The sequence below is a fragment of the Caenorhabditis remanei genome, chromosome I, assembly GCF_010183535.1.
Source record: "Caenorhabditis remanei strain PX506 chromosome I, whole genome shotgun sequence".
NCBI classification, from domain to species: domain Eukaryota; kingdom Metazoa; phylum Nematoda; class Chromadorea; order Rhabditida; family Rhabditidae; genus Caenorhabditis; species Caenorhabditis remanei.
In genome coordinates, this window is record NC_071328.1 from 15,885,609 (window position 1) to 15,990,026 (window position 104,418).

The 104,418-nt window shown below is 39.2% G+C and overlaps 22 protein-coding genes across 22 annotated transcripts in view; 12 read left to right on the forward strand and 10 right to left on the reverse strand.

Moving 5' to 3' along the window:
- The window catches only part of GCK72_003373 (uncharacterized protein), a gene marked incomplete at both ends in the record, with an annotated part of 2,598 nt that extends 2,397 nt beyond the window's left edge, over positions 1-201 (reverse strand). The window contains one exon of the mRNA XM_053724013.1: positions 1-201. This exon is cut by the window's left edge and continues 47 nt beyond it. Within this exon, the coding sequence (XP_053592658.1) occupies positions 1-201 (201 nt within the window).
- Positions 202-1,465: 1,264 nt separating this feature from the next.
- On the forward strand, positions 1,466-3,945 carry GCK72_003374 (uncharacterized protein; the record flags this gene model as incomplete). Its single annotated transcript, XM_003094609.2, has 4 exons — positions 1,466-1,549; positions 1,940-2,191; positions 3,022-3,309; positions 3,745-3,945. The coding sequence occupies 4 exons, from the start codon at positions 1,466-1,468 to the stop codon at positions 3,943-3,945; spliced, it is 825 nt and encodes a 274-aa protein (XP_003094657.2).
- Positions 3,946-5,904: 1,959 nt separating this feature from the next.
- Positions 5,905-25,681, forward strand: GCK72_003375 (uncharacterized protein; the record flags this gene model as incomplete). Its single annotated transcript, XM_053724014.1, has 17 exons — positions 5,905-5,970; positions 6,707-7,131; positions 7,936-8,124; positions 8,177-8,331; positions 9,064-9,171; positions 9,326-9,503; positions 10,594-11,069; positions 11,897-12,020; positions 12,851-13,094; positions 14,225-14,515; positions 15,228-15,323; positions 18,267-18,307; positions 19,123-19,511; positions 22,409-22,499; positions 22,890-23,108; positions 23,909-24,012; positions 25,455-25,681. The coding sequence occupies 17 exons, from the start codon at positions 5,905-5,907 to the stop codon at positions 25,679-25,681; spliced, it is 3,423 nt and encodes a 1,140-aa protein (XP_053592659.1).
- A 1,067-nt stretch (positions 25,682-26,748) lies between these two features.
- On the reverse strand, positions 26,749-27,855 carry GCK72_003376 (uncharacterized protein; the record flags this gene model as incomplete). The annotated part of the gene is made up of 2 exons (XM_003094629.2): positions 26,749-27,021; positions 27,730-27,855. The coding sequence occupies 2 exons, from the start codon at positions 27,853-27,855 to the stop codon at positions 26,749-26,751; spliced, it is 399 nt and encodes a 132-aa protein (XP_003094677.1).
- Positions 27,856-30,907: 3,052 nt separating this feature from the next.
- On the reverse strand, positions 30,908-31,617 carry GCK72_003377 (uncharacterized protein; the record flags this gene model as incomplete). The annotated part of the gene is made up of 2 exons (XM_003094628.2): positions 30,908-31,036; positions 31,420-31,617. The coding sequence occupies 2 exons, from the start codon at positions 31,615-31,617 to the stop codon at positions 30,908-30,910; spliced, it is 327 nt and encodes a 108-aa protein (XP_003094676.1).
- A 1,113-nt stretch (positions 31,618-32,730) lies between these two features.
- Positions 32,731-33,565, forward strand: GCK72_003378 (uncharacterized protein; the record flags this gene model as incomplete). Its single annotated transcript, XM_053724015.1, has 4 exons — positions 32,731-32,777; positions 32,823-32,849; positions 32,907-33,115; positions 33,270-33,565. The coding sequence occupies 4 exons, from the start codon at positions 32,731-32,733 to the stop codon at positions 33,563-33,565; spliced, it is 579 nt and encodes a 192-aa protein (XP_053592660.1).
- A 968-nt stretch (positions 33,566-34,533) lies between these two features.
- Positions 34,534-35,157, forward strand: GCK72_003379 (uncharacterized protein; the record flags this gene model as incomplete). The annotated part of the gene is made up of 3 exons (XM_053724016.1): positions 34,534-34,559; positions 34,616-34,833; positions 34,883-35,157. The coding sequence occupies 3 exons, from the start codon at positions 34,534-34,536 to the stop codon at positions 35,155-35,157; spliced, it is 519 nt and encodes a 172-aa protein (XP_053592661.1).
- Positions 35,158-35,399: 242 nt separating this feature from the next.
- On the forward strand, positions 35,400-36,476 carry GCK72_003380 (uncharacterized protein; the record flags this gene model as incomplete). Its single annotated transcript, XM_053724017.1, has 2 exons — positions 35,400-35,531; positions 36,222-36,476. The coding sequence occupies 2 exons, from the start codon at positions 35,400-35,402 to the stop codon at positions 36,474-36,476; spliced, it is 387 nt and encodes a 128-aa protein (XP_053592662.1).
- A 565-nt stretch (positions 36,477-37,041) lies between these two features.
- On the reverse strand, positions 37,042-38,355 carry GCK72_003381 (uncharacterized protein; the record flags this gene model as incomplete). The annotated part of the gene is made up of 2 exons (XM_003094636.2): positions 37,042-37,260; positions 38,272-38,355. 2 exons carry the CDS (start codon positions 38,353-38,355, stop codon positions 37,042-37,044), a joined length of 303 nt encoding a protein of 100 aa, XP_003094684.1.
- A 915-nt stretch (positions 38,356-39,270) lies between these two features.
- Positions 39,271-40,680, forward strand: GCK72_003382 (uncharacterized protein; the record flags this gene model as incomplete). Its single annotated transcript, XM_053724018.1, has 5 exons — positions 39,271-39,548; positions 39,612-39,743; positions 39,971-40,246; positions 40,335-40,485; positions 40,537-40,680. The coding sequence occupies 5 exons, from the start codon at positions 39,271-39,273 to the stop codon at positions 40,678-40,680; spliced, it is 981 nt and encodes a 326-aa protein (XP_053592663.1).
- A 931-nt stretch (positions 40,681-41,611) lies between these two features.
- GCK72_003383 (uncharacterized protein) lies at positions 41,612-43,575 on the forward strand (the record flags this gene model as incomplete). The annotated part of the gene is made up of 3 exons (XM_053724019.1): positions 41,612-41,689; positions 42,339-42,608; positions 43,318-43,575. 3 exons carry the CDS (start codon positions 41,612-41,614, stop codon positions 43,573-43,575), a joined length of 606 nt encoding a protein of 201 aa, XP_053592664.1.
- A 1,137-nt stretch (positions 43,576-44,712) lies between these two features.
- GCK72_003384 (uncharacterized protein) lies at positions 44,713-46,145 on the reverse strand (the record flags this gene model as incomplete). The annotated part of the gene is made up of 3 exons (XM_003094635.2): positions 44,713-44,892; positions 44,962-45,142; positions 45,622-46,145. 3 exons carry the CDS (start codon positions 46,143-46,145, stop codon positions 44,713-44,715), a joined length of 885 nt encoding a protein of 294 aa, XP_003094683.2.
- Positions 46,146-55,272: 9,127 nt separating this feature from the next.
- GCK72_003385 (uncharacterized protein) lies at positions 55,273-57,612 on the forward strand (the record flags this gene model as incomplete). Its single annotated transcript, XM_053724020.1, has 3 exons — positions 55,273-55,708; positions 56,244-56,631; positions 57,522-57,612. The coding sequence occupies 3 exons, from the start codon at positions 55,273-55,275 to the stop codon at positions 57,610-57,612; spliced, it is 915 nt and encodes a 304-aa protein (XP_053592665.1).
- A 2,690-nt stretch (positions 57,613-60,302) lies between these two features.
- On the reverse strand, positions 60,303-63,436 carry GCK72_003386 (uncharacterized protein; the record flags this gene model as incomplete). Its single annotated transcript, XM_053724021.1, has 4 exons — positions 60,303-60,443; positions 61,159-61,354; positions 62,232-62,382; positions 63,142-63,436. The coding sequence occupies 4 exons, from the start codon at positions 63,434-63,436 to the stop codon at positions 60,303-60,305; spliced, it is 783 nt and encodes a 260-aa protein (XP_053592666.1).
- GCK72_003387 (uncharacterized protein) lies at positions 63,170-63,481 on the forward strand (the record flags this gene model as incomplete). Its single annotated transcript, XM_053724022.1, has 1 exon — positions 63,170-63,481. One exon carries the CDS (start codon positions 63,170-63,172, stop codon positions 63,479-63,481), a length of 312 nt encoding a protein of 103 aa, XP_053592667.1.
- A 4,436-nt stretch (positions 63,482-67,917) lies between these two features.
- On the forward strand, positions 67,918-68,307 carry GCK72_003388 (uncharacterized protein; the record flags this gene model as incomplete). Its single annotated transcript, XM_053724023.1, has 1 exon — positions 67,918-68,307. One exon carries the CDS (start codon positions 67,918-67,920, stop codon positions 68,305-68,307), a length of 390 nt encoding a protein of 129 aa, XP_053592668.1.
- GCK72_003389 (uncharacterized protein) lies at positions 67,953-72,648 on the reverse strand (the record flags this gene model as incomplete). Its single annotated transcript, XM_053724024.1, has 5 exons — positions 67,953-68,429; positions 69,025-69,291; positions 70,235-70,710; positions 71,898-71,984; positions 72,534-72,648. The coding sequence occupies 5 exons, from the start codon at positions 72,646-72,648 to the stop codon at positions 67,953-67,955; spliced, it is 1,422 nt and encodes a 473-aa protein (XP_053592669.1).
- Positions 72,649-72,850: 202 nt separating this feature from the next.
- Positions 72,851-84,982, reverse strand: GCK72_003390 (uncharacterized protein; the record flags this gene model as incomplete). The annotated part of the gene is made up of 6 exons (XM_053724025.1): positions 72,851-73,030; positions 74,278-74,463; positions 80,899-81,288; positions 82,741-83,013; positions 83,824-84,022; positions 84,861-84,982. The coding sequence occupies 6 exons, from the start codon at positions 84,980-84,982 to the stop codon at positions 72,851-72,853; spliced, it is 1,350 nt and encodes a 449-aa protein (XP_053592670.1).
- Positions 84,983-88,492: 3,510 nt separating this feature from the next.
- Positions 88,493-91,137, forward strand: GCK72_003391 (uncharacterized protein; the record flags this gene model as incomplete). The annotated part of the gene is made up of 3 exons (XM_003094639.2): positions 88,493-88,552; positions 89,168-89,673; positions 90,408-91,137. 3 exons carry the CDS (start codon positions 88,493-88,495, stop codon positions 91,135-91,137), a joined length of 1,296 nt encoding a protein of 431 aa, XP_003094687.2.
- Positions 90,656-91,742, reverse strand: GCK72_003392 (uncharacterized protein; the record flags this gene model as incomplete). Its single annotated transcript, XM_053724026.1, has 2 exons — positions 90,656-91,009; positions 91,674-91,742. The coding sequence occupies 2 exons, from the start codon at positions 91,740-91,742 to the stop codon at positions 90,656-90,658; spliced, it is 423 nt and encodes a 140-aa protein (XP_053592671.1).
- Positions 91,743-97,966: 6,224 nt separating this feature from the next.
- On the forward strand, positions 97,967-99,730 carry GCK72_003393 (uncharacterized protein; the record flags this gene model as incomplete). Its single annotated transcript, XM_053724027.1, has 2 exons — positions 97,967-98,255; positions 99,603-99,730. The coding sequence occupies 2 exons, from the start codon at positions 97,967-97,969 to the stop codon at positions 99,728-99,730; spliced, it is 417 nt and encodes a 138-aa protein (XP_053592672.1).
- A 1,369-nt stretch (positions 99,731-101,099) lies between these two features.
- GCK72_003394 (uncharacterized protein) lies at positions 101,100-101,485 on the reverse strand (the record flags this gene model as incomplete). Its single annotated transcript, XM_053724028.1, has 2 exons — positions 101,100-101,360; positions 101,405-101,485. 2 exons carry the CDS (start codon positions 101,483-101,485, stop codon positions 101,100-101,102), a joined length of 342 nt encoding a protein of 113 aa, XP_053592673.1.
- Between the last annotated feature and the right edge of the window lie 2,933 nt (positions 101,486-104,418).

Genomic DNA, 104,418 nt, shown 5'->3' on the forward strand with positions numbered 1-104,418 from the left:
ATCCAAAATGCAATGATCCTTATACGGAGCCGGCAGCTCGACGTGTTTCGCCGCAACGCCAGCGGCCAGAAGTACTAACAGAATTGACACGTTTCGGAGCATCTTTCTTCGGGGAGCTCTGAAAAGTGGCGAGAACTCGGCGAGAGCACCGTCCTTATCAACTCTTTCGGCAAACACGTGGCACGTGTTATCTAATGTCATCAATCACATTGGTTTTTGGTTTATGGAGCATAAATTTTGCGGAATTTATTTTTCTGAGAGAAAATTGTTGGAAATTATAGTCTAGTCTAGGGGGGCAGGCACGGTGCCTGTTTTGATGATATCAAAGTGTGTCTTGTCCCCCCTTCTAAGAGGCTACATTTTGGTCTCACTGAGGAGATCAGAGAACACGGAAGTCATGGATTACGGTAGTAGAATACGAAAACGGAATGGGGGTCAGAAATCGAAAATTGGAGGAGGTTGGTCATGAGTATAGTCGTTTGAACAGTAGTTTTATGCTGATTACGATATTTTTTATATTTTCGAGTTCAGAGAATTACAGCCGGATATGTTGGTGCCTTAAAATCTTTTTTTTTAAATTACAACTTTTTCTCAGAATGTGACCCATGATTTGAATCGTCGTAACAGGTAGAAGTTGAATATTTTATTATTTTTGTTTAGCTAGTTTAGTTTTAGTTAGGATTCCAATTTCAAATTTTTTCTGAAAATTCGAGCAAAAAAACTGAAAAAAAAAACCATTTTTGGCATCTTTCAGAGGTTTCAGAGACGTTTTCAACATTTTCACAGTTTGCAAAAAATATTTCGCCCGGGTGGGGGTCGAACCCTGGTAGGTCGGCGTGGAACATGATTTGGAAAATCCCACTGAGCCACTCGGACACATTTTTTGAAATTTTTCAAAAAACTCGATTTTAGTGTCTGGATATAGGTTTTCAAAAGTTTTAAACGTATTTTTCGTATTTTCAGACCCAAAAGCCCCTACACTTGTGAGATTTTCTCATTTTAATCATTATTAGCGGTGTAAAACCTGAAAACCAGGGCTCCAAGCATTCTTATAGGGTTAGGAAAATGTTTTCAGCGATTTCACAACTTGCAAAAAATATTTAGTTCGGATGGGGTTCGAACCCTGGTAGGTCAGCGTGGGTGGAAAATCCCACTGCGCCACTCGGACATCATTTTTGGAAATGTGCGGAAATCATGATTTTAGAGTGTAAACATAGGTTTCCAAGGGTGCTGAGCTTATTTTTCGTGTTTTAAACCTTCCCAGGCTGCGAGATTAGTCGATACATCTCCACACATGCGCGGCGCCCCCTCTTCTTTCTCCCACGTTACCATGGAAACATGCGGCGGTCATGCGACGGGATTTGTTCACACGAAGTGTTGAGAGGCGCTTTTTCGTACTAGTTTTCATCCCAAAATGCCGCCGACAATGCAAGTTTTTTCGGAAAAACTGAATTTTCTGTTCAACATGGTTATGGTCAACTTCACCCTGTTCGCATTCATTAAATTCTGCATTTTCGGTGAAAATTCTTGGATTTTGATATCGGTTGTGGTAAGTTTCAGACTTGCAACGGGCCGGGTCGGGCCGGGCCGGAATGAAAATTTCCAGGGCCCGGCCCGGAAGTTCAGTACTGAAAAGAATTCAAATTTTTTTTTCGAAAATTTCCCGATTTTTTTTGAAAAATATTTTTTAAAAACAATTTTTTGTAGGCTTCGAAGGTTTTTGAAAAATATACTTGAGGAAAATTATGAAAAATTTTCAGAAAATAAATTTTTGGACAAAAAATTGTAGTGAAAAAAGTTCAAAAATTCAAATCCGGGCCGACCGGGCCGGGCCGGGCCGGAGCTTTCTCGGCCCGGCCCGGAATCTTGCAAGTCTGGTAAGTTTATCAGCTTTTTATTGATTTTTCAATTTTCAACAAAAAAGACCAAAAAATCTCAGTTGGCAATCTACATCTACCAAATCGATGTGTTCTCTTCCCTCAAACAAACGCATGCGGACATCCGGACATCCATGGTCACCCTGGACACCCGTGTGGCTTCCTTGTACCCTAAGGGTAATCCCCACTTGAAATCCGTCGAAAAAATCCGATGGCTCGGTTTCTTCGGCGTGTATTTCATGATGATCTACGCATGGTTCAATGTGAGATACGAGATTGAGGTCTCGGTTGAGGTTATGATGGTTTCTATTGCGGTGAGTATACTTGGAAAAAGATGCAAAAAATATTTGGGGTAGGTGGGGGTCGAACCCTGATAGGTCAGCGCGGGAGATGTTTGTGGAAAATCCCACTGCGCCACACGGACACATTTTTTGAAATTTTTCAAAAATGCGTTTTTCAGGTCTAGATATAGGTTTTCAAGAATTCTAAGCTCATTTTTCGTGCTTTCCGACCTCAAAACCCCATATTTTCCTCAAGATTTTCTCATTTTTGACCATTGTTAGCATTGTAAAACCTGAAAATCAGGATTTCAAGTGTTTTTAAAGGGTAAGGACAATGTTTCCTGCATTCTCAAAAATTGTAAAAAATATTTGGGGTAGGTGGGGGTCGAACCCTGATAGGTCGGCGTGGGACATGTTGGTGGAAAATCCCACTGCGCCACTCGGACACATTTTTTAAAATTTTTCAAAAATGCGTTTTCCAGGTCTAGATATAGGTTTTCACGGGTTCTAACCTTATTTTTTCGTGTTTTCAGACCCCAAAAACCCATATTTTCCTCATTTTTACTCATTTTTGTCTGTTTTCAACCATTTTTCGCATTGTAAAACCTGAAAATCAGGGTTTCGAGCACTTTTCAAGAGTCAGGGCAATGTTTCCAGTATCGAAACAGTGCGCAAAAAATACTTAGCCCAGGTGGGGTCGAACCCTGGTAGGTCCGCGGGGGACATGTTTGTGGAAAATTCCACTGAGCCACTCGGACGACATTTTTCAAAAATGCGATTTTAGTGTCTAAACATAGGTTTTCAAGGGTTCTAAACTCATTTTTCATATTTTCAACCCTCCCAGACCTCATTTTCCTACTCAGATGTACTTCTCCATCTACTACTACACCGAGATGCATGTTCTCGAGGAGGAAAAGAAGGAGTTGGATGTTGGAATTCAGCAACTCTCAAAAAGTATCGATTTTCTGAAGAATAATAAGGATCTCGAAGATTTTGATCTCGGAGACGATGAACAAGAGGGGGCGGAGCCAACGGAGGGGAAAAAAGGGGCGGAGCTTGAAGAGCCTGACTTCCACCACTTCATCTGTCTTGTTTTGCTGTGTGTTGAGATGGTTTTCGAGATTTTCGTGATCAATTGGAGTCAATATGCGGTTAGTTTCTCTGAAAAATGCAACAAAAAAAAAATTTTTAAGAAAATTTTTTTCAGCCAAAATTTCAGATACTCAATTTCAGCCGGAAACTTTCAAATCTAGGCTAGCCTTATAGATCAAATCTAGCTCTACATTTTTGTAGTTGACAACTTTTCGATAGCTCCGCCCACTTTTGAGATGTGCGCCTTTAAACATAGCTGACTTCAGGTGACCCTCGGACCTCAAGGCAGCTATCTTTAAAGGCGCATAACTCAAAAGTGGGCGGAGCTAACAAAAAGTTGTCAACTACAAAAATGATGCTCTAGGTTTGATCTACAAAACTAGCCTATATTTGAAAGTTTCCGGCTGAAACTGAGGTAATCTCACTATCTGAAATTTTGACTGAAAAAATTTTCAGACAATTTTTTTTCTAACTTTTTCGATACATATTTCCAGCTCCTTTTCTTCGTCTACATCATGAATCAACGTGTCATTCTTCTACAATCTGAGAGAATAACCCGTGAGCTAAAGGATATCGAAGGAAAGGTCCAGGGAATTCGTGATGGAATTTTGGAGCTGGAAATGGATACGGAGGGATTCAAAACTGATAGATTGGAAGAAAACAACGCCGGAATTCGTATCGTTTTCATTGAGTGATTTTTTATCTCTCTTTGGTTTTGATCTACAATTTTTATTCAGTTTTTACCAAAAATTTCCCATTATTCCTTGTGATTTTAATGATTTTGAACCCAATTTTTCTGATTTTTTGTGCTTTTCCGGCTATTTTCGGTCTATTACATTGTTTAACTTCAATTTTCCAATATTTTCAGCTTTTTTCAGCCCTTAACCCCTAAATTCCCTCACTAAACCCTCGAAATTTAGAGATTTTTAGACAAAAAAAAATTGCTGAAAACTTCAAAAATTGACTTTTTGGATAATTTTTAAAGTTTTTTGACGATTTTTGTTGAAAACTTGGCGTTACTACGCGATAAACTGCATCTTTTCCGTTTTTTTTTTGAAGAAAACAACAAAAATAGCTAAAAATCTAAATTTTCTGATTTTTACGATATTTCACGAGTTTTCTCACGAAAATCAATAAAAACTTGAAGAAATACGCGAATTAATGAGTTTTCTTGAAGATTTTCAGCTATTTTCAGCCGAAACTCAAAAAAAAACCCAAAATCTCTGAATAGGCAGAAATCCCGTTTTTCCACATTTTCTCACCGATTTTTGATGAAATAACACTCGAATAAATTAATTTATTAGTTTTTCGATTTTTTAATCACCAATCTTCACCCATTTTCACGGTGAGAGGTTCATCGAAAGTGCAAAGCTGCTTGCGCACTACTCGATCATTGGCGCATTTCTCGATTCATAAATTTGCAAGCCTACAATAATTGAATTTCGATTAAAAATGGAATACTCTGAGGAAATGCAAGAAAATTGACCAATTTAAGGTTCTGAGTAGCTACTAATGACTAACAAATCATAAAAAGTCAAAATTTAAAAAATTTTGAAAAAAAAAATTTTCCAGTTTTTTTTTCAAATTTCTAGATTTTCAAGCAAAAATTGCTGAAAAGCAACTTCAAAACTACTTTTATGATTATTCAGTCCAAAAGAACTATGAAAAACACCGATTTCGATGAGAAATCGGTGTTTTTCGGAATTGTGATTACAGTCAGCTGTTCACAAAAAATGTATCAACTCCATTATCTTTGAGTATTATCGAACAATTTTGTGATTAAAATGTCGACAGTGATTGGGTCTATCCATCTTGCAAACGTGAGTTTGCATCGAGACTTCATTTTCGAGAAAAATGTGAAAAACTGGCTATTTTTTCAATTTTCAGTAGTAAATGGGAAAACGGTGATAACTTTGTGCAAACTCCACCAACGCAAGTCATTTTATAATCAAAATATTCACAATTACGCCAACAACACGGATTGCAACACTAGAAAACGGAATTATTTTTTTCTGAGCTGTAATTGACGAAAAACTGAATTTTCAGTTGAAAATTTTTTTCTCTCGTTTCTCTGCGTCTCTCTCGCGCCGCCCTCTCGCCCACGTGTTGCGCAAGTGCGCTCTGCCTCGATTCGATGAACCTCTCACCGTGATTTTCAGCCAAAAACCACCTTAAAAATCCGAAAATCCGTCTCAAAAAAAAAATTTCGCCCTCCGTAAATCCACACGGTCCGCAATCTGACGTGACGGTGTTTGCGTCCAATGCACCATTTGCGCGTATGCTGACATTCACCATTTTTCAGAGAATTTCAGATGTTTTCAGGCATTTCCATAGGTTTTTCAACAATAAAATGATGAAAAACAGATGATTCACCGGTCAAAAATGTATATATCAGGTGGAAATCGATAGAATTTCGAATAAACAATGGGCGAGAGACCGAAACGTAAACAATTCTCGGCGACCAGCGGGTGAAAACCTGTTTCCGAGTGACTAATGTGATATTTTGACACGATTTTTATCGATTTTCGACTCTGAATAAAGATAATTACTCTTAATTACCTTGTTAATTAAATCGCCTTATATGTGTATTCCCGCTATTTTCTATTTTTTTGAAAGAAAAATGCGATTTTTTGAAAATTTTCAGGAAATTCCAGATGGGTAGCAAGGAGAAGGAACCGAATTATTTGGATATTCTGAAAGAACAGTTTAGTGCTCTTCAGGTAGGTGAAAATATTGAAAAATTGAGAAAAAAAACAAAAAAAAATCGACAAATATTAAATTTTTCGATTATTTTCTTGGCTGAAAAATCGATTTTCAGCTGGAATTCCTAAATTTTCGATAGTTTTCAGCAAGAGAACCTCGTTTTTTTGAGTAGAAATCTTTAATTTTCTGCAAAAAACGGGGTTTCCACATAAAAAGCAGTTTTTGACAATTTTGAATTCAAAAACCTCGTTTTCCACTGAAAAAAACTCGATAAAAACCGTTAAAAACCACATTTTTAGCTCGAAAATCGGGTTTTTGAAAACTATTTTCAGCCTAAAATCATCGATTCCAGTCAAATAACCCATTTTCAAGCCGAAAACCTCATTTTTCAGCCCAAAATCGATCAATTTATTCCAAAAAATTCAATTTTAAGCCAAAAAATACGATTTTCGCGAACTAAAGTAGTTTTCTCGGCGAAAACCCAATTTTTAATGTAGAAACCGTAATTTTCAGCCAAAAAATCACGATTTTCCTGCAAAATTCGTATTTTTCTTCATAAAATATTCATTTTTCGGCGAGAAAAATGCGTTTTTCACAGAAAAATGTCACAAAAATTGCATTTTTCAGCCGGAAAATGTAAATTTTTCCGGTCAAAAAGCAATTTTTTGCCTTAAAATCCCCATTTTTTTCACCGAAAACTCATTTTTCAGCACAAAAAATGCGATTTTCACCAAAAAATTCCATTTTTTGCAGTCTGAATACCTGGAATTGCGTCGAAAATACGATTTGGAGCGTGCTGCGACGTCATCAGAATCAGAAGACACTTTCCCGGGACGTCTTCTGAATCTGACGTCTTCTCTCCTCCAGAAACCAAAATTCAGTGACGTCACATTCAGAATCTCATCGTCATCGTCGTCAACGCCTTCTGAATCCACCGTAACCGTAATCCCCGCCCACAAATTCGTGTTGACCGCCCGTACCGACTACTGGAAATTGGATGATGACGTCACTGGACAGATTCAGGAGATTTCAGAAGACGTCGTCGATTTGGATGCATTCCAGACGGCGATTCGATGGATTTATACGGATCAAATTGAAATGAAAACGATGAGCGATGAGAAGTTGCTCAGAGTGTGCGAAACGGCCGCTCATTTTCGGTTGGAACAGTTGAAGAATGTGTGAGTGTTCGGTAGAGCGGGCATAAAGTTAACAAGGCAGTGTACTACATTTTAGTCGAAAAAATTTGAAAAAAATCGAAAAATGAGCGAGTTATGACGAAAATGCGGTAGAGCGCATTTGCAACAGAGTTTGAAAATTTGAGATTTTTGACCTAAACCTAGAGAATGAGTGATTTCTAGTCGATTGCTAGCAAAATTAACGCAAAATATTGAATTCTGAGCGAGTTATAGCGAAAACGCAGTGGAGCGTAATTGCATCAAAATTTTAGTTGTGCGTTTTTTTTATTTACGCATATGGAATGAATTATTTCTAGTCGATTCCAATTGAAATCAGGGCGTAATGTCAAATTCTCAGCGAGTTATGACGAAAGTTCGGTGGAGCGCATTTGCATCATAATTTTAGTTTTACGATTTTTTGGTCTACACGGAAAGGCTGAGTGATTTCTAGTCGATTTCATCAGAAATAACTCCGGAAATTTCAGAAATGGGCGAGTTATGACAAAAGTTCGGTGGAGCGCCTTTGCGTCAAATTTTTAGTTTTGCGTTTTTTTTAATCTACACGTATAGAATGAGCGATTTTAAGCCGATTACGGTTAAAACCCAGGCGATATCTCCAAAACTAAGCGAGTTATAAAAAAGTTCAGTAGAGCGCACTTGCATCAAATTTTTTATTTTGCGATTTTTTGACCTTCAGTTATAATTTGAGTGATTTTAAGTTGATTCCAGGTAAAACCAAGGCGATATCTTCAAAACTGAGCGAGTTATGACAAAATTTAATTACTAATTACCCTAATTATCTTCCAGATGTGTCCAACAACTGGGCGCCCGTCTCCACGTGGATAATTGCATTCAAATCTACGAATTCGCCGAAAAACAACAGCTCCGCCCACTTTCTACAGTATGCGGCACAATGATCGCCTCTTCGTGGCCCCAACTAGGCCCCGCCCACTTTGCAAAAATGACCGCGCCGCTGTTGTATCGATTGATTGATGGGTAGAACACAAAAATTTTTGGCGGGAAAATTTTTTCAAAAAAATAATTTCAGAAACACCAAAAACGTGCTTCACAGTATCGTATCGATCGGTCGGGAAGACGTCCTTTTTCTGTATTTTATGCAGAATTCTGAACGAATTCCCGATTGTCTGAATGAGATGGACGCGGAGGGGGCGACCGCTCTGGAACACGCACTTTGCTCGAGTCGTAAGTGCGCTCTATTGGACTTTTAAAGGAAAAATTGGTGTAACCCACTGAAAAGTCGGTTTTTTGAGCTGATTCTTGCTGGAAATGGTTTTAAATTGATAGTTTTAAAGTATAGTAGTCGAAAAACCGGTTTTTGAATTTTTGATGCAAGTGCGCTCCACTGGACTTTTGCTGTAACTCGCTGAATACTGAAGATTTTGAGCTAATTCTTCCTGGAAATGGTTTAAAATTGATAGTTTTAAGGTATAGGGGTCGAAAATCCGGTTTTTGAATTTTTTTATGCAAGTGCGCTCCACTGGACTTTTTGCTGTAACTCGCTGAATATTGAAGATTTTGAGCTAATTTTTGTTGGAAATAGTTCAAAATTGCTATTTTCAGCGTTTAGACGTAAAAAAATTAATTGCATTAAAATTTGTTGCAAGTGCGCTCCACCGAACTTTTCGCAATTCTCGCTCAAGATTTGATTTTTTGAGCTCAATTATGTTGCAAAAAGTTCACAATCGCTGTTTTCAAAGTATGGTGATCAAAAAACCGAAATTTAAGTTTTTCGATGCAAGTGCGCTCTACTGGACTTTTGCTGTAACTCACTGAAAATTGAAGATAAATTGATTATTTTAAACGGAAAAGACTCAGAATCGTCATTTCCATCTATTCCAGGAAAAAATTAAGTTTCAAAAATTTCTGATGCAAGTGCGCTCCACCGAACTTTTCTCAAAAATTGCATAGTTTCAGACGAAAAAGCGCGTCTAATCGCTGAACAACTCATAGAGAAGAAGGCCAATGTGAATGTGAAGGATAAGGAGAGAGGAGAGACGATTCTGATGAGAATGTGTAGGAAAGGTGAGGATGGCCTAGAAATCTCAAGTGGGGAAAGTTAGGCCACGGGCGGAAAATGGTCAAAAATGGCTCAAAATCGACCGTTTTTCGTCATTTTTTCTCGTTTTTTCAACTGTGGCCTAGTTTTGGATTCCTAGGCCACCATTCGAAATTTCAGAAAACTACTCGGCCATGGATTTTCTTCTGAAAAACGGAGCGGACGCGAGAATTTGTCAATCACCTGGGGACTATAACGTCGTCCACGTCGCCACGCGGATTCATTCCGATCAAGTGGGAAAATGGATTGAGGAGAATAAGGAGAAACTGGATTTGAATAAGGTCGATGCGGAGGAGAGGTAATTGGAGTGGAAGAGGAAAAGCTAGGCCATCAATTTTACCGGAAAAACGAGCGTAACTCACTGAAAAGTCGATTTTTCGAGCTAATTTTTGCTGGAAATGGTTTAAAATTGATAGTTTTAGGGTATAGTAGTCGAAAAATCGGTTTTCGAATTATTTGATGCAAGTGCGCTCTACTGGACTTTTGCTTTAACTCCCTGGAAATAAAAGGTATTGAGCTAATTTTGGTTGGAAACAATTTAAATTTGCTATTTTTAGAGTTTAGGAGTAAAAAAATCCCAAAATTTCCATATTTCGATGCAAGTGCGCTCCAGTGAACTTTTGCTATAACTCACTGGAAAGTCGGTTTTTCGAGCTAAGTTATATTGGAAATGGTTTGAAATCGCTAGTTTCAAAGTATAGTGGTCAAAAAACCAAAATTTGATTTTTTTTTCGATGCAAATGCGCTCCAGTGAACTTTTGCTATAACTTGCTGAAAATTCAAATTTTTGAGCTAATTTTGAATGGAAAAGATTCAGGATAGTATTTTGCATCTCTTCCAACTGAAAAAAAAAGAATTTCATATAATTGGTGGCCAAGAATCCCAAATGTGTGGTTTTCTAGGCCACCAACAGGTTGATGGCCTAGAATTCCACATTTTGAGTTTTCTAGGCCATCCGGGTAAAGCATTGCTATTTTTAAGCCTTTTTTTTTAACGAAACAACTGAAAAAAACGGGAATTTTCAACTGGCGGCCGAACTTTTGCATTATTTGGTTTTCTAGGCCACCGGTTGGGAAATTGTCGGGAACGCTGCAAAAATTAGAATTTTTAGTGATTTTGAGTTATTTTTCACTCAACAGTGATGATAAATCGTAACTTTTGAGCGGTGGCCGAACTTTCGATATTTTGGTTTTCTAGGCCACCATCAAAATCGGTCAAAAACATCAACTTGCTGGTGGCCTAGAACTCCAAATTTTGAGTTTTCTAGGCCACAAGCAAGTTCATGGCCTAGAATTCCAAATGTGCGGTTTTCTAGACCACCAATCAGATGGTGGCCTAGAATTCCAAATTTTGAGTTTTCTAGGCCACAATTTATTTTCCTCTTCCAGAACACCCCTAATGTGTGCCGTCATCTCAAACAACCACCTCATCTGCGAATCACTCATCCGAAGCGGTGTCCACCTCGACGTGGCGACTTCAGAAGGCCACACAGCTCTCTCCACATGTCTTCTGATATCCGACGCTCCGAATCGTCGAATTTCAGAACTTTTAATCCAAAATGGGTCTCAAGTGGACTTCCGAATCTACAGTAACCGTGTACCGTTTCTCAATGAAATTGTCTCTCGTCGGGATACTGTAGGCGTTGAGGCTCTCCTCGCCGCTGGTGTCGATTGCCACGTGGCGGATTCTGAGGGGAAGACGGCGTGCCACGTGGCGGCCGAGACGGGCGCCACGGAGATTATGAGTCGGATTGTGGAGGCGAGGAGGGGTGGGTTACGGTGGACAAGGGATTCGGAGGATAGGACGGCGTTGGATATTGCCGTCGAGAGGAGGGATTTGAAGACGGCCAGGATTTGTATTAAAGGTATGGCCGAGGTTTTTCTAGGCCATGCGGAAGAAGAATGGGGTTTCTAGGTCAACAAGGAGCCGAGATACTGTGGTGGAAGAGAAATCCAAATTTTCGGGTTCTAGGCTACCAATAGAGTGGCCTACCTTTTTAAGCGGCGAAAACTAGGCCACCAGAAAGAAAAATCAGGGTTTCTAGGCCATTTTTGAGCAATTTTGAGTGATGGCCTAGAAATCCAATTTTTTGGGATTCTAGGCCACTACCTTCAAAATGGCCTAAAATCCCAATTGTTGAGATCCGAATCTTCTTAGCTGAAAAAACTAGGCCATTTGGAAGAAAAATGGGGTTTCTAGGCCATCAGGAAAGCGAATTAGGATTGGTGGCCTAGAAACCCAAATGTTGAGTTTTTTAGGCCATTTTTTGGGAATCCTAGGCCACCTACCAAGAACTTTAGTGTCCTAGATTTTTATGTGAGGAGAAATGATAAAAAATAGTGAATTTTGACCGATTTTTAGTTGATGGCCTAGAAAACCAAAAATGCAAAAGTTCGGCCACCACCAGAAAAACGCGTTTTTGAACTCTTTTTAAGCTGGAAATGAACTGTTCTGAGGAAAATTAGCTAGAAATCCAGAAATTTAGTGAATTCCGGCCGGTGGCCTAGAAATTCCTTAAAAAAGTTAGGCCACCGCTAAAAAATCACCGTTTTTCATAATTTTTGAGTGAAAAATCGCTGGTGGCCTAGGAATCCCTTCCAAAAACGGTTTTTTAGGCCTTTTTTAGAGTGATGGCCTAGAATCCCAATTTTCGGATTCCTAGGCCACCAAAACTCTTCCACCTCTTTCCAGGCGGTGCCGACGTGAATTCGCATGACAAAAATGGGCGGAGCCTCCTATCGAAAGCGATCGTATCGGATGACGATGAAATTGGTGTGTTCCTTATCGAAAATGATGCGAGAGCGAAGAATGAGGAGTGAGTTTCGGGGGACTAGGTGGATTTCTAGGCCATCGGGGGAAAATTTCTGTTTTTAATCATTTTTTAGCGAAAAAACTGGAAGAAACTGGCAAAAAACGGTGTTTTTCAACATTTTTGAGTGGTGGCCGAACTTTTGCATTTTTGGATTTTTAGGCCACCAACCAAAAGTTGTCAGAAATCGTGAAAAATGAGAATTTTAAGCGATTTTCAGCCGTTTTCCACTGAAAAATGTTGAAAAATCGTTACTTTTGAGTGATGGCCGAACTTTTGCATTTTTGGTTTTCTAGGCTCACTTTTCGTTGATTTTCTTGATTTTTAGCTAATTTTCCCACTAAAAAGTGGCAGAATGACAGTTCTCACCGATTTTCCACCAAAAATCATTGAAAAAAACAAGATTTTGAGCGGTGGCCGAACTATTGCATTTTTGGTTTTCTAGGCCACCTGCCGGAAAAGTGCCTAAAACGCTGAAAAATGAGAATTTTCGAAGATTTTGAGCAATTTTTCACTCAAAAATGATGAAAAATCGTTATTTTTGAGTGGTGGCCGAACTTTTGCATTTTTGGTTTTCTAGGCCACCGGTCGGAATTCTCCAAATTTTTGGATTTTTAGCAATTTTTTTTCAAAAAACGTTCATGTTCAGCCTAATAACAGTTCGAAAACCCGTTTTCTGGTGGTGGCCGAACTTTAGCATTTTTGGTTTTCTAGGCCACCAACCAAAAAATGGTCTGAAATCACCATTTTTGCTCATTTTTCGTCGATTTTCAATTATTTTCATGATTTTCAGCTCATTTTCCTACTAAAAACTGCAAATTTTCAATAATTTTCAGTCGAATCCATGGAAAATCGTATCTAGAATCGGCGTGTGAACGTGGTCTCCTCAACACAGTTCGCTCGTTCATTTCGAATGGATGTAAACTGAATTCCCGTTGTTCCACAGGGTACACTCTGATCCATGCGGCACTCAGTCAACACAAATTGGATGTGGCCGCGGTTTTGGTGAATTTCGGATGCGATTTGGAGTCGAAAGTGACACTGAACACGAGTGGAGACGTCATGGAAGAGGGGGATGAGGTAGGGAGAATTCTAGGCCATTTCTATGGAAAAATAGTGAAAAAATCACGAAAAAAGTGAAAAAAATCACGAAAAACGGATGAAATTGAGCCTGGTGGCCTAGAATCCCAATTCTTGGAAAGCTAGGCCATCATTTTCAGCGTTTGATGGCCGAACTTTCTCTGAAGTTAGGCCACGTATTATTTGATGGCCTAGAAATCCAAAAAACTGGTTAGGCCACGAAGAAACATAGACTGGCCTAACTTTTCTCCGATGGCCTAATTTATGCAAAAGTTAGGCCACCGCTGAAAAATAACGATTTTTCGCGTTTTTGAGTGAAAAATTACTTTAAATCGCTGGAAATTCTCATCTTCAGCGTTTCCCGACTACTTCCACTCGGTGGCCTAGAAAACCAAAAAATGCGAAAGTTCGGCCACCGCTGAAAAATGATTATTTTTCATAATTTTTGAGAGAAAAATTACTTTAAATCGCTGAAAACTCTCATTTTTCATTATTTGTGACAAATTTCACCGGCTGGCCTAGAAAACCTAAAAATGCGAAAGTTAGGTCACCGCTCAAAAATGTTGATTTTTCACGTTTTTCAGGTTAAAAATGAAGAAAACTGCCATTATTCATCATTTCCGAAGAAAATCGATGAAAAATAAGCAAAAATCAAGATTTTTGACCGATTTTTCGTTGGTGGCCTAGAAATCCAAAAATGCGAAAGTTAGGTCACCGCTCAAAATGTTGTTTTTTCCATGTTTTTAAGGTGAAAAATGGCTCATAACAGCTAAAAATTCTCATTTTTCACCATTTCTGACGATTTTCATCTGGTGGCCTAGAAAACCAAAATATGCGAAAGTTAGGCCACCACTTGAAAATTATTATTTTTCATCATTTTTGTGTGAAAAATTGCTCGAAATCGCTGAAAACTATCATATTTCTGCGTTTCAGCCAAATTTTTCAGTGGTGGCCTAGAAATCCAAAAATGCAAAAGTTCGGCCACCGTTCAAAATTTTCAAATTTTGAGGTTTTTCAGCGAAAAAGACTGAAATTCGTCATTTTTACACCCAAGTATCCAATATTTTTGGATTTCTCTCCCATGGCCTAACTTTTTCCTAGGCCACCTACCTAATTTCTGTAATTTTCAGTCTACCAACTGGTCTACTCGACAAACCCTTCTCCACCGTCTAATCGATGACGGCGATCAGCAAGGAGCGGTGTTTTTGATAGAGAACGGGGCGGATGTGAACGCCCGTAGGGAATACAGTAACCCATCGGACGACGATCTATTCACACCGTGTCATATGGCCATTTCGTGGGCTCAAAATGAGATTTTAATGGCTTTGAGAGATAAGGGGGCGGATTTGTCGGCTGTCGATACGGATGGAAGAACACCCGCTCATATTGGGGTTAGGGAACAGAATGTCGATGGGGTCAAGGTGAGAAATCTTGAAAATAGGCGATTTCTGATAGGAAATGAGCTGAAAATCCGGAAAAATCGATGAAAAACACGAAAAAACTGTGATTTTTGACAGATTTTGAGTGGTGGCCTAGAAACCCGAAATTGCAAAAGTTCGGCCACCACTTGAAAATCTTGTCTTTTTACCGATTTATAAGCTAGAAATGAACTTTTTCGGCGGAAAATGAGCTAGAAATCCAAAAAAATCCAAGAAAAATGCGCAAAACCATTGTTTTTTGACCGATTTTGACCGGTGGCCTAGAAAACCAAAACTGCGAAAGTTCGGCCACCGCTCAAAAGTAACGGTTTCTTATCATTTTTGAAGGAAAAATGGTTCAAAATCGCTGAAAAATCTTGTTTTTCAGAGTTTCTGACAATTTACTCTCGGTGGCCTAGAAATCCAAAAATGCAAAAGTTCGGCCACCACTCGAAAATCAGGTTTTTTACTCATTTTAGGCTAAAAATGAGAATGATGAACTTTTTTTGAGAAAATTTGGCTGAAAATCCAAAAAAAATCCCAGAAAAATTATCAAAACGGTGTTTTTTGACCGTTTTTGAGTGGTGGCCTAGAAATCCAAAAATGCAAAAGTGTTTTTTCCCAGTTTTTTGGTCAAAAATTACTGAAAGTTCTCATTTTTCAGCGTTTCAGCCATATTTTTCACTGATTTTTGGTCAAAAATTGCTGTTTTCAGATTCTCCTTGAAGCGGAAAATGTGGAATTCATTCCGATTCGTGATAAATTCGGACAAACTATTCTATCACAATCGATGGCTGTGAAAGATCATCAGGTAATTAAAGGAAAGAGATGGGCAGACATCTGGACAAACAGACACACAGATGAGGCCACGCCTACCTTCGTTGATAATAAGGGGCGGTGCTTGTACATTTTGACATGAAAATAGGTTTTTGAGCTAAAAATCCCGATTTTCTATATATTTTCGTCTGAAAATCACAAATTTTAGATATTTTTCTTTCTAAAGTCACCAAACGTTGCATTTCCCGGTCATCTGGATAGACAGACACACAGATAGACTATAAAATACCATTTTTCGAGCAAAAACTTTCATTTAACGCCAAAATTACGATTTTTGTGCAAATATCACCCAAAAATGACTGAAATCGATGGAAAATACCCAAATATCTTGATTTTCAGTCATTTTCTACTCACAAAGTCAATTTTTTGGGAGAAAACGCTCGAAAATTTGGTGAAAATCGCTTAAAATTGTCTATTTTCAGAAAAACTCTGAAAAATATCAACTTTCAGTCATTTTCAGCCGGGAAAACCTGTTAAATCTCTCGATTTTTTTTTTTAGATTTTACGCTCAAAAATTCAATTTTTGAATGGGAAATGACTGAAAATCGGTCAAAAATACCCACAAAATCTCAATTTTCAGTCATTTAAAGCTCTGAATCTATCAATTTTTCAGCAAATATCACCTAAAATCACAAATTACAGTCATTTTTAGCTGAAAAAACTGTTAAATCTATCGATTTACGATCATTTTTCACTCGAAAAATTCGATATTTCAACAAAAAAGTCGCGAAAAAACACAATTTTATGTCATTTTCCACTCAAAAAGTCAATTTTTTGGGCAAAAATACCCTAAAAATCGCAATTTTCAGTCATTTTCCATTCAAAAACTCAATGTTTTCAGCAGGGTTGGGAAATTCCGGGCTGGCCCGGCCGGGCTGACAGAAATTTTTTGCCGGCCCGGCCCGGTCGGCCCGGTCGGCCCGGATTCAAAAAATGTGCTCATTTTTTTCACATATTTTTTTTTCGAAATTTTCATTAAAAAATGATCAAAATGCTCCAAAATTCTCGTACACTTCAGTTTTTTATCGATATTCCGAAACATAGTCGAAAATTCGACTTTTTGCAAAAAAAAACTGAAACTTTTTTCAAAAAATTTCAAATTTCTACAGGAGCCGGGCCGACCGGGCCGAACGGGCCGAAGAAAATTTCTCAGTCGGCCCGGCCCGGCCCGGAATTTCCCAACCCTGGTTTTCAGTCAAAAACTCGAAAAATGGTCAAAAATACCCGAAAAATTTCAATTTTCAGTGATTTTCAGCTCCAAAACCCACTTAAGAGACAATCTCTGACTGGCTCGAGCATAGGCCTACAGGCCATGTTACACATAAACCAAAGTGATCCGTTCCGGCTGATTTTTTGATATGTTAGTACTCTAGGAATTCCAAGAATTTTATACCATACCAGATTAGGCTCCGCCCCCTTTGACCTACCGAAACGATCGATTGAAGTTGAAAAATGAAAATTTTTCTTTCGAAAGATAGGATCAAAATTCTTTCAGAAATGAATTGCCAGCCTTATTTTGTGCATTTTATAAGATAAACTATTTTTTCTAGCTCTCCTGCATCATATAGAAAAAATCACTTTTTTGTAAAAATTGTCAATTTTTTCATGTTTTTTGGATTTTTCGGCAGGTCGAAGTACTGTGGTCCGAAGCAAATTTGTGATGATTGAATACGTATTTGTGTTAGCTTTCTGAAAATATAAAGACTTTCCCCAGATTCCACTGTCAAGGTGAGTTATGATCAAAAAAGTGACTAAATTTGATGCATTTCGACGTACCCCCCTCCATGGTAAAAAATGGCTGGGTGACGAAAATTAAAAATATCTCTGATTTGAGTTATTCAGAGCTAAAATGATGCTCACACAACTTTTCAGACAATTCTGGCCATGTTTCAGCGAGTTACAGACACCTCCTCCATTTTTTCGAATCAAAAAGTTTGAGCTCTCGTAACTTTCCTAATTCTGACTTAAAATCTTAGAAACTTCTGGAAAACGGTGAAATATACTTCAAAAACGCAAATGAATGAATAAATGTCAAGTTTTGTCGTTTTGTTCAACTTTCGTTTCATATCATATATGATAGCTTCATGTGTCTACGATAGGGAGGTATTCTAGGGTATGAAATGGCAGCATTCTTTTTTGTAATCAACTTTTAACTATTCACTTGCGTTTTTGAAGTATATTTCACTGTTTTCCAGAAGTTTCTAAGATTTTAAGTCAGAATTAGGAAAGTTACGAGAGCTCAAACTTTTTGATTCGAAAAAATGGAGGAGGTGTCTGTAACTCACTGAAACATGGTTAGAATTGTTTGAAAAGTTGTGTAAGCACTATTCTAACTCTGAATAACTCAAATCAGAGATATTTTTAATTTTCGTCACCCAGCCATTTTTTACCATGGAGGGGGGTACGTCGAAATGCATCAAATTTAGTCACTTTTTTGATCATAACTCACCTTGACAGTGGAATCTGGGGAAAGTCTTTATATTTTCAGATAGCCAACACAAATACGTATCTTACCATCATAAGTTTGCTTCGGACCACAGTACTTCGACCAGCCGAAAAATCCAAAAAACATGAAAAAATTGACAATTTTTTCAAAAAAGTGATTTTTTCTATATGATGCAGGCGAGCTAGAAAAAAGTAGTTATCTTGTAAAATGCACAAAATAAGGCTGGAAATTCATTTCTGAAGAGATTTTGATCCTATCTTTCGAAAGAAAAATTTTCATTTTTCAACTTCAATCGATCGTTTAGGTAGTTCAAAGGGGGCGGAGCCTAATCTGGTATGGTATAAAAATCTTAGAATTCCTGGGGTAGTAACATATCAAAAAATCAGCCGGAACGGATCACTTTGGTTTATGTGTAACATGGCCTGTAGGCCTATGCTCGAGCCAGTCAGAGATTGTCTCTTAAATTTTCAGATAGCCTCTCTAATCGTCGCCCGCTTTTTTTCACTCCGAAAGTGCGATTTTTCGAGCAAAAATTCTCAGAAATCGTCCAAAAAATCTCAATTATTGTGATTTTCCACCCAAAAATTGACTTTTCGAGTAAAAAAAATGACAGAAAATCGGTCAAAAATACCCGAAAAAGTCAATTTTCAGCTCATTTTTAGCTTCAAAAGCCACTAAATTTTTGAAAATCGGTCAAAAATGTCTAAAAATCACAAAGTGCAGTCATTTTTTGCAGAGAAAAACTTGTAAATCTCTTGATTTTCAGGAATTTTACAGCAAAAATCACCCAGAAATTTTCAATTTTCAGTCATTTTTCATTTAAAAAATCTATTTTTTGAGCAAAAATACCCGAAAAATCGCAATTTTCAGTCATTTTCCACTTAAAATGTCTGTTTTTTGGGGAAAATTTCATAAACATTAATAAAATCTCAATTTTCAGCCTCAAAAACAAATTTTTCTTGCAGATAGCCTCTCTGATCGTCTCTCGCTTTCTTTCACTCCAAAAACTAAAATTTTTGAAAATCGGTCAAAAATGTCTAAAAATCACAAATTATCACGGTTCGCAGTCATTTTCCTCCAAAAAAATCAAATTTCCGGTCAAAAATACCCGGAAAATCTCAATTTTAAGTCATTTTCCATTAAAAAAATCAATTTTTTGAGCAAAAACGCTCGAAAATTTGGTGGAAATCCCTTAAAATTGTCCATTTTCAGTCATTTTGAAAACAAATTCCTGCCATTTTCCTCTAAAACTTCAATTTTTTCAGTCAAAAACTCGAAAATCGGTCAAAAATACCTTTAAAAAATCGAAATTTTCAGTCATTTTCAGCTCTAATTTCTTGCAGATAGCCTCTCTAATCGTGGCCCGTCAACCTCACGCGGCCGTCCAAACGAATGGAAACGGAGAGAATTTGTTGCATCAAGCAATCCGTCAGAATGATATTGAGAGTGTTCTATTCCTTCTAGCAGTCGCCAAAGCGGATCCATGTCGTCCGATAACCGATGGAAGTGGGAAGACACCCCTCCATTTGGCAGCCGTCGCCCGTGACGAAATGATTCTGAGAAATCTGATTCTTGTGAATGACGACGTCAATGTCACGTCTTCTGATGGAACCACTCCACTACTGGAGGCATTAAAACATCGAAATGATAAACATGCGGGCATTCTCATGGAGAATGGGGCGGAGCCGAATTTAAAGGATGAATATGGGGAGAATGGTGAGGGTTGATGGGTCCTAAATTTGAAAAAATGAAGAAAAATCAAGAAAAATAAGATTTTTTGACCATTAATTCCACTCAAATGGGGGAAGTTACGATTTTCAGCTTCTTTTTTCGCTTAAAAATGTGAAAAATCGGTGAAAAATCAAGATTTTCGAGCGGTGGCCGAACTTTTGCATTTTTGGGTTTCTAGGCCACCGAGAGCAAATTGTCGGAAACACTGAAAAATAAACATTTTAGCGATTTTAAGTCATTTTTAGCTCAAAAATGATGAAAAATTGTTACTTTTGGGCTGTGGCCGAACTTTCGCATTTTTAGGTTTCTAGGCCATCAACGAAAAATCGGTCAGAAGATTTGATTTTTGCTTATTTTTTATCGATTTCTTTTCTGAAATTGTGAATAATGGTAGTTTTCATCATTTTTAACCTGAAAAATGCAAGAAAACGGTGATTTTCAGTGGTGGCCGAACTTTTGCATTTTTGGGTTTCTAGGCCACCGAGAGCAAATTGTCGGAAACACTGAAAAATAAACATTTTAGCGATTTTAAGTCATTTTTAGCTCAAAAATGATGAAAAATTGTTACTTTTGGGCTGTGGCCGAACTTTCGCATTTTTAGGTTTCTAGGCCATCAACGAAAAATCGGTCAGAAGATTTGATTTTTGCTTATTTTTTATCGATTTCTTTTCTGAAATTGTGAATAATGGTAGTTTTCATCATTTTTAACCTGAAAAATGCAAGAAAACGGTGATTTTCAGTGGTGGCCGAACTTTTGCATTTTTGGATTTCTAGGCCACTACACAAAATTGGTCAAAAACACCGATTTTTCTTAGTTTTTTTCGTTTTTTTTTTTGTTGGATTTCTTGCCTATCATTGAAAAAATGAACATTTCAGCGATTTTGAGTCGTTTTTCACTTAAGAGGCGTTGTCTGTAAGATGAGGATTCCTCTTGGCACAGTTGCAAAAAGTTGTTTCAATCCGAACTCTTTTTACAGCATATATACCCCTATGGTAGTGATTTACAAAAAATATGTCACCAGTCCCCTATGACGTCATCATAGGAAAATATGGCCAATAATTGACTTTTCACCCTAAAATTCATAAAAATTTCAGTTTTCCAGATAACTCTGCGAAACTTTTGGTACATGTTAGGAGTGTTTTTGACTACCCCTACACAAATTTCCAGCCCTCCAGACACCCCAGAAACCGTTCAAGTAATTTCCACTTTCATGTTTTTTCAACTTTTCTCAAAAAATCCCTCTAGAAGCCATAAAATTTTAAATCGTATTCATATTTCCCGCAAAGTGTTCTATTAAATCCAATTAAAATCATCAAAAAGTAGGTGGACCATTTTGAGATATTTCGATTTTTTCAAAAATCACATAAGGGTCCCCCCTTATGGAAAAAAATTTTTCACGAAAAATTCGAAAAAAAAAATTGTTCCGAAAACAATCAGAATATTGATAACACACATGAAATAAACCAATTCCAAGATTTTACACCTCAGAAATTGGTTTGAGCCGATTTCGTTTTTTTCTTCATCAAAATTTTTTCCCATTTTTTGACGTTTTCGTCAATAATTTGTACAGAAGCCATAAAATGTTAACTGTTGCACTGAATTCTCGCTATATTTAACATACGATCCGATTAAAATCATCAGAAAACAAGTGGACCATTTTGAGATATTTTTATTTATTTCGGAAATCACATAAGGGTCCCCCCCATGGAAAAAAATTTTATCGAAAAAATAATTCGACATCATTTTTATGCAAAAACGTTCAGAGCTTTGATGAAATATTTCAAAACTATTCGTAAAAAAGTTTTGAACGTTTTTGCATAAAAATGATGCCGAATTATTTTTTCGATAAAAATTTTTTCCATGGGGGGGACCCTTATGTGATTTTCAAAATAAATGGAAAAATCTTAAAATGGTCCACTTGTTTTCTGATGATTTTAATCGGATCGTATGTTAAATATTGCGGGAATTTAGTGCATCAGTTAAAATTTTATGGCTTCTGTACAAATTATTGATGAAAACCTCAAAAAATGGAAAAACATTTTGATGAAGAAAAATTCGAAATCTGCTCAAACCGATTTCTGAGGTCTAAAATCTTGGAATTGGTTCATTTCACGTGTGTTATCAATATTCTGATTGTTTTCGGAACAAATTTTTTTTCGAATTTTTCGAGAAAATTTTTTTTACATAAGGGGGGACCCTTATGTGATTTTTGAAAAAATCGAAATATCTCAAAATGGTCCACCTACTTTTTGATGATTTTAATTGGATTTAATAGAACACTTTGCGGGAAATATGAATACGATTTAAAATTTTATGGCTTCTAGAGGGATTTTTTGAGAAAAGTTGAAAAAACATGAAAATGAAATTTAATTAAACGGTTTCTGGGGTGTCTGGAGGGCTGGAAATTTGTGTAGGGGTAGTCAAAAACACTCCTAACATGTACCGAAAGTTTCGCAGAGTTATCTGGAAAACTGAAATTTTTGTGAATTTTTGGTTGAAAAGTCAATTATTGGTCCTATTTTCCTATGATGACGTCATAGGGGACTGGTGACATATTTTTTGTAAATCACTACCATAGGGGTATATATGCTGTAAAAAGAGTTCGGATTGAAACAACTTTTTGCAACTGTGCCAAGACCCAACACAAACATTCTCACTCTTACAGATAGTGCCTCTTAAAAACGTTTTAAAAAATCAACATTTTTGAGCGGCGGCCGAACTTTTGAAGTTTTGGGTTTTCTAGGCCACCAGCTGCAATTCGTCAGGAATGACGAAAAATGACATTTTTCAACGATTTTGAGCCATTTTTGACTCAAAAATGAAAAATCTTGGAAATCTGTGTGTCCGTACATCCGGATGTCCACTATTTTTTATTTTCCAGCAATGCTATGCGCCGTCCGTAGTGGATCACTCGACTGTATTCGTGCCGTGGCGGACAGTCCGAAAACCAATCGATACGCGAGGAATAAGATGTAAGTCACGCCCACTTCTTGCAAAAATGGGCGTGGCCTGATGCAATCGCGCCCTACCGAACCACTCTTAGACTCCGCCCATTTTAAGCGATTTTTCATGAAAACTATGCGGCAAAAATGCAAAAAATGGGCGTGGCCTGATGCAATCGCGCCCTACCGATCAACTCGATTCGAGTGAAAGTGTTGTTCGGTGGGGCGCGATTGCATTAGGTCACGCCCATTTTTGCAGTTTTGCCGCATAGTTTTCATGAAAAATCGCTTAAAATGGGATTGGTCTAATGCAATCGCGCCCCACCGAACAACTCGCAAGCTCCGCCCATTTAAGTGAATTTTCATCAAAAATGGGCGTGGCCTAATGTAATTGCGCCCCACCGAACTCCTCTATTCCAGTGGTTACACATCACTGCACATTTGCGCTCTACTGACAATCGACAAATTGCCGAAACGAACGACGAGTAGTGACGTCATCGAGTTGATACTGAATTACGAGGAGACGGAGGAATCGAAATGGAATGAAAAACAGTTTGCAAGTTTCATTGATGCACGAGATTCCGATGGAAATACGGCACTCATGATTGCATACTCACAGGGAAATGCCGGGGTGTGCAGGTGAGAAAATAAGGGGAAAAATGGCTGAAAATCGCCGAAAAATGGCTTAAAATCGGTGAATTATAGTGATTAATAGCCTAAAATAGCGGAAAACCAGTGAAAACCTGCTAGAAATCGTCTTGAATGGACTAATAGCGCCAAAAAGAAAAATATAGCGCCAAAACGAAAAATGGGTTAAAAATCCGTGAAAAGTGACCGAAAATATCTGAAAATTCTCAAAAAACCGCTCAAAAACTGCTAAAAATGGTCCAATTAAGCCTAAAAGCGCCGAGAAGAGCAATAGCTGAAAATCGATGAAAAGTAGCTTAGAATGGGTTAAAATAGCTGAAAATAGGTGAAAAATGATAGAAATTGTCTGGAATGGCCTGAACAGGCCTAAAAGAAAAATGACCTGAAATGAGCTGAAATATAGCTTACAATAGCTTAAAATCGGTGAAAAATGACCGAAACTGAGCTAGAAAACTAATTGAAATTGTCTGGAATGGCCTAAATCAGCCTGAAAAGACCTAAAGGAGCTCTTTTGCTGAAAATTGGCTCACAAACTGGGAAAACGTATGTGAAATTAGGCAAAAAAACCAGTCTGAACCGCTCTGAAATTGTCTGAAACGGCCTAGCAGGGCCTCAATGAACCTTACAGGATTTCTGGTGTTTCCAGGTCAAGAATACTGGAAAAAAAATAGTGAAAACTGATGTCAAATTACAGAAAAATGGCCGTTTTCCCACGCGAATTTTTTTCCACCGTGTAGTCCTCTCGGACAAGATTTTTCAGTACCGCACTTCCCAACATCATCCAATTGCAGATCCCTCCTGAAACGACGTGCTTGCATGGGTCAACGAAATAATGGAGACGTGAATGTGTTCACGTACGAGACGGCCACAAAACAACTCCTTCTCGGTTTATTGGGTAAATTATAGGCAAATCATTGGAAATCAGCCAGAAAACTGGAATTCTGTAGTCCATCCGTGTGTCTGTACCGTCCGGATGGTCGAAAATCATAGAAAATTGCCAGAAATGAGCTGAAATGATATATTTCACACCTCCAGATGTCTCACTAGTTGACATCCGGACATCGGGTCATCTGGATACACAGACACACAGACAGATAAGGAATTTGGTGAAATGTGTCTATCTGTGTGTCTGTAGCGTGTCTCCTGGAAGACATCTGGATAGACAGACACACAGACAAACAAATGAAGGATATCGGGACACCTCGACACACAGACAGACCGAAAAACCTTTTTAAGTCAGAAAATTGTAGAATTTTGAAGTGTCTCTGTCAGTCCACATGTCCCGACCTGTCTGAGTGTCTGTAGCTTCCGGATTTCACAAATTGCGACATCCGGACGTCAGGACGCACCGACAGACCGAAAGATGACACTTTTTCGACATAGAACCCTCATTTTACGCGAAAAGTACGATTTTCTGAGCGAAAATACTTTTAAAAATCACGAAATACAGTTATTTTCAGCCAAAAAAGCTCGATTTTCAGTCATTTTCCATTAAAAATTCCATTTTTTGACAAAAACACTCAGAAATCGGTCAAAAACGCCTTTAAAATTGTTTAAGGTGCCCTTATATGGAGGTCTGTATCGTTCAGATGTCCCAAATTAAGACATCCGGACGTAAGGACGCACAGACTGACTTCCCATAAATTTTCTGTGCGTGTCTGTCTGTGTGCCCAGATGTCCGGATGTCTGAAAAAGACCTGAAAATGTCATTTTTACACCTATCTGTTCATCTGTGTATCCAGATGTCCGCGATCTGTCCTCCCTAGTTGATATCTGTTTGTGTGTCTGTAGCGTGTCCAGATGTCCATCATAGTTATCCGGAATTCCGGGTTTTTTTGACATTCCGGTTCCGGTTCCGGATTCCGGAAAATGAAAAGTTTCATTCCGGATTCCGGATTCCGGTTTTTTGAATTTTTTTTTCGGAATCCTGAAGTTTAAATTTAAAATTTTAATTTTGAGTTTAAAAGGCAACTATAGTACTTCTTTTTTTTTTTGAACCTCAAAAGTAGTTTTAAACTTTATTTATCATTAAAAAAAACTCGAAAAAATGACTTGCCCTTGCAAATTTATCGAATCATTCCGGATTCCGAAATTCCGGAATTCCGGGTTTTTTCGTCATTCCGGTTCCGGATTCCGGAAAATGAAAATTTTCATTCCCGTTCCGGATTCCGGTTCCGAATTCCGGATTCCGGAAAATGAAAATTTTCATTCCGGTTCCGGATTCCGGAAAATTAAACATTTTATTCCGGTTCCGGATTCCGGATTCCGGTTTTTCGGAAAATGGCATTCCGTACAACTATGATGTCCACCACCCCCTAATTCAATATTTTCCTTCAGAATCCCTAGAATCAGAACCCCGTTGGTCTGACGGTGACACGTGTGACTGTGGCTCCAAATTCTCCCTGACATCCCGAAAACATCACTGCCGTCATTGTGGTCGTCACGTGTGCTCCAAATGCTCCGAGACGACAATGCCCATCGCAAAATACGGAGAAGAGAAGCGAGTTAGAGTGTGTGATGTGTGTGCACACGTCATCTCCACTGGCACTGCGCCACGACGATAGGAATCGAGAAGAAGACGACGATTTTTAGTATTTATTGCATTATTTTTTCGAATTTTTTTTGTATAATTCATATTTATTATTGAAATCGGTACGGTCCGCTGGCCTAGGATCCGTCAACTCGGCCATCATTGGGGGAAATTTTCAAAATTTTATTGATTTTTATCGATTTTCTAGCGATTTTCTTCTCATTTTTCTCAGAAAAACATGAAAAATCACGAAAATTTGTCAAAATTAGCTCAATAAGTCAGATTTTTAGAATTTAATTGCGATTTTTTGAATTAAATTCTGAAAATCTAAATTATTGAGCTAACTTTGGTGATTTTTTCTGGTTTTATGGGACAAATGTGATAAAAAATCACTTGAAAATCGAGAAAATTCAAATTTCCCTCTCAAAATATAACGGTGGCCGAGTTGTCGGATCCTAGGCCACCGACCGTCTTTATACCCGATTTCAGATATTTCAATGTTTCCTACGGTTCCCTTCCCCCTTTATATCTATTTTTGTTTCAGTTTTCCCCCCTTCTTTTACACATCGCATATTTTTTTAATTCGGTGAAAGTTTAGCGAAATGCGATTAAAAAAATGATAAATTCAGTTTCTTAAAAATCGAATTTTCAGTCAAGAGATCCAGAAAAGTTCAGAAAGTGCTCTGACCGAATTTTGGGTTTCTAGGTCACCCGATAGTTCTTCCAAGTCGGTTTCGGTCATTGGGCGGACAATGTTACAGTAGCTCCGCCCACTTTTGAGATGAAGTTAGTCAAATGCGCTCCATCGAGATGAAGTCGTATCCTAGAAGTCGGCAAAGTTTCTGAAATTTCTTAAAACTTTACTTAAAAATGGGGAGACGGGGATACAATACATAAAGCTGAAAGTGAAAAGTGCAAGGGGGACAACGAGGGGACAGATTACGCGGAAGAAAACCGAAATTTCATCGTTGTACTCGTAGGGGGAGCGACGAACAAAAAATGGAGTGGGCGGGACGATGGGGGGGAATGAATTCAAAAAAGAAGAGGAATGGGATAATAAATACGGGGAATTATGTGTGGAGAGAGAGATGAGGCGACATCTTAATATCCAGCATTGGCGAGATACGCCTGCATCGACTCGACAGCCTTGCGGACTTGAGCGGCCACCTCGTTTGGTCCCTCGTAGACGGCGATCAACACGGCCGACTTGGTTTTGACGGCGAAGAATCCGGTGTTCTCCTTCTTTCCGAAGATCAACGACTCCTCGGTGCGCGGCACGACGTAGTGCACACCCTCGATGTCGGCTCCCTTCGATGGAACGTTGTTGATGTCGTCGAACAGGGCGACGAACGTTTTGAGCTCCGCGTCGGTGGCCTGGAAATGATGAGATTTAGGTAAGGAAATTATAGATTTTTCGATAGAATTTGAACTATTTTCCTGAAAATCTGTTCCAGAACGCTCAGAATCCTCAAGATAATCCTAGAACTAGAATTGGACTAGGTAAGTGGGGTTCTAGGCCATCCGAGTAGAGAGAATCCGGTTATTTTCAGATTTTCGAGGTATCTATGACCTTCTGGAGCACGATGGAGACATCAGGAGCCGGCAAAATCGTCAGAACTGGTTTCGCAACGTCCAAAATGCTCCATAACCGTCGGAACGGTTTCTCACGTCTTCTGAAACAGCCGAGAATCTCTCTGGCTCCTGAATCACTTTCAATGGCTTCAGGAGATTTTAAGCGATCTGTGACGTCTTCAGCTCGCTTCGGAAGATCAAAAAAGGTTCCAGACGCCAGAATGTCTAAATGAAAGTCATCTCCGAGCTTTCATCAGCTCCAGAAATCTTCTGGGAACTTCTGAAGCTTCAATCTCACTACTGGATGCTCCATCGTGCTTCAGAATCTTTGACGACTTCAGAATCGGCTCTAGAATTCTTCTGAGAGCACACAAAGCTTTTATCTCAATACAAAGTACTTCTGAAGCATTATAAGGACTTCAGAAGCCTTCTCCCTCTGAGCAACGTCAGCTCCAGAATCATTCGATTCAGTCCTGACGTCTTCAGTAAGCTCCAGAATCCCCCTCTTACCTTGAAGATGTTGGAATCCTCAGTGCGAGCCCAGACGGATCCGTCGGCGGCGCCAACAATAGCAGCACGCTTGATCGATGGAGCGGCGGCGGTCATAGTGTCAATGTAGGCGTTCCATCCGGACATTTTCGATTCGTTGCGAGTTGAGAAAGAAGAAGAAGACGCTGAAATGAGAAACATATGGTGTGAGGGGGTAATTGGATAAGAATGGGGACGGACGGGGACGATAATGAGCAAAACGGAGAAAATGAGCAAAACGGGGGGAGGGAAATTGTGTAAAATTGAAGAAAGAGGTGACAGAAACGAGATTGCAGAGAGAAAATGAAGATTCTGAAACACAAAATGGTTGAAAATTGGCTAAAATCAGGTCAAAGTGAGCTAGAAATCCCGAAAATCGAAGTAAAACTAATAATTTCGAGTGGTTATTCATAAAACTGCTTTTTCAGCTGAAAAATGGTTTGAGAACTGAAAATGCCGGCTAGAAGTGTCGCTTTCAAGCAGATTTAGTTTGAATTTCAAGAAAAATTCCAACTTTTTACTAAAAACAGCGGAAAACTGCAAATTTCTCGAAAAATCGGTATAAATCACTAAAAAATAGCGCTGAATAGTTCGAAAATCGAAAAAGCTCGATGAATTTAGTGTCGCTATTGGACTAAAATGGATGAGTTATCAGGAAAACTCTAGAAATGGCTTGAAAATTGATAAATTGCAGTATTACCTCAGAAAATCCAGTTGTAAATGGCCGGAATCCAGTTTCAAACAGCAAACCCCCGTCTCAAACTATGAAAAATTGCTCGAAAATCGTTATTTTTTCACCAAAAATTGCCCCTAAGCACTGAAAAGTCTAACATGGAAACATTTTAGAAGCGAAATCGAAGAGAAATGGAGAAAATCTCACTGTTTAGCTGAAAACTATTGAAAAATTGTCAAAATCGAGCTCCAAACTGTAAAAACCTGTCTTAAAATACGAAAAACTGCTTGAATACCACATTTACCAACTGATAACCGCTCTAAATCCAAATAAGAGAACATTCTCTATGAGCTATCGAAACCAAATGGCGAAAATCTGACTTTTTGAACCAGGAAACGCGAAAAGTATCAAAAAATGTGAAAAAACACAACAAAGAAAGCGAAAATGGCTCAAAAATTGATGAATTGCAGCATTACCTAAAAAAAACCTGTTGAAAATGGTCGAAATCGAGCTATAAACAGCGAAAACCCGTCTTCAACTATGAAAAACTGCTAGAAAACCCGCAGTATTTCTCCAAAACAAGGGGAAATTCGAACAAGAGAACATTCTAGAACCCGTCCCCCCCATCTAATTGTAAGCACAAAACGAGAAGAGAGGCGAATGAAATGTTTGCATGCGGCCATCTGGTTAGTCTGCGTCTCTCTCTCTCTCTCTATATATATCGAACAGTGGTCAGTTAGTCACAGAACCACACAACGAGCCGCCCGTTGCTTCTCAATTGAATGTGTACTACTAAAGGGGTCCATACTTAATGTCAAATGCATTGAGAACGTTCTGGCGGCAAGCTGAAGGAAAGAAGAATGGATGGACAACCACACAAGACGATGAATCATTTTGAAACAGACGACGCGACGGACGAAATTGGAAAATCGAGAGACAAGAGTTGCGAAACAATTCAATTTGAAGCTAGAATTAGGGTTACGAAATTCAGAAGAGAGACTTCTGAATAGCTCCCCGAAAAGTTATGAAATCCGCTGGTGACTCAACTTTTGGATTTTTGATCTGGAAAAAATTCAACGAGATGAGCAAGAAAACAGATTTTTCGCTATTTTTAAGGGGTTCGAGGCGATTTTCATGATGAAAAACCTGGAAAAATTCCGATTTTTGTGAAAATGTGCTGAAAATTAGTGAGAAAAACGGCTTTTTCGCTACAGTTTCAGTCGGAACAGCTATTTTTGAGGATTAGAACCTTCGGAATCACGAAACTACTCGAAACTCCCTCCGATTTAGTAAAAACCCGGATATTTCAGTATATTTTCAATCGGAATCGCTATTTTGGAGACTAATAGCCACTTTTAGTACGAAAAATCCCATTTCTAGTAAAATTCCAGCATAAAATGACCAAGAGAAAGATGAAATGCGATATAGAACCGCCCATTTTATACGGAGGGAGCTATTCTGAATCTGAATTCAGATGGTTATAAAATCGGGGCGATGACTCAGATCTAAGACATCAGAGATAGGAAAAACAATATTTCCGGTGAAAAATATACAATTTTTTGAGAATAATTTTAAAAACCGTTTTTTTTGCCCAAAAATACGAAAAAAACCTACATCTTCGGCTGAAAACGTAATAAAAACCTAAATTCTGAATAAAAACTGGCGAAAAATGCCCAAAAACGCCTGAGAAACCAAGAAAACAGTTCCAATCTCGCCAGTTTTCGAGAAAAACACTAAAAACCATGACAAATCGCAAGAAGTGGACGGAAAACGAAAGACGGACGGGATGACAATTACGTATGCGAAAAACCGCGCGATTTTTGGCGGGTAGATCGAAAATTTGAATTTTGACCTAAACATTGGAAAATTGTGGGTCTAGAAAAAATGTTTGATTGAAAAACCGTCTTCTGGGGGTCAAAATGAGCGGAAAAATACAATTTTTCCATTAAATTGGATATTTTCCCCCAGTTTTTATACATTTTCGAACGTAGGCGGTTCCTAATCAATCTGAAATAATCAATTGTGACTAAAAAGTTGATAAAAAGAGAGCGATGAGTCACCGACACCACCGATACATCCGTCTCTCTTCTATTCTTCTTCCTAATCGTCAAAAGACCAGATTGTTTCGAAAATGAATAAGAATATAAGAGAACAGATGGCTTGGACGGACGAGAGGGGACCGACCGCCTCACATACGCACAATTACGAATGAATGGCGGTTTTCAAGACAAGGCGAAGAAAGAATAAAAGAGGGAAAAATTGGGCAAGGTAATCGGAGATTTCGACTTCAAGGACACACATACAAACACCATACACACATTTTGGAGAAAAAAACCATTGTTGTTTTACTTTTTCTTTTTCGGGAGTAAAGTATTTATACGATTTAAATAATTTTAGTTTTAAAAAATGTAGGGAATCATTAAACACAATCGATATCAGATGTAGATCGACGCTGCTAGAACGGAGCGTGGATGGGGAGACGACGGTTTAGTTGACTCCGAGAAGCTCGACCTCGAAGATGAGGGTGGCGTTGGCGGGGATTTGTGGTGGAACTCCACGTGCTCCGTAGCCGAGATCGGCGGAGATGGTGAGCTTCGACTTCTCACCGACGGACATCTGGAAAAAAGTTGTTTTGGAGAGAAGATTGGGGGTTTTTCAGGCTAGAAAAAGAACCGAGACAGCAGTTAGGTTCGCATGGAGTCAACAACGCTTAATCAGCTGAAAGCATGCTGAAAATCGATGAAAAGAAGCTTGGCTATACTCCTAGCGCTATCACAGCCTCAAAAATCGATAAAAACCTAATCAGGGAAGCCTAGAGTAGTTGCTCACGGCTTCCGACTAGCTCCAAGCGGCGGCACTTTCTCTCTCAAAAATCGATAAAACTCGTATCCTTTTAGCGAAAAATGCCTCGCGCCGCGCTAAACGAGAAGCGAAGGAAGCTCTCTGTTTCCGGCTAGCTTCAGCTTGCTCCCCCTTAAAATCGATATCAACACACAAACCTGAGCGACTCCTTGGTCCCATCCCTTGATGACCTCTCCCTTTCCAATCTTGAACTTGAATGGAGATCCACGATCGCGAGACGAGTCGACCTTCGTTCCGTTCTCAAGAGTGAGCACGTAGTGGCAGGTGACAGTTTGTCCTTGCTTTGGCTTGGTGACGTTGTCGCCCTCGACGAGAATTTGTCTATCGACGCCCATTCTTGCTGCAAAAATAGTAATTTTAGGGAGAATTGGAAGGATTTTGAAGATTTTGAGGGTTTTAAGCAAGAAAAAAGAAAAGAAATAAGCAAAAATAGCGGTTTATTTTCATCACGCCATTTTTCGGCGACCAACCATCATATTTTTGAAAATAAAACTGGTCATAGGTAATTTAATACCGCCTCTTCCGATTTTTCGACAAGAAAACCCGAAAAAACGGCGAAAAACGGTCAAAAACACGCAAAATAGGTGGTTGTTTACCCCAAGGCGCCAAAATAAAATCGGGAAGATTCAAATCGAAACGACGGCGCGGCGATCGTGGCGAGATATCACCGCTCGCGAAACTCCCCGCGCCTTTAATCTCTCGCGTCGGCGTCTCTCGTTTTCGCGTTGTCTCTCGTGGCGAGTCGACGGAAATTGATGAAAATTGAAGGAATTTCAGCGAAAAAATGCTGAAAATCGGCGGAAAAATAAAATTTTTAAATGAAATTAACAATTTAAACGAGAAAATTGTCTTGTAATCGGGAGAAATTATGTTTCCACCTGAAAAAAGCCAAAATTTGAGGAGCAAGAAAAAGAAAACAATTTCTGGTGCACCTCCGACGCGTTTCAGAGTTTTTTCAGGGCTGGCGTGACGTTGGCGCGTTTCTGATTAAGAAAAACTGAATATGGGGTGAATTCTGACGCGTTTTTCAGTGAAAATTCGGTAAAAATTGTGTACCAAACTTCGTTTTTCGCAATTTCAGGAAAACAATTTTCAGTTTCAGAATTTACGAGAACTGGCGCACCTTTTTCATCTGATGAACAAAGTCGGGGATTTTCTCAAGTGGAAAAACCTTCAGCCAACTTGTAATATCGCTATTTTCATAGATTTCTCACTGAATTTGTTTGGATCTGGCGCTCATTGGGCGTGTTTTTTTCAATGAGCAACAATTCTCCCGTGTTCTTGACATGAACTTGACAGTTCTTTGAACTGAACTCGGGGTAACCGGGTAGATGCCTGACCGGGGCACCCACTGACCGTCTTTGACCAGCATATATACCCTTCGTTCCCTCAACAGAACTCATAACCGTCTGCGACTCGACTGTGATACCATGATTCCAGCATACTCAATGGCCCCTTGGGTAGCTCAGGGAAACCCTGAAGGATATAGAATCATGTAAGTGTTATGATTAGCAAAACTTTTCCAAAAACAAATTTCCAGGAATGGACCTTTCAATGTCGAGAAAGCGTGAGTTGCAATAGACTAGACTAAAAATTGTAATGTCTAGATGGGGTTTGTTTACAGACACTATCTTCTTGTCCGCACGTGTCCTGTAGGAAAAAGCTGGACGGGTGAGGAAAAACAAACACCTGAACCCTTTCACATAATGAACGAACAATGTGCCAAGGGACCATCGACAATGCTGGGAGAATGTGAAACCAGAAAACTAGTTGCCAATTGTGAGCAGGTCGTCCGTGAGGGCGTTGAGGAATTTTGCAAAAAGTATAATACTTGTAAGTAAATCCTTTTTCTTAAAGGCGTACTAAGGTCAACTCTAATTTTTTTCATACAATAATGTATGTGTGTCTGTGAGTTCATTTTCTTATGGAAATATTTTTTTATTTGGTGAAAAAGAATTAAAGATGCATACTGAACCCCTTTTTACAGCGCCGGCATGTGCTTGGTTGCCAACAACTACTCTGCCTCCAATCACTGACAACCCATCGGAATCCACAACCTCCACTTCCAACAATCTTCCACTAATCATTGGAGCTGTTGTCGGAGTTGTTCTCATCATTGCCATTGCAATTGGTCTCTTCTGCTACTGTCGTAAGAAGAAGATGTCGAAGAAGGGCGGGCAAGGATCTGGAACAACTACTGGTGGTACAACTGGCGGTACCACTCAACAATCTGGAATGACTTCTACTACTCGTACAAAAAGCAAGAACTCGACGATGGTTTGAATTGTGAAGAGACAGAGAGATATTACTTGTTTTAAATTTGAATTGAGTGATTACTCAAAATAAATTTGTTTCTTTTCCTCAGAATTTTCATGAAACTTTTGGGGAAAAAGTCAAATTGGGGCTGAACTTTCCTAGTGTTCTCGAATTTTCGGTGTACTGTAATCCTTGAACTGCCCTAGGCACGTCTTGGATTCAAATGACCGGGGCACCCACTGACATTCTTGACCAGTTGGTTTGCCCCTCGCTTTGGGCGCGTATTAGGGTATCAAACGCTGCCGCATGAAGTGAGCAAGGCCAATTAAAAACGGTCACCAATTCTGCAATCATATCAGGTGAAAAAACTAGAAACTGGGGTGTCGTCGGAGACGCCTTTTTTCAGACTATAATAAACTGGAAACCCTTGAAAAATGTGCTGTTTTCATAGATTATACGGCACTTTTCTAACCTGGGACATATTTGGCTCATTTTTCATAAACCATGAAACAACTAGAGGCAGGAGTGCCGGAGAAGCGTTTTTTTAACTTTACAAGGAGACTGGAGCGTTTTCATTGCATTTTTCTATCTAACAATCGAAATTATTATTGGTATCCATGGATGATCTAGTTTTGACACACCTTTGACACATTTTGAACTTTTTTGTTGTTGTTTTTTTTATATTTTAAAGAGAGAAACTATGTAGTTAATATTCCCCTCGTGTTCTTGACATGAACTTGACAGTTCTTTGAACTGAACTCGGGGTAACCGGGTACATGTCTAACCGGGGCACCGACTGACCGTCTTTGAACAGCATATATACCCTTCGCTCCCTGAACAGAACTCATAACCATCTGCAATTCGACACTGGTACCATGGCAAGGAATTCCCGTATGTTTGGTTTCCCTGGGTCTATCCCCCCTCAGGTTCATGAGCGCTTTAAAATCTTGTAAGTATTATGACTAGCAAACCTGTTCCAAAAACTAATTTCCAGGATGGGACCTTTCAATGCGAAGAAAGTGTGAGTTGCAATAGGGTTGACTAAAAATTATATCATTTAGAGCTGTTTATTTACAGAGACCTTCTTCTTGGGAACGCGTGTCCAATAACTGTAGACGTTCCGGGTACGAGTTTCTTCAAAATCCAAACACCTGAACCCTTGCACATAATGAACGAAAAATGTGCCAAGAAACCATCGGAACTGCTGGGAGAGTGCGAAACCAAAAAAGAAGTTCCCAATTGTGACGAAGTGGTCCGTGAGGGTGTTGAGCAATTTTGCAAAGAACATAATACTTGTAAGTAAATACATTTTTCTTAATAACATCCCTAATGTAAAACTTTCAGCACCAGCTTGTGATTGGCTGGCAACAACCACTACTGAAAGCTCCAAAACTCTCTTCATCATAATTGGAGCTGTTGTCGGAGGTGTTCTCATCCTCGCCATTGCAATTGGTCTCTTCTTCTACTGTCGTAGTAAGAAAAATAAGCTAGCTGGAAAGAAAGGTCAAGGTACTACTGGTGCAACAGATGGTGGCACAACTGAAAGTGGCACAGCTCAACCGTCTGGAATGACTTCTACTCCTTCTGGCGTCCAACCTGGGAAGCCAAATACGATTTGAACTTGTTACTTGATTCTAAGTTTTGAAAATAAATGTTTTTATTCTCTACCTTTTCCTACTACAAAATGCGTTTTGCCTTTTTATCACCAACCAACTCCACATTACATACTAAACACTTTCTCTTATCAGCCAGTTCTCAATTGTCATTATCATCATTCCCACTTTCACTATAAAAAGAAGTACACAAGAGTTTAATTGATTTTGAAAATTTGTTTGATTCTCAAACTATTCTTTTCTAAATTATGGCTGAACAACTACAAGACCTCGAAGACTATATTCAATACCAATTCGATGACATCCCGTCGTTCAAGCTAGCCGTATTCCTGAATTCAGAGGAGATCAAAGTGAAGACAGTGGTTGGGGAGGTTGAGGAGGTAGGTCACAAAAAATCGATGTTTCTAGAAATTTGCTGTATTTTGTTAGTTGACAAATTACAAGTACCTCGTTAGAGTAAGATTATATAAAAGTTAGAAAAAGTGGAAGGGGGTATTTGAGACTTGGTCCCGGGCTTCCACATGGTACCAGAATTCTAAATTTTATATATTTGGGTAGATCAAATCAAGCTTCTCATTTTTGTTGTTGACAATTCTTTGATAGCTCCGCCCACTTTTGAGTTATGCGCCTTTAAAGTCTTCCTTCTCTGTGTCTCCTGCTTTTCTAGTTACCATCTTTAAAGACGCATATCTCAAAAGTGGGCGGAGCAATAAAAAAGTTGTAAACTACAAAAATGTAGATTTTTATTTGATCTACACAGTTGTTTTAAAATTTTTGTTATGCGCCTTCAAAGAGTGCGCAGAAAAATCGGAGAGAAGTCCTTAAAATTCAGTTTTTCAACAATTTAAAAAATTTGTATGCCTGTATTTATGTTGTATTTGACCGAATATTAACAAAACTTATATTTTCAAGTAGAGATAAACTAGATCTTCATTTTTGTAGTTGACAACTTTTTTCTAGCTCCGCCCACTTTTGAGATATGCGTCTTTAAAGATTGGTGCCAAAAAAAAATGAACGAAAAAGGGAGACTAGGCCGGATCTTACAACTTATCATATAAAAAAATTTCCAGAACCTCATCTCCACCCTCATCTCCAGTGTCCACGACCATCAAACCCCCGAGAATTTCCACCTTGGCTCTCATATTTTCTCGAAGGACACCCTGAAATCCAACGAGAAACTTCTGGAATACTCATCTGAATCCGATTCTCCACGTGTGTTCGTTGTGAAGAGAAATGATAATTTATTGATTGTTTATTGTTGTGGAACCAGTTGTGAGAAGGATCAAGGACGGGTGAGGGAATTGATGTTGGAGTTGTTGTATTGATAAAGAACAAAAAGAATTATTGATCTTGGACACACAGACAGACAAAAAACCCAGAAAAAGTGACCAACTTTGAAACCTCATCTCGAATTTCCCTTATAATACATTCTGCTCGAATGCATACTCGTTGTGTAGATTACATCCAGCACTACATTTTTGTAGTTGACAACTTTTTGCTAGCTCCGCCCACTTTTGAGATACAAGTGTTCTTAGCGGCGCCGCCGTGCAGTGAGACGCAGAGTTTCTGAGCGTCCAACTTCAACCGCTTGTATCTCAAAAGTGGGCGGAGCTAGCAAAAAGTTGTCAACTACAAAAATGTAGAACTGGACTTGATCTACACAACTATATAAGTTTTAACAAAATTGAGAAGAAGAGGTTTTTGAAATTGATGCCAAAATGTAGGTCAAATTCCCAAATCTCCAAAGTGTCATAACTTTTCCAATTTTCACCTGTTTTTTATGGTTTTTGGTTTGTTTTGAAGATAGATTATTGAATTCCACTTGTAGTACAAATAGTTGGAAAAAATCAAGTTGTTATATTTTATTCACACCAAACACCCATTCCTTCACTACTTCTTCTTCTCCTCCTCCTTCTTCTTCTCGCCGGCACCAATGAAATGATTTTCCGCCGAGTTGAATGCCATCACCATCGGCACTGCTTTCAGTTGATTTTTCAGTGGATCCATTGAGAGTTCACTCGGACGACGGGCCACGGGCACTGGCTCATCTATTGACTCTGTTGAGAACACCTTCTTGTTGGCCAGCGCGGCGAGCTCTTCTGGGGTTTTCTGGAAGAAATTGAAGGGTGATGGGGTTAGTGTTGAGGTAGAGGAGGCCAAGGGCTACAAAATAAGCTAAACTTTGACGAAAACAGTCGAAAATTCAGATAGTTACGAGGTCTAGAAGTTGACGTATGTAAAATGAAGGTTTCCTAAGATTTCAATGGATCGCGAATGGATTAGACCCCTAAAAAGGTTAAAATTACCCTGTTGAAGTCTAGAATCAATGTATCTCCCCAGAAATAAGAAGAAAAAAGAAGCAAAAACAAAAAACCACTAGCGGGGGTCGAACCCAGGGCAGCTCCCCTCAGATCCAAAACAGCGCGCCCTACCGCATAGGCTACGCGGTCGACAAAAGGAAGTGTGGCGACGGGTGTATATGAAAGCGAGAGAGTGTGGCGCCTGAGTTACTGTAGGCTGATGGTTGGATCCTGGGTTCTGAACAGGCTTGTTCGGAAAAAAATTTTCGGAAAATCGGAAACGGAATTTTTTTTCCGATTTTCCTTTTCGGAAAATCGTATATCCGAAATTTTTTCCGAATTTTTTTTTCGGAAAAACCGGAAAATTCGGAAAATTTCGGAAAATGACAAAAACGACTTATTCGGGCCTGAAATCAAGGAATTTAATTGAAATATCAATGATATTATCGAGAGTAAACAATAAAAACAACATATTAATTGTCAGGCCCGCTATTCTGATGGTCAAACCCATCAATCGAAAGTTTTGTTTTTTTTTTCAGTACCTCAAAAAATCAAATTTTCCGACTTTTTTCGGAAAATTTTCCGACTATTTCCGAAAATTTTCCGAAAAACCAATTCGGAAAATTTCCAATCGGAAAAATTTTCCGAAAAAAAAATCGGAAAATTTACCGTCGGAAAAATTCTCCGAAAAAAGTCGGAAAATCGGAAAAATCGGAAATTCCGATTTCCGGTTTTGAACAAGCCTGGTTCTGAATCCACCAGGATCACAGAATTAGAAGTTTTTCACTATTTTCACCTATTTTCACTCCCCGAAACTCACCTTCTTCAACATTTTCTCCTTCTCCGCCACCGTCTTGCCACTTTTTCCGCTTTGATCCGCGACAACACCCGACTTGTTCTCCATTTTCTCTTCTTCCGACGATGCGAGGATTTTACAAGTAAAAATCACAAGAGGAATGATCGGAAATCAATCGATAATCGACTTATAGGGAGAAATGAGGGCAAAATACGTGGATTTTCGAGAGTCCGTGACCTTTAGCCTATTGACCTCGGGGGTTACTGTAGACAAACAACTCCACGTTGTCAGAAAATAAAGAAACCGAATAAAAACAATCAGTTCCTAATAATTAGTTTTCGTTGTTATCGTGTTGGACACACTCTGCACACGTGGCTTTTCAACAACGTGGTAAGCTTTCAGGAGTGTCCTTGGAAGGGGAGAAGCTCCCGCTCCTATACACCATCCACCTGCTGCGTTCCTGTCGTCTGCGTAGCCTATGCGGCAGCGCGCGCTGTTTTGGATCCGAGGCACCCGGGTTCGACCCCCCAGACCCTAATTTTTTTTTGCTTGTTTTTAAAGGTAACAAAAATAGATTTGAAGAGAAGTAGGGTGATTTAGAATGGGGTTTGTAATTTTTGAAGGAAAAAATTGGGGAATGGAGATTCCAGATATGTTTTTCATGGCATAACTTCTGAAAGTCTGTGTCACCGTAACCTGTTATCCGATTTTCTCGATTTTAGGCTAATTTTGTAGAGCGGAAATAGCGCTACATTTTTGTAGTTAACAGCTTTTTGATAGCTCGGCCCGCTTTTGAGATATGCGTCTTTGAAGATAGCTTCCTGGTAAAAAAGTCGCCCGGGAAGCTATCATTAAAGGCGCATATCTTAAAAATGGGCGGAGATAACAAAAAGTTGTCAACTACAAAAATGTAGAGCTTGATTTGCTCTACAGAAATGTGTTAAAATTTTTTGAAATCGACTTGAAATCACGATGTTACAGAGTCTCAAACAATACTTTTTTCCAGAACACCCTATTCAAAAGATGGGTAAAATGGAAACATGGGAAGTGACCGGTCGTACCGAAGATACCATAACCGTCATGTACAAAAGACGTGTCTACAAAGAGGAGACGTTTCCGACGAGTCCAGGCGAGAAGGATGAGATTCTGAAAAAGGAGGAGATGGATGACGAGACACGGGCGGTGCTGAAAAGATTGAGTGGGTTGAATGAGAGAATTCGGAAGGAGTACCTGATGGAGAAGAAGCCATCAAAAAATAACAAAAAAGAAGATAAGAAGAAGAATAAAAATAAGGAGAAGCGGTTAGTTAGGCCACCTTGGAAATTCTAGGCCGCCATTTCAACCAGGATTTTTTCTTTTTTCAGAGCCTCCCCAAAACCCAAAGATGCCTCCCCAAAACCTAAAGAGACTCCCGAAGATAAAGATGACCATGTCACTGTCAATGGGGTATTGGTACGCAAGGCGCAAGGATCTGAGCCGTGTGATCATCGTGGAGTGTGAGTGAGAAGTGGATGATACTGAAAACTCACTAAAATTGGGTCTAAACACGCAAATTGACACTTCTCACGACTAAAAACACTTATGGATACCCAAAAATCATGAAGATCGAGAAACGCGCCAATGCGCCAAAAACGCGCCAACTCACCGAAAACGCGCAAACCGCCAAAAAACCGTCAGAAGCATCCCGGAACCCAGATTAACCCGAATAATAACTTATTTTCAGTCCCCTTACCCATCCAATGGCTGTAACCCCATTTCCGGGGGCAAGATCTGCGGCTAAACGTGAAAGGGCTCGTCAAATGTTGAAGGAGGTTGCGAAGAAGATGCATGATGATTCGTTGAAGAAAAAGAAGAAGAATAAGGAGAAAGAGGAGAAAAATGAGAAAAAGGAGAAGAAAAAGGTGTCAAGCTCGTCGAAAAGCTCGAAAGCCTCGAAAACCTCAACAACTACGTCCACCAAAGCTACGAAGGCTTCGACGAAGAGCAAATCTTCGAATAAGTGGGTTACGGTAGCTAAAACACAGTTTTTGATTAGTGAAAACCAAAAAAATTTCAAAAAATCCAGAATTTTCAAAAAAAAATTTCAGAAAAATGGGATGCGACAAGTGTGGCAGCTGTCAGAAATGCATTCACCGCTGCTCCCAGAAGCACGCCGCCGAGCAGAAGGTCACCACTCAGGAGCGAGAGAAATTCCTGCGTGGAATCTCACGTCTTCGTCAGAAAATTGTCAAGCCTGAGGTAGGGCGAAGCTACAGTAACCCCCACACAACTACAGTAACCCGTTTTTAGCGTAGCCGTGAAAAAGCGTCGCAATCTCCGTATGACGTCACTCAGAGCGAGTCGGAGATCGAATTGAGCTCGGAGAGCAGCAGTAAGAGAGAGTCGGCTAAGAAGAAGAAGAGTAAAGATGAGAACTCGGTTAATTTTTATTAATTGGTTTGAGTATTAATTATTGAATTGAATAAAGAAGTTTAGAGGCGGAGTCAAAACTTTTTTTTGTTGAAATTTTTTGTTGAAAGTTCAAATTACCGCAGCTGCGCCGCCCCGAAAAACCACTCGCACCTCTACGTCCTCCACCACTTGCCTCTTTGCCGCACCGCGTAGCCTATGCGGTAGCGCGCGCTGTTTTGGTTCCGAGGCACCCGGGTTCGACCCCCACCCCTAAAATTTACTTTTTTGCATTCTTTTTTCTTGTGAAATATATCATTTTTAGCACATGAGCATTCATTTTATATGGTTTTCAATGGGTTTTTGAAAGAAATTAGAGGTTTTTTTCACCGAAAATCGAGAATTTATCAAATTTTTAGTTTTACGGTGCGTTTTTTTGGAAAAAAATATTTATGTGAGCGAGGTTTCATAGTTTGAAACTATGATTTTTCGATTCAGCACGACGAGAGCTTTCAGAAAAGTATAATCATGACATATTTTGGTTAACTTTGATTTTTAGCCTATTTTCTGGGTTACTGTAGTTTTCGTGGTGGGACCCAACATTTTTCGAATCTGGGCATGATTATACTTTTCTGAAAGCTCTCGTCACGCTGAATTTGAATATATTATTTTCAAAAGCTGAAAATCACGCCTGATCAAATTCAGACTCGAGGTCATAGATTCCAAAACCGCAAGAGTACCGATAGTAGTATCCTAAAAACTTCGAATTTTGAGTTGTCTCGCAGAATTAAACTATTCGGCTGTGCTAGACAAACCCGCCAGTAAATTTGAACAATTTTTGAAAAATTAAAAAGTTTGACCTTGACCCCCCCCCCCCAAAATAATTTCCAACGTGTATCGTCAAAAATCAATCAATAAATAATCAATACTAAAAATCTCTCTTCTTGACTAACCAAAAACTAAAAATCAATCGATAATGACTGCTAGCAATCGAGAAGCACACGTTTCCTCTCCACGCACCACCAATGTTGATTTGGCCACTCGACTGAACAAGGTAAAAAAGATCAAAAAAAATTTAAGAGGTCAAAAGTTTGTCAGAACATTTAAAATGACGTGCCGGACAGCTAAACCAAATTTTGGGGCCGTAGATCAAAAAAGCGAGGAGAAATGACGCGTCAAAGTTCTGACCGCGCGGCGCGGTCGCGTAGCGGTCGGGCTGAAATTTCGTCAGTTGATCTACCAAAACGTTTTAAATCTCCTCACAAAATTTCAGAGCTTTAGGACCGAATCCGGCTGAGATACGAGGCTTCAAAGTTTCGACCACGCGTCACGGATGCGTCGCGGTCGGCTCTAAAAATTCAAAACTCCGTATCTATGCGACTTTTTATCGTAGAAACTTGAAACTTGAACGGTGTTTAGATGCAAATTAGTAGATGGTCTAGAAACCAATAATTTGGGTTTCTAGGCCACCAACTTCCCTTGTTGATTGGTGGCCGAGGATTTGCAGTGGTGGCCTAGAATTTTGTGTCAGTCAAAATTATGGCTATGACTACTTATCCGCAAAATTTCAAGCTTTTTCGGTAATTCTTTGCCGAGATATGACGCTTTGAAGTTGGTGGCCTAGAAATCCAAAACTCTTCCACCCCCGTATCTCCCCTCTCCGTAGATCAAATCGCTTCAAATTTTCAATCAATACATTTCAGTACATTCCCCTGCCAGCCCGCCCGGAATTCCGTCTGAAATACGTATTGCAACGTGGAACAGTGCTCAGTTTCATTCGCTCGAAACCCGCCCATTTCTGGCGTTCGAATCACATTTCCGAGCTGAAAATGAGATATTTGAGTGTGACTGAAAACGGGTATTTGGTCATTTATGAGGATAATGTGCAAGGATTGGTTATCGATTTACGTGAAGTGCGCAACGTGATTTGTAATGCCGATCGACAGGTGGAGATTCCGAAAAAAGAGAGTCAGGTGAGTTTGCGGTGGAGCGCAGATGCATTGCGTCAAAAAATGGGGTTTCTAGGTCATCAGGGAGCTGAGATATAGCGGTGGAAGAGAAATCCAGAAATTTGGGTTTCTAGGCCACGCGTTGTAACTCAATGAGGACAAGTTGTAGAGAGCTGAAAATTGGTGAAAATGTTGCGGTGGCCTAGTTTTCCTAACTGACCGAGTTCTAGGCCACCAGCTAATTTTCTAGGCCAACTATGAAACGATGAAGTATCGGGTCTAGAAACGGTGTTAATTGTTTTCTAAGGTCAATATCTACTAACAGACAAAGTTTGAGCATTCTACGACCCCAGGGAGCTGAGTTATAACGGTGGAAGAGAAATCCAAAACTTGGTTTTCTAGGCCACTGGCTATAACTCGGTGAGGAGAAGTCGTAGAGAGCTGAAATTTCGCACAGATAATCAACTAATCTAGTTCTGCCACCAGACAAAATTCTGAAGCAACACCATGGCCTAGAAACCGAACATTTGGGTTTCTCGGCCACGCGCTATAACTCGGTGCAGAGAAGCCCTAAACCCCTGAAATTTCGCACAGATAATCAGCTACTCTAGTTCTCCCATCATATGGCCCATTAAATTCACATCGCGGCCTAGAAATCCAAAATTTGGGTTTCTCGGCCATCTCGGCTCCCAGAGATCCTAGGGCTCTAAATTTTTTTCTCCCACAATTTCAGTTCCGTTGCCACATCAAAATTCGTCTTCCACGTGGAAACATTCATCTGTTCCTCCGTGAAGAAGACGTTCATAAATGGACGTGTGCAATTATGAGGGGATCTTCGATGAAAATTGAGGAGGAAGATGATCTGACCACTGCAATTGAAGCGACGGAGAATTCTGAAGATTCGTGGGATTCTGAAGATTCAGAGGAGTCTTCTGATAGTGATGAATTCGAAAAAATGGTCGAAGAATCTGAAGAGGAAGATAGAGTGTGAGTGAATTTTTTTTTTCCCCCAACTTTGACAGCTCACCACGACGTGATTATTAATCCAATTACTTGAAAATTTATATACTCTTGTAGATCAAAACCAGGGCTACATTTTTGTAGTTGAAAGTTTTTTGATAGCTATTCAGGATCGAAAGATACACGTGTTTTTCAGCAGGAGAGACGCAGAGAAACGAGAGAGCGCGCGCTTCTCTGCGTTTCTTCCCCTTTCTCTCATGTCGACGCGCGCTATGATTACTGTCTTCTACGACGTGAATCTCGAAACTATGTGGAGATAGAGAAAAACTTCCAACTGATAATATGCCTGGTTTTGATCTACAAGAATATATAAATTTCAATTGAGTGAGAGCAAAAGTAAAAAAGTTACAAGGTTTCAAAAATGATCAATTTTTGTTGAAAAATTAGTTTCTGAAACCAAAATCACTCATTTTTGTGATTTTTTTTGGATAAATGTTTCCATTTACAGGAACAGCTCAATTTTCGCGAAGACTGAAAATTCTATCCGTTCGTTGTACAAGGAAATACAGAAAGAAGAGGAAATCGAAGTGAAGAAAGAGAAGAAATGGTGGACACGGTCATTGAGATGCTAAGAAAAAGAAGACTTAATGGGATTTACTGACTGAAATAAATGTTTTTACTAGATTTGATCTACCTATCGAGCCAAAAACTTTTAGCAAAATTTTCTGGGTCCCACCACGAAAACTACAGTAACCCAGGTATACAGTAGCTTTTTTAAACCGCAACTACTTTTGCGGTTAGTTCAAGTTATTCTTCACGTTTTACACGAAAAATCACAAAAAACCGACAAAAATTCAGAAAGTTACAGATTTTCGAAACTTTTCGAAAGTCTGAAAATCACTATAACTTCAGTATCTCACTGAAATTCAGTCCGATTTCGAAATTTTTTGTATATTCAGAATCAGCTCATCAAGACCTTTCATTTGAGTATGATCACGACCTATTTCTGGAAAATTCGGTTTTACACCCCCCGTGGTACCAATTTTCGACTTTTTCCAAACCTAGTCATGATTATACTCATTTGAAAGCTTACAGTGAGCTGAATCTGAAAATATAAGTTTCAAAAAATTTGGATGACTTTTGACAGAGTTACAGCTTCGTTTATATATCAAGAAATCACAAATTCATTAATTGCCACATCATCGGATCCCATCAAAAAGTGGGCGTGGCCAATCCTGATTTCTGTGGTGTTTTCAGTAGCCATGATGTCATCAATGACGTCATCTGAAGATCCCTCATCAAATTCTTCCGACGGATCCAGGAGCACAGGGTACATTTCAGTGGCGGGCTACAAAATTTTTTTCAGAATTTTTTTCTTCCGAAATTTTCAGACTTTTTATAAGCTCCGCCCCATTACCTTATCCTTCCCCAACTGTCTGTATCGATTCCATCCCCATACATAAACATCACCACCGTCGGTCAATGCTACAGTATGCCATCCACCACAAACAACTTTTTGAATTCGAATACCCGCCAGATGCTCGATATGAACTGGTGCATCGATACGACGGATGAGACCGACTCCGAGCTCACCGCGACTGAAATATTTAAAAAATTTGAGATGTTTTGGAGGAAAATCAAAAAATGCGCCAATGCACGGAAATTGCGCCAAGTCACCGAAATCGCGTCAAGACACCAAAAAAGTCCCGAAATCATTAAAAAAGCATAAGAAGAGTATTCTAGATTTCATTAAGTTCAAAAAGGGTCAATTTTCAGTGTATATCCGAAAATGCGCCAATACACCGGAATTGCGCCAAGGCACCAGAAAAGCTCAAAAATCCTCAAAAAAGCGTGAGGAGAGTAGTCAACCTCGTTTCCCTTTCGAATAGACTATTTCTAGTCGATATCGAGAAAAGCGCCAAGACACCAAAAGTGCGCCAACTCACTGAAAACGCGCAAAGTGTCAAAAAAGCGCAAAACTCATAATTTAATCAGAATTTCATATAAAACAATGTTTTTCAGTCATTTTTTTTTCGATTTTCAGCCTGTATCGCAAAATGCGTCAGCAACCACTTACGTCCCGGTTCCCATCGAAAACAAATTGCCTCCGAAATCTCTGAAAATCACAAAATCGTGCCCCGCAACTGCCTCCTCGATTTTCACGGGCCACGGGAACTGAATCCTCTGAATTTCCGACGTGACGCCTTCAGAATCTTTCAGAATCTTCAGAATCTCTGACGACGTCTTCAGAATTTTTCTCCTTAAAACCAAATAGACCTCTCGTGATGTGGAGACAAGAAGCGGGGATTCTGAATCCCCGACGACGTCATTTGAAAAATCCAAAATTTTGAATTTCCCGCCAACGTCGTCGATTCTTCTCACCGCCACGTGTCGCCCGTTGCTCATCAGAATCGCCACGTGGAGATGTGTGTTCGTGACGTCATCAATTTCAGAATCCATTTCGATGGATTCAGAAGACGTCGGGGGAGACGACGTGGAGATGGTGACGTAGCGGGAGGCGAAGGAAATCGAGCCGAACCATGTGGATTTCTGGAAAAAAGAAGTTGTAGGAGAGTTGTAGTTTGTAGTTTTTATTCTCATTTAATGAAAAAAGGTTAGTTTTGTAGATCAAAAGTAGCTCTTCATTTTTGTAGTTTACAAATTTCTGATAGCTCCACCCACTTTTAAGAAATGCGCCTTTAAAGACATACGAGAGAGGAGGAGACGCAGAGAAGCTCTCTTCAATTTTTAAAGCCGCATATCTCAAAAGTGGGCGGAGCTATCAAAAAATTGCCCACTACAAAAATAAAGCACTAAACTTGATCTACATAACTAGCCTAAATTCAAAAAAATTGGATAACACAGGACGGTGTTACGAGCTGTTAAAGTTACAGTCAAGTTACAGTCACCAAAATACCTAGACCTCATCTTTAAAGGCGCATATCTCAAAAGTGGGCGGAGCTATTAAAAAAGTGTCAACAACAAAAATGAAGAGCTAGTTTTGATCTACAAAACTAAAGTAAATTTTCTGAAATTGATGAAAATCTGACTCCGTGACACCCCTTCAAAGTTTGCAATGGCCATTCCGGATCTCAAAAATCTCAATTATGGTTTTTGTGTCAAAACATATTATTTTTTTCGTTTTAAGCTCATTTTTCATGTTTCCAGTTCAAAATGATCATGTTTTCATGTAGTTTCTGCGCCCTAAGAGGCCAAAAACTGCCCATCTCTCTCGTTTTCTCTTCTTTATCATGTTTCAGAAGAAGATGTCATGTTCCACCTATAAACATCCGGTCATATGACAGATGGAGGGGTACTGTAGGGTCGGTTCCCTTAAGAAAACAATTAATGGAACAAATATTTTTTCAAACATGAATTCCTCTGTTTCATAACAATCACTTCGGCGATGAAGCCGCCCGTGACGTCATCGGTCGATGCGCTATCATTTGTCTTCTCACTAATTCTGTGTGTCTAGACAACTCAAAATGCCAGAAAATAGACAAAAAATGAGTCAGGAAACATTGAAAACCTATATTTGAGACTTTTCAAAAAAGTCACCACTTGGCCAAGTGGGATTTTTCGTCTCACCTCTTTTCAGAAAAACGACCAAAGTTCGATCCCCGGCCTAGCCAAATCATTTTTTGCTTTTTTGATTTTTTGGTTTTTGGAGTCTATAAGGGATTCTAGTCCACCGCCCAAGCAGAAAATCATGTTAGGGATGACGCCCTGCGACTAATCACAGCACAGCACACGTCATTTGAATATTCGCGCGGGGAAGGCCATACAATCTACTAATGACGAATCTGGGGTACGGTTTAGATTGAAAAGGGTCGAAATTGAACGATCAAACGACTCCGAATGAAAAATCAAAGTTAGGTGACGTTCCGATTTGATATTTTCACGATTTGGATCAAAAAGTATCAGAAATGACGATAGCAAGTTGAAAGACTAAGAATCAGAAGATTCAGATGACGTTTCAGAGTCCAAAGTGACAGTCTAAATCCTATATACCAGAGACCAAAGTTGGATATGACAATTTCTCTTTTTCGTAAAAAAGTTCAAACATTTTCAAAAACAGGGCCTTCGGGCCGGCCCGGGCCGTGTCCATTATGCGTTCAACAGGTTCACAGTGAACTTGCGGACAGTATCCGCCAAAAAAACGAGAAAAACACAATAAATCATGCCAAAACGTCTTTTAACACAACTCACAGCTAGGCCACACGGCTGAAATGCTCTACAAACACAAGAAAACTATAAAAATGGTATTGCCGAAATTCTCATCCATTTTGAAAGCGAGATTGTCAAAACAGGGGGAGAAATGCCCGCGCGCGCTCGTCGGTCAACGTGACACACGGAGAGGTGAGTGAAGAAGACTTGTTTAGAGGAGCACACGGTTCCAAACATACAAATTGGCAAATTGAAGTTGACAGACTAAGAATCAGAGGATTCAGATGACGTTCTGAATCGGTTAGGATTTGAAAACGACATTCCAAAGCCTAACTACCAGAGACCAAAGTTGAATATGACGCTCATTGGTCAGACAGCTAGGTGAAACCAAAACGTTCAGATGATCGGATTTTGATTTCATACTGGAAGTTTAGCACCCACCTGTTTAGTCTCCCAGAAACTAGTCCGCTATTCAAAGCTACTAGGAAGCTATCAGACATTGAGTCGCTACGCAGTTAGCACAAACATTTGTGCTGCTTTCAGACTTGCTGACACCCTTAGTATTGGAAATCACGATCTTATAGAACTTGGAGTGGTTTCTCGACGGAAAGTCAGTGAGATCATTAACTTAGAGCTATCAGGCGCTACCTTAGCTGAGATTTCCAGCAGCTAACAACACCAATGATATCCGAAGTCCAACCTAGCTATAGCTTACAGGATATTGCCGTGTGAACACTATTATTCAGGACACATTTCTAATACGATATGCTTATCGGCTTACGATCTCGATGCTAGTCGAAACCTGACCAAACGATTGCTGACGCTATCATCTAGACATTACGTACGTATACTGTAACCTATCAGCTACAGTATCCCTACCTCTACTCCCCAATCTCACCTCTGACCGATTACATTTCACATATCACCATCGTCGGCCCGATTCCAAAACATAACCGAAAACAAAACAAAGTCTATTCTTTTCCTGTCTGCAACTGTTTAGTGATGCCTCTTCAGATCAACGTCATCCGGTAACTCCATGTTCTTTCGTCTATTTTAAGACCTTCCGTTTCAGTCTTTTGAAAAACACATGGAGTAGAGAACATTCTCAAAACACAATTTCAGACACTGACTTTCATCTGGAACGCAGAATTCCGCAATTCCTACTGTAACATTCTTCGAATTCCTTCTCCCATTTCCTGTCCTACTTTCTTCCGCTTCCTCTTATCATCAGAAGCTTCTCATCAGCTGGTTCCCAAATTCTCTGCGTCTCTTCATTCCTCAAAGAAGAAGAAAAAAAAGAAAAAGACGTTGATGGGGGAACAGTGTAAAGGTGTCAGAGGACACCACATATTTTCGAAAATTATTATGAAAGATGATACGCAAGAGAACAAACATCACTACTGGTGAAGTGTGGTGTGTCTATAAAAGTCATTTTCAGCAGAAGGGAATTGAGGAAAATTGTTTTTGCAAGCCTCGATTGGATGGCCTAGCTTTCCGCTAGGCCATGTGCTCTCAGGGCTCCTAGACCGATGTGGCCTAGCTTTCGACGTCTACTCCGAATTCTCTATTTTCTCAGATTATAGACAATCTGAGATTGTTAAGACTTGACTTCTAGATCAGCTACAGTAACCCATCTTACTTCTGCACTTCTGAATTATCCATACTTCCAAACCGGGCCAGCGCGTAACTCTCTTCAAACTCAATATTATGGGCTGAAAAATATACCAAAACGTAGATCTCGACGAGTTCTATGTCCGTGACCTACTACGGGCCGGATGGCTATTTGTTAATGTGCCGCGGGCCGGGCTAGAATGGCTTTTTGGCCATTTTCGCGTTTTTTGACACTTTTCCCGGCCCGCGGCACATTAACGAATAGCCATCCGGCCCATAGTAGGTCACGGGCATAGAACTCGCGGAGATCCACATTTTGGTATATGTTTGAGCTCATAATATTGAGTTTGAAGGGAGTTACGCGCCGGCCAGTGTCGGCCCGGTTTGCAAGTATGAAATGATCAGAATCATTCCGATCATAACACGAATCCAATGACGTTATGTTTTGTTATTTATAATTTGTTACTGTTGTTTCCCGGATTATGCAAATTCTCTGTTGAAACTGTCTATAAAAGGAAATGGACAACAAAATAGTGACTAAGTACACCGACCGAAATTTCCGTATTTATTCATTTTTTCAGAAAATTAAAAACTACCAATCCAATCACTCCAAACAACCCCCCAATTAAAGCGTCCCCCGCTAATCTCTCATCTCTCATCTCCCCCTTATTCCAAGTTAAATTTCTCAAAATTCTCCCAAAAGTCACGTGCCGTATTCCAAAGAACCGCCTGATCTTCCGATCTCTCTTCTCATTTCTTTGAAAGTCTCTATTCTCTCTCTTCTCCAAAATAGTTTCCGCCGTCCCGGACAGCTGGTCTCTTGTCAAAGAGAGACTAATCTGTGCGTGTGCGGCGACAGATTCCGTTCACAGATCATCAACAATGTCCCGAGTGATACGGAGAAAATAGAAAGAAGATGATAATAAAAGTTATGAAGGGGGGTGGTCTTCCATCTTCCAACAAAAAAGTAATTAAAAATTTGTGACGTCCTTAGAACATAAAATATAATTGTAGTCTGTTCATAATCATATCATCATCGTTTTGTCAGACGTCATCTAGCATCATGTCTCTCGAATAGTGGGGGGAAAGGGAACATGGCCTAGAAGCGTCATACAGAAAGGGGACAGGGCAGTATAAGAAGTGATGGGAAAATTGGGAATGAAAGAGATTCTTAGCTTTTGCACTGCTTAAAGCCATTTTTTTCGGTTTTCTGATTAAAAACTCCAAAAACAGCTCTGAAATTGGAAAAGTGCGTTATTTCGAGCAAAAACTGTGTTTTCGTCTAAAATAGCGTCTGACTCGCTTAAAACGCAACATTATGAGCTGAAAAATATACCAAAATGTAGATCTCGGCGAGCTCTATGTCTTTGACCTATTAGTGGTCAGATGGACTTTCGTTAATGTCCCGCGAGCAGGGAAAAACTGGCGAAAATGTTCCAAAACCATTCTAGCCCGACTCGCGGAACATTTATGAACGCAGAAATCGTCGAGATCTATATTTTGGTATATTTTTCAGTTCATGGTATTGAAAGGAGTTATGTGCCAGGAATTGTCGGTCCGGCTTGCAAGTATGCAAACTACAAACTACAAGCTAATGTGGCCTCGGATGCTTAGTCCATTCCCAGCTCAATCTGGACTACCGTAGCCATGGTTACAGTAATCCAGTTCACGATTTGACAAGTCAACAACAAGCTAATATGGCCTAGCTCTCCGCTCAAAAGTTCGACCTTTAGCTTAAGTACGGACAAAAATCTTCATCTAGACCGAATTCATGTGACTAGTCGCTATAAATAAGACCGTCTAATCCATTCTGTCTTTAACTTTAGCCTGGTCCAATCAAACCTAGGCTCGGGACCAGTCTATCGGTCTAAAATGGGTCTTGTCCCGAGTCGAATCATGACATACGGTGATTTTAGTCTAGAGGCCCGTCTTACTGTAGTCTAGGCCCTTCTAGTCTCGCTTCTATCCACAATTTCCTTCTTCTTCCTCTTCTTTAAAATACACTTCCTCCTCCTTCCCCTCATCTTTCATCATTCCGTTCCCCCAATTCCTTCTCTTATCTCCGCAAAAATAAGTGGGCGTGGCCATATTTCTAGTCCTCTGCAAAAACTACTTGTTTATAGAATTGCTGATGGAAAATGTTTTCGTCCGGTTCTTGATGTTGTTTTGGCCGACATTTGGAACATTTTCTAGATTGTTATGGTTTTTTTTTAGAAATTTAGATTCCAAACAATCTTGTTGTTGGTTATAGGCTATAAAGTCTATGATTGTTATGGTGATTCGCTGAATTACCATATTCAGATTCATATTGTCGCTGATTCAGATGACGTCACTATACCAGACTTCTGAATCACTTCTCTCCTCCAAAAAGTGATATCATTCGATTCGGCTAATCGAATTAAGCCCCCTCTAGACAGTCCGCATTGCTATTCGATGACTATTCCAACCATCTTTCGAAAGTCTGAAACTTTCCAAATATGATGGATGACCGGATGTGTGACCCATTTCGGGCGTTTTCTTGTTTATGGCGGAGCTTCTTGAATAACAAACTCCTTTTAGAGAAGTCCAAGCGGTTCATGAGGGACGGGACGGGCGGTTCAAAAACATGTGATTCGAATTATGAGAAATGGTCTATATAAGAGGGGTTCTGTTTTTCCATGTCATCTTTCATGTTTTCTTGGAAATCTCACATTCCACCGATTTTCCGCATTGGCATATTGTAGGTCGGTAAGTTTGCACTTTTTTAGAACTACAGTAGCCCAGATTACGGTAGAACATAGTCTAGCAATCCATAGCTTCTGTTAGATTTCGGCGGTAGGCTAGGTACTGTAGGTCTAGCTGATCGCCTGTTTGGATAGAAACCGCATAGCTTAGGATTACAACCACCAAGATACAATGACCAGTTTGATTTAGCTAGCTAAGGTTACGGTAGGCTTAGCAAAAAACAACCGCTGAATACTAACGGTCCGTCACAAGGCACAGCGGCGGGCTAAAAGTTTGACCGTGACTCGCCCGTAGCGGTCGAGCGGTAATTGCTCCGATCAGCCTAGCTTGTTCAGCTAGTCCTGGTCTGCGGGCGGTCGGACAGCGGCCCACAGTCTAGCCAGCTCCAGCTAAGCTTAGTCGTGGGTTACTGTAACTCTGCCACCAGATGACAACACCATCGTGGCAGTCTATCCGGAAGAATGACTACATGTTCCGGTTTTCTTCCTCATATTGAAATTTCCTCATGTTCTTCCTTTTCCTCATTGTAACTACTAAATACAGTACCACCCCCCTTCCAGTCCAGGTCAACACCACCATCACGACAATAACAACTTCTTAAACAAACTATTTTGACTAAATGATGATATCTTACGTCTTCTTCTTTTCAATCTAGCCCAAATGTGACTTCTGTGTTTCCTTTTCGCCTATCAGTCCGTCTTTGAAGATTGTGTCCATATTTCTATATCATGTTTGTGTCGGTAACAATGATGATGATCTCGACCATCTCACGTTTTTTGTGTTCTATGTGGTGGAGGTGGTCACAGGATTTGTGGGGGGTCTGAGACTATAAAAGGACACCAGGTGACCCACTAGCTAAGACTCCGGTGCAATTAGTAGCAGGTTATTACGGTGGTCCGATTTTGATCACGTTTGTGTCTAGTACTTCCGCTAATTACCATGTGACAATTTTCATATGTGTGTCCCCGATCAGCTGATTAGGACTAATCGGTACGAAAATTCCCATGCATTCTATTCTTGTCTTTTCCATCGTACCGTACTCTATAGCTCCGGGGTTACTGTGCCATAGAACTACCATAGGGCAAAGTCCCACACGACTTCAATCTTTCGATGAGAATCTATGATAGTCCATCATTGATAGATCACACCGAGAAAGGAGAGAAACGGTATGAGAGATAAGGAGGAAGCTGGCGCCACTTTTTTGAGAAAAAGAAGATAGTTCCTCAAGATTTAGTGGGCAATCGGGGGATGATTGTAGTTTGTGTGGTCTAGGTTGGCGTAGGGGTAAGATAGGATAGGTTTAGATGGCTTAGACAACTGACTGAGCTAAACAGGATTACTGTAACGAGAATAGTTTGACCATGACCTAGTTTCAACATGTTAGGCCACCTGATCCGATCGTAGGTAACAAAAAGGAGCGGTTTCGGGTTTTTTTCATTTGTTTCTATCTGACCGTGGCCTAGAACCTGCCAGAATTGCTCCGGTGACCGAGATTATCTTCAGCTTGGAGATATCTAGGCCATCGTTTTTGAGCCGAAAAACTAGGAGTCGAAATTTTCGATTTTCAGCTCATTTTTTGGAAAAAAATGGGCAAAAATGAAAATTTCCATAAAAATCGGCTCTGGCATCGGTTTTCTTTTGTTTGCGGACAGTTCCGAGCTGTACAAGTTCCAGTAGGATTGCAGTGGCCAAGACACACTGACCTGGCACAGTGGCCTAGAATTCTGGGTTGAAGTTTCTAGGCCATCAACGTTTAGCCTGATCGCTAGAGATCATGGCCTAACTCACAAAGTCAGCGATTCTAGGCCACCACTCCTAGCTGCTTAGCTCAATTCCCCTGAGCGGTCGTGGCACAACTTTCCCAGTCTGGGTTTCTAGGCCACCGATTCCAATTTCTACCAGATCTCTCCAGTGACTCACGTGGCCTTCGTTCCATATTTCTAGGCCACTTCCATACACAAAAAACCGACTTTTGACCAACATGCGTTGTATCTTTTCATTCTCATGGCCGTCCCCCTCCCTTCCGCTTCTTGTTTCCTACGCTCCGCCCCCTCTCATCGTTTTCTTTTCCAAATGTAAACTTTGACGCCTTCTCATCACGATATTCGTTTCCTTCCGCTGGTCGACCGATCATCTTCTTGATCGGGGCCCTTCTTCTCCCCCCTATCGGCGGAACACAAGTGATCCATCATTTGGCGGAGAGACATTCTTTCTGTCTTCTCATTTATTTTTCAATATCATCAACCACCACCCCCACCGATTCTCCAAATGTTTTTGTACTTCTGATGAAACATAGGCTCCGCCCCTTTATAAAAGGGGACGGCGGACAGTAGAGATCATTTAGTTGGAGACTGATTGGTAGAGGTGTTCTAGAATCTTCTCTTTCTCTAGATTCTAATCGTAAATCACCTCCTCTCTTCTCACTTTGTCATCATCATCTCCTCCATCCTCTATACATAGTGACCAACAAATTGCGTTGATTAAGAGATTTATTATCTCTTCCCGTTGCTGAACTTCAGTCTTTTTCTTCTTCGAATGCTGTTTTTGTAGATTTTGAGGTTAGGGAGTGCAGAAAAGTGGCCAAACTGATCTTTTAGATTGGCTATCAGAAACTTGAGGAGCTTTTTCAAGTTTCCAACGGGTTACTGTATTTTTAGTCAGATTTCGACCGTAACTCAGTTTCCCTTGTCGTTTTCCTTATTTTGACCGATTTTCTTGATTTTTTGACCGTTCCAATGGTTTGGGTTCGATCAGATTCGTCCTTGACCGTTTTTGACCATTCTTGTCGGATTCTGAAGCTGTTTTTTGTAACACAAACGTCTAGATCCCATCTTTTCCAATTTTTTCTAGCCTTAATCGATTTTTAAATGTGTTTTTCATATTTATGCTGTTTAGACCACTTTTTGTAGTATTCCTTGCCAGTATCCATCTAGATCCCACTTTCGGATCAATTCTGACAATTTTTGACTGTTTCCTATGGTATTTTGTCTTTTTTCCATTGTTTTTGATAGTTTTTAACCTTTTTTATCAATCTAGTCTTGAAAAATGCTTGTTCTTATCCATTTTTAGCCATTTTCAATCTTTGATTCGTCCATTTCCAAAAATTCGTAATTTGTATCCATTTTCTTCGTCGTTATTTGCATTTTTGACTGTTTTCGTCCATCTCTGGAATTTTTCGCCTATTCTCAACCTAACTTTCTCATTTTCAGCAATCTTTCGTTCAAAAATGCACAATTTCTTCCGCAAACTCTCAATCCGTGCTCGCTCTCCACCAGCACCAAAAAAGAAGTCATCCGCCAACAACATGCTGAAAAAGAACTCATCCGGCCTGCTCCGTTTCATTCGAAACAATGATAAACCCGACGAGGAACCGACGTTCGACATGCCAATGCATCTAATGATCCAAGTCATCGACCGTATGCCATTCTTCGAGCAAATCCGTCAATCCCGCGTGTGCAAAGAGATCAAGGAGCACATTGAGGAGAAGTACAGTAAGATTAAAAAGTTGGAGCTCCGAAAGAGAGATATCAACGAGGCGTGTGCTTCGGATGACGCTTTCGAGAGGCACTCAAAGGCGTATGTCGCCGTCAAGATCGAGAAGGATACTGCGTGTGTGGTGATTGATGACGCGTGGGTTGTCGCCGATTTCTACGTTTTCCTAGGTGAGTAAGGGCGCTCTATTGAGAGGAGAGAGTCGAATTTCAGCTAGATTTTGAAATTTCAGGATTCTGAGTCTTGCCAAACTGAACAGAATTAGGTCAAATTTGATATCGAGTTTGTCCAAAAGGACTCCACAGAGTTTAAGATTTCTAAGCCTGTTTTTCGGTCAAATTTCAAGATTTGGGACTTTTTCCAAGTAGCAAACAAAAAATCGGTCGTAACTCGGTCAGATTTCAACATATAGGAAAACTGAGACCTGATTTGAATAGGTGACAAGAAACCGGTCATAACTCAAAACTTGCATCAAGTAGTCAATGAAAAATCAGTTGTAACTCGGTCAATTTATGAGATATACAAATTCTGACACTTGTCTTGGATAGCTGACAAAAAACCGGCCAGATCTCATCACACCGAAACTTGATTCAAGTAACGTATGAAAAATCGTCTGTAACTCGGTCAAAGTTACAGCTTTTTCAATTTTGAGACCTATTTCAGACAGCTTATGAAAAACTGGTCATAACTCTATCAAATTTATAGGAATCCTCGAAGTGCTCCGCGAGGGTGTCGAAACCGTCGAGATGGACGCCCCAATCGCCGAGCTCATCGTCATTTACATGTCCGACATTTCCCTCGAGCGTTGGTACGCCTTCCAATGTATCCTCAAGGCGTTCAACGACGTCTACGAGGATCTCCACTTGGATTCTGGATTCATCGCCGATCGTGACACGTTCTGGCCGAAATGCAGTGACATCGTTATCCACGCGACGAAAGCGCAAGCCGCCGCGTTGGGACGTATTCTGGATTACGGTGTCAAGTCGGGATACGTGTTCGATCGACGAACAATGGATCATTTGAGATTGGAATTCGAGGATTTGGAGGGATTCGATGAGGATAAGGCTATCAATAAGCAAATCTATTATTTCCGGTGAGTACTGATCGCGTAAATCGACACAGAGTCGCGTAAATCGGTTTTTGGCCGCGTAAATTGAAAGTTCACGCGGTAAAACGGTGTTTGACCGCCGAAATCTAAATTGAGCTGCGTAAATCGGAGGTTAGCGACGTAAATCGGCACAGAGGATCGTAAATCTACAAAAAAGATGCGCAAATCGGTTTTTGACAACGTTAACCCAGAGTTTAAGGCATTATATGGTTTTCGACTGCGTTAATCCAACGTGAGCTGCGTAAATCCAATTTTAACAGCGTAAAAACAAAATTTCACAACGTAAATCGAGACAGAGGCTCGTAAATCCACATAGAGCTTCGCATATCGGTTTATGACAGCGTAAATCGCGATTTACCCCCGTAAATCCACCCCACCCGATTTCTGACAATTCCCGTTCACTGGGTGTGGTCACAATGTGTTACAGTACCCCGCTTCTTTCTGATTTTTGATGAATTAACCTTTCCCCCAATTCACTAATTCTTGAAACGTCTCTGACAATGATCGTTCTTATCAAATTAGTCACTAATTAGTCAATATTCGGGTAGAACAATGATAATTAGAACTTTGTTCGGGAAATACTGTTTTTTGTCAAGAAGGGGGTTAGAACACAGGTTTAGATGGTGAGAAATGAAAATTTTACAAAAATTAAAAAAAATTTTAATTTTCGAAAATTTTGAATTTCGCGCCGTAACCTTCCGAACACTCTAAAATTCAAAAATTTCTATCAGAATCGCTCGAAAACCCCAAAAATCTAGTGAAACATTTGTTTTTAAAAATTCAAAAAAAGTTTTTTTTTCAAATTTTCAAATTTCGCGCCAATCCGCTCCAAATTTTCCCGCGAATTTCAAATTTTCAATTAATTTTTGTTTCAGTTGCTGGACAGGATCCCTCGGATGGGACCATCGCTATGAGATCGTCTTCAACAACAACCAGTCATCCAATAAACAGGAATGCCACGTTTAAATCGATTATCGATTTTCTCACTAAGCTCCGCCCCTTTTTTCCCCCAAAAATCAATATTTCCCGAGCTTTATCGTTTTTCCCATTCAAACAAAACAAGAATTCAATTACCTTTTTGTATATAGACTCCGCCTCTTCTCCACTGACTACGGTATCTGATCCTGGATCCATTTTGTACATATATTATTGATTGATTGATGTGAATTGATTACTGTAATAAACTTTTATATGAATATGTGAGTTGCTATTTTTAATTTGGTGGAAAAAACTCAAAAAGTTTAAAAATTTCGAAAAAAAATTTTTTGCTGAAAATTTTCAGAATTTCAGAACCCGTCACACACTTATCCGATTTTTTTTGAAATTAGGTTTATTTTGTAGATCAAATCTAGCTCTTCATTTTTGTAGTTTACAACTTTTCGATAGCTCCGCCCACTTTTGAGATAAGCAGCTTTGAAGATAGCCACCTTGAGGTGGGAGCGCCTCCTACAGGCATCAATCTTTAAAGGCGCAAATTTCAAAAATGGGCGGAGCTATCAAAAAGCGGTCAACTACAAAAATGATGAGCTAGATTTGATCTACAAAATAAACCTAATTTCAGAAAAATCGGATTAGAGGGGAGTGTGGTGACGGCTTCTGAAATTCTGAAAATTTGCAGAAAAATGAAATTTTTTGAATTTTTTCTCGAATATCTGTTAAAAATACTCAAAAACCCTCAATTTTTCTGCTTTTCAGAAAATTTTCAGCTAGAAAAGCCCAATTTTCCTTTAAAAATGAGGGTTGCAATGAACTTTTCAGAAAACGCGTCAATGGCGCGCCAGACTCCGGAAAAATATGCAAAAACTATAAAATCATATCTTTGCAGAAAAAAAGAAGATAAAAATACTCAAAATTTTGAAAACTACAAAAAACTACACAAATTACAGAAAAAATCGAAATTAAATTTATAAAAAAGCGAAGATTTATTATAAAAAAGTCAATGCAATGTAAAATGAAAGAATACAGTAAGAAAACAGGAAAATGGTGGCAATATACGGTTCAATTTTTTGGAAAAAAAGAGAGAAAGCTTGGGAAATGGGTGGGGCGGGGCAAGAAAGAAAAAAAATTACAAAAGATCGATTCAGTTGATTAAGGCTACAGGAAGAAATTATGTCACACATGAAGAGAGAAAATATTTGAGTGTTTAGTAAATTGCATTGACTTGCAAACCGGGCCGTATTTCGCTTTTTCACAGGGGTGCGAGGCGTAAGGTCCGCAACGAAAAGTTTTGAATTTACCGGCCGAGTCGCGATGCGTGTGCGTCGCGTTTTTCATCAAAATGTACAACAAACACACGCTAAACTTGAACTTGGCACTCAGCCAAGTCAGTTTTTAGCACCGTACCAACCGCTGAGCGACGGAGCGCGTTTAAGCGACCTTGCGTTTTGCACCCCTGTGAGATATTTCTATGATGATGCTCTAAAAACATGAAAAACCCGAACTTTTTGCTTTTGTGTTTCGGTTTTGAACAATAATGGTGAAACTGACGTGGAATTACTTCCCGTGACCTACAAACACAAACACGAAAAAAATTCGGCCAGGGAATTGACCACTATGGCATTTCAACCATCTTCGGGATGAAAATTCGCGGCTCGGCGAGTTTTTTGCAAGGTTCTTGGCAGAGTTGCGCGGAATTCCGACTTCCGGGCTATTTTTCACTTCCGACTTCCGACTTCCGTTTTCAAAATTCTACTTCCGACTTCCGTTTTCGGATGTTTACTTCCGACTTCCGTCATTCCATAATTGTGGGATTTCGGAAAAGTACATCTCGCAGAAATATAAGGAAAAATGGTCTAAAAAGACAGAAAATGAGCTTTTCTTCAGCCAAAAACTAATTTTCCACTGATTTTCGCGAATTTTATGAACTTTTTCTAGGAGTTTTTGAATCTTTGCGAAAAATCTACTTCTGACTTCCGGGCGTTTTTTCACTTCCGGCTTCCGACTTCCGTTTTCAAAATTTTGCTTCCGGCTTCCGACTTCCGGATTAGAAATTTCACTTCCGACTTCCGGATTACAAATTTTACTTCCGACTTCCGTTTTAGAAAAAATCACTTCCGCGCAACTCTGGTTCTTGGGTATTATTCATAGAGATGCCCATTTTTTTCTACACATTTTGAAGCATATTCTCAATAATCCTTTATGACTGATTTTTTGCAGGTTTCAATTGAATTTTGAGGAATATACTTGAGAAAAATATGGAAAATTTTGTGAAAAATTCAAAAATTCAAATCAGGCGGGCGCCGACCCGGGAATTTTGCAAGTATGCTGGTAAGTAGTTATGGTTGAACGAATGAGATTATTAAAAAAAGAGGAGAATGGTGAAAAGGATACTAATAGCTCGACACATTTTTTACAACTGCGCTCCACCGTAATCCCCTTGAAAAATGTCTATTTTTCTCTGAGTCTCTCAATTTCGCACACAATTTTCTTTGGTTTCGATAGAGCGCGGTTGTAAGAAGCATGCCGTGCTAATAAATTGATATTGGAATAAAAATTACTGGGAAAATGACAAGAAAATGAGTAAAATTGGGGTTAACAAGCAGGAATTTCAGAAAATCGGTGGTTTTTTGCGATTTAAAAAGGGAAAATATTGGATTTTTAGTGATTTTCAGCAAATTTTCATGAAAAAGCGCAAGTTTTCTCGTGTTTTCTGAAATCTACGCAATATCATCGTTAGCCGCCAGAATAACACGTGGCGGTGGTGACGTCACTACAGTACCACCATCTGTGTCTCTCAGTGGGGCGATGTTGTCAGAGTCCTTGACGTAGACGATTTGCATTGCCATGTTTTGACGCTTCTGGAAAAAGAGATATTTCAAGAAAAAGATGAAGGCTGGCGTGTCTTTCGCGCGTTTTTTAATTGAAATTTTGAAAATACGCAATCTGGGGCGCTTTTGGCGCGTTTAAACAGTAAGTTAGCATCGCTGGGGCGCCTTAGACGCATTTTGACGGTCAGATAGTATGTTTGGGGCACCTTAGGCGCGTTTGACGGTAAGCTAGAATCGCTGGGGCGTCTGTAGCGCGTTTGGTCGGGCAGCTACAACCGCAGGGGCGCTGTTGGCGAACAATCGGAAGGTATCGCTGGTGCACCTTTGGCGCCTTTTAAGCGGTTAGTTGGAATCGCTGGGGCGTCTTTGACGCGTTTTGGCGGTAAGTAAGTGCCGCTGGGGCGTCTTTGTCCGGTAAAATCGCTGGGGCACTTCAGGCGCGTTAAGTTAGAATCGCTGGGGCGCCTTTGACGCTTTTCGCTTTTCAAGAACAGTCGGACAGAACCGCTCGTGCAACTTAGGCGCGCGTTCTAGAATTCCGAATTTCAGCATCTGGCGTGCGTTGGGCGCGTTTACAGCAATTCTAATTAATTTTGAGCCATTTTTCACCAATTTTCAGCGATTTTGGCCAATTTTCACCGATTTTCAGCGATTTTGACCAATTTTCACTCGTTTTTAGTCAATTTTGGCCAATTTTAGAGCATTTTTAATCAATTTGCACCCATTTTCCCGTCCAAAAACTCACTCCATGCTCGGCGACCGCTACCTCTCGTCTATGAATATCTTTCGCCTCGAAATAGTTGCGTGCCTTCGAAATCGACAATAACATCGTCGTCTGAATGCCGACAATGGTCAGATAGAAGACCGAAAGAGTCAGAAACGTCGGCGTCTGTTTGTCGTTGGGATATGAGAATAGGGCCGTCGAATTGACCATGTGGTTGCTGAAAAAAAACAAAAATATGGAGAAAAAGTGGTTGCTCTGCTTCAAAACGTCCCAAAGACTGGAAAAAGAGAATCTGGCGCGCCTTTGTCGCGTTTTCCACTTTGAAATCTGCTCAAAACGCGTCAAAGTCACGACAGACTAATATTTTCCAGTAAAATGATGTATCTGGCGCGCCTTTCACGCGTTTCTCACTTTAAAACAGGATGCTGGTTTTCTTGAAAATGCGCCAAAGTCACCCCGACGACTCTAAATCGTTAAAATGGTGAGTCTGGCGCACCTTGGACGCTGTTTTCAGTCTTAAAGCATCAAAGACAACACAGATACCTGCAATTTACTAAATTGGCAAATCTGGCGCGCTTTGGACGCGTTTTCTGATTAGATATTTGTGAAAAACGAGCCAACGACACCCCAGAGCCTTCAAAATGGTGCATCTGGCGGGCCTTTGACGCGTTTTCCACTTTGAAATGTGCTCAAAACGCGTCAAAAACACCCCAGCCTCATTCTTTTCATCAAAATTATGAATCTGGGGCGCTTTTCGCGCGTTTTCCTACTAAAAACAGCTTGAAACACGTCAAAGACACGCCAGACTTTTTTAAAAATAAAAATGGTGCATCTGGCGCGCCTTGAACGCGTTTTTTTATGTCTAAAAGCACTAAAGACACTATTATTTTATTATACTGGTAAGTCTGGCGCGCCTTAGACGCGTTCTTCACCTAAAAATTGCTGAAATAGAATCTGGCGCGTCTTTGACGCGTTTTCCACTTTGAATTTTGTGAAAAAGCGGCAAAGTCACGCCAGACTCTTCTTTTCATCAAAATTACGTGACTGGGACGCCTTTGACGCGTTTTTCTCGTCTAAAATCTCAAAAAACTCACGCTGCGAGTACGTAGATGATCAATTCGATGACAATCATGAAAGTGTAGACCATGATGGCGGGAATCAGATGAATTGCACTCTCCTTTTTGATTCCCATCAGAACTTGCCAATGGACAAGTATTCCGATGATAAGGAAGAGGAGGGAGGCTACTGAAAATGGGGAATTCAAATTGAAGACTTTTAAATATAAAACGCGTCGGAGGTGCGCCAGCGATAACATCGTTGACGATGTTTTTTGGCGCTTTATAATCTAGTTCTCCTTTGGCGCGCTTTTTGAAAGAATGGGTGAATCTACTGGGGCACCTTTGGCGCGCTTTGAGAATGGTTGAAATCGCTGGGGTACCGTCGGCGCTTTTTGAAAGAAAGGGTGAATCTACTGGGGCACCTTTGGCGCGCTTTGAGAATGGTTGAAATCGCTGGGGTACCGTCGGCGCTTTTTGAAAGAATGGGTGAATCTACTGGGGCACCTTTGGCGCGCTTTGAGAATGGTTGAAATCGCTGGGGTACCGTCGGCGCTTTTTGAAAGAAAGGGTGAAACCACTGGGGTGCCTTTGGCGCGCTTTGAGAATGGTTGAAATCGCTGAAAACGCGTTCAAGGTGCGCCAGAGATGCACCATTTTGATGAAAATAAAAGACTGGAGTGTCTTTGGCGCGTTTTCGCTTAAAATCATCTGGCGCACCGTGGACGCATTTTTCGGTTCAAAAATTGTTCTGAAAGCGCCGACGGGAATGGTAATTTGGTGCATTTACGCGCCGAAGGCACCCCATCACTCTTATTTGTAGATTTACGAGCTCCTGATATCGATTTACGCGGTTTTTTCGCGATTTTTACTCAATTTTGGCCGATTTTCTCCGTTTTTTCGTCATTTATAACCGATTTTTTCCCGATTTCTCCATCAAAAAACGCACCAACAGTGCCAAAATCGAATCCACGTCCATGATCATCCCATCGGAATTCGAACAAGAACATGACGAACGAGAAGAGAGAACACGAGAGTCCAAAGCCAGCGGCAATCGCGGCGGCGCGTGTCGAATGCGTGAAAAACGCGCGGAATTCTGGAGCGTCGTCGTCGAAATGGGCGACGTGGATATGGGTTGGCGGGGGACGTTCGTCGACTTCATCTCCCGGAAGTCCGAAACGAGAATAGGTGACTTGAGAGTTCTCCGAACGACGTTTCAGCCATCCCATCACACGGTCTACCATTCTGAAAATTCAGATGGATTTTGGGGAGTTTTTGGCGAAGAATAAAGGGGAAAATGAACGAAAAATCAAGAAAAATCAGTAAAATACCAGTTTATATGTTAAAATTGAAAATTTGCAATCTTTAGAGAGAATCTGAGTTAAATAGTGATCGAATGAGGTTAAAAACGTCAATTTTAACACCACAATTGGCTAAAATCGCTTTGAAAACCAAAGAACTGCAAAAAATTTCAATTTTTTGAAATTTGAAATTTTCAGCAAACTTATTAGCGGCCCACCCCCTCTTACAACTGCGCCCCACCGCAAACGAGAGAGTATCGGTGAGAGACGCAGAATTTTTTCTCGCGCGAACAAATATTTTTACCATTTTTGACCTATTTTCGCTGTTTTTAAGAACAAATTACATAAAAACTTTCGAAAAATAATGAAAATAGGTCAAAAACTGTGAAAATTATTGTTGGCGCGAGAAAAAAATCTGCGTCTCTCGCCGATACTCTCTCGTTTGCGGTGGGGCGCAGTTGTAACGAATTTGCTCGGCTAATATAGATAGCAAATTAAGGTGGATTTTGGATAAGTCTTTGGGTGAAAAATTCGATTTTAAGAGGGAAAAACGGGTAAAATGACAGTTTATATCAGAGATGTTGGGAAGTGAAAATTTTCTTATCCGGAAGTTGGAAGTCGGAAGTGAAATTTCTTATCCGGAAGTCGGAAGTTGGAAGTGAAAAAAAACCCGGAAGTCGGAAGTCGGAATTCCCAACAACACTGGTTTATATCAGACTTGCAAGATTCCGGGCCGGGCCGAGAAAGCTCCGGCCCGGCCCGGCTCGGTCGGCCCGGATTTGAATTTTTGAACTTTTTTCACTACAAATTTTTGTCCAAAAATTTATTTTCTGAAAATTTTTCATATTTTTCCTCAAGTATATTTTTCAAAAACCTTCGAAACCTACAAAAAATTGTTCTTAAGAAATATTTTTCAAAAAAAATCGGGAAATTTTCGAAAAAAAAATCACGAAAATCGTTTTTTTTGGGGGTTTTTAGGTAAAAAAACGGGATTTTAGAGGAAGAAATTAACGAAAAATCAAGAAAAATTAGTAAAATAGCAGTTTATATTATAAAATAGTTGTAAATGCGGAAAATTTGCGATTTTTTGATAGAATTCAAGATCAATACTGACTGAAAGAGTAAAAAACGTCAAATTTAACACCATAATTGGCTGAAATCGTTTAAAAAGCCGCAAAAAAGTCGCAAAATTTTTTTTTCAATATTTCTGAAATCTGAAATTTTCAGCCAAACTTATAGATAGTTCCCTTCCTTCAATTTTCTTGAATTTAGACTAGTTATGTAGATCAAACTACGCTCTCCATTTTTGTAGTTAACAACTTTTAGATAGCTCCTCCCACTTTCGAGATATTCGTCTTTAAAGATAGCTGCCTTGAGGTCGGAGCGACTCCTAACAGGCACTTATCGTTAAAGACGAATATCTCGAAAGTGGGCGGAGCTATCGAAAAGTTTTCAACTACAAAAATGGAGAGCTAGATTTGATCTACATAACTTGTCTAAATTCAAGAAAATTGAATCATTAACACTATTTATAAGTTTGGCTGAAAATTTCAGATATCAAAAAAATGTAACGTTTTTTTTTAAATTTTCAACGGTTTTGGTGTCAAAATTCATGTTCTTCACCCTAAGAACCCCGTCTCTTTCTATAAGTTTCTAACTAAAATTTTCTCTAAAAATCCAAAATCTCAGAGATTTTTCGAAAAAAGTATAGTTTCCCAACTAAATTCTTTGATTTTCAGCTATAACTCTCTAGTCTACTAAACATTTGAAAATGAATGAATTTTGTCAAAATTTTTTTTTAAAAACAGCTCAATTTCATTACGAAATTGAGTTTTCCCTCTCTGCTTTGAGCTCTCTGAGCTCTCTGAGCCAATGAGAGTGCATTGAAATAAATAAAAAAAGAACGAATGAGAGGCGTCAGTTGTGTTGTGAAAATGAATGAAGGAGAGAAAAAAGCATGCGGAGAGGAAGAAGAATAGAGAAAAGAGGGAATCAATAGAGGGGAAAATGGGAAAAAATTGGACAAAAGAGTGAACGGATCACGGTACCCTACAGTGACGAAAGTATCCGATTGTGCGCAGCGAGTATCGAGTAATGCGCCAGGGACTGGACAGGCGCGTTTCCCGCTTCAATTTTACAGTTTGTCCTTTTGCACTGAAAATTCGGCGAAACACGAAAAAAAGTGTTTAAAAAATTTTTTCTGCAATTCTAAGATGATAGCCTTCTAGATAGTGTTGAGAGCTATCGAAAAAGTGCAAAAATTCTAAAATCGGTGCAATATTGGAGGAGGAGATCTCAACTGAAGGGATTCTGAACCAATAAATTTCAATTTTGAACAGTTACAAAGGATAGAAATGTATTCCAAGGAATTTTTAGACTGAAAAATACGAGAAAAGGAAGGAAAAAAGTTATTATACTCGCTAAAATGCCCTGTTTTTCCATTTTCTACATTATACTTCGAAAAACTTTTTTGCTTTTTTTTTGGTTTTTCTATTCCCAAAGTGTTAGTAAAAATACAAAAACACTTTTTCTTGTCTCTTATTTGTATTTTTAGTGATTACAACGGAAAAATTCCGAATTTCCGATTTTTGAAATTTTCATCAATTCTTAGACCTGCAATTTTAACAAAATTGGCGAAAAAATGCACGAGAAATGCGTCAGTATTGTTGCTTGCGCATCGTCACTGTAATGGACCGTGCGGATATTATAAATTCACGGTTTGCCACCGGAGGGTGTTAGATTGTGCTCAATTACTCAAAACAGTGAATCTGGCGCACCTTTGACGCGTTTTTCAGTTTGAAATCTGCTCAAAACACGTCAAAGACACCCCAGACTCATCTTTCTCATCAAAATGGTGAGTCTGGGGCACCTTGGACGCCTTTTTCGGCCAGAATTTGTTTGAAACGCGTCAAAGACACTCCAGCCACATTCATTTCGTCAAAATGATGAATCTTTGGCATCTTTGGCGCGTTTTTTCTGGTTAAAAACGCGTCCAAGACACGCCAGACACCTTTAACTCGTCAGAACGGTGCACTGACGCGCCTTTGACGCGTTTTCCACTTTGAAATCTGGTAAAAACGCGCTAAAGACACCCCAGACTCATCTTTTTGTATCAAAATGATGTATCTGGCGCGCCTGAGGCGCGTCTTGAACGCTGTTAAAAAAATGCGCCAAAGACACCTCCAAATTACTAAACCGTGAATTTATAATATCGATGTGAAAAGGTGAATTATATCTGAAATCTGCATTAATTACATGTTCCAACAATAAAATATAAAATGATATAAAAATCACTGAAAAAATACAAAAAAAATGTGAAAAATCCGGATAAAACTCTTCATTACAAAAAAAAAGGTTTTGTTTTCAAATCGGGATAATAATAGAATTCTGGTTATGTTATCACAGTCTATAAAACCAATATTAATTCGTTAAAAATCGACTAATTGCCATAATGCCCCACATAATTGGTTAATTGGGTAATTAAGTTTTTAAAGGAAGACTGAAGTCATATTTCAGATTTCAGATTCTGATACTTCAGAAAATTCTGAGCAACTTTTATCATTGGAGCATACGCTTAAAATCACTCTAAACGCTCTAAATTTCCGTTTTCCCGGTTCAAAAGGAGCCTAGATGGAAGAGTTTTGCCACGCGAAGTTTTTCCACCGTGTAGTCCTCTCGGACAAAATTATTTCTCAATTCCGCGTTTTCTCGATTTTTTCAACAAAAATTCGTTTTTTTTTTCAATTTATATATCAAAAAAAGAAGGAAAAACACGAAATTTTGCTGAAAAATCGAGAAAACGCGGAATAAAAAATCATTTTGTCCGAGAGGACTACACGGTGGAAAAAATGGGAAAACTCTTTCACGAAAGCTCCTTTTGAACCGGGAAAAATGGAATTTAGGCCGTTTAGACCAATTTTTAGCATATGCTCCAATGTTGAAAGTTGTTCAGAATTTTTTGAAGTATCAGAATCTGAAATACAAATATGACTTCAGTCCTCCTTTAAAATGTTTAGAAAAAACTAATGTAAATTGGATGAAATGGCTGAAAATCTCACTTTTCTGAAAATCGGTTTTTCTGTATCAAAAAAGTAGAGCCTTGGCTGGTAGAGATATAAAATGATATAAAAATCATTGAAAAGTACAAAAAAAAGTGGAAAAATGAGGAAAAATCCGGATAAAACTCTTCATTACAGATCGGTATCACAGTCTATAAAACCAATAATAATTATTTTAAAATCGAGACTAAGTGTCTAATGGATTAATTGCCATAATGCCCCCATAATTGGTTAATTGGATGATTATGTTGAAATTACAAAAAAGCAGTTGAAATTGGTTAAAAATGATAGAACAAGAGGAAAAAACAATTCTAAGGGTAAAAATACAACCTCAAACTAGAATTTTAAGAATGTCACATGAAAACGATGGTAAAACTAAGGAAATTCCGAATTTCTCAGTCTCAATTATTCAAAATCTGTTGCATCGCCTGTTTGGCCGCTTTCAACGCCTTCCTCTCCAACGTCAACCCAATAAGTCCCTGCCAAACGAAGAAAACGCCGAGCACCGTTAACGCGAATCTCAAAACAGCGAAACCCATAGGAAACACTTCGAAGAACAGCGATCCGAGAATCAGAATCAAACAAATCGCAGCGAGAATCAGAAAGAATATTCTGTCGGTTCTCGCGCGTCTCTCCCCTCCAGACACAATTCCAATCGCCTCGATAAGCAATGGACGATTTGGTTCCCACGTGTTAACTGATCTCTCATGTCTAAATCGATCGTCTATCGTGAATCGAGCACGTAATCCAACGTGATCCGAATAGTTCATCTCTCTCTCATCCCCGGGAATCTGATTCAGTGTGATCTCACATTCCTCCAATTTGACATTGCAACGACCCGATTTGAATAGAATGTAGTCGATTCGTTTGCTTTCGTCCTGCAAAAATCGCGAAAATTCGGGGTTGGGGAACCGTTGGCGCGTCTCAAGAAGCGTCAGAATACCGTCTGGGGCACCTTAGACGTGTTTTTCACCCATAAACAAGGTAGAATTCGTCTGGGGCGTCGTTGACGCTTCTAAGATCGCCTGGGGCGCTTTTGACGCTTTTATGATTGTAAATAGCTTAAACTGGGGCACCATTGGCGCGTTTTCCACTTCGAAATCTTCTGAAAACGCGTCAAAGACACCCCAGACTCATTCTTTTCATCAAATTGTGAACCTGGCGCGCGTTTGACGCGTTTTTCACCTAAAAATAGTTGAAATCGCGCCAGAGGCACCCCAGATACCACCAGTTTACTGAAATGGTGAGTCTGGCGCACCTTGAACGCGTTTTGAGACAAAAACTACTGTCGGAAATCAACATGCTAACTGGCGCACCTTAGACGCGATTTTCAGTCAAAACTTCGAAATTTTGCGATTTTTAGCGTTTTTCTTTGATTTTGCCTTTAAAATCCCAGTTTTCGCGCATTTTTGGGCTATCTGGCGCGCCTTGACCGCGATTTTAAGACAAAATGTCCAATTTTTGAGTACTTACCGCCAATTTCAACGCCCGTTTCGTATAACAATTATCGGGTCGATCACAAGTGCCTCCTTTGGCAATTCCTCGGTGTTTCAACAATTCTCCTCCATCTGCCTCATCGTTCTCCACTTCATGACTCATTCTCCACGCATCGAATAGTTTCGCGTGTGAGAGAATCATTCGGAATCCAAGATCACACGGTTCCATATTCAGATCTCCAGTCACTATGACGACGTCGGCGCTTCGCGAGGTGTGACGCACGAATTGGGCGAGTTCGAAACTCTGAAAATGAGTGGATAATCAAAATTCGACGTTTTTTTTGAGTTAAAAATGCTGAAAATACGCCAAGAATAACATTTTTCAGCTGAAAATACTGAAAATTCGGCGTTTTTTGAGTTAGAAATGCTGAAAATACGTTTTTCTCGTGGAAGAATGATGTCTGGCGTGCCTCCGGCGTGTTTTTCATAAAAACTTGACGTTATAAGGCTGGCGCACCTTCGACGCGTGCAGAATCTTTTAAACCGCGGTTCTCACGATCTGGCGCGTCTTTGACGCGTTTTGTGGACACATTTCAAGCTGGGATTACGGTAATTTATCTGTCTGTAGTAATTTCCGAACGTCCGGATGTCACATAAGAATGTGAACGTGCCGAAGGTGCGCCAGTCTTCTAACGTCAAGCTTTAATGAAAAACGCGCCAAAGGTGCCCCAGAGATGCTGATTTTTGGCTTTTTTCAGTTTTACTTCCAGAAAAAAACGGCGAATTTTCAATATTTTAGTCTGTAAGATGCCAATTTTCAGCGATTTTCGCTCAAAAAAAAAGAAACGCTGACTTTTCAGTATTTTTAGGTTAAAATACATCATTTTGGAGTATTTTCAGCGTTTTTCACTCAAAAAAACCCCGAATTTTCAGTATTTTGAGCTGAAAGATGTGATCGCTCAATAATCCCAAATTTTCTGCAACCAAAACTCTCAAAAAATCCAGTTTCCCAGCTGAAAATCGTTTGAAAATCTCAATCTGCGATTATGACGATTCTGAACGCGTCAAAGGCGCGCCAGATCGTGAGAATCACGATTTTGACAATTCTGAACGCGCCGGAGGCGCGACAGACATTATTCTTTCATAAAAATGATATTTTCGGGCAATCTTAGCCATTTTTTACTCAAAAACCCCCGAATTTTCAGTATTTTTAGCTAAAAAACATCATTTTTGGCTCAAAATCTCACCTGTGACGTGCGATGTGGCAGATACAAATCGTTCTCCCTATCATACTCAGCATGTAAGTGTGTCGTATAGAAATTGACACGTAGATCTCCATCAATCTCCACTTCCGTCAGACCGACGACTTTTCCACCAAACCAATCGCCACGATGAATATGATGAGCGAATCCGTTCAGCGAATATCGAGAAGTCAACGTGGAGACAATCGGATGACGTGAGAAGACGCAGACACCGGAACCAGTGAATCCCGAATGAAAATAATGAAAATACGGATAAACTGAGGAGCATTGTTCGGAGAGTTTCACAAAATCGTGGTAGGACCACAACTCCTGGAGACCGACGATATCGTAGAGCTCTTCTATCATGTATTCACCAATTTTATTGAGTCGATGAACTCGATCCGTCGATCCGATTGGCCATGGTTGTGGGAGACACCACGCGTTTAGAGTGACGACACGCAGTTGACGGGGAGCCACGTTGTCTGAAAATATAATAGAAAATAAATTAAAATATTCGCTTTTTGAGCAATCTGAGCCCGAAAATTATGAAAATCGCAGAATTTCAAGCATTTTGAGCTCAAATTTCAGTTTTTAAGCTTTCAAAACGCGTCAACGGCGCGCCAGTTTGTGAGAATTGTGATTTTGAACATTTTGAGCTCAATGACTATAAAAATTGCCGAGTTTTGAGCATTTTGAGCTGAAAATCGGTTTTATCGGTTTCAGCATCGCCCCGTTTGATGCCGCTATTATTGTTAAAAAAGTGCGTTTTGTGGCCCATAATCCGAGGGTACATCGAAAAAGGGTACATCGTGATCATAGGGTACATTGAATCAAAGGGTACAGTGAATCTTAGGGTACATCTAGGAGCCATGATCATGGGGTACATCCATGGGGTTATCATAGGGTACATCGAGTCAGAATTTCCATAAAATTTCAGAAGTCTCACAGGATTCATCAGTTTTTGAGAAATTTTTCACAGGCGGAGTTCAAGGAACGTGTCAGCTTTTTTCAAAGGAATGAAATAACATAAAAATTATTCTTCTAACAACCATTTGCAAGATGCTCATATTGTAGTTTCTATAATTGAATCAAACGTCTTCTTAAATGCTAAATCTTATTATTTCATCTCTTTGAAGAATAGCAGAAACACGTTCCTTGAACTCGGTCTGGAAAGCTTTTTCAAAAATTGATGAATACTGTGAGACTTCTGAAATTTTATGAAAATTCTGACTAGATGTACCCTATGATAACCCTATGGATGTACCCCATGATCATGGCTCCTAGATGTACCCTAAGATTCACTGCACCCTTCGATTCAATGTACCCTATGATCATATTTTTCATAGATGTACCCTTTTTCGATGTACCCTTGGATTATGGGCCGCGTTTTGTTTGGTGAAAAAATGAGAAAAATCGGCGAATTTCGAGCAAAACGAGCCCAAAAATGCTGAAAATCGGCGAATTTCGAGCATTTTGAGCCCACGAGCTATAATTTTCTGGAGGATCAAAAATGCGTTATTTTAAAGCTAAATGAAGTTCAAAATGCTGAAAATCAATGAATTTTGAGCATTTTGAGCCCAAAAACTATAGAAATCACTGAATTTGGGGCATTTTGAGCTCAAATTTCAGTTTTTGAGCTTTCAAAACGCGTCAGCGACACGCCAGATACTCAAAACACGAACTTCGTCGAAAACAACGTCCACGGCACGCCAGATTGTAAGAATTGTGGTTATGATACAAAATTCTTGAATTTCGACTGGAAATATCGACTTTTTAGATGAAAAAACTATAGAAAACGCGTCTAAGGCACCCCAGAAACAGTTAGAGGTATAAAAACGCGCCGGAGGCGTGCCAGGTATCAAGATACTTGATTTCTTATGAATTTTGACTGAATAATTGGGTTTTTTGGGGTAAAATGACTGAAATTGTAAGAAAAACGAGATTTTTCAGCAGAAAATAGTTAAAATTCTACTTTTTTAAGTTAAAAATGCTGAAAATACGTCAAAAGTTAGCGTTTTTTCACGGAAGATCGATGTCTGGCGCACCTTTGACGCGTTCAGAATCGTCAAAATCCCAGTTATTACGGTCAGGCGTGTCTTTGACGTGGGTTTTGTACACTTTCGACGAACCGCAATTTGGAAGAGTGAACGCGCCAGGAATCATTCTTTCATGAAATATGCTTTTTTTTGCGTATTTTCAGCAATTTTAACTCAAAAAACGCCGAAATTTTACTATTTCAAGCTAAAAAAAACTCATTTTTCTGGTATTTTCAGCTAGAAATCTCATTTTAATCCAAAAATCTCACTCCTCCTCAACGCGGCAAATGATTCCCTCCGATAGACGGGTTCTTCGACCACTTCCTCCACTTTTCCACTCTCCAACGAGTCGTTTTCAGTCGGCTCCGAGCCAAGGGTGGCCATGTTACTGTAAAGATGAGATTTGGCTGAAAGTCTGAAAGTGGGCGGGGTTTTAAAGGTATTAATGGTAAAAATCACCAAAAAATGGGAAAAAAACGGCAAAAAATCGTCAAAAATTGAACATTTTAATCGAAAAAACAACAAAAAAGTGGGTTTAACAACTAAAAAACGCTAAAAATTTCAGATTTTCAGACAAAAAAAGAGATTAATGAGATCCTAGCTCATCGAGAACAAGAGAATGATCGAAATTTCCGTCGATTCCACCGTTCGGAGTACCGTAGAGTGATGATTGGACGAATGAGACGAATCGATCCAAAGTCATTGGACCGTGATCACATGGCTCCTCGCTTTTCGGATGAGTTGTGAACACTTCGATCACTGGTTTCTGCAAAAAAAAAGACACATTTTTGGGATTTTTTGATTGGAAATTGGAAAAAAACTTAAAATCGCACGAAAATGATGCTAGAATTTCGATTTTTCCATTTCTATGAAGACGCGTCAGAGGTGCGCCAGATATACAAAATCCTTGAATTTGGACTGGAAATAGCCGCTTTTTTCGATGTTTCTCTTCCGCAAAGAAAAGAAAAGCGCGTCTAAGGCACGCCAGGGACAGTTTGAGGTATAAAAACGCGCCAGAGGAGCGCCAGGATGTGGATTTTCAAGATTTTGACGAGTTTTCCATCAAGATTCGTGGGTTTTTTGTATTTTTATCAGGAAAGAAACTGTTTGAGGAGTAAAAACGCGTCAAAAGTGCGCCAGACGCTCACATGTCCGAATTTGGACACGGTTTTAACTGGAAATTGCGGAATTTTCGTTTTTCAAATTATAAAATGTGTCAAAACGCGTCTGAGACGCGCCAGAAAATTTCTTTTCGGACTAAAACCAAGTTTTTGGTTGAAAATCTTGGGTTTTTGTAAGGTTTAACATAAAAACGTTCTTAGAAAATTAAAATTAGAAAAATCACATGGCTCCTCGCTTTTCGGATGAGTTGTGAACACTTCGATCACTGGTTTCTGCAAAAAAAGACAGATTTTTGGGAATTTTTGATTGGAAATTGGAAAAAAAAAGGCTTAAAATCGCATGGAAACAATGATAGAATTTGAATGATGTCTGGCGCACCTTCCGCGCGTTCAGAATAATCAAAATCACAGTTCTTACGATCTCGCGTGCCTTAGACGCGCTTTCTATTGTTTTTCATCTAAAAAAACCGCAATTTCTTGTCAAAATTCTAGAATTTTGTATATCTGGGCCACCTCCGACGCGAAAATCATCGGTAACTCGTCAAAATCTTGAAAATCCACCTCCTGGCGCACCTTTGACGCGTTTTTATTCCTCAAACTGCCTCTGGCGTGTCTTAGACGCGTTTTTCTGAAAGCTTGGCTTTAGAAGTCTGGCGCACCTTCGACGCGTTCAGAATCTTGGTTCTCACGATCTGGCGTGTCTTTGGCGCGATTAAAAAAAATATTTTGCCATTCGAAGTCTGGGGCGCCTTTGACGCGTTTCTAAGAACGTTTCTTTGTCATTTTTGTGGAAAAGATCAATTTTTCGTATAAAAATCCAATGATTTTCCCGTTTTTTGTGTCAAAAACCACCTGAAATTCGTGTTTTCTCTGGCATTTCGCTATACCCTACCTGTGTGACAAGACTCCTCTCAGTGACATTAGCCAATACGATAATGAATGGAATACCCAATCGATTCGCTTCGTGAATCCGTCGTCCCGCCGACATTTCGATTCGATCGTCCAGTAGAATTCCCCCTTTCAGATAACGAGATGCCGATGAACTCGTCATTTCCACAATCACATTCGACATTAGACTCTGGAAATGGTGGATTTTTAGAGTTTTTGGGCTGAAAATTGTGAATTTTTCAAATAAAATATATAAAATCGGCAAGATTTTCATGTTTTTGATGCAGAAACTATCGAAAAATGTTAATTTCGTGATAAGAAACGAGTTTTATATATAACCTATTCTCCGTAAGACTCGAGCATCACCCCTGTATGTAGGGGCGTAGAGCCCACAGGTAAGATAGTGTTTACCCAGTTTGTGTGCATGTACTATGGGTCTTCGGTAACCCGTATGCAAAATTTTGGTGCCCACCTACCGGTCCCTGGGTTACTGTAGGTGCTCAAAGGTGCAAAAATTAAATTTTTTCTTTTAAGTCGTAGAAGCTCAATTTTTTCAGTGTAGTTTATAAACGTTTATTGTAGTTTTTTCACAAAGTTTCAAAAAATTTCATAAAAAATTTGTCGAGTTATTCGCCAAAAACCAATTTTTTGGAGCATTTTTTCTGTATTTTTTAAAATTTCGGTTCTTAAAACAAAAATCCCCCCCGCCAAACTATATTTAAAATGAAAGTATTTTAATGAGTTTACAAATAAAACATATTTGAATAAATTTTAAGTCTTTGCAGAAGCCGAAAAGAGCCCACGAAAATTACTGAAATTTTCAAAATTAAAGATAACTCAATTTTCTTTATAAAAATGAATAGAGCATTATTTTCTGAACATTTTTTGTATTACACTTTTTACACTAACTTTATTACATCCTGCTAAAATTTAGAGTTTTTGACAAAAAATTTTTTTTTTTTCAAAATTTTTTTTAAATGTTGAGCCTCAATGATGGTGATAGTTTTGCTTATCTAAATCTTTAAAAATTGTTTTTAATGTCTTTTTGTCTACTCCGAGGCAAATGTGTGAGCTGGGAATTGTTTTTCTTTTTTTTCGTTGTTTAGACTACGACCCTCTTTTTCTCTAAGCTATCTCTTGGTGATGAAAAGAAACGCTTTCTCCTAAGAAAAGCGAGAGAAAAACATAAGGGACCCTCTTTCGCGATGTGCTCTCTCATGAAAATAGAACAGAAAAAAAAGAGACAGCTGGCGAGGGATGCGGCGAAAACACAGCAGCGAACATTTCTTTTTGCATTGTTCACCATGAACTTGTTCCTACTTTTCCTTGTTTTTAACTATTCTGTTGGTTTCCCCAGTGATGGAAGTGCTCCAAAAAGATCAAAAACTGAACACTCGGAAAATGATGGACCTGAAAAAACTACTACTCAAACTCAATCGTCTTCTTCAAATACTCCCTCTCGGTCTACTTCATTGGATACGCAGCAATCTACATTGGACTGTTATTTTTCGAAAATTCGGAAGTCGGACCTGGAACAAACAGAAAGAGACTCTTTTACCAAAGTTTCGACAACGTGTGAGGGAAAACTTGAAAAGTGAGTTTTTTGACAATTCTTTAATTTTCTGTGTATTTCACAGATGGAAGTCACTGGTTGGTACTTTTGATGGAAGACTGGATGGTGCTTATAATGAAATGGATTTGATGGCTGCAAGAGGAGCTGCCGAATACCATGATTTTGACAACCCGGCTGTCTACGAAGAAATTGGAGAGCGTAGAGTTTGTGAGCAACATTTGAAAGAATTAATTGTTGGGTGGGATACATATCGTGCTATAACACACATTCGAAAAGAACCACACGCAGAAAAACGTCAGTACAAGTGTGGGATGCCTGCTGTGGTCAGCCCACATCCAAAACGAACCAATCCAAAAGTCAATCGTCACATTCTGACACGGGACGAAGCAAAGAGAGTTCTTAACGACTACCATGTTCATGTACATGTCGGAACTCGTAAGTTAAATTAAACAATTTTCAGTTTTGAGATGTTTTTTTCAGCTCTCTGCGAAGCTCATAAACAAACTGTGTCAGTTGCACAATGTGTCAATTTGCTTGAAAAGCCGGTTTCTATCGACGCACCAGTTTCAAAACGTCTACGTTCAGCGGTTGCAAAGTACCATGAAGATTCGCAAACGTGTAGCCCGGACGAAGTCATGGATGTGGATGACCCAGAAGATAATGCAACAGAAATTCCGTTTGATGCAAGTGTGGACACAAAAGACGTTTGCCACACTAAGTTTTTTGAATGGACAGATGTACTCGGTATAGGGAACGTTGTTGCCCGGAAGCCTTTTTCCCAGTTGAGTAGAAGATCAAAAAGAAGAAAGGCTGTAGTTACGAAACAAATTATTTCTGCTGCGTTGGAACTGTTGGCTCCAGGAAACTCTGAAGACTTGCGTGAGTTGATTCTTGATTTGGATGGAAACCAGTGGGCAACAGTTCGATCCAAACTGTTCGAGGAACTTATGGAGAATATTGTGCAGGAGCATTCAAGATTATCAAGTCGAAAAGAACGAAGGAGTTTACTTTCACTGATAACTTCCACATTGCCCTACTCGACCATTTTGAAGTACTTTCCTGGGATTACGAGATACGAATACACGAAATCAAGACAGTACAGTTTGTTATTGAACAGAAGTCCCTACGTTTCAGTCAAGAAAGAAAAATATGTGAAGGAACACGTGGTTTCGTTTATTGACTTCATTACAAGGTAATAATATTATTGAATAAGAATTCATTAAAGATTCAGCCCTCTCATTCGAACGGATTTACCGTATGGTCGCCAAACTCTGAAGAAATCTGATGGCTCCAAAATGGAAATATTTGATTCTCTTCGCAACGTTCGAGCTATTGAAGTTAGAAGACATATCTAACAAATCATAATTATTAAAGTTTTACAGATTGTGGAGATGTTCATCAAAATGAAAACTGAAAACAACGAAGAGTCTGAACTGATGAGCCGTAGTACTTTGTTCAAAATTCTGGATAAATGCAAGGCAACAAAACGAGAAGCTTTGGAATGCGTTGACTACTTTATTAGCGATGCGTTATCCGTAAGATTTTTGACACAGAAAAAAAAAGAAAAACAGTGTTTTCAGTCATTCGAAACCCTTTCCAAAATTTTAAAGAGATTGAGAAGCATGGGTTACATTAAAGAGCAGGCTGAGAAAGAACTGGATTTACGCCTTCAGCAATCCAAAAATTACTTACAAACAGATTTCAAGCTCCATTTGAAATTCGAGTCAAAAGTGAGATATCTATGCACTGTTGCTATTTAATATTTTCCTTTTGAAGATATCCGACCATTGTATCAAATTTGCACTATCAGACCCAAATGAATTGAAATACGCCTCCAGTTGTCAAATCGGAAAATCTATTCACGACCACAAGCAGATTATGTGTGAAAGATGTCAGGCAATCAGAGATGTGTTTGACGAATTGTTAAACATCGTCACTGAACTATTGAAGACCGCTAAACAGAAAACACTTCATAAAACCGATAGCGACAATATCAAGTCAGAATCAGAATTAACTGTTTTTTTGGAAGACGTAAAAACAGCCGAAACAAATGTCATTGAGTTAAAGAAACATCTGGTATGTTGTTCAGCATGAGTTTGCTCCCAATTGCAAAATTAAGGCGCGGAATAAGCATTCCAATGACATTCGTCAAGATATTATTGATGGCCTGCAGAGTGATGAAGCATTCTTGACAATGGATTGGTCACAGAAAGTGATACCTATGCAATCTCTTGAACCTCAATCTGATTTTTACGGAAAAAGTGGAATTAGTGTGCATGTCACTAATGTTCTGAATATCGACAAAGAAGGAAACCTACGTCAGCATAATTTTGTACACATCACAAATCACGAATCACAAGTAAGTGGAATCTAAATTGTTCAGAAACTCTAACAACAGTTGTAGGATGCCATTACTGTCCTTCTGATTCTGGAGCATTTGCTACGCGAATTGAAAAAAGCTGGTATTGCACGTGTTCACTTAAGAAGTGACAATGCAGGTTGTATTAATTGAAAATAATATGCAACAGTAACAATTTTTCTTTTTCAGGATGCTACCACTCTACAAAACTTATCACATCGCTGCCCAACGTCACCAAAAACACTGGCGTAGATATTCTTAGCTTTACGTTCAGTGAAGCACAGGGAGGAAAAGGTAGTTTAACGTCTACAAATATGTAATGATTATTTGTTTAAGGAGCTGCTGATAGGGCCGCCAGCGAATTCAAACGGAAACTGAGGAATTGGTTGGCATCGGGGAATAATGCTGAAACGCCAGAACAACTGCTTTCTGCTCTCACCGAAGGTCGCTTTCCGAAAGCCATGTCCTCGTATTTGTGCACGATCGATTATTCAACGGTGAAAGAAGGCAAATCAGATATCAAAGGAATTCAAAATCTTTATGATTTCCGATTTGATATGAAAAATTCGAAGATGACTGCAAGAAAGTTTGGAAAAATAGGAGAAGGATTAGTGCACGACACTAAAAAGTTTGTGGCTGGAACCGGAGAAATTACAGTTGAAAAATCTGGAGGGTACCACAATACTGATCAGGATACATTTTGGAAGTCTTCGAAGTGTACGAAAAAATGCTCAGAAGAGGACATTGAGATGCAAGAAAAAGCGGAAGAAGTTAATCCTTTTGAAGAAACCGACGTTAATGTGGAAGAATCTGTACCGACACCCATAGAAACTGCTGTTTTTGAGTGTCCCGAAGAAGGATGCACTGCGCTTTTCACGAAGTACGGAAACTTGGAACGGCATCTGGCTTTGGGTAAACACAATATTGTGCCAGAAAAAGAAACTCTTCTGGATTTCGCGATGAACCGATATGCAGAAAACATTGAGGGACTCCGCCAAACTCCAATTCCTAGCTCCTTAAAAGATGCTTTGACCGAGATACCACCTGGAACGCTCCCATTTTCTAATTTGCAGGGATGGGCTTTGCCTGTTAAGAAAACTAACAAAAAATACAACAAGGATGTTGTGCAGTTTGTGAAGGAAAAGTTCGAAGAAGCAGCCAAAAAGAAGTTGAAGTTCTATCCAAAAATAATTGCTACTGAGATTCGCGAACAAAGGAAAGACGGAAAGTTGCAGTTTCCTCCTGACACTTGGCTTAACTATAAACAAATTCAAAACCTGTATCATACGCTAGGAAGAAAATCACGAGATTTATCGGCTAAGAAAAAAGAAACTGATGGAACATCTACACAAATTCCTGCCACTCTGCCCTCATCTATTCGTACTCCTGCAAACAGAGCAACTGCAGCTGCTCATGATTCAAAAAGCTCTTCAAATAAGAAGGAATTGAGAAAACGACCAATTAGAGAGACTACGGATGAGTTGATTGAACTGGTGTTACAGGATCTCAACTCGAGAGAGTTCGACGACTCGGAAGACGTTTACGATGAAAACAGCGAAGAAAATGAAGATTATAATAACCTTATGATTGAAATTGAAAAACAAAAAAAAGAAATATTTGAGAACTAGTTGCGATTCTTATTATTTTTTATCATTGTAACCGCCCCCCCCTCCTCAAAATTTTTTTTCCGAAAAATTTTTTTTTTGCCAAAAACTCTAAATTTTAGCAGGATGTAATAAAGTTAGTGTAAAAAGTGTAATACAAAAAATGTTCAGAAAATAATGCTCTATTCATTTTCATAAAGAAAATTGAGTTATCTTTAATTGTGAAAATTTCAGTAATTTTCGTGGGCTCTTTTCGGCTTCTGCAAAGACTTAAAATTTATTCAAATATGTTTTATTTGTAAACTCATTAAAATACTTTTATTTTAAATATAGTTTGGCGGGGGGGATTTTTGTTTTAAGAACCGAAATTTTAAAAAATACAGAAAAAATGCTCCAAAAAATTGGTTTTTGGCGAATAACTCGACAAATTTTTTATGAAATTTTTTGAAACTTTGTGAAAAAACTACAATAAACGTTTATAAACTACACTGAAAAAATTGAGCTTCTACGACTTAAAAGAAAAAATTTAATTTTTGCACCTTTGAGCACCTACAGTAACCCAGGGACCGGTAGGTGGCCGTCAAAATTATGCATATGGGTTAACCATGACTCATAGTACATGCACACAAACTGGGTAAACACTATCTTACCTGTGGGCTCTACGCCCCTATGCTTATATAAAAATCTGTTCCTATGGCACACTTTGCTCGAGTCTTACAGAGAACACGTTATATAAGAATGATAGCGACATCAAACGGGGCGATGGCCCTGGCGTGTCGTTGACGCTGTTTTCAACTAAGTTGCTCGAAATTCAGCAATTTCTATGGCTTTTGAGCTCAAAATGTTCAAAATCATGGTTCTCACAATCTGGCGCACCTTTGACGCGTCTTGCATCTTCAAAATCATAGTTTCTACGATCTGAGGCGTCGTTGGCGCGTTTTAATAGTCAACAATCGAAATTTGAGCTGAAAACGCTCGAAATTCCACGATTTTTATGGCTTTTGGGCTCAAAATGTTCAAAATTTGTCATTTTTGGGCTCATTTTGCTCGAAATTCTTCGATTTTTTCCTTTCTCGCCAAAAAACGCACTTTCTTAACAATAATAGCGGCATCAAACGGGGCAATGGCTCTCGGGAGTCTCATCGCCTTCTCACTACTCGATAACAAATCAACAGTCGCCGGCAGTAATCGTGATACTCCAATTCCAAAACAACACATATCGAGTGGTTTTCCCTGAAATTTGGCTCCAATTGTCTCCGAATATTTGGTTCCCAAATGAAATGTATGGGCGATTTCGACGGATGACAATTTTCGGCTTTTTTGGTGGGCGGAGTCACAATTCGGACATTTTTTGAGGTCTTCTGATTTGTTAAAAGTTCCACACGAGTCACAGAGATTCACAAAATCCTCGTCGAGATTACTTCGCAGATGATATTCGTGACTGATGTGGCCGCCGTGGATACCAGAATCCGCTTCTACCTGTAAGAATTCGGTGATTTTCGGGAAATTTGGATAATTTCTGATCGATTTTGACCAATTTTTGACCAATTTTCAGCTATTTTCAGTCATTTTCAGTCATTTTTCCGCAATACCAGAGTCCGGGATCCGAAAATTGCGATTTTAAGTTGAAACTGGCGTTTTTCCACAGAAAGCTCAGGTTTTCAGATGTTCTTTCGCAATTTTTCACCTTTTTCAGGCGAATTTCAGTAGATTTTGTGTTTTTCGGATTTTGACCAAAAATTGGCTGAAAATGATCAAGAATTGGTCAAAATTGGCTGAAATCGGCTCAAATCTGAATAAAAAACAGCAAAAATTAGATGAAAACTGTCCAAAATTAGGTAAAATAACTCAAAAATTGGCTGAAAATGATCTAGAATTGGTTCAAATTAGCAAAAATTGGCGAAAATCGGTTAAAATCGGTTAAAGACTAAATTAAATGGATATGATAAATAGCTTAATATAAAAAATACCTGAAAATAGCTGAAATTTGATTGAAAACTGTCAAAAATTGACTGAAAATTATCAAAAATTGGTCGAAATTGGCTAAAATCGGCCTAAATTCCATTTATGATCGATTTTGACCAATTTTTTATCATTTTCAGTCAATTTTTGACAGTTTTCAATCAAATTTCAGTTATTTCCAGTCATTTTTTCGCCCCACCAGAGTCCGCTTCTACCTGCAAAATTCGGGCATTTTGGAGAAATTTCAGCCGATTTTGACCAGAAATTGGCTGAAAATGATCTAGAAGTGGTTGAAATGGCCAAAAATCGGATGAAATCGGCAAAAATTAGATGAAAACCGTCCAACGTTAGGTAAAATAACTCAAAAATTGTCTGAAAATGATCTAGAGTTGGTCTAAATCGGCTAAAATCGGTTAAAGACAAAATGAAATCGATATTATAGCTTAGTAATTGGCTGAAAATTATCAAAAATTGGTCGAAATTCCATTTCTGATCGATCTCAGCCGATTTTGACCAATTTTTGATCATTTTCAGTCAATTTTTAACAGTTTTCAATCAAATTTCAGCTATTTTCAGGTATTTTTTCGTCCGCTTCCATACAAAATTGAGGATAATTTCATTTTGACCAAAAATTGACTTAAAATGATCTGGAATTGGCTGAAATCGGCTAAAACCGACCAGAAATGGAATTTCGGCTCGCTTTCTGATCGATTTCAGCCGATTTTGACCAAATTTTGAAAATTTTCAGCCATTTTCATCCAATTTTTGACAGTTTTTTTTATCAAATTTAAGCTACGAAATGAGGTTCTTCAGCAGAAGAGAGATTTTTGACAGATTCAAGGCTGAAAATCAGATTTTCGTGCTATTCTGATTCTGTGTTAAGCCGAAAGTCGATTTCAGCCGATTTCAACCAATTCTGGATCATTTTCATTCAATTTTCAGCCATTTTCATTCATTTCTCCAGTCTACCTTAATCAAATCCCCTCCCAACTGCAATTGCTGTCCAAATATCTTCTCATAAACTCTACAAATCTTTCGATAAGTCTCTCGTGACGCTTCTTGATCCGTAGAGAACGTATACATATCCTTCATCAGAAACTGTCGAGATCTCATCAATCCGAATCTCGGATTCATTTCATCACGGAATTTGTCACCGATTTGATAGATCATCACTGGAAATTGACTCTTTTTCAGTGGTGGCAGGGAGGCTATCAATTCAGTGCACATTTCTTCGGCTGTCGGCTGAAAATTGGAGATAAATGGTGTGTCCGGGTGTCCGGATGTCTTCAGAAACTAAATTTTGTTAAAAAATCTTACTATAGAACGTAGAAAATGTGTCTGTCTGTGTTTCCAAGAGTCCGGATGTCCAGAATGTGTCTGTCTGTGTGTCTAGAGTGTCCAGATGTCCAGATGTCTTATAAGATATTTAAAATCGGCTCAGATCGGCAAGAACTCGGTTCGTGTTTCCAGATGTCTTCATAAACTTCAATTTTTTAGAATTCTTTTAATAATAGAATGTAGAAAATTTGTCTGTCGGTATTTCCCGCGGTCCAGATGTCCGGATATCCGTAATTGTGTGGTAATTTTTGCCGAAAATGCCGAAATTGTGTCTGTCTGGGTGTCCTAAGCATCCGGATGTCCAAATCTTATTAAAAATTCGTTTTTTAGAACTTTTGGTTACCAAATTGACGTTTGTCTGTGTCTCCAGCTGTTTGGATGTCCAGAAAACCGAAAAAAAATTGTTGAAAATCCAATTAAATTGGGCTCGGTTTCGAAATCAATGGGTTCTTCTGTTTGTCTGTGTATCCGGATGTCCAAGAAACTTGACTTCCGTCTGTCTGTGTGTCTAGAGCGTCCGGATGTCCAAAATCTCGTCTTAAACGGAATTTATATCGAAAATTCCCGCTATTCGTCTATCTGTGCATCTGTTTGTCCGTTTTTAGAGCATTTTCAGCCATTTTCATCCATTTTTAGACTATTTCAGACTGATTTTCTCTTATTTCAGCGTATTTTCAGCGTATTTTCAGCCAATTTTCTCTCTCCCTTACCCACTTGAAGACACAGCGGAGCCTTCTGTCGATCCTCGAATTTGATCATTTCCGTTCCCATCGCATCCCATCGTTTCGTTTTATCCCATAACGTTTTAGTTCCCACAATTGGCATTCCGATCTTCATTGCACCCGCTTTCTGGAATTCTGTGTCGAGAATACGACATAGTTTATCGATTACACGTTGGCCGAGGGGTAGCAAACTGAAAATTTGAGAAAATGCTGAAAATCATGAAAAATCTCTTAGAAAAACCGTTTTTTCTCAAAATTGGTCATTTTGAGGTGAAAATATCGGATTTTCAGGCTATTTTCAGCTGGAAAATCGGAAAATTTCTACTTCCGCTATTTTTGGACCGATTTTTGAGCTTTTCAGCTTCAACTGATCGAAATTTCACGAAATACACAATTTTCTGGCTGAATTAAGTCAAAAATCGGTGAAATCCGTCTGGAAGTGATTGAAATTTAGAAAATGTATCATTTCTGGCATGAAAATTCTCTTTTTTCAGCTATTTTCTTGTGATTTTGAGCCAAAATCTACCAAAAACTGAGAAAATGTGAAAATATAGGGTTTTTAACACGAAAATCACACTTTTCAGCTTTTTTCGTATCTAAAATCGTATTTTTCAAAGATTTTGAGTTAAAAATGAGCAAAATTCAATAAAATCGGTTGAAAACTCGTCATGAACTCAGAAAACGCAGGTTCATATCAAAACCAGTGAATTTTGATCATTTTTGATACAAAAAACTACTTTTGCTGTCAAAATCAGCTATTTTCAATGTTTTTGAGCAAAAATTGTTCTAAAATTTGTGTATTGATTGAAAATTTCAAAAATACAAATTTCTATCGAAAACCAGTAAATTTGCTGAATTTTAAGCTAAAAATGGCTTTTTTTCAGCATTTTTCAGCCAGAAATTGTCAAAAATTGAGCGAAAAAAGTGTGTAGCGATTTTTTTTTCCAAATTTTCATCATTTTTACTCATTTTGCCTAAATTTTTCCATATTTTTCACTAAAAAATTCTCAAATTTTCACTCCAACAAACCTATAGAACCCTTTCCCGGTCGGCAGAATGAATCCATTCTCGATGAGCATCCGGTGAGCGGCACTTTTGCTCGGCGGCGCCGTCGCGCCGCTCAAAATCCATTTTTTCGCTTTGTGAATCATTTTTATCGACTTTTTATCGACTTTTCATGAATTTTTCGACCGGAATTATCTGAAAATTGATAAATTTTGAGTGATTTTGACCGGAAATGAGTAGAAATCGAAAGAAGAGTTGGCTCCGCGTCGATTAATTCGAGAGCAGTATGCAAGCGCGCTCTATTGGACTGCGAGGAAATTGGAGGGAAAGTGAAATTATTTGAATTTAATTAAATAGGAACAGTAGGTTTTAGGTAATTTTAGAGGGTTTTCAGCAGATTTTAATGTTTCAATATGCGAAAAATTAAAAGAAAAAACAAAAAATTAGTAAAAATTGCAGTTGACCCTCAAGAAAAATGCAAAAAATCAAGGTTTCAGTGGGAAAAAAGAAAATTCTAATAAAAGCGAGCTAAACAATGTGAAATAAATCAAAAAACATGGATTTAGAGTGTAAAAGAGTTATAAAACTATTTAAAAAACACTTGAAAACTTAAAAAATACCTAAAACACTGTAAAATCACAAAAATAAGGGGTTTCAGAGCCATTGAAGTCAAACGAGGAGCCTGTCTGTGTTTCCGGATGTCCGGATGTCCAAAATACCGCAATTTTGAAATATTTTTGATTGAAAATGCTGAAAATATGTCTGTCTGTGCGTCCAGGACATCGAGATGTCCAGACTGCCCGAAAAAACCAACTTGAGGGGTGTCGTTTTTCGAAGTTTGGTGTCTGTCTGTGTTTCCAGAGTGTCCGGATGTCCAGAAAACCGCAAAAACTGTCAAAAAACCAATTAAATTGGGCTCGGTTTCGAAATCAATGGGTTCTTCTGTTTGTCTGTGTATCCGGATGTCCAAGAAACTTGAATTCTGTCTGTCTGTGTGTCTAGAGTGTCCAGATGTCCAAAATCTTGTTTTAAACGGAAAAACCAACTTTGGGGTGACTAATTTCGAAATTGGTGTCTGTCTGTGTGTCTGGGGTGTCCGGATGTCCGGAAAACCGTAATTGTGAGGTTATTTTGATTGAAAACTGACGAAAATGTGCTTGTTTGTGTGTCCGGATGGCCAAATGTGTGAAAACTGCCCAAAAAAACCAACTTCTGTGTGTCCAGAGTGTCCGGATGCCCAGAAACCCGCAATTTGTGATGATTTTAACCGGAAAACCATGAAAAATCCGTCTGTCTGTGTATCTCAGGTGTCCGGATGTCCAGTAATGTGAAAATTGTCAAAAATCCAACACTTGGGATCCCTAGTTTCAGGTAGATGTCTGTCTGTGTGTCCAGAGTGTCCCGATGTCCAAAAACCGAAAAAAAATTGTTGAAAATCCAATTAAATTGTGCTCGGTTTCGAAATCAATGGGTTCTTCTGTTTGTCTGTGTATCCGGATGTCCAAGAAACTTGACTTCCGTCTGTCTGTGTGTCTAGAGCGTCCGGATGTCCAAAATCTCGTCGTTTTCAGTCAATTTCAACCATTTTTAGAGCATTTTCCGACGGATTTTTCTGGAATTTCAACCATTTTCAGCCAATTTCAACGGATTTTCTCTCAATTTCTCGTTATTTTCCGTCTTACCCACTTGAAGACACATATTTTCCAAAAAAAACGAAACACTCAATAATACGAAATTCAAATTCAAAAATCAATGAGACGGGTCCCGCGACGCGTACTATCGCGTCGAGACCCATCCAGCGTCAGAGGATCTTCCGAGAGGAAAAAAGAAAGAAGATGCGTAGTCATTCTCTCATACAACTCAGAGGTTCACCCACTCCCCTTCTCTAGTTTTCATTGATTTTTAACCAATTTTCGGTTATTGTGGGTAGAAAAATACCTATTTTACCCGATTTTAGCACTGTTTCCTCACATATTTAGCTATTTTTCATCGAAACAATAGGATTTTAGTCATTCTTCTCGATTGATACCCTCCACTGTACTGAAGGCTACAGAACTATGCTAATTCGTGAAGCCTAAGCCTAAGGAAGAGCCTTACTAGGGAAGGCTTCCGAGTGACCGTGGAGTTACAGGACATGACCTATATAGTTGGAAAGCTGAGAAAAAGCTGGTTCCAAATATATATTCAGTTTTTGCCCTCGAGGCCTGGTATTCGAGAAAAACGAGGTCGAAGTTCGGGAAAACAGTGAATTATTGCCTTTCTGACACGCGAAAAACTGTTTTGGAATTTTTTGAAATTTTTGCGTGTTAAAAAGGCAATATTTTGTCATTTTTCCGAACTTTGACCTTGTTTTTCTCGAATACCAGGCCTCGAGGGCAAAAACAGAATATATATTTGGAATCAGCTTTTTCTCAGCTTTCCAATGATATAGACCACGTTCCATAACTCCACGTTCACTCGGAGGCCTTCCCAAGTTAGGTCCTTTTCTTAACCCACATCCTCCATAAAACCCAAAAACCCACTCTTTCCCAGCAAAAATATATCAATTTGACATGTTCATCTTTAAAAATTTATACCTCAATAGTCATCTCGTACTGTCTTCCTTTGTGGGCTTGTCTATATACTAAACCAGCAAAGATATTGATTCTGACCCTCTGATCCCCCTGAATCTCACTCAATCTAGTCGGAGAACGTACCTCCTGGGAAAAATTACCTTGGGAAGACTACCCTGGTCTCACTGTCCTGAGGCCTAGGGTCCTAAGACTCTGGACCTAAGACTACTGTACTATGCTAATCCTTTGTCCTAAGCCTGACCAACCAAAGGAAGACCCTTAAATCCCCTTATTAACCCTATAGGACCCAACAACTCACCGTTTCCCCGAATAGATAAAGAACACTACTCTATCCTAGTCCAGACTTCTATAAACCAGCAAAAAACATATCTAATTGACATTGTAACCAATATTCGGTCATTTTGGGTAAAAAAACGAGGATTTTGAAGTCACAAATACCTAATTTACTCGATTTTACCACTGTTTTCTTCCATTTTAAACTATTTTTCATAGAGACAATAGGATTTCAGCTATTCTTCTCGGTTGATACCCTCCTCTTTAGATAGGCTACTGTACTGTAGGGAGTACTGTACTCCAGACTACAGTACTATGCTAATTCTTGAAGCATAAAGCCTAAGGAAGACCCTTAGGTCCTTTTCTTAACCCACAGCCACTAAACCAGCAAAAAACATATCGATTTGACATGTTCATCATAAGAATCTATAACACAATAGCCATCTCTCTAGATACTTCCTCTCTCTCTCTCTCTCTCTCTCTCCCTCTCTCTCTCTCTCTCCCTCTCTCTCTCTCTCTCTCTCCCTCTCTCTCTCTCTCTCTCTCTCTCTCTCTCTCTCTCTCTCTCTCTCTCTCTCTCTCGCGTTCTCACTTGCTCCACATCCTCCCCAGACTAAATACAAAAATATTGATTTCAACCATCTAGTCCCCTGTCAGAATCTTCCGCCATAGCCTGAGAGCGCTTCTCCTGGGAATAAACACCCTGGGAAGACTAGTACAGGCGCCCCATCCTTTGCCTTAAATTCCGTCTCTATCCCGCCCACTACAGTATCCCCAGTTTTCAGATCTCATCCGACTTCAACTTCAACAATGTCAGCCGTCATTCAATCTCTCTCACGTGCCGAACAAGTCACTCTTCGTCATTTCAAGGTTAGTTACTGTAACTGCAGTAGTCTGTGGGGGTTACTGTAGAACTGAAGATCCCTAAGGGTACTGTAGAAAAAAAAAACTTACCAGTAGTATGATCCAGGATCCAAGTTTCGGAGTTACAGTTTCTCGGATCCGGGATCCCAGATTCAGAGGCACAGTACCCTTGATCCTGGATGCAAGACCCAGTGTTACAATACCCCCGATCCAGGACCCAGCTTTTTGAGTACAGTAACCAGGTCCGGGACCCTATACTACAGTAACCGAGACCCTTAGTATTAAGCTACAGTACCCCCGATCTAGGGTCCTCACATCTCAATTGAATCTTTGGTTTTAAACTACCGTAACCCTGATCCTGAATCTTTGATTCAAGGAGTTACAGTAGCCCGATCCTGGATCTGCTGTTTTTGAAGCACAGTATCCTTATCCTGAATTTTGGATCCTGAACTACAGTAACCGAGTTCTCGAATCCGACATCTAAGCTCCTTGCCTACAGTACCCCCGATCCAGGATAGAGTCTCAGATCCAAAACTACAGTACCCCCGATCCTGGATCCAAAATTTTCTTATCATTTTTTTTCTTAGTTTTTCTTAGTTTTCAACGCCAATTTTTCTACAGGAAATGACAAATGCCACCGACAACGTCGCCTCGATTTCACTTCTCCGCGAATGCAGCTGGGATCTGGATTCCGCGTGCGAGAAGTTCTGTATGAACATCTCATCCTCTCCGGAACCAGTTTCAGAGGATTCAGAAGACGAAGAGGAGTACCAGGATGAGGATTTGATCGATATCAGTGATTGCGATCATGTCCGCACAAGCCCCGCCCCCTCAGCTGGAAAACTGTTCCCTCAAGAATATGAAAATGTGGAGGAAGCGTTGAGATTCTTTGTGGAAAAGTACACGCAAAAATATTGTACCCAAGGAAATGTCCCCCCATTTTTCATGGAAAACTTGAATAATGCAATGGATTTGGCTAGAAGAGTCAACAAACCAATCGCTCTTTTCTTGACGAACACAAAGAGCGTGGGAATGAACATCTTCTGCGATCAAGTCATGGGAAACCGGAGTGTTCTGGACACGTTGAGAGCAAATTATGTGCTTTTTCCGTTTGATGTCACTGAGAGGTAAGAAAATAACAAGAATTATAAAAAATATAGAAAACTACATCTCTCTAGCTCCATTTCCGCCAAAAACCTGCTAAAAATCGGCTAGCTCTGTAACTGCACCCCCTAGTATTCCACTTTCTTGAATTTAATATAGTTTTGTAGACCAAAACTAGCTCTACATTTTTGTAGTTGACAGTTTTTTGATAGCTCCGCCCTTTTTTGAGATACATGCGTTCTAAGAAATCGGAGAGACGCAGAGAAACTGCGTCTCCAGTAACCAAGTATCTTTAAAGACGCGTATCTCAAAAATGGGCGGAGCTATCAAAAAGTTGTAAACTGCAAAAATGGAGAGCTAGACTTGATCTATAGAACTAATTTAAATTTGAAATTGTGAAGTAGAAGTAAAAAAAAGTTATGAGGTGTCAAAGTTGAGTGATTTTTTCTTGAAAAATTTCAAGTTTATAGTACTTTTGACTATGAGGATTCTGTGCGAAACATCTGCAAAATGGTTAAGTTTTTTACCACAAGGCTCATAACTCTGTCCGCGTAATCATTTTGCACATTCTCAGCCTGTCACAGACTATTTTGAGCGATCTTTGCCGTTCTTAACCGATCCCAGCCGATCTCAAACTTCCCCAACCGATCTTAGCCATTCTCAAGCTTTCTCAAGCGATCTCAGCCTGTCTTAGCCGGTCGTAACCTATTTTGAGCTATATTAATCGATCCTTACTAATCTACATATACTTTTCCAGCCACCACCTCGCCCGCCTCATCACCGACCTCCAATCCGACAACCTCCACGACATCATCTCAATCATCTCCGACTTAACCATCTCCCTCCCCGAATCCTTCCCACTTCTCATCTCACTCACTCGTCACAACGGAAAATTCGAAATGACCAATTACTGTCAGTCGAGTGATTCCTCGGATTCTACACTAGCCAAGTTGTACGGAGCCATCGAAGAGCATAGAATTGCTAATCGTGATCAAGAGGAGATTCTCAGAGAGAGAAGAGAACGGGAGGAGATCCGTCGTCTTCAGGAGAAAGAGTATCAAGAGTCACTCGCAGCAGATATCGCCAAAATGGAGAAGCGTAAGCAGGAGGAGGAAGCGAAGCGTCAAGAAGAGGCCAGACGTCAACATGCCATGGAAGAGGAATCACGTCGTATGGCCGAGGAATCTCAACGTCAGAAGTCTCTAGAAGCCACTCTCCCAACCGAACCATCTTCTCAAGACCCAAACATCCTCCACGTGAAATTCCGTCTTCCAGAAGGAAAGCAACTTCTCCGCCGATTCCGTCAAGCGGAGACAATCCAAGTGTTGGTAAACTATCTGTCCAGTCAAGGCTTCCCTGCTGACAAATTTAAGTTCTTCAACTCGGATTTCCCAAAGAAGAATGTCATGGAGAAGTTCAACATGGAGAATAGCTTCGGAGATGCAAAATGGCCAGTTAGAGAGCAGATTTTTGTGGAGGAGATTTAATACGGGTTACTGTAGCCGTGTATTATGTTATAACTGTCTTCCTTTGTATTTGATCATTTTCTCAAAAATTTCGATCCTGAATCCGGTTGTAATGATCTCCATTTGATTTTTTTTTTCAAATTTTGATCCAGGATCTCGGGTTACTGTAGCCAAGGATCCATTTTTTGTGTTTTTCCGTGAAAATCCCTTTTGTTGTGTTTTTCTTTAATTATAATGATCTCCAGTTCTTTTTTTCCAAAATTTTCAAACCTGGATCCAGGTTACTGTAGTTGGTGATCTTGGATCTCGGGTTACTGTAGCCAAGGATCCGTTTTCTATGTTTTTTTTCCGTGAAAAATTCCTTTTTTGTTCTATTTTCTTGTTGATTTCAAGCATTTCTTTTTCCTAATTTAATTTTTTTCAGAAATCCTCGATCCTGGATCCAGGTTACTGTAGTTGGAGATCTTGGCTCTCGGGTTACTATACCCAAAGATCCGTTTTTTTTGTGTTCTTCCGTGAAAATTCCATTTTTTGTTGTGTGTTTTTCTTAAATTTACTGCATATCTTGGTCCTAATTTGATCTTTCCTGAAATTTTCAATCCTGGAATTCGGGTTACTGTAATCATTCCTTCTAAATTACAATTTAAAGCCTATTTAAAGTTTTTTATGCGTCATTTTTCAATTTTATCTGTTTGATGGGTTCTTATAAATAAAATGAAAAAAGAAATAAGTTTTTTTTTTGCATTTTTTGATCCAGGATTTAGATTTCCAGGATCAGGGTTACTGTAGTTTTGCATCCTGAATTTCAGAACATGCAAGAGCCTATTTCTACAGGAATTTTTAATTTTTGCAAAAGAAAATTTATGAGAAAATGTATAATCAAATTTGATTCCAATTTCCGTTTTGAAATTGAATTTTTCTTCCATTCCTGGAAAATTGTTTCCATTTTCCAATTTCCGGTTGGTTCTTTCTTCATCTGCATGATTTCAGCATGAGGTACATGATATTCTTGAAAATCTGCTGAAATTTTCAATTTCCGATCTGAAATTCTCATCTTAGTCGTTTTTGAGCTCTACACATTCTAAAAACCCCTAAAAACCAAAAAACCACCTGAGATCATCTCCTTTTTTCAGTTTTCGTAGTTTCTAGTATCTCATTTTCAGAGCAAATGAAGTCAAGAAGTCAAGTGAAGCGTATTCTAATCAAACCCCGACATTTCGAAAAATATTCGAAATCATACGTAAACAATCAGAATAAGAGAAGACACATCTTCTAGTGATCTGTCATATTATATAATATCTGGAAAAATTGAAATAAACGCGGATAAGGCGCGCCAGATTGGTGAAAAACTGCTTGAAACAGGCCTCACATCACATTCTAAGACTGATGGAAAAAAAAACACGGAGAAGGCGCGCCAGACAATTAAAAAACAGGAAGTGTCCTGGAAGCTTTTTGTGAATACTTGAGCCTGCTACGGAAAACGCGTCGGAGGCGCGCCAGACTTTCCTGCAGGTCATAAAGAGGCTATTTCTGTCTTTTTTTCCTGCAAAGAATTTCCGATCAAAGTTCTCCTTCTCCAGATGAATTACACATTCCTTCCGGATTAATTTTCTTTAGTGCTCTCTCCTTTTTTCTCTTTTTTCTCTTCTCTAATCCCTTACCAAATAAAGATTAGATGAGATACATGTACATACATACATATAGATATATCACTTTCAGATTAAAACATCTAAACGGGATTATGTTTATGTATCCGGGGTACTGTAATAGGGATTATGTTTCCCTATATTCAGTTCGAAATCCAAAGAAACTCCTTTTTTGGCCCACACTCCGTTTTTAACTATCGGGCGCGCCATTTGCTTGTTTTTTTCTTTTCAGAAATCTGATAATTGACACGCGTTTTTCTCAGGATTGTTAGTTTCGAACGACTATCAGGTTGTCTCAGCTCAATTTGTCTTCCGCGCCTCCGGCGCATTTTCTGCTGCAATATTAGATTGACCAGAAGCTAAAAAACCAGAGAATCCGGTTCTTTGTGTTTTCAGATTTCTGATGATGTTCTTTTGACAGATAGACATGTAGATGGAATTCTGTTTCAAGTATTTTTTGACAAAACTGGCGCGCCTTCTCCGCGTTTTTTCTCTCTCCAGATTTCAGATGACAGATCACTAGAAGATGTGTCTTCTCTTACTCTCATTGTTTACGTGGAATTCCGAATATTCTTCGAAATGTCGGTGTTTGATTAGAATACGCTTCACTTGACTTCATGTATCCATCTGCTCTAAAAATGAGATACTACAAACTACGAAAACTGAAAGAAGATGGGATGATCTCGGGTGGTTTTTTGATTTTTAGGATGTTTAGAATGTGTAGAGCTCAAAAATGAACAAGCTGAGAATTTCAGATCGGAAATTGAAAATTTCAGATTTTTCAAGAATATCATGTATCTCATGCTGAAATCATGCAGAACCAACAGGAAATTGGAAAAATGGTACAAATTTTCAGAAAAGAAAATGGAATAAAAAATCATTGTCAAAACGGAAATTGGAATCAAAGTTAATTATTCTGGATTTGAAAAGGAACGGAAATTCGAAAAATCTGTGACATGACTCATAAATTCCGACAGAAATATGTTGGTTTTCTTGTGGTTGTGACAGATGAAACTAGGATAATGTGTCATCTGGCGCGCCTTCGGCGCGTTTCTTGGGGCGTTGGAGCAGTCTCTTCTAGTGGTTTCAACTGTCTGGTGTGCTTTCTCCGCGTTTTCTTTTTCCTGATATCTGGTGATAATAATCACATAATAAATGTAGATGATTTGCCCCTGCTGAAAACATTTGTGAATCTGGGGTGTCTTTGGCGCGTGAAGATAATCTGAAAGCTATGAAAATTAAAATGAATCATCGAATAATCCGTTAGATATAGAGATTCTGGAGATACTTTTATTTTCAGAATTTTATAATCATGTATGTATAGATTATGGTTGTGTCGGGAGATTATGTATAGATGTTTACCATCTAGGAATTTATCTGAAAGATCTGAAAGACATTGCTGAAATTATCACGTATGTACATAGAGATCACAAGAATCGACACATCACAGGGGAGATCTGGGGTGTCGGAGGCGCGTTTTTAATGGAAAATATGTCAAAGTGTTTCCAGGCGGGTTTAGGTGGTTTAAGACGGGGTTTTGGTGTAAAAATCATCGGAAGACGGTCCTCCAAACATTTATTTTGATCGGGTAGCTTTTTGCAAACCTGCAACATTCCATTTATAATTTTCAAATTTCCGTTTCTTTTCATCTCCAAAATCATCAAGTTTGATTCCAATTTCCGTTTCGAAATTGAATTTTTTCCATTCCTTCCAATTTCCAGTTGATTTGCATGATTTCAGCATGAGATACACGATATTCTTGAAAAATCTGAAACTTTCGATTTCCGATCTGAAATTTTCGTTTCTCGATCTCTACACATTCTAAACAACCCTAAATACCAAGAAACCACCCGAAATCAATCTCATTTTCAGTTTTCGTAGTGCAACATTCCATTTCCAATTTTTTCTAATTTCTGTTTCATTTCATCTCCAAAATCATCAAGTTTGACTCCAATTTCCGTTTTGAAATTGGATTTTTATTACATTCCTGAAAAAGTTGTTGCCATTTTTCCAATTTCCGGTTGATTTGCATGATTTCAGATACATGATATTCTTGAAAACTCTGAAATTTTCAATTTCCGATCTGAAATTCTCATTTTTCAGTTCTACACATTCTAAACAACCCTAAATACCAAAAAACCACCCGAGATCATTCTCATTTTCAGAGTAAATGATATATGAAGTCAAGTGAAGCGTATTCTAATCAAACCAACCAACCCGACATTTCGAAAAATATTCGAAATTTCACGTAAACAATGAGAATAAGAGAAGACATATCTACATCTAGTGATCTGTCATCTGATATCTGAAGAGATAAAAAGAAACGCGGAGAAGGAACGCCAAGTACTATAAAAATTGAATTGTATGTGATGAGAAACGCGCCGGAGGCGCACCAGAGAAGGTTTTCTCCAGCAAAGCCCCCTACTGTATGTCTTTGAATTTGTGTTGAGTCTGGCGTGTCTTTGACGCGGTTTTTATACTTCAAATTAGAACTGGACCCGAGAAGGTGTACTAGAGCACGCCTGTATGTTGGAACTAGGCACTGGAACTCAAACTAACAGATTTTCGACCATGAAGAGAAGAAGAAGAAGAAAAAGATGCAACATTCCAAATAGAATATTCCTTTTTTCAATTTCATTTGAGAGAGCACACACACACACACACAAACAAATTCCTTATTCAATATTCTTTTCTAGAGGGGGAAGGCACTCACAGATAGATGAGAAATGTCCCCTCTTTTCTCTCTTTTTTCTCTTTTTTTATTCCCATTTTTAGACGAAGGGTGTCCAAACACTTTTCGGACACTCTTCTTTTCTTTTTGTGTCGTCCCAGCCTAAACAGAGAGCAGGAAAGAAGGAAAACTGACGCGCTCTTCTCTATTTCTTTTTTGTGTTGTCACAATTTTACGGCCTAGGAACCCAAATTCCACGTTTCTAGGCCATCAAATTATATACAGTAGCGAGCATAAGTGAGTACCCCTAGGTACTTTTATGTGTAACTCAGCTGAATCATGTCCGTTTTACATAAACTTTTTTTTGAAAGAAAGCCAAAATATTCAGCAATACGAATATAGGTTTTTTGAAAAACTTCCATCACTGATTTTTTCGATAATCGATTTTTCCTGATCTTGATTTGAAAATCCGAAAAAAAACTTTTTAATTTTCTCTTGGAGCTACTGAGTTTTTGATGTCAAAATGATGGAACATGTTTAAATAAACAAAAAATTATGTTGAATTGGCTTCTTAACTCCTGAGCATCGTGCTAGAGCTCCAGAAGTCAAAAGTAGTGCATTCGAAAAAATCTTCATAACTCCTCAAAAAAGGTTTCAAATTAGCCGAAACATGCACCAAAAGACGTGTTTTGAGTTTTTCTACAAACCAACATCAAAAAATTACAGATTAAGAAAAATTAATTTTTCTAATTTTTTCACTAAAATTTTTTTAAATTCCTATTTTTTCTCAATTTCTGGTATTTTCTGACTACAACACGAACAAGGAACACATAAATGTGCTTTATTATGTGTGATAAAGCATCTTGCATGCAGTATTTGAAAGATATGTATGTTTTTCATCCAGAAAATACCAGAAATTGAGAAAAAATAGGAATTAAAAAAAATTTTAGTGAAAAAATTAGAAAAATTAATTTTTCTTAATCTGTAATTTTTTGATGTTGGTTTGTAGAAAAACACAAGACACGTCTTTTGGTGCATGTTTTGGCTAATTTGAAACCTTTTTTGATGAGTTATGATGATTTTTCCGTGGACACTACTTTTGACTTCTGGAGCTCTAGCACGATGCTCAGGAGTTGAGAAGCCAATTCAACATAATTTTTTGTTCATTTGAACATGTTCCATCATTTTGACATCAAAAACTCAATTGCTCTAAGAGAAAATTAAAAAGTTTTTTTTCGGATTTTCAAATCAAGATCAGGAAAAATCGATTATCGAAAAAATCAATGATGGAAGTTTTTCAAAAAACCTATATTCGTATTGCTGAATATTTTGGCTTTCTTTCAAAAAAAAGTTTATGTAAAACGGACATGATTCAGCTGAGTTACACATAAAAGTACCTAGGGGTACTCACTTATGCTCGCTACTGTATGACTGAAAAGCTGACATTCTACGAATTCAGAATCTACATTTCCTTTTTAATAGCATCATTTTCCACTGAGATACAAGACACAAAACAAAGTATCCCAAATTTCACAGAAGACCCAAGCAAATTTTGGAAAATCTGTCATGGAAAGAGCTGGTTTTAAGATTTTCAGATTTTGTTGAGTTTGGTTCACCTTTGACGCGATTTTCATTTTATTTTTCAAATTGGAACTGCAGGTGTACCAGACAATTTAAGTTATATCTCAAAAAGTGGCGGAGCTATCAAAAAGTGGTTAACTACAGAAATGTGTAGAATTTTAAGGAGATCAGTTTTGTAGTTGATCAATTTTTAATACAACCCATCCCTCAAGAAGATTTATTCCATTAAACTAATGGCAGTGGGTTTTTGAATTTTTGAACCCTCCTTCCATTCTCTCTGGATGCAACATTCTAATCTTGTAGCGAGTGCTTACACAACACACACAAACAAATTCCTTATTCAATATTCTTTTCTAGAGGGGGGAAGGCACTCACAGATAGATGAGAAATGTCCCCTCCTTTTTCTCTCTTTTTTTTATTCCTTTTTCTGGACGAAGGGTGTCCATACACTTTTTCGGTCACTCTTATCTGCTTTTTGGCTTCACCGAGCCTTGAGTGGCCTAGGAACCCAAATTTTTGATTTCTAGGCCACTATATTATATAAGCCTGGAAAGCTGACATTCTAAGAATTCAGAATCTCTTTTTATCTTCCTTCTAGCATTATGCCCTGTTAAGATGAGGCCTAGACTCCCAAATTTTAGGTTTCTAGGCCAGCTGAAATTCTAAGGATTCTGAACCTCTACTTATCTTTCTTCATCAAATCCGCTCATCGGATTAGGAGAGTGTGCAGAGAACCTTGAGAACAACAAGTGGGCGGAGCTTCTCTCGAATATCTGAAAAGGGGGCGGAGTCAGGAGGGAAGAGCCCATAAAAGGAGGATGGGTGTAGTGGAAACTATCAGTCTTGACGGATTCTCGAGATCTGGTGCACCTTTGGCGCGCTCTGCTCTAAAAATGCTTTGGTTGAATTTTTGTTTTTCTCTTATGATTGTTTTCCAGCTTGCTCAAACACAATGTCATCCAACCTTGTGATCTTCCTGATCCTCTTCGTCACCTCTGGATCCCTAGCCGCCCGTTCCCGCCCAACAATCACTCTCCACAAATTCGAACTACCCATCTACTCCTCCCCAAATGCCGAGGATTTCATGGAAAAATGGATTGTGAAGAACTGTCCGGATCTTGCCCGCAAGGAAGACGTCAATCGGATGCCGGCTGATTTGGTGATGACTGAGGGTGACTGCCAGCGACGGGCATTTGCGTTCAGTTTTGTGGCGTGTAACCATGGGTGCCAGGATTGGAAAAGTGAGTTTCGCGCGATTTCAGATTTCTATTTAAAAGGGGTTTCCGACTTCCGGATAAGAAATTTTACTTCCGACTTCCGACTTCCGACTTTCGGATAAGATAATTTTCACTTCCCTACATTTCTGGTGAGAGACACTGATTTTTTTTTCGTTTCTAAACGTCCTGGTTTCTAAACGTCTCAAAACCAAATGTTAAGTTTTTATCATGGTCTAGAGCATTTTTATCTCAAAAATGTGTTTAGCAGAGTTGCATGGAGGTCCGACTTCCGACTTCCGATTTCCGCCTTCCGGGTATTTTTTCATTCCATACTTGTCAACCGGGCCGAAACGGGCCAGCCCGTAACTCGCTTAAAACTCAAAATTATGAGTTGAAAAATATACGAAAATGTAGATCTCGACGAGTTCTATGTCCGTGACCTACTACGGGCCGGATGTCTATTCGTTAATACGCCGCGGGCCGGGCTAGAATGGCTTTTTTGGCCATTTTCGCGTTTTTTGGCACTCTTTCCCGGCCCGTGGCACATTAACGAATAGCCATCCGGCCCATAGTAGGTCACGGGCATAGAACTCGTCGAGATCTTCATTTTGGTATATTTTTCAGATCATAATATTCATTTTGACGCGAGTTACGATCCGGCCCGTGTCGGCCCATTTCGCAAGTATGTTTCATTCCGACTTCCGACTTCCGAGTCATAGAAAAAGTGGTGTAAAAGGACAGAAGCAGGCTTTTCTCTAGCCTAAACCCAATTTTACACTGATTTTGGCGAATTTTATGATTTTTCTCTCGTGGTTTTTGAATATTTGCAAAAAATCTAATTCCGACTTTTGACTTCCATGCATCTCTGGTGTTTAGACACCATCGAAACCATGCCTAAAGTCAGAATTTTGTTTTAATACCGAACTTTTGGGATTTGAAATGTTTTCTTGAAGCTCTTAAGCATTTTATCCCAAATATGTGTCTAGATTTGATGAAAACCATCTGGAGCCAGAATTTTGATTGAAAAACCTAATTTTTTGGATTTTGAAGGTTTGAAAGCCTAAAAATGCCTTAAAAATGTCTGAAAACGTCTGCAAAAGTAACTAAAATGTTTTTTTTCTTTTATCTTTTTAGCGTGGTGTAGACATTGCTTAGTACTTCAGAATTGCTTAAAATTGAGGCCGCAAATTTCGAATGTTACTTATTAAAAAATAACCTTGAAACATCCTAAAACCGCTAAAAAAGGGTCTCTAATGGTGAAAAATTACCAAATCCCAGTTAACAGCTATTTTTGAAACTTTTAGGCTATTTCCCCCTTGTCTAAAACCTCCTAAATCCCTTCCAACCCATTCAAACTCTCTTATTTTCCAGCTCTGTCCACAGAGACCTGTGGTGAGGATCGTCGTCAACTCTCGACGTACCAGATGAAAAAAATCTGCTGCAAGGACCAAGTGACACCCACACACCACAAACGGTCGACGTCTCCATTCGATTTCTAATCATTTCTAATCATTCCTTCCCTGTCCCTCTATACCCTTAGTTGATCATGTTGTCCCTATCATAACCACTCATTACCTCCATCTACTCCCCACCTCCGTCCGCCCCACTCGAGTTGAATCCCTTTCTGATTACCTCGATATTTTGTTGATTTCTTTTTTTTTTCTATAAGACGTTGAGGTTAATTCAGAGATAAAGATGTTAAGAGAAAAACTAATTTGTGCTTTAAAATTTTCAGTTTTTGACTGGCACACCATCGAATGTTTATATGTATAAGATTTCCTGCCAGACCTTGTGGAAACGCGCCAAAGGCGCACCAGATGACACATTGCCTATTTCTATCGGAATTTGCTATTTCTGAAATATAAAATTTATGAGCCGTGCCACAGATATTCGAATTCATTTTTCAAATCCAAAATCATCAAGTTTGACTCCAACTTCCGTTTTTAAATTGGATTTTTACTCCATTCCTGGAAAGTACATGATATCATTGAAAAATATGAAATTTTCAATTTCCGATCTGAATTCCCCCTATTTCTATCGAGAAATGTTAAACATTTTCAGCATCTATAAATTGAAATTATATTGAAAATAGTGTAACATGCTGCACAAGTCAGATTTGCAACGGGCCGGGCCGAGTCACAGTACAAAAATGTTGAAGATTTGAATTTTTTTTTGCAAAAAATCGAATTTCGGGCGAGGTTTTAAATATGGATAAAAACTCAAGCGTACATAGAATTTTGACTATTGTTGATATAAATTTCTATAAGTTGGACTCCGGGCGATTTTTTGCCTGTGTCCAAGTGAAAATGATAAAACATTAGGGAAAGACATGTATCAACATGAAAATAAAACTGAAGACTGTAGTAGTTATATTATACTATGATTTAACAAATATATTTATATGTAATGTTGGAAAAAAGTAAAATGGCAGTTCTATAGTAAAAACGAAAAAGAGAAACAAACATAAAAAGCATACAGAAAATCATAAGGAAATAGGAAACTGTTGTTGTCACCAGTTCGGTCTTCATTAGTGATTTGATTTCTAGTATTCGGGAATAGGCAGTTTAAACAAGAATCCATTGCTTTGACAACTTTTACTAAAAACGTAACTAATTTGTAAATCACAATTTTTGCAAAAACGCTAAGAATACAGATTACAAGTGAAAAGAAACCGGTGGGAATGTCAGTCGTTAAAATATTCCAAATGTTTCCAAAAATTGTGCGGCGCCCTATGGTTGCGTACCAATTCAGCGGAAGCTCGACCATAAACTGTCCGGTTTCATAAACGCTGTGAATGGTCGAGTGTGTGCCATTCCATATAGAGAAATACTGGAAAAATATCGTTGGTTTACAAGTATTTTTGCTTAGTCATACCTTGTGAATGGTCGCCACAAACGTTGTTGCTTCCATAGCAAGTATGAACGTTCCGTCTGCCATTTGTGCAATCTTGCTGTGGCAATATTCGAAAAATCTGATTGAGCATCCTTTCGTGATTTGGCGGCAGTGTTTGATATCTCCGTAGCCCAGACAGTCATTCACGGAAATCAATCCTTCTGAGGTCAACAGGGCCAGAGCGGGCACATCATAATATTCAAATTGATCATCTTTGACGACTCCTTTTGGGCCAACCTGAAAAACGTGATTAGATAATATTTTATATGTCAATTTGTAACCTTCGCCAATGTTCCAAACTTCCGTGACGGACTCATTGTTGAGCAGACCTCTAATATGAACGGTGCTGCCTCTGAGTGCATGGAACGCGATAAGTGAAGGACGTGTAAATAGCATTGCCATAGTCCCCAGGCATCCTAAAAACTATTTATTGGTTGAAAAACGGGAAAAAGTGAAGTTTAACCTTATCCTGAATTCCGAGTACTGGGAAGAAGCTCTCAAGAGCTACTTGTACATCTCATAGATTTCAAACAGCTCTCACTGCTATTCGGAAAAGTCCCAAGCTTTATGGAGTCTTAAAACATTAATTTGGATCATACTTGTCAACCGGGCCGACACGGGCCGGATCGTAACTCGCGTCAAAAAGAACATTATGAGTTGAAAAATATACGAAAATGTAGATCTCGACGAGTTCTATGTCCATGACCGACTACGGGCCGGATGACTATTCGTTAATGTGCCGCGGGCCGGGAAAAAGTGCCGAAAAACGCGAAAATGACCAAAAAAGCCAATCTAGCCCGGCCCACGGCATATTAACGAATGGACATCCGGCCCGTAGTGGGTCATGGACATAGAACTCGTTGAGATCTACATTTTGGTGTATTTTTGAGCTCATAAAACTCAGTTTGAAGCAAGTTACGATCCGGCCCGTGTCGGCCCGTTTCGGCCCGTTGACAAGTATGATTTGGATAGTTTAGTAATCATAAATAATAACCTGCTGCGGAGATTTTTCACGGCCGAATCGTACTCGTGCTCCTCGATATAAACATTCAACACATCCAATAGAGAGCATGTTTAATGAGGTGGAGTGGTCGTCATTGAGTTTTTCGGGCGACAGCTGAACGGCTCCATTGAATACTGACATGATGACTTCGGTTAGAAGTTACAATTCACAAAAAATCACATATAAATACATAGTTGTCGACCATCATTCCGGTAGTTGGTCTCAATTGATTCAGTTACCCTGCAAAATTATGAAATTAATAGAAGAAAGTGATTAGGAATTGAGTTTAAAGGAAAAATGAGAAAAATCAGTTGAAAATTATGTAAAAAAGGAAGTCCGGGGGGGGGGGATACATGACACGGACCATTATTTGAATTGGTCCGTTTCCCTCCACTACTCAATGGAGCGCACTTGCTGTGTACACAAGGATTACGGACCGCCTCCTCGAGTGGGAATGGAGAGACGGCTCCTATGCGATTTTTTTGTTTTGCTGATAAAAATAATCGATAATCATCGACAATCAAGACAAATTAATGCCGGTAATCGCTTGAAAATCAAAAATTTAGATTACGGTAGCACTTATTTCAGCGGTATATCTCGGTTTCCAAAGAAAATATCAAGAAAGTGAAAACTGACAAAGAATAGCTTTATATTCATAGAATATTTCTTCAGTTGAAAATATTTTTATATCTTTAAAGACAACCGAGATAGAACGCTCCAAACTCTTTTTACAGGTTTTACGGTTTGACGTCATGGTGCAATACCACGATGGTCGAGTTGACGGATACTCGACCAGAGGACTTCTCTTTACACCGGATTTTGATAATACAGCTGCGAAAAAACGCGCTGATAGCGTCCCAAGGTCACAATGTTAAAGAAATAAAGAGGAAACTGCTCGTACTCGTTGTTCTGCAATTAGTTGTAAATACTATTTGGTTATCTTCAAGGACCCCTCAGACGATATCAAACGGACACACACAGTCTTATCATCTCTATATGTATAGTTGTCTCCAAACAAATACAAACATCTAATATTCAATAACTATTTTATTCACAATTTTAGTTTAAAAACACAAAAAATTCACAATCTTTCAGCACACCCTCTGCCTTTCGACAAGTTCCATCGTGAATTCGATATGCACTTCTTCTCTTTCTGTCAGGTAGAAGACTTCCCCAATGGTTGAGCCGACAATCTGCAACGTAAATTACATTAAATTATATAAATTGGGCCAAAAGTGTTACCTCCCATGCTGGATCTGCTCGTTGTCAAAAACCCATTATTTTTCGTTAGTCTGAATAATAATCAGTATTAACAAACACAGCCTCTTTATAATTTGTTTTACCTCAACGCGCCGAACTTTTCTGATCAGTTCTTCTTCGGGCACACAGCTAACGAAGCCGGTATCATCAGATTTCTGAAAATTCAAATTAGTAACGGATTAGATAAATGATTAAACGTACAGTATCATTTTTCACAGTGACTGATGATTCCTCCTTTTTTCCATCTTCAACCGGGCCGAAACAGGCCGACACGGGCCGGGGCGTAACTCGCGTCAAAATGGATATTATGAGCTGAAACATATACCAAAATGTAGATCTCATCGACTTCTGTGCCCGTGACCTACTACGTGCCAGATGGCGATTCGTTAATGTGCCGCGGTCCGGGAAAAAGTGCCAAAAATCGCGAAAATGGCCAAAAAAGCTCCGGCCCACGGCACATTAACAAATAGCCATCCGGCCCGTAGTAGGTCACGGAGATCGAACTCGTCGAGATCTACACTTTGGTATATTTTTGAGCTCATAATATTCATTTTGACGCGAGTTACGAGCCGGCCCGGTTGCCAAGTATGCGCTTCCTCCTCTTCCAATCTCTTCACTACTCCTACGTTCCTCACAGAGGAAGTGGTCGAGCGTCTTTCTTTCCGTCGTGTAGAGCGTATAGCCAATAATGATAGCAAAATGCTTTGAGGTGCATCCTTGCACCATCTGAAATTAATTATTTTGAAACTTCAGTGATCAGATTAGCTCAAAAGTTCCCTTCCACACGGCTCATGCCAAGTCTTCTTCCAACTTATAATCTTCATCTTCTTTGAAGAAATTCATAACTTCTTGTACGAATATACTTTTTGGATTCTTATTTGGGGAAATCAGTGCTTTCATTCGTTGTGTAAAACTTTCACATTTGGACGACAAACAGATTTCAGTGTTCACTGGTCTTGCACTATTCCAATAATTCTCAGGAGGTGACCGAAAAGATAAAATAGAACCAATAATGTGAAAAACATAATATCA